The 105085-nt window shown below is 41.5% G+C and overlaps 6 protein-coding genes and 1 long non-coding RNA gene across 8 annotated transcripts; 3 read left to right on the top strand and 4 right to left on the bottom strand.

Annotated features, from left to right (window-relative positions):
• The first annotated feature begins 889 nt into the window (after positions 1-889).
• LOC149904952 (uncharacterized) lies at positions 890-2189 on the top strand. Its single transcript, XM_090107409.1, has one exon. The coding sequence runs from the start codon at positions 893-895 to the stop codon at positions 2171-2173; it is 1281 nt and encodes a 426-aa protein (XP_089963535.1). The 5' UTR covers positions 890-892; the 3' UTR covers positions 2174-2189.
• A 6327-nt stretch (positions 2190-8516) lies between these two features.
• On the top strand, positions 8517-9832 carry LOC149904951 (uncharacterized). Its single transcript, XM_090107270.1, has one exon. The coding sequence runs from the start codon at positions 8534-8536 to the stop codon at positions 9830-9832; it is 1299 nt and encodes a 432-aa protein (XP_089963396.1). The 5' UTR covers positions 8517-8533.
• A 23603-nt stretch (positions 9833-33435) lies between these two features.
• Positions 33436-63660, bottom strand: LOC149904950 (glycogen debranching enzyme). The gene is made up of 19 exons (XM_090107610.1): positions 63368-63660; positions 58175-58281; positions 55982-56076; positions 55706-55895; positions 55426-55627; positions 55002-55142; positions 47112-47437; positions 46379-46502; positions 43815-43954; positions 42257-42399; positions 41932-42064; positions 41743-41863; positions 41386-41518; positions 40001-40266; positions 39034-39252; positions 38825-38961; positions 34810-35854; positions 34600-34731; positions 33436-34425 (listed from the first exon to the last, which is right to left on the bottom strand). Exons 1-19 carry the CDS (start codon positions 63377-63379, stop codon positions 33436-33438), a joined length of 4656 nt encoding a protein of 1551 aa, XP_089963736.1. The 5' UTR covers positions 63380-63660.
• Positions 63661-65519: 1859 nt separating this feature from the next.
• LOC149904949 (uncharacterized) lies at positions 65520-66588 on the bottom strand. Its single transcript, XR_016457272.1, has 3 exons — positions 66571-66588; positions 65825-66013; positions 65520-65728 (listed from the first exon to the last, which is right to left on the bottom strand). It is a non-coding gene; the product is annotated as an uncharacterized LOC149904949 (long non-coding RNA).
• An 8900-nt stretch (positions 66589-75488) lies between these two features.
• On the bottom strand, positions 75489-78584 carry LOC149904948 (uncharacterized). The gene is made up of 2 exons (XM_090107301.1): positions 78282-78584; positions 75489-77098 (listed from the first exon to the last, which is right to left on the bottom strand). The coding sequence occupies exons 1-2, from the start codon at positions 78356-78358 to the stop codon at positions 75526-75528; spliced, it is 1650 nt and encodes a 549-aa protein (XP_089963427.1). The 5' UTR covers positions 78359-78584; the 3' UTR covers positions 75489-75525.
• Positions 78585-82238: 3654 nt separating this feature from the next.
• RpS4 (ribosomal protein S4) lies at positions 82239-86429 on the top strand. 2 transcript variants are annotated; one of them, XM_090107111.1, is made up of 6 exons: positions 82239-82383; positions 82721-82979; positions 83290-83387; positions 84292-84463; positions 85554-85683; positions 86270-86429. In XM_090107111.1, exons 1-6 carry the CDS (start codon positions 82381-82383, stop codon positions 86397-86399), a joined length of 792 nt encoding a protein of 263 aa, XP_089963237.1. In that variant the 5' UTR covers positions 82239-82380; the 3' UTR covers positions 86400-86429. The 2 variants fall into 2 exon arrangements, with proteins under 2 accessions (XP_089963237.1, XP_089963238.1); XM_090107112.1 differs by having other exon boundaries at positions 82339-82472.
• Positions 86430-97158: 10729 nt separating this feature from the next.
• LOC149904946 (uncharacterized) lies at positions 97159-100719 on the bottom strand. Its single transcript, XM_090107133.1, has 3 exons — positions 100606-100719; positions 100215-100467; positions 97159-97691 (listed from the first exon to the last, which is right to left on the bottom strand). The coding sequence occupies exons 1-3, from the start codon at positions 100717-100719 to the stop codon at positions 97159-97161; spliced, it is 900 nt and encodes a 299-aa protein (XP_089963259.1).
• Positions 100720-105085: the final 4366 nt, after the last annotated feature.

Genomic DNA, 105085 nt, shown 5'->3' with positions numbered 1-105085 from the left:
ACATCATTTTTGGTGTAGCTGTTAGACTAAGGTATTATATACTGAGTGCTTAGGGACCATAATTATATCACACAACACAATAATATTATAATATTATTATCTTTTATTCATATGTATTATTTGTCCATATATGTATTCATTTTGATCTTATCTATATATTAATTCTATCTTAAATCATAAACAGGCGACTCCCCTATTGGGAGACCTGATAGTCTTAAGTAATAATAATAATTATTAATTATTGACTTGAGTGGTTAGTACTGACTAGCTAGCTTTAGTAAGCTAGTGCTAGCTTAGTAGGTCGAACCGTACGATAATATTATCGTATAACTTATAGATTGACTTTTAAACTGAACTATAGACTATAATACTTATGAGGTATTACTAATATCATATTATTAGTATTTGCTGCTCATTTCCATTTTTATTTTTTTTTTTATTGTAATCACTGACAGGTGCCTCCCCTATTGGGAGACTGACTAAGTATAAGTATTGACTTTTTTATTGACTTGAATTAATATTTTATTATCAGTGACCTATTAATATTTTATATTTTTATTTTATATTATATTTTTATATTATTATTTTATATCTTATATTTATATCTGTGATATTTATTTTAATTGTAATTTTGGACAGGTATCTCCCCTATTGGGAGACCTAATAGTGTTAAGTTGACCATTTTTAACTATCAGTGACCTATTAATACTTTATATTTTTATATTAATATTTTATATCTTATATTAATTATATCTGTGATATTAATTTTTAATTGTAATTATTGACAGGTATCTCCCCTATTGGGAGACCTAATAGTGTTAAGAATAATTATTATTGACAGGGGTTTTTTTTTTTTTTTTTTTTTTTTTTTTTTTTTTTCCCCTAAGTCATCATGATCCACACTCCCCAGAGGCGTGCCAGTGACACGTTCACTATCTCCGAACCAGTGAAGAAGCCTGCAACACCTAAAAGTCGGACTGCAGAAGGGAAAGCCCTTCTGCTGAAAGGGAAAGCCCACCTGCGGGAGTCCCGAAATCTAAAGACTGATATAAAAGACGGGGTAATTACGGCGCTAGAAAGGATGTATGAAATAATAAAAGAGATTGAATTTGAACTCACCAATGCCAGGGCTGGTAGTGGAGGGCGTAGTGGGGACCCTATACATCCCCCCCCGCCATCCGATGCTGGCCCCAGCGTAGTTGACGACGCATTGGTGAGAAATCTGGACCTAAGTGAAGGAATGAAAGAAAGTATGAAAGAGATGATGACAAGAATGGAAGATATGAGAGTAAGCATGCGGGAGAATGAAAATAAAATGGACAAATTGAGCTCGCTTTTGGAGGGCAACATGACTGTCGCCAAAACGGCGAGTTATGCGGGCGTTGTCTCGAGGGGAGTCATAGAGAAACTCCCCGAAGCAAGAGCCCTGCATTCGGTCATGGTGTCATCCAAAGACGAACAAGAGACGGGTGATGAGGTGTTAGAAATGATCAGAAAGACTGTGGATGCAAAGGACGGATGGGTGAAAGTAGAGAGGGTAAGAAAGGTGAAGAACAGGAAGGTGGTCGTCGGCTGTGCGAATGAGGAAGAAAGAATCAAGGTGAAGGAAAGGCTGAGAAAGAATGAGGGATTAGTAGTGGAAGATGTAAAAAATAAGAGCCCTCTACTAGTCTTCAGGGATGTAATGAAATGCGAAGTTGACGATTTCGTCACAGCATTCAGTAATCAAAATGCAAGCATCCTTGAGGGCCTGAAGGGGGAAGAGAGAAAGGTAGAAGTAGCGTACGTGATGAAAGCAAGGAACCACCTCCAGAACCACGTAGTGGCCAGGGTGAGTCCACAGGTATGGAAGAGATGCACGAGTGAAGGATACGCCCATATAGGGCTAAGTAGAGTGAAAGTGATGGATCAAAGTCCGTTAGTGCAGTGCTCGCGCTGTCTTGGGTACGGGCATACGAGACGAATGTGTAGGGAGGAGAAGGAACGATGCAGCCACTGCGCTGGTCCTCACATGAAGACCGAGTGCGACAAGTGGCTGCGGGGAGAAGTGCCTCAATGCATCAACTGCATAAAGGCTAAGAAAGGCAGCGCAGAGCACAGCGCCTTTGACAGAGAGTGTACGGAAAGAAAGAGGTGGGATGCTCTGGCCAGATCGGCGGTAGCGTATTGCTAAGGTTGCCCAAGGTGAGTCCTTCCGGTACCGAATGCTGCAGGCCAATCTCCAGCGGAGCCAAATCGCCACACGGGAGCTACTGCTCGAAGCCACCAAGCGTAAGGCATGCGTAGCATTGCTGCAAGAGCCCTACGTTGGTGGGGCGAAAAGTATGAGGACATACAATGGAGTGAGGATCTTCCAGAGCGAAGGGGAAGGGGGTGGAGCAGTAAAGGCGTGTATTGTAGTACTCGACGACACACTGGATGTCGAACTACATACACGCCTTAGCAGTAACAACATCGTTGTGGCCACTCTCAGAACCAAAGCCTGGGAGATGATTGTAGTGTCCTTCTACTTCGAGCCCGATAAACCAGTGGGGCTCTACCTGGACCATCTTAGGCGGATAGGGAGAGAGCTGGGTATCCATAGGATGGTCCTGGGAGGCGATGCGAACGCAAAAAGCCCGTGGTGGGGTGGCGAAGTGGAAGACTCGCGAGGAAGAGATGTGTCTGCTGTACTGGAAGAAATGGGAATGCACATACTCAACACCGGGGACATCCCTACGTTCGATACCATCAGAGGTGGGAAAAGGTACTCTAGCTACGTGGATGTGACAGCGTGCTCCGACGATCTGCTGAACCGAGTGGACAACTGGAGGGTTGAGGAGAGTCTCACGAGCTCGGACCACAACGGCATATCCTTCGGCATCAGACAACATAAATCCACAGGCACGAACATAATACGAACTACACGCATATTTAACACACACAAGGCAAACTGGACTCAGTTTCATGAGAAACTGACCCGGCTGATGTCGGACAGACAATTAACTATACAAGACATAGACACAATACACAGCACACAACAAATAGATGACGCAATAGACAGATACACTGAAGCAATCACACAGACATGCAGAGACACAATGCCGACCAAAAAACACACACAGAAATTCACCTTGTCGTGGTGGAATGATGAGCTCGCGCAGATGAAGAAGCAGGTGGCCACGAGGAGACGCAGGATCCGAAACGCAGCACCTGATCGCAGAGACCGCGTGGTTGGATTGTACCTGGAAGAAAGAGAGATGTATGAAAAGGCAGTGAAAGAAGCGCAAGAGAAGAGTTGGAAGGAGTTTTGCCGGAAACAGGATAGGGAGGGGGTCTGGGAGGGCATCTACAGGGTGCTTAATAGAGCCACAGGGAGAGAGGAGGATCTGCCCCTTTCGAGGGGCGGTGAGACCCTCGATGCCCGAAGCTCGGCAGAACTGTTGGCGGAGACCTTCTACCCCGAGGACCAGGAAAGTGGTGAAAGTGAGGGACATCGTCGGGTGCGCAGGTGTGCGGAGTCCTTGGACACCGAACCACCGGCGGGCCCGGATGACCCTCCTTTCATCATGGAGGAGTTGAAGAGAGCCGTAAGGTCCTTCAACCCCAAGAAGGCCCCCGGGGCGGATGGCCTCACGGCCGACATCTGTCAGCACGCTGTGGATTGTAACCCGGGATGGTTCCTTGCCTTGCTCAACAGATGCCTCTCTGCCGCCTACTTCCCCGCACAGTGGAAGTGGGCGACCGTGGTTATACTGCGAAAGCCGGGCAAGGAATCATATCGGGTACCGAAAGCCTATCGACCGATCGGCCTCTTACCTGTTCTCGGCAAAATCTTCGAAAAGATGCTGGTCGGCCGACTCAGGTTCTACCTGTTGCCCAAAATAAGCCCCCACCAGTATGGCTTTATGCCACAGAGGAGCACCGAGGACGCCCTCTGTAGACTGGTGAACCACATCAGAAATATGAGGGAGGAGAAGAAGATTTCTGTTGTGGTATCGCTGGACATAGAGGGAGCCTTCGACAGCGCCTGGTGGCCAGCCATAAAGGTGCGGTTGGCTGAAGTTGGGTGCCCGGGGAACGTGAGGCGGGTGATCAGCAGCTACCTGAGTGAAAGGGGAGTGAAAGTTAGATATGCGGGCGTGGAAGTGAGTAGGGGGACCAGCAAGGGGTGCGTGCAGGGATCCATAGGTGGACCAATCCTGTGGAACCTCTTGCTGGACCCTCTGCTATGGATGCTAGAGGAGATGAAAGTATTCTGTCAGGCGTTCGCCGACGACATTGTGTTGGTCTTTGAGGGTGACACGGCCCTCGAAATTGAAATGAAAGCGAACCGTGTCCTAAATGTAATAAATGAATGGGGAAAGGAAAACAAGCTAAAATTTGCACCTAATAAAACTTGTGCTCTCCTTTCAACGAGGAGGTTAAAATTTGACGTGCCACGGCTCGCTATGGGGAATGTGGAAATTAAATACTTTTCTCAAATAAAGATATTAGGCCTAACGATTGACAGCGGCCTCACTTTCAACGCCCACGTCGGGACGGTATGCCAAAAGGCAATCGCCCGATATAAACTCTTGGCTAGGGCAGCCAGAGTTGGTTGGGGACTTAGCCCAGATATTATTAGGACTATTTATGTAGCTGTTATCGAACCGACTATTATGTATGCATCGGCAGCGTGGGCACCCACCGTGGAAAAGATGGGGGTCCAAAAAAGGCTGAACACCGTACAACGGGGCTTCGCCCAAAAGATCTGCCGAGCATATCGGACCGTCTCCCTGAACTCAGCTATGCTGTTGGCTGGGATACTCCCCCTTGACCTCAGAATTCTCGAAGTCTCGAGACTATATGGGATCAAGAAGGGGGTGTCGCACCCAGCGTTGGGAGACAGGGAGGTGGAAAGAATGGCTCCAGCGATTGAGGACCCACATCCGGCAGAGCAGGAAGGGCTGGGGTTCGGGCTGGTGGACGAGGACTCGTATTCCGACGTGGCTAATAGCCACGTACATAGGATCTACACGGACGGCAGCAAGATTGAGGGTCGAGTCGGAGCCGCCCTTTCCGTATGGGAGGGGGAGGCCGAGACGAAGGCCGTCAAGCTTGCTTTGCCGCCGTATTGCACCGTCTACCAGGCCGAACTCCTAGCGCTCCAAAGAGCAGTAATTAGAGCCTGCAAGAGTGGAGTGTCGAAGGTCGGCATCTTCAGCGACTCCAGATCGGCCCTCCAGGCAGTCACACTCGGTTCCCCCCACCCCCTTGCTGTGCAAACAAGGGCGGCCCTCCGAAAAGCTGCTTCGCAGAGGCGGGAGGTCGCTCTGTTTTGGATCAAGGCGCACGCAGGGCTAAGGGGGAACGAAAGAGTGGACCAGTTAGCCAAGGAGGCCGCTCTGGGGTCGAAGAAGAAACCCGACTACGATCTGTGTCCTGTTTCATTCGTCAAGCGTATCCTGAGACGGGATACGATCGGGGAATGGGACAGGAGATACGATGTGGGGGAGACGGCTGGAGGCACGAAGCTCTTTTTCCCAAGCGCTGCTGCTGCATACAAAATAGTACGGAAAATAGACATCACACACCACACCACACAAGCACTGACTGGACACGGTGGATTCGCCTTCTACTTGAACAGATTCAAGCTGAAGGAGAATCCATCGTGCCTGTGTCAGCCCGGAGTCGACGAGACGGTTTCTCACCTGTTGCTCGAGTGTCCGATTTTTGCAAGAGATAGATATGTTATTGAGCAAAAATTGGGCATCGCGATGACGGGTGAGAATCTGCCCGCGGCCCTGGGGGATGAGACGAGAACTGAATTCTTGGAGTATTGTAAATACATTGTTGGGGTGGTTAACAAACGAAACTGTGATAAGCTGTGATGTTAGGGTTAAGTTTTATTGTTGTGCCGTACTGTTTCAATTGTATTTTATTGTAATGTCTTAATTAATGTAAGTTTTAAATGTACTTTTAATTGTATTAATTTATTTTATTTTATTTTTTATTATTCTTATTGCAATGTTTTTAATTAATGTAAGTTTTTAAATGTAATATTATTTTAATTTTAGAATTTTATTATTAATTTGGAAATGTTATTGTAAATTGTTAAATTGTATTTTTATTTTAAATTGCATTCATTTAGGCCTAATGTATTAATAAATAATAGTGTGGTAATTAATTGATTAAAAGCAAAACAAACATCTCTGGACAATATTCCAGAGGAAAGCACACAACACCCTGTGATGGCGGGTGCTTTTTAAAAAAAAAAAAAAAAAAAAAAAAAAAAAACCTAACCTAACCTAACCTAACCTAACCTAACCTAACCTAACCTAACCTAACCTAACCTAACCTAACCTAACCTAACCTAACCTAACCTAACCTAACCTAACCTAACCTAACCTAACCTAACCTAACCTAACCTAACCTAACCTAACCTAACCTAACCTAACCTAACCTAACCTAACCTAACCTAACCTAACCTAACCTAACCTAACCTAACCTAACCTAACCTAACCTAACCTAACCTAACCTAACCTAACCTAACCTAACCTAACCTAACCTAACCTAACCTAACCTAACCTAACCTAACCTAACCTAACCTAACCTAACCTAACCTAACCTAACCTAACCTAACCTAACCTAACCTAACCTAACCTAACCTAACCTAACCTAACCTAACCTAACCTAACCTAACCTAACCTAACCTAACTTAACCTAACCTAACCTAACCTAACCTAACCTAACCTAACCTAACCTAACCTAACCTAACCTAACCTAACCTAACCTAACCTAACCAGTCATCTGCCCGAACGCGGTCCGTTGACAGCTAAATCGCATCGCTCCTGAGTTTATTTTTTACAAAAGTGGTATTTTTTCATCTTACACACTAGTGTTGTATACCAGTGGATGCGCGCTTTGACAACAGATACGGACGCGAAAACGGTTTTAAAATCGAGTGAACCTGTGAAAAGTTATTACGAAAAGAAATTTTTACTAAATTAACAAAAGTACGGCGTCGCTGGGAAGTCCCGATTTATATCGGGGACTTCGCGAACCGGAACTGTAGTGTTGTGGGTATTAGTGAAACGAGTGCCTGTGAAAATTTTGGGATTTTTTGGACCCATACATAAGGTAAAACAAACAATTTTCGGTAAGCCGGGCGGTGGCAATCCTCCCTAACTCAGTGCATGGTGAAACGATACAAGTGCAAATAGACGCGTCTTATCAAAATAAAGGTTGTGGTTTTTGTCCCGGGGAAATCGGTTGAAAATTGGCGAAGATAGACACCAAACAGTGTTTTAACCTAAAAGTAGAAACTTTCTTCCGCCAAAACTATACTTTTCTCCTTTCCCCCCACCGTGTTTCCTACTTAAATTAGTGTGTTGATATTCTATACATCTTCCCGCACAAAGATAATAAATTATCTTAACTTCTCATAACGTATTTCGGGAGAAATATCTAAGTAGGTCACGGGTGCAATCAACAAAACAGTAAACACGTGGTGGCGAATTAATGTTTTCTTTTTAACCTAATTTATATTTTGTATTTGTATATTAGTATTTTGTAAAAATAGACCAGCTACATCATTTTTGGTGTAGCTGTTAGACTAAGGCATTATATACTGAGTGCTTAGGGACCATATTATATCACACAACACAATAATATTATAATATTATTATCTTTTATTCATATGTATTATTTGTCCATATATGTATTCATTTTGATCTTATCTATATATTAATTCTATCTTAAATCATAAACAGGCGACTCCCCTATTGGGAGACCTGATAGTCTTAAGTAATAATAATAATTATTAATTATTGACTTGAGTGGTTAGTACTGACTAGCTAGCTTTAGTAAGCTAGTGCTAGCTTAGTAGGTCGAACCGTACGATAATATTATCGTATAACTTATAGATTGACTTTTAAACTGAACTATAGACTATATACTAATATCATATTATTAGTATTTGCTGCTCATTTCCATTTTTATTTTATTTTATTGTAATCACTGACAGGTGCCTCCCCTATTGGGAGACTGATTAAGTAGGTATAAGTATTGACTTTTTTTTTTTTTTAATTGTTGACCAATTGTAATTATTACGGACGTATTAATATTAATATTTTATTAATATTTTAAATAGTGCTAAGTTGACAATTTTTAACTATCAGTGACCTATTAATATTTTATATTTTTATTTTATATTATATTTTTATATTATTATTTTATATCTTATATTTATATCTGTGATATTTATTTTAATTGTAATTATTGACAGGTATCTCCCCTATTGGGAGACCTAATAGTGTTAAGTTGACCATTTTTAACTATCAGTGACCTATTAATACTTTTTTATATTATATTTTTATATTAATATTTTATACCTTATATTTATATCTGTGATATTAATTTTTAATTGTAATTATTGACAGGTATCTCCCCTATTGGGAGACCTAATAGTGTTAAGAATAATTATTATTGACAGGGGTTTTTTTTTTTTTTTTTTTTTTTTTTTTTTTTTTTTTTTTTTTTTTTTTTTTTTTTTTTTCTCCCCTAAGTCATCATGATCCACACTCCCCAGAGGCGTGCCAGTGACACGTTCACTATCTCCGAACCAGTGAAGAAGCCTGCAAGCACAGCAGCGCCTAAGGGTATGAGCAGTAGGACTGCAGAAGGGCGAGCCTGTCTGCAAAAAGGTAAAGGCCATCTGCGGGAATCTCGTAACTTAAAGACCGAGATAAAAGATGGGGTAATTACGGCGCTAGAAAGGATGTATGAAATCATAAAAGAGATGGAGTTGGAACTCACCAATGCCAGGGCTGGTAGCGGAGGGCGTAGTGGGGACCCTATACATCCCCCCCCGCCATCTGATGCTGGTCCCAGCGTAGTTGACGACGCATTGGTGAGAAATCTGGACCTAAGTGAAGGAATGAAAGAAAGTATGAAAGAGATGATGACAAGAATGGAAGATATGAGAGTAAGCATGCGGGAGAATGAAAATAAAATGGACAAATTGAGCTCGCTTTTGGAGGGCAACATGACTGTCGCCAAAACGGCGAGTTATGCGGGCGTTGTCTCGAGGGGAGTCATAGAGAAACTCCCCGAAGCAAGAGCCCTGCATTCGGTCATGGTGTCATCCAAAGACGAACAAGAGACGGGTGATGAGGTGTTAGAAATGATCAGAAAGACTGTGGATGCAAAGGACGGATGGGTGAAAGTAGAGAGGGTAAGAAAGGTGAAGAACAGGAAGGTGGTCGTCGGCTGTGCGAATGAGGAAGAAAGAATCAAGGTGAAGGAAAGGCTGAGAAAGAATGAGGGATTAGTAGTGGAAGATGTAAAAAATAAGAGCCCTCTACTAGTCTTCAGGGATGTAATGAAATGCGAAGTTGACGATTTCGTCACAGCATTCAGTAATCAAAATGCAAGCATCCTTGAGGGCCTGAAGGGGGAAGAGAGAAAGGTAGAAGTAGCGTACGTGATGAAAGCAAGGAACCACCTCCAGAACCACGTAGTGGCCAGGGTGAGTCCACAGGTATGGAAGAGATGCACGAGTGAAGGATACGCCCATATAGGGCTAAGTAGAGTGAAAGTGATGGATCAAAGTCCGTTAGTGCAGTGCTCGCGCTGTCTTGGGTACGGGCATACGAGACGAATGTGTAGGGAGGAGAAGGAACGATGCAGCCACTGCGCCGGTCCTCACATGAAGACCGAGTGCGACAAGTGGCTGCGGGGAGAAGTGCCTCAATGCATCAACTGCATAAAGGCTAAGAAAGGCAGCGCAGAGCACAGCGCCTTTGACAGAGAGTGTACGGAAAGAAAGAGGTGGGATGCTCTGGCCAGATCGGCGGTAGCGTATTGCTAAGGTTGCCCAAGGTGAGTCCTTCCAGTACCGAATGCTGCAGGCAAATCTCCAGCGGAGCCAAATCGCCACACGGGAGCTACTGCTCGAAGCCACCAAGCGTAAGGCATGCGTAGCATTGCTGCAAGAGCCCTACGTTGGTGGGGCGAAAAGTATGAGGACATACAATGGAGTGAGGATCTTCCAGAGCGAAGGGGAAGGGGGTGGAGCAGTAAAGGCGTGTATTGTAGTACTCGACGACACACTGGATGTCGAACTACATACACGCCTTAGCAGTAACAACATCGTTGTGGCCACTCTCAGAACCAAAGCCTGGGAGATGATTGTAGTGTCCTTCTACTTCGAGCCCGATAAACCAGTGGGGCTCTACCTGGACCATCTTAGGCGGATAGGGAGAGAGCTGGGTATCCATAGGATGGTCCTGGGAGGTGATGCGAACGCAAAAAGCCCGTGGTGGGGTGGCGAAGTGGAAGACTCGCGAGGAAGAGATGTGTCTGCTGTACTGGAAGAAATGGGAATGCACATACTCAACACCGGGGACATCCCTACGTTCGATACCATCAGAGGTGGGAAAAGGTACTCTAGCTACGTGGATGTGACAGCGTGCTCCGACGATCTGCTGAACCGAGTGGACAACTGGAGGGTTGAGGAGAGTCTCACGAGCTCGGACCACAACGGCATATCCTTCGGCATCAGACAACATAAATCCACAGGCACGAACATAATACGAACTACACGCATATTTAACACACACAAGGCAAACTGGACTCAGTTTCATGAGAAAATGACCCAGCTGATGTCGGACAGACAATTAACTACACAAGACATAGACACAATACACAGCACACAACAAATAGATGACGCAATAGACAGATACACTGAAGCTATCACACAGACATGCAGAGACACAATGCCGACCAAAAAACACACACAGAAATTCACCCTGTCGTGGTGGAATGATGAGCTCGCGCAGATGAAGAAGCAGGTGGCCACGAGGAGACGCAGGATCCGAAACGCAGCACCTGATCGCAGAGACCGCGTGGTTGGATTGTACCTGGAAGAAAGAGAGATGTATGAAAAGGCAGTGAAAGAAGCGCAAGAGAAGAGTTGGAAGGAGTTTTGCCGGAAACAGGATAGGGAGGGGGTCTGGGAGGGCATCTACAGGGTGCTTAATAGAGCCACAGGGAGAGAGGAGGATCTGCCCCTTTCGAGGGGCGGTGAGACCCTCGATGCCCGGAGCTCGGCAGAACTGTTGGCGGAGACCTTCTACCCCGAGGACCAGGAAAGTGGTGAAAGTGAGGGACATCGTCGGGTGCGCAGGTGTGCGGAGTCCTTGGACACCGAACCACCGGCGGGCCCGGATGACCCTCCTTTCATCATGGAGGAGTTGAAGAGAGCCGTAAGGTCCTTCAACCCCAAGAAGGCCCCCGGGGCGGATGGCCTCACGGCCGACATCTGTCAGCACGCTGTGGATTGTAACCCGGGATGGTTCCTTGCCTTGCTCAACAGATGCCTCTCTGCCGCCTACTTCCCCGCACAGTGGAAGTGGGCGACCGTGGTTATACTGCGAAAGCCGGGCAGGGAATCATATCGGGTACCGAAAGCCTATCGACCGATCGGCCTCTTACCTGTTCTCGGCAAAATCTTCGAAAAGATGCTGGTCGGCCGACTCAGGTTTTACCTGTTGCCCAAAATAAGCCCCCACCAGTATGGCTTTATGCCACAGAGGAGCACCGAGGACGCCCTCTATAGACTAGTGAACCACATCAGAAATATGAGGGAGGAGAAGAAGATTTCTGTTGTGGTATCGCTGGACATAGAGGGAGCCTTCGACAGCGCCTGGTGGCCAGCCATAAAGGTGCGGCTGGCTGAAGTTGGGTGCCCGGGGAACGTGAGGCGGGTGATCAGCAGCTACCTGAGTGAAAGGGGGGTGAAAGTTAGATATGCGGGCGTGGAAGTAAGTAGGGGGACCAGCAAGGGGTGCGTGCAGGGATCCATAGGTGGACCAATCCTGTGGAACCTCTTGCTGGACCCTCTGCTATGGATGTTAGAGGAGATGGGAGTATTCTGTCAAGCGTTCGCCGACGACATTGTGTTGGTCTTTGAGGGTGATACGGCCCTTGAAATAGAAGGAAAAGCGAACCGTGTCCTAAACGTAATACACGAATGGGGTAAAGATAACAAATTAAATTTTGCACCACACAAAACTTGTGCCCTCCTTTCGACGAGGAGGTTAAAATATGACGTGCCACGGCTCGCTATGGGGAGTGTGGAAATTAAATATTTTTCACATATTAAAATACTGGGCCTTACAATTGACAGCGGCCTCACTTTCAACGCCCACGTCGGGACGGTATGCCAAAAGGCAATCGCCCGATATAAACTCTTGGCTAGGGCAGCCAGAGTTGGTTGGGGACTTAGCCCAGATATTATTAGGACTATTTATGTAGCTGTTATCGAACCGACTATTATGTATGCATCGGCAGCGTGGGCACCCACCGTGGAAAAGATGGGGGTCCAAAAAAGGCTGAACACCGTACAACGGGGCTTCGCCCAAAAGATCTGCCGAGCATATCGGACCGTCTCCCTGAACTCAGCTATGCTGTTGGCTGGGATACTCCCCCTTGATCTCAGAATACTCGAAGTCTCGAGATTATATGGGATCAAGAAGGGGGTGTCGCACCCAGCGTTGGGAGACAGGGAGGTGGAAAGAATGGCTCCGGCGATTGAGGACCCACATCCGGCAGAGCAGGAAGGGCTGGGGTTCGGGCTGGTGGACGAGGACTCGTATTCCGACGTGGCTAATAGCCACGTACATAGGATCTACACGGACGGCAGCAAGATTGAGGGTCGAGTCGGAGCCGCCCTTTCCGTATGGGAGGGGGAGGCCGAGACGAAGGCCGTCAAGCTTGCTTTGCCGCCGTATTGCACCGTCTACCAGGCCGAACTCCTAGCGCTCCAAAGAGCAGTAATTAGAGCCTGCAAGAGTGGAGTGTCGAAGGTCGGCATCTTCAGCGACTCCAGATCGGCCCTCCAGGCAGTCACACTCGGTTCCCCCCACCCCCTTGCTGTGCAAACAAGGGCGGCCCTCCGAAAAGCTGCTTCGCAGAGGCGGGAGGTCGCTCTGTTTTGGATCAAGGCGCACGCAGGGCTAAGGGGGAACGAAAGAGTGGACCAGTTAGCCAAGGAGGCCGCTCTGGGGTCGAAGAAGAAACCCGACTACGATCTGTGTCCTGTTTCATTCGTCAAGCGTATCCTGAGACAGGATACGATCGGGGAATGGGACAGGAGATATGATGTGGGGGAGACGGCTGGAGGCACGAAGCTCTTTTTCCCAAGCGCTGCTGCTGCATACAAAATAGTACGGAAAATAGACATCACACACCACACCACACAAGCACTGACTGGACACGGTGGATTCGCCTTCTACTTGAACAGATTCAAGCTGAAGGAGAATCCATCGTGCCTGTGTCAGCCCGGAGTCGACGAGACGGTTTCTCACCTGTTGCTCGAGTGTCCGATTTTTGCAAGAGATAGATATGTTATTGAGCAAAAATTGGGCATCGCGATGACGGGTGAGAATCTGCCCGCGGCCCTGGGGGATGATACGAGATCTGAATTCCTGGAATATTGTAAATACATTGTTGGGGTGGTAAACAAAAGAAACTGTGATAAGCTGTGATGTTAGGGTTAAGTTTTATTGTTGTGCCGTGTTAATTTGTATATTTACTTGTATTGGTTTTATTTTTATTGTATTGTTTGAATTGTTAATTTTAAAGTGACTTTTAATTATTGTATTTTATTATTATTTTGAAAATTTTTTTTGTATATTGTAAATTCGTATTTTAAAATTTAATTGTATTTTAATATTATGTGCCCATATTGTAAATAAAGAAAATTGTGTTTATTATTGATTAAAGAAAATAAATGTCTCTAGACTATACTCTAGAGAAAAAGCAGACAACACCCTGCGATGGCGGGTGCTTTTAAAAAAAAAAAAAAAAAAAAAAAAAAAAAAAACCTAACCTAACCTAACCTAACCTAACCTAACCTAACCTAACCTAACCTAACCTAACCCAACCTAACCCAGTAATCACCTAGACTTTACACGATCAACATTGGCTCTGCGAATAAAAATTATTAAAAAATAGTAATTTTAGAGCCACGCGCGTAAAAGTGAGTTATCGCGTTCATAACATAACCATCAACAATATCCAGTGTTTGTAGTGTCTGGAGCGGACGGGATTCATCCCAGGGAAGGAGAATACTTCGGAAGGCTATTACATCCACAGCTTGCGTCGCACCAAAAAGGTTTTTATATCAACACGTAGGCCTAATTGTGACCAATTTATCGACACCACTATCTTGGCGATCGGGTACACGGTTGGGAAGTTATTACGATCCAAACTTCGCACGTGTAACCCTTTTTTCGACTTAGTAACGTCGTACTTACATATTGCGTCAAGCGGAAGGCAGGTGACCTCAATACGGTCACGACATCACAACAAAACAAGCTAACGTTATTTGGCTTAGCGACGCAAAACGCAAACTATAATTGAAGACCCCGAAGCCGCCCGCGGTATTTATTATTTATTTAATATCACCAGTCTGCAGTCCAGCGCTGACACTCCACCACCGGAAGCCGAGAAACCTACTACCCGTGTTAGGCTTGTTCAAACCGGGAGTCCATACCCTTTCACCTCGTGAAATTCCCCCCCCTCCGGAAAACACAAACCTCACCCCCCCTCAACCTAAACTCCTAAGCTGTTGGAGCAACACCCTCGTGTAAGGGCTCATTCAACTCGCCTTCTCAAGAGCAATCTTTTGGCTCCAACAGTTAAACCCCCCCCTCGAGAAAACACACACCCCACCCCCCCTCACCCTAAACTCCTAAGCTTTTGGAGCAACACCCCCGTGTTAGGGCTCATTGAACTCGCCTTCTCAAGAGCAATCTTTTGGCCCCTACAGTTAAACTCCCCCCCCTCGAGAAAACACACACCCCACCCCCCCTCACTCTAAACTCCTAAGCTTTTGGACAAACACCCCCGTGTAAGGGCTCGTTCAACTCGCCTTCTTAAGACCTGTCCTTTGGCCCCAACAGTTACCCCCCCCCCCCCTCGAGAAAAAAATACCCCTCCCCCCCTCACCCCAATCTCCTAAGCTGTTGGACTAAGAACAACCACGTGGTTCCAACAGCTCAATATCCCCTCCCCTTGGAAAGTTTACCTCACCCCCCCTCACACTATCTTGTAAACCTCTGGGCCGATACCCTTCGTGTTTGGGCTTATTTTACTCAACACGAGGAGAGGAAGAACTTAGCCCCAACGGTTTTTCACTTAGCAACCACATCTTCAGCGACACTCACCACCACCTAGGAGAGAAATCTCCGGCGCGTATCTGGGTGTACTCGTCACCATCAGCCACCGGCGCACAACACCAGCGTCCCCGTCATCTACATTATAATTAATTAATTTAAGTTAAGTTACCTTTTAAGTTAATATAATTTTAAGTTAACTCTAAGCAATCTTTAAACTTATTTTTATATATTTAAACAAAAACAAAAATGTCAAGCAAAAGCGAACCCGCTAAAACTTCCCGCAACCAAGCCGCGGAGGCGTCTATCAGGTCAACGCGCACTTTGCGCGAAAAGACAATGGTGAGAGCAGCCACGGCTCTGCCATCAACATCTAAAACAACAGCTCCTAAGCCCCTACCACCTTTACCGGAACCGGAATCGTTGCCACAGTCATCCGCATTACAGATGGATGACCTCAAAACGCCAGATTCACTGGCTGCAGGTGGCGACACCCAAGATGAGATGGAGACCTCGTCGGTGGGATCCGAGACATCCATCGGGAGGCGAGTGAGTCTCCTCTACACGTCTCCCAAAAGGGGCACAGGAGTGGAAATGGACGTGGCAACAAAGGTTGCAAATGACATGCTTCTCAGAGGCAAAGAATCTCTAGAGACGGCCGGAAATATGAAGAGGGAAAACAAGACCGTAGCCCTCAACAGCTTGCAGGGACTGTACGAAACTGTCTTGTCTCTGGCGGACGCTCGAGACATAAATTCAATCTCGAAAAAGAACGCTCGCGCCACGCACAAGAGCTGGTGCGAGTGGAGAGGGCCCACTCTGCAGAATTGAAGCAAATCAAGGAGGCCCTCCTCTCGGAAGTGAGTCTCGCCAGAGCAGGCATTACGGAAACCCTCAAAGAGACGCAAGCTGTACGCAGCTGGCTAGGGTACGAGACCGTGGAACCCTTCAGCCAGCTGAAGGAGCTTCACCGGGAGACTGGCAACCTCGTTGCCGAAATCAAAACAAAACTCTCTGCCAAGGAGCTCGGCAGCGAATCCAGGGACGATAAATTAAGCTCCCTGGAAAAAAAGGTCCAAAGCCTTAACAATGGCATTGGACACTTATCAAACCAGCTGGCCGAGCTCACAAAATTACTGACATCCTCAGGCGGAGAGGGGTCTACCCGAGAAGCTCCTATCCAAGAAACATTGTGCCTATCTCAAATAATAAACAATCTTGACGCAATCTCCCTAAAAATAGACAACCTCCCTCAACCACCCCCTCCACTCCCCCCTACACCACTGCCGACAGAACAGCTATCTGATGACCTGAAGCGTGTCTTTCACCGCCTTGACCAAATGTGCACAGAAATACGCGAGCTGCGCGAAACGACCAGTGCACAACCCCCACCCTCACAAACAGCTCACAACCTGGGCACGGAGCTGGCAATGGCGGAAGTAAAGAAGACTTTGGCTTCCATACAAAAGGGAGTCACGGGTCTTAATACGGCTGACAGACCAATAAAAGGGCCAATCACCTACGCCCAGGCAGTGGCAAAAACACCGCCACCACGACTCCCTAACCATACCCTCATTATCTCCTCGACGGACCCCAAACACACTGGGGAACAGGTTATCGAGAGAGTTAGGGGGGCCCTCGATCTTACCAAAACGGGGGCCAAAGTGAAAAAAGTTAGGAAAGCCAAAAATCAGAAGGTCGTTCTGAGCTGTCCAAGCTCAGACGACCTAAATCTGATCAAAAACCAGGTCAACAGTAGCAAGGGGTTATCGGCACAGGAGCCGAAACCAATAAATCCCCTTGTCTGCATCAGAGGGGTACTGTCCTGTCACAAGGACGAGGAAATAATTGAACTTTTAAAAACTCAAAACAAACACCTGATGAGTGAACTGGACCAGAAAAATTCAATATTAAAGGTGCGGTATAGGAAGCGCGCGAGAAACCCGCACGAGTGCCACCCTGTCTTGGAGGTCTCTCCAGAATGTTGGAAGGCATTCTGCAAGGCAGAAAAAGTTTACGTGGGCCTAAAAAGATGCCCCATAGAGGACCAATCCCCCTTGGTGCAGTGCTCCAAATGCCTGGGATACGGGCACACTCGAGCGCTGTGCAAGGCACAGGAGCAATCATGCTCGTACTGTGCCAAAACCCACAAGGAGAGGGAGTGTCCTCTTAAGGCGCAAGGAAACACTCCCACGTGCGTCAACTGCCAAAAGGCCAAAAGAGACGGCTCTGACCTGGAACACACTGCATTCAGCAGTGAGTGTCAGGAAAGACAAAAGTGGGACAACATAGCGAGGTCTCGAGTCTCCTACTGCTAAGGTCACCCTTACTACACCCGGGCAACCAGAATCCCCATCCACAAGTATGCGCAAAAGGGAACTTAAGTTCATACAAGCAAACCTACAGCGCTCAAAACTAGCGACAGTCGAACTGCTCCAGGCTGCCCAAAAGGAAAACATTTCGATAGCACTGGTCCAGGAGCCATACGTAGGCAGGACCGGTGTTGTGAAACAATGCAGTGGCACTCAAGTCATCCAGTGCACCATGGGCCGCCAAAAACCAGTGAAGGCTGCGGTAATTGTTCTGGGAACAGAGCTAGAGGTCATACACGATCCTCAGCTGGTGACCGAGAATGTGGCCGCGGTCCTCATCAAAGCAGGGCGACTGAAGCTAGGAATAATTTCCATCTACCTGGAAGGGGATCAGGACATCAACCCATACATATCACGCATCAAACTAGTCTGCGATAAATTACCAACAGAAAATCTGGTGGTTGCGGGCGACATCAACGCCTGGAGCCACTGGTGGGGCAGCAACTCCGAGGACCACCGTGGTAAAGATTTCAACAATTTCCTAAGCGAGATGAACCTCCAAATTCTTAACACAGGAGCTACGCCAACCTTTGAGACCTACAGGGGCGACAGGCTGTACACAAGTATAGTAGATGTAACTGTGTGCAGCCTGTCACTCCTCGGGAAGATCTCTGGCTGGCAAGTCCGCAGAGGTTTAACAACATCCGATCACAACGCTATAACTTTCGGTATGCGTCTTGAGACAGCCCTGGAAAGCATCAGACCTGTCACCACGCGCATATACAACACAAGGAAAGCGAAGTGGACGGACTTCAACGGTTCTTTCCGGTCAGGACTCTCTGAAAAAGATATCACATCCACCCGAATAGGGAATATTTCAAACCCGGAAGAACTGGAGGAATCTCTCGCAATTTATGTTGAAATCATCCATAAAGCGTGTGAAACGGCAATCCCAAAAGTTGGTATAAACAAGGGAGAGCCTAAGCCACCCTGGTGGTCCCCCTCTCTAGAAGATCTGAAAAGAGAGGTACTCCGCAAAAAACGGAGAATTAAAAATGCAGCTGCCAGTCGCAGGCTGTTTGTTATAAACGAATACACTCACGCTAAGGAAGAATACAAAACCAAGGCAGCTGAGGCAGCAACCCAAAGCTGGAAAGAATTTTGTGAGACACAAGACCGTGAGAGTATGTGGGACGGAATCTACAGAGTCATAAGGAAAACGGCCAGAAAACAAGAAGACCTGCTGTTAAGGGACTCCGCCGGCTTAACGCTTTCCCCGGAGCAATCGGCGGAACTCCTGGCCCAGACTTTTTACCCTCGTGACACTGTAGATACCGAAACGGAACATCAGACCCTGGTGAGAAACCTGTCTGAAAACAGGAAATCCACGGACATCGAAGACCTATCCGCCGATGATCCCCCATTTACGGCCGCGGAACTGGAAACAGTCCTAAACAGGCTTAATCCAAAGAAGGCTCCCGGCCCTGACGGGCTCACGGCAGATATATGCACAGCTGCAATTCGCTGTGACAGAGAGGTGTTCCTGGCGCTGGCCAACAAATGTCTGGCGCTAGAGCACTTCCCGAAGCAGTGGAAGGTAGCGCACGTGTGCATCATCCGTAAACCAGGGAAAGATGATTACACCCACCCAAAATCCTACAGGCCAATTGGTCTCTTATCGGTCCTAGGCAAAATAGTTGAAAAACTCACAGTCACCAGACTGCAATGGCTCTTCCTCCCTACCCTAAACAACAAGCAATACGGTTTCACTCCTCAGCGTAGCACAGAAGACGCCCTCTATGACCTTCTACAGCATATCAACACACAGGTAAGTTACAAGAAAATTGTGCTTATGGTGTCGTTGGACATAGAGGGGGCTTTTGACAACGCGTGGTGGCCTGCCCTAAAGAAACAACTTATTAACAAGAGGTGCCCAAAAAACCTTTACGGCCTTATAACATCCTACCTGTGTGACAGGACAGTCAGAGTCAATTACGCAAGAGCAGTATTCGAAAGGGGCACCAACAAAGGGTGCATCCAGGGCTCCATAGGAGGGCCTACCTTCTGGAACCTAATTCTAGATACGCTCCTCCAAAAACTTAATAGCCTAGGCGTCTACTGCCAAGCATTTGCAGATGACGTAGTCCTTATATTCTCAGCCCCGACAGTTGAAAAAATTCAAAGCACAGCCAACACCACCTTAGAGGCTGTGCAAACATGGGGAAAACAAAACAAGTTGAACTTTGCCGCACACAAGACCAATGCGATGATAATAACTCGTAAACTAAAATTCGACCTCCCCATAATAAACATGTCAGGGATCCAGCTAAAACTCGTAAAAGAAATAAAGCTGCTGGGTCTTATCATCGACTGCAAACTCACCTTTAACTCACACGTGGCGGCCACTTGTAGAAAGGCAGCCGACATATATAAACAGCTAGCGTGTGCAGCAAAGGTGAGTTGGGGTCTAAACAAAGAGATAATAAGGACCATATATGTGTCGGTGATAGAGCCAATCGTGCTATACGCGGCAAGCGCGTGGTATCCTGCAGCGGAAAAACTATCAATCAGAGACCAACTGTCCTCGCTGCAGAGAGGCTTTGCAATAAAGATTTGCAAAGCCTATCGCACGGTGTCTCTAACATCGGCGCTCATACTTTCCGGGTTGCTGCCACTCGACCTCAGGGTCCAGGAAGCGGCAGCCTTCTTCAAAATCAAAAAAGGCTACTCGGAGGAGCATATCCCGCCAGGAAGAGAGGTGGAGCAAAAAGTGGGATATCTCCACAACCCACATCCCTCAACTCTGATAATAACAGAGTTCGAGCGTCTTGAAAATCTGGATCCCAATACTTTGGAGACCTATCATGTAGTCGGTCCCCAAATCTTCACCGACGGCAGCAAAATAGAGGGGAAGGTAGGTGCTGCCCTAACATGGTGGGACAAAGGTAAAGAGACCAGGTACTCCACCTTCCGACTAGAGTCACACAACACTGTCTTCCAATCGGAGATGTACGCGCTCTACAGAGCGGTCAAGATGGCAAGGAGCTCAAAAGCCAAAACTGTGAATATCATGAGCGACTCAAGATCTTCGCTTGAGCTTTTAAAAAACCCATGTGTTACACACCAACTAGCTCTGGAGATTAAAAAACTCATCGCGGAAACCCGAGCAGAAGACAGAGAGGTGAGACTCTTCTGGCTAAGGGCTCACGTGGGAACACCCGGGAATGAGAGAGCAGACCAACTAGCAAAAAAGGCTGCTCTCACCAAAAAGACTGCACCTGATTACAGCAAAGTGCCCCTTTCATACATTAAGCGGAAAATCAGGGAGGCAACAATTCAAAAATGGCAACAGCGCTACGAATCCTCCACTACAGGGTCGGTCACCAAGGCATTTCTGCCGACCGTCTCTTCTGCGAGACGAGTACTTAAGGACACCACATTGACACCAACTTTAGTCCAAGTCTTAACCGGCCATGGAGGATTCGCGGCCTATTTACACAGATTTAACATAATAGACAGCCCATCCTGCGTCTGCGACTCGTCGTGCCACGAGACCATCTGGCACATTTTATTCGAGTGCCCAAGATTTGGTGCAGACAGACTCTCACTCGAAATTCAAACTCAGACCCAACTGAGCCAAGAGTCTCTACCCACCATCATGGAGACTGAGAGTCTGAGGAAGCCATTCTTGGCCTTTGCCGCTAAAATCGCACGAGTCGCAGCAATAAACAACGGCTCAACAATCGCATCCAAGGATTTGCCCCATCAACCACAAGTCCCCACCCCTACAACGCCTGCAACCAGTAGGCCACTCATCACAACCACAGCAGGTGTAAATAACGTTATTACCCCAGCGCCGACAAACTCCAGTGAACAACTACTGGAGTGCGCCAAAGTAGGGGTACCAAAGCTGAGAGTTCGTAGCGTCGCACTCTTCATGGACAACGACAATGAGTCATTTGGAATCTCCTTCTGCCGGGAAATTACAAACAATCAGCTGGCCATCTCACCCGGCCTCGCAGCTCTGCGGTTTGGAAGTACCAACAAAGCCGTGATGAAGCGTAGTAGCTACATAGCTCTTCCTCAGGCAACATTCATGGGCCACTCGACCTGCCGGGTGGTACGATTGCAAAACAAGGCGGTCGTACTCCTCGAATGGAAAGTCGAGTCCCCATTCGCCCAGGCATGTTTGATACTTACCAGTCTTGCGCAGAGTTGCCAATCAGCGGGTGCACACCTACCCCGCATTATTAGCGTCGACGCTATGGCCATCGGGTATCAGAAAGGTGAAGTTGTGGACCGTTGCGGATGCGTCACTGCCTCAAAACATTATGAGGTTATAGTTTATGAAGACCGAGGGGAAAACTTAGACTACCTCAAACCCCACGCACGCGCCGCATCGACTGCACCATATCACCTACCCACCGGCGTCAACCATCCACCAACAATTAGTGGCTCAGAGCGGCTGCAACAAAAAATTGCAGCCGAAAGGCTCTCAGCATTAGAGAGTAGTCGAAGTCCAAAAGAGTGCCCTGAGACCCGGAGCCGAATGAAGGCCCTCTCTGACTTCTTTAAAGTAGTCATGGGTCGGCCAACTGAAGGCAACCCGAGTGGAAGGCAAACCTCAGCGATGGAGAGATTTCTTACGCTAAACAAGGCCACAGAACGGCCAACGGAGAGAGCTAAGAGAACCCGGGCTGATTTCGGGCAAATCAATCCACCAAATTACAGAACCGTCGCAAAACCCCTCGACCACATCATCAACGCCTTTCTGGAATTCCGTGCTGTCATCGAGGCAACCAGAGAGGTCAGTCTGACAACATGCAGAAACATTATGCATGCCTATCAGCTTAAAAACCTTGCGCTGCTAAGGGTCAGACTCGAGGAGGCGGACGCAGCCATCTATAACAACACAACGTCTAAGGTCATACATGGACAAATGTCCGGTCCTTACATGGCTGCGTTCAGCGCTAGCGTCGGTTTTGTTCCTATAGACGAGGATGCACTCAAAATCAAGGGAACCACCACTTTTAAAACCCCCGAGGGAGATCCCATTGTCGTGACCGCCCGTTGCACCAAGATTATGCTGGATGACAGGATCCTGGACATGGCGAAAACCATTGCCCCGGAGCCTGACATCTCGGCGTACGGGAGTGACTGGGTGGTACCTGACATCAAGTGGATCAACGGAGTGCCGGGCTGCGGCAAAACAACATATTTGGTAAAACACTTCGACGAGGCCAATGACGTAATTGCGACAACCACAGTAGAGGCGGCAAAAGATCTGAGAGAGAAGCTAGCGCACCGTATAAAAGGAGAGGAAAAAATACGAGTGCGCACAATAGCTTCAATCCTAACAAATGGATTCAGGGGGTCCTTCAGTTGTAAACGGTTAACCGTGGACGAAGCCCTCATGAACCATTTTGGCTCTATAATTATGGCCGCCAAGCTGTCTGGCGCAGTGGAAGTGGTCTTAGTCGGAGATGTAAACCAACTGCCGTTTATCGACAGAGATAATCTCTTTCATATGAGATACTGTCGGCCCGACTCTATCACAACCATTCACCAAAATTTACTCTGCACACACCGCAATCCGATGGATGTTGCCTTCGCCCTCAGTGAAGTGTACTCTGGCATATACTCATCTCAGCCCAGAGTGCACTCATTAATCCAAAAGGGATATAGAGATGCGGTTATCCCAAGCTCCTTGGAAAATACCCTCTACCTCGTACACACACAGGAGGAAAAGAGCACCCTTTCCAACCAGGGCTATGGAGCGGGGTCGGGTTCCCGCATCTTAACCATCCACGAGGCACAAGGCCTAACGTACGAAACCGTCTTCATCCTGAAGTCAAACGCCAAAAAACTCAGCCTGCACGACAGTGTACCTCACGCGGTTGTCGCAATATCCAGACACACGAAGACCTGTGTCTACTTCGCTGACGACTGTGGCGACGCGATCGGCAGGTTGATAGGGAGGGCACAGAGGGCCAGTACCAAGAACATCATGGAGTACTGTTTAAAAATGGCCCTCAAGGATAGAAACGGCAGAGTCGTGGAGGCCCTCACAAAATCAATAAAATAAAACCAACACCTCCAAAAGCTTGGATTGCGGCAACAATAACCAATACTTCATACTCCTTACCTATCCACTCAATAATATGTATTGTGTTTTTGGCTGTAATAGATTAAAGTACTTAATTTGTATTAGAATTCATTCATTAATTGATAAAATTAACAAATATCACTATCTGTATTAGATTAAGTTTGAAACTGTTATAAATTAATTGTATAAATCGTATCACCTATAATAATATTATGTAAAATAGCATGCACAAAAAAAATAAAAATAAAAATAAATAAAAATAACACATAAAAAAAAAAAAAAAAAATTATTTATTAATTATATTATAATAAAAAATATATATATAATATTAAAAAGAAAAAAAAAAAAAAAAAAAAAATACTGCATGTTATATTATAAAAAAAAAAAAAAAAAAAATACTGCATGTTATATTATAAAAAAAAAAAAAAAAAAAAAAAAAATTTGCATGTTATATTATAAAAATTATGCATGTTATAAAACTAGTTAAGAGACTAAAAATAATATGTAATTGTATTATGGTAGTTGACGGGACTACCTCATTAATTGTGACGAGTAAACCATCCTTATGAAAAACAAAAAATTATATTATCTAAAAAAAAAAAAAGGCACGGACCTTGAGTCTGTGGAGTTTGTTTTATTTTAAAAAAAAAAAAAAAAAAAAAAAAAAAAACCCAACCTAACCCAACCTAACCCAACCTAACCCAACCTAACCTAACCTAACCTAACCCAACCTAACCCAACCTAACCCAGTTAGCCAAGGAGGCCGCTCTGGGGTCGAAGAAGAAACCCGACTACGATCTGTGTCCTGTTTCATTCGTCAAGCGTATCCTGAGACAGGATACGATCGGGGAATGGGACAGGAGATATGATGTGGGGGAGACGGCTGGAGGCACGAAGCTCTTTTTCCCAAGCGCTGCTGCTGCATACAAAATAGTTCGGAAAATAGACATCACACACCACACCACACAAGTACTGACTGGACACGGTGGATTCGCCTTCTACTTGAACAGATTCAAGCTGAAGGAGAATCCATCGTGCCTGTGTCAGCCCGGAGTCGACGAGACGGTTTCTCACCTGTTGCTCGAGTGTCCGATTTTTGCAAGAGATAGATATGTTATTGAGCAAAAATTGGGCATCGCGATGACGGGTGAGAATCTGCCCGCGGCCCTGGGGGACAAAATGAGGAATGAATTTCTGGAATATTGTAAGTACATTGTTGGGGTGGTAAACAAAAGAAACTGTGATAAGCTGTGATGTTAGGGTTAAGTCTAGGATAGTTGTGCCGTGATAATTTGTATATTTATTTGTATTGGTTTTATTTTTATTGTAATCTTTGAATTGTAAATTTTAATGTGATCTTTAATTATTGTATTTTATTATTATTTGAAAATTCTATTGTATATTGTAAATTCGTATTTTAAAATTTGATTGTATTTTAATATTATGTGCCCATATTGTAAATAAAGAAAATTGTGTTTATTATTTGATTAAAGAAAAGAAATGTCTCTAGACTATACTCTAGAGAAAAAGCAGACAACACCCTGCGATGGCGGGTGCTTAAAAAAAAAAAAAAAAAAAAAAAAAAAAAAACCCAACCTAACCCAACCTAACCCAACCTAACCCAACCTAACCCAACCTAACCCAACCTAACCCAACCTAACCCAACCTAACCCAACCTAACCTAACCTAACCTAACCTAACCTAACCTAACCTAACCTAACCTAACCTAACCTAACCTAACCTAACCTAACCTAACCTAACCTAACCTAACCTAACCTAACCTAACCTAACCTAACCTAACCTAACCTAACCTAACCTAACCTAACCTAACCTAACCTAACCCAACCTAACCTAACCTAACCTAACCTAACCTAACCTAACCTAACCTAACCTAACCTAACCTAACCTAACCTAACCTAACCTAACCTAACCGACTGCAGAAGGGAAAGCCCTTCTGCTGAAAGGGAAAGCCCACCTGCGGGAGTCCCGAAATTTAAAGACTGATATAAAAGACGGGGTAATTACGGCGCTAGAAAGGATGTATGAAATAATAAAAGAGATTGAGTTTGAACTCACCAATGCCAGGGCTGGTAGTGGAGGGCGTAGTGGGGACCCTATACATCCCCCCCCGCCATCCGATGCTGGCCCCAGCGTAGTTGACGACGCATTGGTGAGAAATCTGGACCTAAGTGAAGGAATGAAAGAAAGTATGAAAGAGATGATGACAAGAATGGAAGATATGAGAGTAAGCATGCGGGAGAATGAAAATAAAATGGACAAATTGAGCTCGCTTTTGGAGGGCAACATGACTGTCGCCAAAACGGCGAGTTATGCGGGCGTTGTCTCGAAGGGAGTCATAGAGAAACTCCCCGAAGCAAGAGCCCTGCATTCGGTCATGGTGTCATCCAAAGACGAACAAGAGACGGGTGATGAGGTGTTAGAAATGATCAGAAAGACTGTGGATGCAAAGGACGGATGGGTGAAAGTAGAGAGGGTAAGAAAGGTGAAGAACAGGAAGGTGGTCGTCGGCTGTGCGAATGAGGAAGAAAGAATCAAGGTGAAGGAAAGGCTGAGAAAGAATGAGGGATTAGTAGTGGAAGATGTAAAAAATAAGAGCCCTCTACTAGTCTTCAGGGATGTAATGAAATGCGAAGTTGACGATTTCGTCACAGCATTCAGTAATCAAAATGCAAGCATCCTTGAGGGCCTGAAGGGGGAAGAGAGAAAGGTAGAAGTAGCGTACGTGATGAAAGCAAGGAACCACCTCCAGAACCACGTAGTGGCCAGGGTGAGTCCACAGGTATGGAAGAGATGCACGAGTGAAGGATACGCCCATATAGGGCTAAGTAGAGTGAAAGTGATGGATCAAAGTCCGTTAGTGCAGTGCTCGCGCTGTCTTGGGTACGGGCATACGAGACGAATGTGTAGGGAGGAGAAGGAACGATGCAGCCACTGCGCCGGTCCTCACATGAAGACCGAGTGCGACAAGTGGCTGCGGGGAGAAGTGCCTCAATGCATCAACTGCATAAAGGCTAAGAAAGGCAGCGCAGAGCACAGCGCCTTTGACAGAGAGTGTACGGAAAGAAAGAGGTGGGATGCTCTGGCCAGATCGGCGGTAGCGTATTGCTAAGGTTGCCCAAGGTGAGTCCTTCCAGTACCGAATGCTGCAGGCCAATCTCCAGCGGAGCCAAATCGCCACACGGGAGCTACTGCTCGAAGCCACCAAGCGTAAGGCATGCGTAGCATTGCTGCAAGAGCCCTACGTTGGTGGGGCGAAAAGTATGAGGACATACAATGGAGTGAGGATCTTCCAGAGTGAAGGGGAAGGGGGTGGAGCAGTAAAGGCGTGTATTGTAGTACTCGACGACACACTGGATGTCGAACTACATACACGCCTTAGCAGTAACAACATCGTTGTGGCCACTCTCAGAACCAAAGCCTGGGAGATGATTGTAGTGTCCTTCTACTTCGAGCCCGATAAACCAGTGGGGCTCTACCTGGACCATCTTAGGCGGATAGGGAGAGAGCTGGGTATCCATAGGATGGTCCTGGGAGGCGATGCGAACGCAAAAAGCCCGTGGTGGGGTGGCGAAGTGGAAGACTCGCGAGGAAGAGATGTGTCTGCTGTACTGGAAGAAATGGGAATGCACATACTCAACACCGGGGACATCCCTACGTTCGATACCATCAGAGGTGGGAAAAGGTACTCTAGCTACGTGGATGTGACAGCGTGCTCCGACGATCTGCTGAACCGAGTGGACAACTGGAGGGTTGAGGAGAGTCTCACGAGCTCGGACCACAACGGCATATCCTTCGGCATCAGACAACATAAATCCACAGGCACGAACATAATACGAACTACACGCATATTTAACACACACAAGGCAAACTGGACTCAGTTTCATGAGAAACTGACCCAGCTGATGTCGGACAGACAATTAACTATACAAGACATAGACACAATACACAGCACACAACAAATAGATGACGCAATAGACAGATACACTGAAGCAATCACACAGACATGCAGAGACACAATGCCGACCAAAAAACACACACAGAAATTCACCTTGTCGTGGTGGAATGATGAGCTCGCGCAGATGAAGAAGCAGGTGGCCACGAGGAGACGCAGGATCCGAAACGCAGCACCTGATCGCAGAGACCGCGTGGTTGGATTGTACCTGGAAGAAAGAGAGATGTATGAAAAGGCAGTGAAAGAAGCGCAAGAGAAGAGTTGGAAGGAGTTTTGCCGGAAACAGGATAGGGAGGGGGTCTGGGAGGGCATCTACAGGGTGCTTAATAGAGCCACAGGGAGAGAGGAGGATCTGCCCCTTTCGAGGGGCGGTGAGACCCTCGATGCCCGGAGCTCGGCAGAACTGTTGGCGGAGACCTTCTACCCCGAGGACCAGGAAAGTGGTGAAAGTGAGGGACATCGTCGGGTGCGCGGGTGTGCGGAGTCCTTGGACACCGAACCACCGGCGGGCCCGGATGACCCTCCTTTCATCATGGAGGAGTTGAAGAGAGCCGTAAGGTCCTTCAACCCCAAGAAGGCCCCCGGGGCGGATGGCCTCACGGCCGACATCTGTCAGCACGCTGTGGATTGTAACCCGGGATGGTTCCTTGCCTTGCTCAACAGATGCCTCTCTGCCGCCTACTTCCCCGCACAGTGGAAGTGGGCGACCGTGGTTATACTGCGAAAGCCGGGCAGGGAATCATATCGGGTACCGAAAGCCTATCGACCGATCGGCCTCTTACCTGTTCTCGGCAAAATCTTCGAAAAGATGCTGGTCGGCCGACTCAGGTTTTACCTGTTGCCCAAAATAAGCCCCCACCAGTATGGCTTTATGCCACAGAGGAGCACCGAGGACGCCCTCTATAGACTAGTGAACCACATCAGAAATATGAGGGAGGAGAAGAAGATTTCTGTTGTGGTATCGCTGGACATAGAGGGAGCCTTCGACAGCGCCTGGTGGCCAGCCATAAAGGTGCGGTTGGCTGAAGTTGGGTGCCCGGGGAACGTGAGGCGGGTGATCAGCAGCTACCTGAGTGAAAGGGGAGTGAAAGTTAGATATGCGGGCGTGGAAGTGAGTAGGGGGACCAGCAAGGGGTGCGTGCAGGGATCCATAGGTGGACCAATCCTGTGGAACCTCTTGCTGGACCCTCTGCTATGGATGCTAGAGGAGATGAAAGTATTCTGTCAGGCGTTCGCCGACGACATTGTGTTGGTCTTTGAGGGTGACACGGCCCTTGAAATTGAAATGAAAGCGAACCGTGTCCTAAATGTAATAAATGAATGGGGAAAGGAAAACAAGCTAAAATTTGCACCTAATAAAACGTGTGCTCTCCTTTCAACGAGGAGGTTAAAATTTGACGTGCCACGGCTCGCTATGGGGAATGTGGAAATTAAATACTTTTCTCAAATAAAGATATTAGGCCTAACGATTGACAGCGGCCTCACTTTCAACGCCCACGTCGGGACGGTATGCCAAAAGGCAATCGCCCGATATAAACTCTTGGCTAGGGCAGCCAGAGTTGGTTGGGGACTTAGCCCAGATATTATTAGGACCATTTATGTAGCTGTTATCGAACCGACTATTATGTATGCATCGGCAGCGTGGGCACCCACCGTGGAAAAGATGGGGGTCCAAAAAAGGCTGAACACCGTACAACGGGGCTTCGCCCAAAAGATCTGCCGAGCATATCGGACCGTCTCCCTGAACTCAGCTATGCTGTTGGCTGGGATACTCCCCCTTGATCTCAGAATTCTCGAAGTCTCGAGATTATATGGGATCAAGAAGGGGGTGTCGCACCCAGCGTTGGGAGACAGGGAGGTGGAAAGAATGGCTCCGGCGATTGAGGACCCACATCCGGCAGAGCAGGAAGGGCTGGGGTTCGGGCTGGTGGACGAGGACTCGTATTCCGACGTGGCTAATAGCCACGTACATAGGATCTACACGGACGGCAGCAAGATTGAGGGTCGAGTCGGAGCCGCCCTTTCCGTATGGGAGGGGGAGGCCGAGACGAAGGCCGTCAAGCTTGCTTTGCCGCCGTATTGCACCGTCTACCAGGCCGAACTCCTAGCGCTCCAAAGAGCAGTAATTAGAGCCTGCAAGAGTGGAGTGTCGAAGGTCGGCATCTTCAGCGACTCCAGATCGGCCCTCCAGGCAGTCACACTCGGTTCCCCCCACCCCCTTGCTGTGCAAACAAGGGCGGCCCTCCGAAAAGCTGCTTCGCAGAGGCGGGAGGTCGCTCTGTTTTGGATCAAGGCGCACGCAGGGCTAAGAGGGAACGAAAGAGTGGACCAGTTAGCCAAGGAGGCCGCTCTGGGGTCGAAGAAGAAACCCGACTACGATCTGTGTCCTGTTTCATTCGTCAAGCGTATCCTGAGACGGGATACGATCGGGGAATGGGACAGGAGATATGATGTGGGGGAGACGGCTGGAGGCACGAAGCTCTTTTTCCCAAGCGCTGCTGCTGCATACAAAATAGTACGGAAAATAGACATCACACACCACACCACACAAGCACTGACTGGACACGGTGGATTCGCCTTCTACTTGAACAGATTCAAGCTGAAGGAGAATCCATCGTGCCTATGTCAGCCCGGAGTCGACGAGACGGTTTCTCACCTGTTGCTCGAGTGTCCGATTTTTGCAAGAGATAGATATGTTATTGAGCAAAAATTGGGCATCGCGATGACGGGTGAGAATCTGCCCGCGGCCCTGGGGGATGAGACGAGAACCGAATTCTTGGAGTATTGTAAATACATTGTTGGGGTGGTTAACAAACGAAACTGTGATAAGCTGTGATGTTAGGGTTAAGTTTTATTGTTGTGCCGTACTGTTTCAATTGTATTTTATTGTAATGTCTTAATTAATGTAAGTTTTAAATGTACTTTTAATTGTATTAATTTATTTTATTTTATTTTTTATTATTCTCATTGCAATGTTTTTAATTAATGTAAGTTTTTAAATGTAATATTTAATTTTAGAATTTTATTATTAATTTGGAAATGTTATTGTAAATTGTTAAATTGTATTTTTATTTTAAATTGCATTCATTTAGGCCTAATGTATTAATAAATAATAGTGTGGTAATTAATTGATTAAAAGCAAAACAAACATCTCTGGACAATATTCCAGAGGAAAGCACACAACACCCTGTGATGGCGGGTGCTTTTACAAAAAAAAAAAAAAAAAAAAAAAAAAAACCTAACCTAACCTAACCTAACCTAACCTAACCTAACCTAACCTAACCTAACCTAACCTAACCTAACCTAACCTAACCTAACCTAACCTTCTACTTGAACAGATTCTAGCTGAAGGAGAATCCATCGTGCCTGTGTCAGCCCGGAGTCGACGAGACGGTTTCTCACCTGTTGCTCGAGTGTCCGATTTTCGCAAGAGATAGATATGTTATTGAGCAAAAATTGGGCATCGCGATGACGGGTGAGAATCTGCCTGCGGCCCTGGGGGATGAGATGAGAACTGAATTCTTGGAGAATACTCCAAGAATTCAGTTCTCACACACCACCCTCACAATTCGTTCGCAATAGCGAACGAATTGTGAGGGTGGTTAATAAAAGACACTGTTATAAGTTGTGACTTTAGGGTTAAGTTTTATAAGTGTTGTGCCGTATTGTTTTATTGTTTTCATTGTAATGTTTTTAATTTATGTAAGTTTTAAATGCAATATTTAATTTTATTTTATTATTATCTTGGAATTTCATTGTAAATTGTTAATTTGTATTTTTTACTTTTAATTGTATTAATTTATTTTATTTCTTTTTATTATTTTCATTGCAATGTTTTTAATAATGTAAGTTTTAAATGTAATATTTAATTTTAGTATTTTATTATTATCTTGTAAATTTTATTGTAAATTGTTAACTTGTATTTTTTACTTTGAATTGTATTAACTTAGGCCTAAATGTGAATAAAGAATTTTTGGTACTTATTTATCTGATTAAAAGAAAATAAACACCTCTGGACAATATTCCAGAGAAAAGCACACAACACCCTGAGATGGCGGGTGCTTTTAAAAAAAAAAAAAAACCTAACCTTGGGGTATTTCAATTGTATTTTAATTTAGGCCTTAATCTTATATATAAAAATGAATCGCAAAATGTGTTGGTAAGCGCATAACTCGAGAACGGCTGAATCGATTTCGATAATTCTTTTTTTATTATATTCCTTGAAGTACGAGGATGGTTCTTATGTATTAGAGAAAACGTAAACATGTACCACGGGCGAAGCCGGGGCGGACCGCTAGTTATGAATAAAGAAAATGGTAGTTCTTTATTGAATCAAAATAAAGGTCTCTGGACAATTTATACTCCAGACGAAAGAATTACACAACACCCTGTGATGGCGGGTGCTTGGGCGTATGCCAATTAGTTAATCAGTCAATTTGGACATAATGGGATCAATCGTGCGCAAGCTTTTTGTTAATATCGCATTTTTCGTGTCGACTGACGACTTGCAAGTATCGAGTGTGAATTTTCTTACGGATATTAAGTTTAGTAGTTATTAGTACTTAATGGCTTGTGTAAGGTTTTAGGAGAAATAAATAATAAAATCATTTGAAATTATAAAGAAAATTTATTGATACAAGCAATATTTATTGCACAAAAATATACTCATATAAACTTAATACAATTATAAAAAAAAAAATACATACATATTACATTGCATTTATGTTTACAAAAATATTTGATACAATATGAACCGTATTAATACTTAAACTATGTAAAATATAAATAACATTAGACGTTTTTAATAATAAATCTCGAGCATTTATATCCCTACAATAATAATTAATAATATAGACAAAAATATATTATTAAATTTAACGTAATTCTTTAACACTATGGCACATACAGGAACAAACGTTACAACAGCGAATCGGCGGCCGCTACATTTCGAATATCGCGTAACTCAAACAGGAGAGAGCTGCGTCAAGCGAGACTCAGGAAATAGAAAGCAAGCAGCGCCGCCGCGTAGAAGGCGCCGTTGAGCGCCAGCAGCGCCCGCACCGTACCGCGCTGCAGCCGCCGCGCGCCCACGCGCCCCACGCCCTCGCGCCCTGAGACCTCGCGCCCTGCGCCCCCGCGCCCCGCGCCGCGCCGCATCGCGCCCTCGCTGGGCGCCGCCTGCAGCGTGGCGCGCTCGCTGTCCAGCGCCGCGTCGTACGCGCCGTACACACCGTACGTTTCGTACGTCACGCTAGCGTCCTCCGGGGCGGCCCCCTCGCGGCCCTCGTCCGCATCTCCACCCGACCCGGCGCTCGGCGGGCGCGAGGCGGCCGGCTCGTCGTCCGGCAGCGCGAACTGCGGGCGCGGCGCCGTCGGCTCCGGCGGCCGGCGCGGGGACGGGGAGCGGCGCCGCGCCCGCCGGCCCGGCTCCGCGGGCGGCGCCCGGGGCGGCGCGCGGCCGCGCGGCTGGCGGTAGTCGAGGGCGAGCGAGCGGCTCCGGTACGTCCCCGGGAGCTCCCGGTCGCGCGATCCTATCACGCGGGGTAAATCGCGGCGCCGACGTCGTAGAGAGACGAGTCGCCGGCGCCTCGCGGGCGGCTCGTAGGCAGCCACGTCGAGCAACACCGCCGCGGGTGGAGGCGGCCGCGGCTCGAAGAGCGGCATGCGGTGCGGCGACGCGCCGGCGCCGCAGCGCAACGGCAGGCCGTAACGGAAGTAGCGGTCGCTGTACACGACGGTGGCGAGCGCGGCGGGGTCGGGGCGCGCGGGCGGGCGGCGCGGGCGGGCCGGCGCGCGGCGGGCCGGCAGGCGGCGCAGGCCGGGCCGCTCGTACGGCTCGGCGTACAGGCGGCGCGGGGACGGCGCGCGCGGCGCGTGGCGCAGGCGCCGCACGCGGGCGCGTCAGTCGGCGGGCAGCGGGCGCGCGCGCCGCGCCTGCTCGGCGTCGTGCAGCGCCTCCAGCACGCAGGCCGAGCTCCAGGCCTGCGTGCGGCACGAGTCGCGGCAGAAGGCGCCGCCCGCGTTCGTCAGCTCGGGCAGGCCGCGCCACGGGCTCGCGCGCAGCTCGGCCACGTGCGGCGCGAGGGCCGCGTACGTGGCGGCGACGGTGCGCGCGTGGCAGCCGTTCGCCTGCGCGAAGATCAGCCGCGCGCGCAAGTAGAAACCGACGGGCCACAGCCACTCGGGCCCCTGGTGGTAGTTGAAGCCGTGCGCGACGCTCGGGTCGGTGCCGTCGTTCGAGTTGTCGTAGTCGCCGCGGTAGGCCCAGTCGGCCGGGTCGAGCGTCTTGACGCCGAGCGGGCCGAGCAGCAGCCGCTCGACGCTGTCGAGCGCGAGCCACGCGTGCTTCGGGTCGAACAGGTCGGGCGCGACGCACATCGCGACGGGGAAGTTGCAGCGCAGCTGGTAGTCGGCCCACGGCTGCGAGGCGCCGTGCGAGTCCTTGTAGATGGCGCGGCGGTGCACGAGGTCGGGGCGCGCGTCGGCGGCGCCGGGCGCGGGCGGCACCCAGAAGTGGCGCTCGAAGGCGCGGCGCAGGCGCTCGGCCCACTGCGCCCAGGTCCAGGCGGAGAGCGCGCCGTCCCGGTGGCGCCGCGCCACGCCCGGGTACGGGTAGCGCGCCGCGCGATGCTCGCGCGCCAGCCAGGCGGCCGCGCTGTAGGCCAGCCCCACCAGCTCCACGGCGCTGCCGTCGCGCGGCGTGGCGGGCCGGCCGCGCGTGCCGGCCGCGTCCGACGAGCCCATCTTGTCCATCCACGTGCCGCAGTTGGCCTCGTTGCCGCCGAACGGGAACCCGGTCTCGGGGTCGACGCCGATCTGCACGTTGAAGCCCTTGTCGGTCATGTGCGCGTCGATCTGCCGCCCGGCGTTACGCTCGCGGAACACTAGCCCCTGTGGCGAGAGAGTCACGGTGAAACTTCTTTAGGCGCGTTGAGAGTAAAATTTCAAGGTCGCGTCGTGGAAATACGTCATGGAGTATGGAGACACATGTTTAGTGCATTCGCTGCATTTATATACACCCACACTAACAAAATGATACCGTTCGAATGTTCCACACTCACTCACCTGGAAGTGCGTGTCGAGCGCCTCCTGCATGACGTCGTGCAGCGGCTGGTCGCGCGGCGCGCCCGGGGCCGGCCACAGCCGCGCCACCGCCTCGCCCAGCAGCGACCCGCCGCCCGGCACGTGCGACACGTACTGCGACACACGGTATGAAGCGAGTTGTTAATATATAGTTGTTAATATATCATATATCATTAACGAAACGTCGATCACCTGTTGGATGCTCTGCAGCCACCACCAGACGGCGTCCCGGCAGTTGTACCTCGCGTTGAGGCCGCCGTCCAGCAGGTTGGGGATGAGCCCGTGGCGCAGGCACGCCGCGAAGCCGAGGATGTGCGCGCGGGCGTCCTCGTAGCGCCCCGTCAGCAGGAACAGCCCGCGCAGGGAGATGAACGTGTCGCGGCCCCAGCAGCGCATGTAGCCCGTGGCGAAGTGCGGCAGGCCCGCCGACAGCGAGCAGCGCGCCTCGGGGCCCGCCGCCGGCAGGCGCGCCGACGGCACCGCGCCCGCCAGCTGCACGCTGGTGAGCGCCAGCTCCTGCGCGAAGCGGGAGCCGCGCGCGGCGCCGCCCAGCCGCGCCAGCGCCGCGCCGCGCACGGCCGCGAGCAGCGCGCGCACCACCGCGATGAAGTAGGCCGGCACGAGGAAGCGCGGCAGCTCGGCCACGGGCCGCAGCGCCTCGCGGTAGCGCGCCGCCACGCCGGCCAGGCGCGGGTCGCCCTCGAGCCGCCGCCACTGGTACTCGAGCAGCCAGTCGCCGGCGCGCAGGTTGGCGCACAGCGGGTGGCCGAGGTCGTCGTCGCGCGCGATGGGCTCGAGCGCGGACGCCACGCCCTGCAGGCCCGCGTACACGAGCGGGCCGTGGCCGGGCACGTCGTACACGCCGCCGGCGCGCTCGCGCTCCTCGGCGTCGCAGCAGTAGAGCAGCACGTGGAAGTCGGGCAGGTCGAGGTCGGCCAGCAGCGGCGCCAGCTGCAGCGGGTCGGCGGGCGGCGCGGGGCGCAGCAGCGGCGCCAGCGCGGTGAGCGCGGCGGCGTGCGGGCCCAGCGGCGCCACGCGCAGCACGGCCACGGCGCCGGGCGCCAGCGGCCGGAACGCCAGCTCGGTGACGTCGCCGTCGAGCCGCGAGCCCGCGAACACGCCGGACTCGGCGAGCGGCACGTCCGTGCGCAGCTCCAGCTCGTAGTCGGCGAGCCCGTTGATGTACTTAGGGTGGCGCACGTGTTCCCCGGGAGGCTCATACGGCCGCCCGGTGCTCCTTTTCAATCATTTTCGATCGTATATTATTAGTAACTGCCCAAGTATTGTGAAAGCGAAAATGTAATGACTTTATCTATTAGGAAAATTGGTATCTAGGTAATCTATAATTATCAAATACAACACAAAATCAGCAGTGGTCACTATTTCCGTTATTTTTTGCAATTATAGATTTTACAATAGACTAACAATCACATTTTCCAACTTTATCAGAAAAACTCTTGTTTTTTTAAATTTCTATACCGCAGGAAAATTTCCATAAGAAAGGAAAATTTCAGACAGGAAAATTTCTATACGTCAGGAAAAATTCTTTAAGTCAGGAAAAATTGCCATAAGTCGGAAAAATTTCTATAAGCTGCAAAATTTCCATAAGGAAAATTTATATACGTGAAGAAAATTTCTCTTTGCCGCAAAATGATAAAGAAGGAAAATTTCTATAAGTCAGGAAAATGTTTATAAGCCAGGAAAATTTCTATACGTCAGGAAAAATCCATAAGTCCGGAAAATTTCTATACGTCAGGAAAAATCCATAAGTCAGGAAAATTTCCATAAGAAAGGAAAATTTCTATACGCCAGGAAAATTTCTATACGCCAGGAAAATTTCTATAAACAAGGAAAATTTCTATACGTCAGGAAAATTTCTATGTCAGGAAAATTTATATAGATAAGGAAAATTTCTCTTTGCCGCAAAATTATATAGATAAGGAAAATTTGTATAAGTCAGGAAAATGATTATAAGCCAGGAAAATTTCTATACGTCAGGAAAATTTCTATAAGCCAGCGAAATTTCTATAAGCCAGGAAAATGTCTATTCGTCGGGAAAATTTGTATAAGTCAGGAAAATGTTTATAAGCTAGGAAAATTTCTACACGTCAGGAAAATTTCTATAAACAAGGAAAATTTCTATACGTCGGGAAAATTTCTATAAGTCAGGAAAATTTCCATAAGTCGGGAAAATTTCTTTAAGCTGGATAATTTCCATAAGAAAGTAAAATTTCTCTTTGCCGCCTAATTATATAGATAAGGAAAATTTGTATAAGTCAGGAAAATTTCGATACGTCAATAAAAAATAATACTATAGATAAATTATGATAAAATACGTATTAGGCGATAGAAACGATTCGAATATAAATTTATATTTAAACATGGTATGCATCATAAATAACCTTATATTTCGTGTTTCTCAGAAATAATACAACGGTTCGGTGAGATGGGAGAGGATACGGAAGATTGCTCTAAACCGTTGTTAGGCGATTGTGAAGGTAATATTATTATTTATTTAATTAAGTATTTAATTTGATAGATAAATTAAAAAATTTAATCAGTAAGATAATGTAAAAAGCAGTTTTAATCAATAATTAATAATATTATACAGGGTGAAAGGTAAGACGTTTGACGAATTTAGACAGGAGCTTCTACTCATAAAACTGAACAACTTTTGTTCTACAACTTTCCTGAATTAGAAAAAAATTTGGACTTTGTATGGAAATCGGTCAGCTGTTCCTTTTCAAGTTTCCTTACAAAGTCCAATTTTTTTTTACGAATTCAGCAAAGTTGTACAACAAAAGTTGTTCAGTTTCATGAGTAGAAGCTCCTGTCTAAATTCGTCAAACGTCTTACCTTTCACCTTGTAAATGCGAAAGTTTGTGAGGATGTGTGTGTGTGTGTGTGTTTGTTACTCTTTCACGCAAATACTACTGAACCGATTACAATAAAATTTAGCACACATATAGAAGGTAACTTGAATTAACACATAGGGTAGGTTTTATCCCGGAAATCCCACGGGAACGGGAACTATGCGGGTTTTCCTTTGAAAACGCGGGCGCAGCCGCGGGCGGAAATCTAGTTTTTTATATAAGTTTTAAATTTAGAACTACTAAACTCTTTAATATTATGAGGAATTCTGTTGTAAAAGCGTATACCTTGACCCATAAATGAATTTTTAACTTTAGCTAGCCGGAAAAATGGCATTTCATAATGCTATGAAAGTAGCTAAAGTAAACCAATCTAGCCGTCTCTTCATCGGTGAGATGCCTTATTCTTCTAACTGCATATGCAGCTGAACTAAGCTTAGCAGCGGTGGTGGCAACATGGGCCCCCCATTGTAGCTTCTCATTTAATGTCAAACCAAGAAAAACAGTAGAATCCACAGGGTATAATACCTCCCCGTTTAAAATAATATTCCTTTTCACCTTTTTTACATTTGAGAGGATAAATTCTACACAATTTGTTTTTTTTTTTTTCATTTAATAGTAAATTATTAGCATTAAACCAATTAAATATGCGTAAAAGAGCAGAGTTTACTTCGTCAACATTTGTGTAATGTACATCCACATTAAATATTAATGAGGTGTCATCTGCAAACAGTACTATTTCACACATATCCTGCAAATAATAAGGTAGGTCATTAATATACACTAAGAACAAAAACGGTCCTAAGATAGATCCCTGCGGAACACCTTTGTTAATCGGCGCACCGCGAGATTTCTCTCCATTAACTACAATGGTTTGTACCCTGTTCTGAAGATATGAAGCTATGAGATTCTGAGCTAAACCTTTGATACCATAAAAATTTAGTTTCCGTAATAGTGGAATGTTCTACACAGTCGAAAGCCTTAGAAAGCTCGCAGAATATCCCCAAAGCATTCTTTGAATTTTCCCATGCTTTGTATATATGTGACAAAAGAGCTTTAACTTAATGATATATTATATTCTAGCCTGCGCTTTTAAATAAAGACCCGCATAGTTCCCGTGAACCCCCCCCCCCCCCCCAAATCGTAATCGATAGAAAAATGGTCTAGTGCACAAAATAACAATAAAATGCTTTTTTTTTCTGTTATCCCCTGATTTTTTACAAATGACAAACTGTGACTGACCTAACAACTTTATCCAGCGGGCGACGTTTTTTTAAGTTTATATCGTAAACACTCGGATGCGTATATGAAACGGAAGCGGTGGGGGCGGTACTCACAGGTGCAGGCGGTGCCGCAGACGCGCCTCCAGCGCCACGGCGGCCACGTGGCCCTGCACGCGCAGCGGCCGCAGCTCGCGCCCGCCGCACGCCGGCTCGGGCGCCGCGAACGCGGTGCGCGCCACCACGATCACCGACTGCAACACACCGCGCGTCACGCACCGCACCACGACACACCCCCCACTCCCCCCACCCCCCACCCCACCCACCTTGCGCGTGACGGGGTGGTGGCGCGTGACGGCCAGCACGTCGGGGTCCATCTGGTCGACGAACAGCTCGCAGTAGCCGTCGGCGGCGAGCTGGCGGTGCAGGCGGTTGAGCTCGCGGCGCGCGGCCACCAGCCCGCTGGCCGCGCCCACGGCCGGCTCGTCGCCGTCGCCCGGCTCGGCCCAGCCCGGGTACAGCCGCTGCTCCTCCACCACGTGGATCTGTCCGATGAGGCGATACGAACGATCTATACTCGTTTTTGCTCATATTTTTATTCATTTTATAGCGTTTTCGACGATCATTCCCGGACGATCGAGGTCCCTTTGTGTAATTTTTGAACTGAACTGAACGACATTATTATTACACTTATTAAATAATAAAAGACCCGTTTTGACAGCTCACGCTCATGAAGTTTTTTACCGATCGAAATGTTCTTAATGATAATTCCATTTTTTATCGGATATGTTGTGTTGTGCAATGTGCATAATTATTTTTCCATACTGTCTTCAAATTCAAACTTTTCATAATCGATTAGGGAAAAATCAATCGAGAAAAAAAATTAACTAAAAATATATTTTTTAAAACTGTCTCACAATAATTTTGGCTCATCATCTTAAGAAAATAATCGAATAAAGATGTTATTTTAACAAAAATATTAAGTTAAAAAAAATTGATATTTCGCAACATCGTATCACTTCAAAATACCTACAATGTCAAAGTTTAATTCGCTAATGCACTCTACAATACACATTCAACTCGATCTTACACTCACGTAAATTCGAATCGATTCATCGCGAGTATCGAGCGCCGAATCGGACGGTCACGTCGAGAAGACAAACGTCAAAACGGGACTTTTACGATAAGTGTAGGGATAATCACTTCGGCATCGGGCCGAAGAGCATCGAAAGCGGGAGGAGCGAGGAGCGGGAGGAGCGGGGAGCGGGAGGAGCGGGAGGAGCGGGTACGCACGTGGTGCGGCACGAGGTCGTCCAGGCCGCGCGTGGAGCCGGTGCCGCAGGCGGCCGCCGCCACCAGCGCGGCCGTGGGCAGCACGTCGAACAGCGAGCGGCGCGCCAGCGGGCTGGGGTTGTCGTGCGTGAGGTCCAGCAGCAGCGCGTGCGCCACGCGGGGGCGCGCGGGGCGGCGCGCGGGGCGGGGGGCGGCGCCGGCCGCGCGCGCGCCGAACCGGTGCAGCTGCCGGCCCTGCTCGTGCGCGTCCCACGCGCTCTGCGCCTCTGCACAGTGCACACCCCGACCGTTACGCGCCGCGTCATTCCGTGTCATCGCATTATACTACTAATTAGTAGTTACAACTTACAAGTACAGTAGTTACGAAACAGACCCGGTCTAAAAGAGTTCACAATGATCCCGTTCATTATAATCGGCCCGGCGAACCTTGATTCCTATGGCAGTTCGGTGATGGCTCGTATGATGGGTCGGGTCGATACGTTACTATTTTATAGGCGAAGGCGTGGCTCGCATTCGTCGGTAAACATGTTATTACAAATATTATAAACTACATTTTTAAACGTCTATTGTGTTGTTGTTATATTAATTTCAGTTTTTTAGCATAGATTAAGTAGGTAAGTAAAACGAAAATTTTCCAAAACATATCTCGTAAGTTTATAATTCCAACGGAAATTGAAATGGCATAAACCGAATTTGTAATGGCATAAAGCTACGTAAAAATTAATAAATGCGATTTTCAGACGCCTCCAATACGTTTCTAATTTAATGGTGACGCCATTACAAGGTTATGTTTTGAAAATAACTGTCAGTGTCATAGGAATCATATTTCGCCGAGCCGATTATAATGAGCCGGATCATTGTGAACTCTTTTAAACTGGGTCTATTTTGTTATTTTATAATATATTAGCGGTCCGCCCCGGCTTCGCCCGTGGTACATGTTTACGTTTTCTCTACATAAGAACCATCCTCGTACTTCAAGGAATATAATAAAAAAAGAATTATCGAAATCGGTTCAGCCGTTCTTGAGTTATGCGCTTACCAACACATTTTGCGATTCATTTTTATATATAAGATAAGTACATAGAATGTACATTTTTGCCTTTTCAGGGAGACTTGTACCTTCTCAACGATGAATAAAATTTTTTATAAATAAAATCTTTACAAAAACAAACTTTACAAAAATATGTACGCTGACTCTTGAACTAGGATAACTCTATGTCTCAATAATGTATGTATTATTTATATTATATGTATTTATATTTATATGTATTATTTTTATATTATTTCAAATTATTATTTTATTTTATTTTTTTACTATTCTAAAAAACTAAATAATCTATTGCTCTATATTTAAACTGTTAAAATATAAGGAGCGAGAGGGGTACCTCGGATGAGCGAGGTGATGCCGAGGCGGTTGACGAAGATGTTGTCGACGTGGTCGGAGTTGGTGAACAGCTCGGCCACCACGTACAGGTCGGGCCGCACGGCGCGCGCGCAGTCCAGCAGGTACTCCGCCACCTGCCACTCGCACGACACGTGACAGATCGAAACAACTTCATAAACGCAGTGTTACAGTATTCATTAAAACGTGACGTCAGTTTAAACTATAATCGTCGACGACTTTAAATTTTTCGGTTTCAACAATCATAACCTTAACCTTAATATAAACAGTAACTTCAAAATCATATAAAAAAAAAGAAGGGCAGTATTCATCCATTTAAATAACTATGGCGCGGACTCACGTGCAGCGGCGTGGAGTGGCAGTTGTCGAGGCGCAGGCCGTGGAACAGCGCCGCGCTGCGCTCCACGTAGCGCCGCATGTGCGCCCACAGGAACGCGCTGTCCTCGGGCCGCGCGCCGTACCTGCGGCGTGCACGGGGTCAGTGGGGCTGTGGGGGGTTGTGTTGTGCGGGGCGCGGGCGGACACCCACCTCAGCTTGACGCTGTCGCCCCAGGCGATGAGCTCGCGGCGCAGGTACACGCGGCCGTCGTGCTCGCGCGCCGCGAAGTCCTGCAGCGGGTCGGCGCCCATCACCCAGCCGTTGTGCGCCATCACGTAGCGCCCTGCCGACGCGCGACACCGATACGAATATTATTACGAATCGACTAGGAATAATGTAGATAAAAATAAATGTTTTATTATTAAAATAGATTTTTATTTAATTTTTTTAATAATACCACCGGGCCGCCATGGATAAGAGCAAAATTGTCTATCGACAGCGGAGGGCGGGCGAGGACCCCACAGAGCGCACGTACCGTCGTCCCCGTAGATGGCGGCCTCCAGCTCGGCGAGCGGCGCGGCGGGGTCGGCGCGCGGCGCGGTGAAGTAGCGCGGGGCCAGCGGGTGCGCCGCGCTCAGCTCGCGCGTGCGCGGCCCGTCGCTCTGCAGCCGCTCGTACCTGCCCCGTGCCACACGCACACACACGCAAGTATAAAACATAGACGATAAGAAAATCGCTTAAGTACGAGTCGAACCCGCGACATATTGAGAAACATATTGAGTCACAGTTTATAAGAAGAATGCGTTTGCGGTCGTCGGGAAAGCGAGAAGGTGACAAATAAGACGGTAGTGGGTCTGTTACCTGATGCCGGCGACGACGTTGTCGAGCGCGTGGAGCAGCGCGTCGCGCAGCTCGCCGGCCGCGAGCGCGTTGAGCCGCTGCAGCTCGGCGCGCAGCCGCGCCGCGCCGCGCGCCACGCGCTGCTCCGCGTCCGCCTCGCGCTCCGCCCTGTTACCTGATGCCGGCGACGACGTTGTCGAGCGCGTGGAGCAGCGCGTCGCGCAGCTCGCCGGCCGCGAGCGCGTTGAGCCGCTGCAGCTCGGCGCGCAGCCGCGCCGCGCCGCGCGCCACGCGCTGCTCCGCGTCCGCCTCGCGCTCCGCCCTGTTACCTGATGCCGGCGACGACGTTGTCGAGCGCGTGGAGCAGCGCGTCGCGCAGCTCGCCGGCCGCGAGCGCGTTGAGCCGCTGCAGCTCGGCGCGCAGCCGCGCCGCGCCGCGCGCCACGCGCTGCTCCGCGTCCGCCTCGCGCTCCGCCCTGTTACCTGATGCCGGCGACGACGTTGTCGAGCGCGTGGAGCAGCGCGTCGCGCAGCTCGCCGGCCGCGAGCGCGTTGAGCCGCTGCAGCTCGGCGCGCAGCCGCGCCGCGCCGCGCGCCACGCGCTGCTCCGCGTCCGCCTCGCGCTCCGCCCTGTTACCTGATGCCGGCGACGACGTTGTCGAGCGCGTGGAGCAGCGCGTCGCGCAGCTCGCCGGCCGCGAGCGCGTTGAGCCGCTGCAGCTCGGCGCGCAGCCGCGCCGCGCCGCGCGCCACGCGCTGCTCCGCGTCCGCCTCGCGCTCCGCCCTGTTACCTGATGCCGGCGACGACGTTGTCGAGCGCGTGGAGCAGCGCGTCGCGCAGCTCGCCGGCCGCGAGCGCGTTGAGCCGCTGCAGCTCGGCGCGCAGCCGCGCCGCGCCGCGCGCCACGCGCTGCTCCGCGTCCGCCTCGCGCTCCGCCCTGTTACCTGATGCCGGCGACGACGTTGTCGAGCGCGTGGAGCAGCGCGTCGCGCAGCTCGCCGGCCGCGAGCGCGTTGAGCCGCTGCAGCTCGGCGCGCAGCCGCGCCGCGCCGCGCGCCACGCGCTGCTCCGCGTCCGCCTCGCGCTCCGCCCTGTTACCTGATGCCGGCGACGACGTTGTCGAGCGCGTGGAGCAGCGCGTCGCGCAGCTCGCCGGCCGCGAGCGCGTTGAGCCGCTGCAGCTCGGCGCGCAGCCGCGCCGCGCCGCGCGCCACGCGCTGCTCCGCGTCCGCCTCGCGCTCCGCCCTGTTACCTGATGCCGGCGACGACGTTGTCGAGCGCGTGGAGCAGCGCGTCGCGCAGCTCGCCGGCCGCGAGCGCGTTGAGCCGCTGCAGCTCGGCGCGCAGCCGCGCCGCGCCGCGCGCCACGCGCTGCTCCGCGTCCGCCTCGCGCTCCGCCCTGCACGCGCACCCCCCAGTGTGCATATCCAGTGTTTCATTCGTTTGCATTTTAAACCAGTTGATTGGGTTTTTGAAACAAAATATTGATTTTTTTATGTATTTTAAAACTTTATCATTAATAATATTGATACAAAAAACTTCAAATAAATTGTTTTTCAATTAATTATAATAGTCCGGGATACATCGCCCATTTTTGCAAGTGATTACTGATTACTATCAAGCTAATTTTTCGTGAGTAGCTTTATTTTGATGAGATGCCCAATAATTTCATGTACGAAACTCTCGATTGTGGTAGCTACCAGAGGAAACAAGGATAAAATATTTTGATTTGATGGTTCTCAAATATTAATTACTAACTGAATGTTTTTTTTTGTTCAATCTCAAGATAATTATCTAAATTATTCGAAAAAATATTTGTCCTACAAAATCTATGGTTTGATCAAAGAGTCCCCCTTTCCAATGTGTATTGATAACGAAGTCATCATAAATGATTACTAACCAGCTGATTTTTTTATTTTCACTTATTTAATACTTATATAATCCAACAGACATATTGTCCTACAAATTGCGTAATAAATATTTGAGAACCGTCAAATCAAAAATTTTTATCCTTGTTACCTCTGTAAGCTACCACAATCGAGAGTTTTGTACATGAAATTATTGGGCATCTCATCAAAATAAAGCTACTCACGAAAAATTAGCTTGATAGTAATCACTTGCAAAAATGGGCGATGTATCCCGGACTATGAAAATTTATTGCTAAAATACGAGTTGTTAGTTGGTTCCTAGCTATGTATGATAAAGGATTTATTTAGGCAAAGTCTGATAATATTCCTGATGTTTATATATTTATGATCAAAGATTTTTATCAGAAGTTGCCTTTGTATCTAGTATTTATTTATTTTATTTAAATTCTTTATTTGACACACACAAAAAAAAAGAATATACACAAAAATAAAAGAACAAAAAAAGAAAATCATATTAACATGTTAAATAGGCGGCCTTATCGCTATAAGCGATCTCTTCCAGGCAACCTTTGGATAGGATTTGTCATACGAATTAGAATTAGATGGGTGGTGTTTGATTTAAAAGAGAAAAAAAAATCATGATAATAATAATAAAAAATATGTACATACATATAATAAACGATTTTTATTTTTTTATTTTTTATATACATATATATATATATTAAAATAGATACCAATACTATAAATACATATGCTATAAATACACATACATACATATATACTTACATACATACATACATGATACATAATACATAACTATGTATAAATAAAAATATTGCAGCTCGTTGAAGAAATGGTTAAAAATTAGTTTTTTAAATATGTGCAGAGATTTAGCGCGACGTATGGTTATCGGAAGTGCATTCCACAGGAGTATGGCTTGAACATGGAACGAATTATGATAAAATTTGGTCTTGTGAGGTGGAATTTTTAAAAGTACATTTTCAGAGCATCGAAGGTTGAAATCCGTACTCTCACGAAATTGGAATTTTTCCTTAAGGTAACTGGGAGTATTAGGATGGAACAGGACACGGTATAGGAGTTGGAGAAGGTGGGAGTTCCGACGCTGACGTATTGGTAACCACTTGAGCTTTTTCCTGTATTGAGAGACGTGGTCATACTTGCGCAAGCCAAATATGAAGCGTATGCAAACATTTTGGAGTCGCTCAAGTTTGTCCAACTGGATTTCGGTCAGGTCGGGATAACAGGCATCGGCATAATCCAGGATGGGAAGGAGAAGGGACTGTGCAAGAGAAGTTCCGGTGGAAATGGGCAAGAAGTTACGAATTCTCATGAGTGAATGAGATGAGGCAAAGATTTTTTTATTTAACTCATTGATTTGTGGTTGCCAAGATAACGTCCGATCAATGGTGACGCCTAAGCTTTTGATGCTATCACTGAATGGTATGATGTTACCGTCTAGTGTATAGTATTCGTACATAATGGTACAAAACAAGAATGATAACTTTTGATGTTCGACATTTTTAATATAAATTTAAATATTTAATAATGACAACAAAATTAATAAGATCAAAACATTGTATTTATTATTTTTCTATCAACTGCAATGAGATTATGACGTCATACGCGCTCGGTTGTCGCTTCGGGAATTCTCGGCGTGTCTTCTGTACTGGATTCAAAAATTAATTTTTATTTTGAAATAACTTTTGAATTATTGCAAAAAAATAGTTTTGTTATGAAACTAATAATCTTTTCATTTATCACAAAAAATAATCAAATACCCAATTATCGACCGACACGGATTCATAACGATTTTCGCTAAATGCAAAAATAAGCGAGTCCGCGGCCGCCCCGAAATCGATGATATTCGAAACGGCCGTGACAAAAAACGGTGTCAAAATGTGTAGTATATTTTAGAAACGGCAGATACCGACCCGTGCGTGTTGTAGAGCGCGAGCGCGAGGTCCATGTCCACGGTGGCGGCGCGGCGCCGGCGCTGCGGGTCGGCCGCCAGCCGCAGCGCGCCGGCCGGCGGGCCAGCTTCACTTGGCACCCTGGGAGAACAGAATATATAGTATATATATATATGTGTGTGTAAATAAAAAATCGATTTTATATGCCCGATATTTAAAAGGATTAAGGGGAGGCTCCCTTAATTTTATGTGAATCTGCATTAATATTCTGAAACAGTCACACATACGATCGAAATGGAACTTTAGTATAATTATTATGATTTATTGGGTCTTTTTCTTTCCATTTACAAGACGGTTAAGTAATTGTTACATTTTCGCTCGATTCATTTTTTATTCAAAAAGTATTGCCTTTTGTAAGGATTATTACATTTTTTTAAAGATTTACTTGGACTTTATGTCTGAAATAATTGTTAACATTGAGAACATATAATTTACTATCCAATCCCAAGATATTTTTTCTCTAGATCAATTATTACTTTAGTTATAAACGAAATAAGAATTAACACTTACGAGATTTAGTTTCGAGCTCGAACGCGATCAAAGAGCGCACGCGATATTCAACTTTATTACGGCTGCGTTAGCGTCTAGCACCGTGGCGGTCTAACCGGTCTCTCAGTGCCAGAAATTATGTTAAGGAGCCTCCTCTTAATCCTTTCGAGGTAGGGAACCCAAAAGGGAAAGGGAACTCGCCTGTTGCGCGCGAGCTCCTCGTAGCGCTGCACGAGGCGGTCGACGTCGCACGTGACCATGTCCTCCAGCCGCAGCTCGGGCAGCACGTCGTCCCGCAGCGCCTGCCGCAGCGCGTCCACGTCCTGCGGCCCGCCGACGGCGCGCGGCAGGCCGGGCAGCAGGCCCGCCGCCAACCGCGCGGAGAAGCGCGCCAGCGCCGCGTCCAGCAGCGCGGCGGGCCGCAGGTGCGGGCAGTCGCGCACGTTGTAGGCCGCCTCGGGGTGCTCCGCCAGCCACGCCGTCTCGTTGGCCGTGTGGTTCAGCACCACGTCGCCGATCGACAGCATCTGCGACGCCGACCCACCGCGATGCGAATTACTGCTTCGTATCGATTTGCGACTCGATTTGAGAGTCGGATGTCTTTAACCGATCGAGCTAAAGTTTTGTATACGCGTACGGTTCGGATGACGCTTTATGATTATGCACTCCTATAATATGGATATTTAATAAATGGCGTCGCTAAGAATAACTCCAAAAATTATGTGACGTCGTTCTTTACCAATATATTGGCGTCGTTCTTAATCAATTTAATATGATATGTAGGGGGGAAGGCTGCAGACTTTTCCTCTCATGGCAACCATTTTGCAGATTCACGCTTTATCCCCTAGCATTGTAATAATGACAAACACACTACAACTTTGTTTCTATAACTTTTTAGCGTACAGTTAAAAATAAACATGTAAAATGTATATTATATATTCGAGATATACAGGGTGTTCCAAAAAGTAGTGATGAACGGAAGCTGGGAGGTAGAGGACCTAGAGGGCTATCCAAATCACCCCCATGTTACATGTTATGCGATTTTTCGTATTTTCGGAGTTATGACGTATTTTTCAATTTTTCACCTATCGCCGAGTACGATGATATTTTCACTCATGGTGACGTCAATTGTTGCGCTAGATGCTTGATTTTTTTTGTTTGCTAAGCTGAAAGATAGGCCAATTCAGTATGGTAACATTTACTATCGTTAGATCTTCAAATGGAATAAAAAAAAGAATTAAATGCCAAGAAAGATAAAATTACCCAGTATGTTCACCACTTCAAGGGCCCGTAAAAAAATAAAATCACAAAAAAAAACGTTCAAACGTTGCAAACGTTCCTACAGCTACATGATATTTCATAGCGTTACATCTGTGCTTATGGCCTTTCACGATACTTCTGAATGAATTCATATACCTACTTGAGTTTGGACATTATAAATAAGCATATACATTATACAGTACTCCATAATAGACTGGGGTAGAAGCCTTTGAAAATAATGAAAAGATAAAAAAAATCGCAGTCGGATGAAACCCATTAGAAAAGGAGGGGAATGTGATAAAAATGTAAGGAAAAATAAATTACGGTCAATCCGAGTTTGGGAAGCGGGAGGGGGGAGCTTTAAAGAGAAAAAAATGGTTTCTCTCGATTTCCGACAAAACTACAAGTCCTATAGAAAAAAGTTCAATGGCAAAGTTGTAGGTAATTAAAAGTTCTACAACTTTTGTATTCACAATTGTTTCACATAACCTAAAAAAATAGGTGAAAAATTCAAAAAACCAAGTTTTTGGTCTTTTATTTCTATCTACTTCAAAATTTATTTATTTTCTACGAAATTTGGTGGAAACTTACTTTATTATGTCCCAAATACACTGTAATTTATTTGAATGAAAATATTTATTTTTTCGCCTTATTTTGAATTAATACCAAAAAAACAACCTAATTTTCAATCGAAAAGTCACCCGTCAAAATATCAGCTTTTTTCAAAAACTTGGGGTGCCTTTTATTTATTGAAATCTCTACTTTCATATGGTGTAAAAAAAAATAAACACCACCATAGTAAATGTTCTCAGGAAATGCATACAAACAGTCTGAAAATTAGCTTTTACTAAATCAGGCACACTTCTTGAACTCTATATCTTCTCTTGTATCGGCTTTTCGGTAATATTTCAAAAGAAAAATAATTATCTGTTCTAAGTTTAATATTTTACAGCATATTCAAAAGCAAAATGATGTCGATAAAAACATTTCAGGTAGTTCGAGAAGTGTGCCTGATTTAGTAAAAGCTAATTTTCAGACTGTTTGTATGCATTTCCTGAGAACATTTACTATGGTGGTGTTTATTTTTTTTACACCATATGAAAGTAGAGATTTTAATGAATAAAAGGCACCCCAAGTTATTGAAAAAAGCTGATATTTTGACGGGTGACTTTTCGATTGAAAATTAGGTTGTATTTTTGGTATTAATTCAAAATAAGGCGAAAAAATAAATATTTTCAATCAAATAAATTACAGTGTATTTGGGACATAATAAAGTAAGTTTCCACCAAATTTCGTAGAAAAAAAACAAATTTTGAAGTAGATAGAAATAAAAGACCAAAAACTTGGTTTTTTTAATTTTTCACCTAAATTTTTAGGTTATGTGAAAAAATTGTGAATACAAAAGTTGTAGAACTTTTAAGTACCTACAACTTTGCCATTGAACTTTTTTCTATAGGACTTGTAGTTTTGTCGGAAATCGAGAGAAACCATTTTTTTCTCTTTAAAGCCTCCCGCTTCCCGAACTCGGATTGACCGTAATTTATTTTTCCTTACATTTTTATCATATTCCCCTCCTTTTCTAATGGGTTTCATCCGACTGCGATTTTTTTTTGTTTCAAAAATTATCTACTCTAGTCTATAAGTAATAATGCGCATAGAAATCTTCGCTAATTGTCGTATTTCCGAAAACACTCGAATCATTAATCGTAAGAGCCCTAAAAAATGCACTTGCATTTTACACCTTGTTCAAAAGAAATAGAAGTCAATTCACGGTCATACACAATCAAAAACAAATCAGGCGGTAGGTGACGGTAACCTGTCAGTCAAAAAACTGAAAAATCCGTCAGTCGTCTTTAAATATTGGTGGTGACTGCACGTGTTCTCGCTGTGTGGAATTATATAGAGCTGCTATTACATACCCTTCTTGGTTTTGTTTTTAAAGGTGAATTGAATTAATCGATGAAAATATGATTTACACAGGTGATGGCAGTAGGGAAAGTGAAAATGAAGAAGAGCATAATGAAAGATACATCGGAAGATGTATCTAAAATGTCAGAAATAAAGATAATCTCTGATTTTAATTGCTTTTATTTTTATTTTTTGTAAATGTCATAATATTGAAGAATGAACACCACTTTAAAAACTTTTGAGCTGAGATTTTAATGATTAGATTTATATGGTTTAAATGTAAAACTGTGTTTGAAAACAATATTTTATACAGTATAAATGTTGTGTTATTTTAACCTTCTTTTCTTCCATCATTACACCAGCTTCAGTAAGACACTTTGACACTAAAAATACTATAAAAAAATGTTGTGTGGTTTTATGAAACCACGGTAAAAGTGAAACTGTTCGAACGGTCCGAACACTGCTTTTTTTTCACACAGAGATTTTCACACAGAGATTTTCACACCGAGAATTAAACACAGATTTTCACACAGAGATTTTCACACAGAGATTTAAAATAAAAAAAAAAAAAAAAAAAACATTTATTTGTTTCATAACACAGTGTAGTACAATAAGTTTGAATACAGTAAAAATTGCATATTAAAATAACGGGCACGTAATAGAGATACACTAGTCCCCACACTAGGATCCCCTGTGTTGTGGGAAACTAGTCTCTTCCGTTGTTACAGAAATATATTTTGATTTTTTTAAAAATTTAAGACTATTAATTATTATACATTGCAGTGTAAGAAGTACTTATAAAGAAACAAAAATAAAATACTTAACAAACTCCAGTGTATGAGTGAGTGAGTGTACGTGTGTGTGTGTGTGTGTGTGTGTGTGCGTGTGTGTGTGTGTGTGTTTTATTTTTCACTGACAAGCAAAGCTTCAGTTTCACTATAACTTAAGTTAAGTAAAAATTGTTCTAATTTCTTTTTAAAAATATATATTGATGCATTTACTATATTTACATTTAATCTTTTAATAAACTTATTGTAGAGGAAAGGGCCCCTATAACTATAAAAACGTTTTACAAAATAGGTATTACATTTCGGAAGCGTGAAATTGACTCGTCTAGGGGCTCTTGATATTGGTGCAAAGGTTTGCTTTGACATTTTGTGAAACTTTTGTGCGGTAGCCAGAATGTAAAGTTGACGGACTGACAGAACTTTTGCGTATAGTGCAGAAGTAGCGTACCGAAAAGGTTTCTTGTAAGCAACTTTGAGTATTGCCCGTTGAGCGCGCTCAATTTTAAGCATCAGGGTGAGACCACCGCCTCCCCAGACTGAAATGCAATAAGAAATAATGGATTCGCAGAGTGCTTTGTAAACTAGTTTTATTGTATGGGCATCGGCAACATAACGTAATTTTTTAAATATGTGTATAAGCTTTCTAATCCTGGAGGACAGTGTATTTATCTGAGGTTCCCAGGAAAGTTTGGAATCAATAATGACTCCTAAATATTTGATTTCGTTAACTTCTACAATTGATGGACATGCACAAGAAGAAGAGTTTGTGCACGAATGGATTCGAAGATCTAGCGTCGTAGGTGGGGCAGAGCAACTCGTTATACTGAAACTAATGAATTTAGTTTTGTCAATATTCAAGGTTAAAAGGTTGTCCTGTAACCAAGAAGCGTCAGTAAGAAGACCATTTTGAGCTACAGCTTTTACTTCATTCCAAGAGTCAGAATAAAATACGAGAGCTGTGTCATCCGCAAAAGAGAACAAATTGGTATATAGAAGGGAAAGGGAGCAGAGATCGTTCATGTACATTAAAAATAATGTAGGAGCGAGCACGCTGCCTTGAGGTAAGCCATATGGGATGTTCATTAGAGTGCTATGTTGATTATTTATGCATACTCTTTGACGACGGTCAGTAAGGTAAGAAGTGAACCATTGCAGAGCGATGCCTCGAACTCCGTACAATTCCGTCTTACGTAGAAGAATGGGCCGCGAGACAGTATCGAAAGCTTTCGCCAGATCCAGGAATACCGCGATGCACTTCTGTCCTGAGTCTAATTTGTTGCTAATGCAATCAACAAGGGAGGAAACAGCACCGTCAGTAGACCTGTTCCGGCGAAAGCCAAATTGGTTGCAAGCAAGTAGCGATTCTTTTTCCAGATAGGAAAGAAGCCTTTTATTGACGACTTTTTCCAAAATTTTGGATAGCGTCGGCAGAAGAGATATAGGTCGATAATTAGAGAACATTAATTTGCAACCAGATTTATAAATTGGGATGACATTTGCAATTTTCCAGTCATCTGGGAATGTACCCGAAGTAATACTGAGATTACATAAGTAAGTAATCGGGGCAGCAAGGGAGGTTTTTGACATTATAATCATTTTACTTGGAATGTTATCCCAACCACAGCTGGCAGAGGGTTTGAGGCTACTAATTAAATTGGCAATTTCGAGTTCGTCGGTCGGTGTTATGAAAAAAGATTTTGTAAAATTTGGTATAGATAACTTATCGGCAAGAAGATTCTCAGAGGTATTGAGTTTTTGTAGTGTTTTATTTGCAAGATTTTTACCTATGCTAGTAAAGTACTCATTAGTGTTATATAGTGACTCGTCGATAGAGTTAGAACATCTTAATAAATCATCAGAATTAGAGTTGGGCGAGTTTAAGCTACAGATATTTTTAACAGTCGACCATAAGCGCTTTGAATTGCCTTTATTTTATTTATTTATTTATTTCATTAAGGATCACCAACATGACATACACTGATACATAGATAAAAGCATTAAAGTAATAACAATTTTCATACAGAGATTTTCACACCGAGATTTAAACACAGATTTTCACACAGAGATTTTCCCACAGAGATTTTCACACAGAGATCTTCACACCGAGATTTAAACACAGAGATTTTCACACAGAGATTTTCGCAGGGAGATTTTCACACAGATATTTTCACACAGAGATTTTCACATAGATATTTTCACACCGAGATTTAAACACAGATTTTCACACAGAGATTTTCACAGATTTTCACACAGATATTTTCACACGGAGATTTTGAGATTTACACACAGATTTTCACACAGAGATTTTCACAATGAGATTTTCACAGAGATTTTCACAGAGATTTTCATACAGGGATTTGCATACAGATTTTCACACAGAGATTTTCACACGGAGATTTTCACACAGAGATTTGCACACAGAGATTTTCACACGGAGATTTTCACACAGATTTTTACACGGAGATTTTCACACAGAGATTGTCACAAGGAGATTTTCACACAGATATTTTCACACAGAGATTTTTACACAGAGATTTTCACACAGAGATTTTCACACAGAGATTTTCACACAGAGATTTTCACACACAGAGATTTTCACACAGAGATTTTCACACACAGAGATTTTCACACAGAGATTTTCAGTAGTGATGCAACGAATACGAATACGAATATTCGTATTCGCCGAATAGTAGACATTTACCGAATATTCGTATTCGGCGAATATACGAATATTTAAAAACGAATATTTTTGTACGAACGAAACGAAAAAAAAAGCGCCTAAAACCAGAAAATCTACGAATTTTATGTTTTTTAAATAAAAATTTGCCTATTGTACATTTTAATAATTAGAAGAGTAAACATTCATTAAATAAATAAGTCTTTTATACGAGATATTCGTATTCGTATTCGTATTCGCCGAATAGTAGGTTTGATATTCGTATTCGTATTCGTATTCGTTAAAGTGGTATTCGTTGCATCACTAATTTTCAGAGATTTTCACACAGAGATTTTCACACAGAGATTTTCACACAGATTTTCACACAGATTTTTACACGGAGATTTTCACACAGAGATTTCCACACGGAGATTTTCACACGGAGATTTTCACACAGAGATTTTCACACAGAGATTTTCACACCGAGATTTAAACAGAGATTTTCACACAGAGATTTAAACAGAGATTTTCACCTAGAGATTGTCACACAGATTTTCACACGGAGATTTTCACACGGAGGTTGTCACACGGAGATTTTCACACGGAGATTTTCACAAAGGGATTTTCACACAGAGATTTTCACACAGAGATTTTCACACAGAGATTTTCACACAGAGATTTTCACACGGAGATTTTCACAGATTTTCACACAGAGATTTTCACACAGAGATATACACACAGATTTTCACACAGAGATTTTCACACAGAGATTTTCACAAAGAGATTTTCACACAGAGATTTCCACACAGAGATTTTCACACGGAGATTTTCACACGGAGATTTTCACACAGAGATTTTCACACAGAGATTTAAACAGAGAATTTCACACAGAGATTTTCACACAGATTTTCACACGGAGATTTTCACACAGAGGTTGTCACACGGAGATTTTCACACGGAGATTTTCACAAAGAGATTTTCACACAGAGATTTTCACACAGAGATTTTCACACAGAGATTTTCACAAAGAGATTTTCACACAGAGATTTTCACACAGAGATTTTCACACAGAGATTTTCACAGAGATTTTCAAACAGAGATTTTCACATGGAGATTTTCACACGGAGATTTTCACACAGAGATTTTCACACGGAGATTTTCACACAGAGATTTAAACAGAGATTTTCACACAGAGATTGTCACACAGATTTTCACACGGAGGTTGTCACACGGAGATTTTCACACAGAGATTTGCATACAGATTTTCACACAGAGATTTTCACAGAGATTTTCACACAGAGATTTTCACACAGAGATTTTCACACAGAGATTTTCACACGGAGATTTTCACACAGATTTTCAGGGTAGCTACCTGATAGATAGAGCAAGTTTTTAAAAGCCAAACGGGAAACGGGCCCTTGAAGTTGTGAACATAAATCAGTCTACTTATTATATTATTTGAGCGGTCAGCGGTCATACCTTCCAATCGTTTTCCATTTTGGAGATTAATTTTTCAACATCTTCATACGTAGCTTCACGTCCCGTTTCGGGGTCGTTAAATCGCGGATTCAGTTTCAACTGATCCATGATGCTGTAGCTCGAATCCGACGCTCCCAGTTCCTGCAAGAATAGCAACCGAGGCGTCGAAAACATTGTCTTGCAACGGGAGAATTTTCTAATTACATATTCAAATATCGTAAAGCCGAATGGAGGTCACTAGCTGACCCCGCAATCTCCTATCGGGGTAACCAGGAATTTATAAACTTTCTGTATGGATAAAATGCACAGTGGGGAATTATTTGTAGTGAAATCCTCTATTGTGCATCTGAATGAATTAATATTACATTATTTTAAAAATATTTTTTAAAGAGGATCGAACGGGCCGGGTATATGGCGGGCTCACCTGCACGGGCGTGAAGTGCAGCATGTTGTAGCCGGCCTCGTGCGCCACGCGCAGCACGCGCTCCCAGCGCGGCAGCGGGCCCAGGCACTTGGCCAGCACGGTCTGGCACGCCACGCCGTCCAGCGGCAGCGCGGCGCCGCCCGCGCGCAGCGACGGGCTCACGGCGAACCAGCCCGAGCCCTGCGGCCCCACGCGCGACTCCCTTGGAACAGAGCGAACGTTACGCATCGCACCCGTGGAACATATTACGTACATGCGGACGGCACGACGCGATACGCACGGGTTGTCGTACACGAAGTAGTAGTGGAAGGGGCCGGCGCGCGCCACGCGCAGCTCGCAGTACACGTCGGTGTCGGTGAGCAGCGCGCCGGCGCCGAGCGGCTCGCCCGCGCCGAGCTGGCCGTCGCGGCGCCACTCCAGCGGGTAGTACTGGTTGCGGACGAACTCCGCCCGCTCGCCCGCCTCCTCGGCTGCCGAACGTCAAATTTTGGTAATCGAGAATTCCCAACTCTTTCGTTACGAAACCTAATATAAAAAAATCATCTATTGGACTTACGATTTTCGGTCACCACGTAGTTTGTGTAGACGTATACTTTTCGGCCCACGAGGCTCGGCCCCGGCACGAAATGTACGTAATAACCTTTTTCGAATCTGAAATCGACGATGAAAATATTAATAAATAATTTGGAAAATCCAAAAGTGCACGCCTCATAATTTTTTTTTAATAAATATTTATTAATTATTATTTTTGTTTATTTAATAACAATTAAACCACATCGAATCAGACCCTGAAAAATGAAAGGGTTCTATTCCTGAGCATACTCAAGCGTAAGAGAAAAAAAAAGACTCGATTAGTAAAGTATTTCGGTCGCTATCGTGTTAACAAGAAAAAGGATCCGCACATACAGACACACGGACGTCCAAGACAGAACTTTTTTAAACTGTTTTTTAACTAGTTTAAATAACAAAAATGACATCAAAAATATCATGAACGTTAAAAATAGTGTTTTTTCTTAATATGTGTGTGTATGTATTATCTTACAAGTGCAATGTATGATACATAAAGACATTTTAAGTTTGAAAAATCAGATGTTTTGCGCGAAGTGACAGTAGTACTCACCTCAACGCTTCGCTTATGAGGCGTGCAAAACAGAGTCAGACTCGCGACGCTAATGGTTTCTTATAAACGAGCTAAAGAGCGATCGCTCTCGATAACAAATATTATGAACCTAAATAGTAGCAGAAAAATAATCCTGAATGAAGCCCAATATTGTTAATTTTGAATGAAGAGGTTATGGAAGGAAAGTTTTCTCACTGTTTTACAGGAATTATGAGATAAAGACGTAAGTAAGTACACAGGTAAGTCGGTACTTAATATATTTTTTGGTAATAGTTTTTTTTTTTTTTTATATATTAGTTTCATTTCATCACAATCAGTGCTCAGTAGATCGAGACAGTACTTCAAGCCGGCCCACCGACTTCAGCTGTACAAGGCTCAGGTGCGACCGCATATGGAGTACTTTTCTCATCTCTGGGCCGGAGCCCCACAGTATCAACTCCTTCCTCTTGACCGCATCCAACGTCGAGCAGCTCGAATTGTCGATGACCGTAGGCTTTCCGATAGGCTCGATCCTCTGTCAGTGCGAAGAGACGTTGCGTCTCTCTGTATACTGTACAGAATCTACTATGGGGAGTGCTCTGAGGAATTGTTCCACCTTTTACCAGCCGCACAGTTCCACCACCGGACCACACGCCGTAAAAACCAGTTCCATCCGCACCATCTGGATGGTTGGCGCTCCACCACTGTCCGCTTCACCCGCAACTTCCTTCCGCGTACGGTGAAACTGTGGAACGATTTGCCACCTGCGGTGTTCCCGAACAACTACGACATTGGGGCCTTCAAGAAAAGAGCTTATTTGTCCATAAAAGGCCGGCAAAGCACCTGTAACACTAGAAGTGTTACAAGTGTTTATGGGCAGTGGTGACCACTTAACATCAGGTGGCCCATCTGCTCCTTTGCTTGCTCTGACATAAAAAAAAATAAAAAAACAATCTACCGAAAGGCATCTTATTTTGCTGGTAAACCTTCAAATGAAAAAAAAATGTACGTATGTCTTCACACTCAACTCCGTTGGATAAGTTTGAAAGAAAGAAAATCATTTTTATTAGGTACACCACATAGAACATAAATATAACAAAATTAAAAAAAATAACACGTAAAAAAATAAAGACTAATGAACAAAAATAATTAAACTAAAACACGATAAGAAATTTGTGTGGCGACCTAAATGGTGAGGCCCTCAGCATATGTCATGTCGACATGGTCGGCATAACGCTGGTTTTCAGTGCCCCCCACAAGACAAACAGGGCAGAAGCCCAAAGTGTCCCCTAACCGTGACTGTTGCTAAAAATATACAGAAAAAATAATAACTTGTATTAAATAGAAACAAAATCCTCTACAGAATATTCATATTATATACTATAACTAATGGAACATATAAAAATAAAAACATTATAATAATAATAAATAAAAGTAAAGAGATATAATATATATACTTGAAAATATACTTATAAAATAACATAAAATAAATAAATGTATATTAGCCCGATATACAACGCAACTAGGCTTGTTTGACGAATTCGTTTATCAAGTGTGCTTTATATTTATATTTGAAAGAATTTTTTATATAATCTTTCTCTGTGAATAAATATATAATCTTACGAGTTACGCATAGAACATCATTACTACCGATAGAGGGTAGCATCCTTGTGCTCGCCGTGTTCCAGCGTCAGCTCTCGAATCTGCCTCACCTCCTCTTCCTTCTCTGGCCGAATCTCCATCCCTTGCTTTTGCTTCTGTAACATACATTCAACACTGTTTTTATCACTTCTAATACCACAATTATTTCACATCATAACTTTAAATGTATCACCAAAAGACGATGATTGTCCTCTGCTGTTACTAAAACATTACGTAACGAATCGGAGTATGATGGCAGTGTACGCGCGTAGTTTCTGGAGAGTGAGCCTCGTGATTCCCTTGGACGCAGGGTGGCTGTGAGGCGCGGCGCGTGTGTGGCTGCGCTATATAACCGCGGCGTGACCGCGCCCGTGCCCCGTATCCTGATCCGATCCAGTTACACTGCCTTTGTCTACCAGCTTTCGCTGTTACAATGGAGTAGCTCGAGCGTGATACTTTTGTGCCTGGCTGTCGCCTTCACAAAAATAGGAAACTTGGCGCCGCAGAAATGGACCTGGGCGGTATAACAAAGCAGAGGAAAGAATAAATAAAACCGCAATTCTATCTAGGGGATATTATAAGCTTTATAATACATTATATTTCAGTGGCATTCCTCTATTCTGTCTATTATAAAGTTAAATAAAGTGTATATATCCACATTTCATACAAGTAATGTTTTTATTACGTTCCTAGCTAACATAAGTTATGCTGTCGGAGAATTTAAATAACTCTCCATAATTAATTAGAATTAAGTAGATATGTGAAATTATATTAAATAATGACTCAGTGCGCACACCTTGCGCGGTCGATGGTAGTACCGTGACTATAATATCATCGAGAACAACGACTCAAGGAATATAAACCATAGCATGGCCCGTAACCCCGTGCATTTCATATCAATTCAATATCGACATTATGTTGTACACCATAGAGTATATTGTAATATGAAGGTATAGCCACATAACAACTACTCTGTTACAATTCTCTCACATGTATGTAAGTACTAAATAAAAACCAAATCAAGAGCAATTACTAACAACTCTAATGTAGGATGAACAAATTAAAAAGGCTCAATGATTAAAGTTTAATTGGAAAGTGAAAAATTATTTCATTAATTTAGTAATTAGAGTCCTACATTACATCTTCTTCTTCTTCTTCTTCTCTTCTTAACTAGCTCTGCGACCCAAACAGAGTCTTGGCTTCCGACACGAGTTCACGCCACTTTCCTCGATCGCGCGCAGTTTCTTGCCAATTGACGGCCCCCAGATTGCGTAGATCGGCTTCTGTTGCGTCGCTCCATCGATATCTGGGACGGCCCACGGGGCGTCGGCCAGTTGGAATGCCCAGATATGCCTTTTTCACGGCCCGATCATCCCCCATTCTTAAAACGTGACCGAGCCATCGGAGGCGTTGCGCCTTTGTCTGGCCAATGATGTTGGGCTCGGCCACAAGGTGTTGAATTTCCGCGTTTTTACGGATCCTGAAGCTACCATCTGGCTCTTTAACGGGACCCAGGATTTTGCGCAGAATCTTTAGTCCTACATTACAGTTTTTAGTAATCACTCTTGATTTGGTTTTTATTTAGTACTTACATATTTACTTATGTTAGCTTAGTACTTACATATTCACTTATGTTAGTTTATCATAATTATTTCAGAACACAGCTTCTTCACAGCCAAGTTTCTAGTGTCTCTGTACTTGTGAAGTATGGGGAAAATGTATAATCATGTCACAAGGTTCTATGCACATGCACCCCTCGACCATGAAGAACTTCAGACCATATCTTGGCTGTGGTAGAAGTCATCATAATGGAGTGGTGGCCATTTTTGGTAAAAAATAGTGTTTACAGAATATATATTCTGCTTTTCTCTTTACACAGAAATTGTGAAATTTCTAAAATTTATACAAATACAATGTCATATGGCATATGGACTAAATTTGACTTCATATCAAAAATCTTCAGTAAAAATAAAAAAATAAAATAGTAAAAATCTATTCAAAATGCAAATGTAAAATGAATGATATATTTTTGGATGTAATAGATTGTATTAGATAGAATTGAATTGATTCAATTTAAGGGAATTTGAAGTGTAATAAAGAAATTTTTTAGTCTGACTGTGCAACTATGTATCCCTAACTTGCTCCCAAAGAACAAGGTATAATGCGTAAACACTTTTTAAACTAAAGAAAAAATATGAGTTCAAATATTGCCACATGATGATTTTGTCTTTCATTTCTTCCATTGACAACAGCAACAATAACAAAAATATGTACTTTATTGTGCACCAAAATAAAACATGTGGCACACGGTTTTAAACGGTGGTTTGAAACAGGAACAGCACGAGTTGCGCTTTGTCGGCTACACGGTTTCAAACCGTCAGTGTCGGTTTGAAACCATCAGTGTGTAAAAGATCGTCGTGCGACAGCTATCACGTCTCTACGCACACAACGACGTCATGGCGCCACCTATCTAAACAAGAAAGAGTTGGAGTGTGTCTTGCTCTTTTGTGTGCAATTGAAGAAAAAAAAAAGAAACAATAAAAAGAATATGGATGAAGCGATGGTTAAAGGAGAGATTAACCCTTAGTCATATGAACTTTATTATAACATATTATTTATTTTAATATCTGTGGAAGCTTATCATTGGCCTACAAGTGTTATCTATGTTCTCATATTGTATATATGCCAGTAATATAAATAGCTGATAACTTCCCAAATAAAATAAAATAAAATATTTTTATTTCACTCTATTAAGTGCATCATGCAGGCAATGCACCAGTTACTAAAGAAAACGCCCAAATGACAAATCCCTATAGGTGTGCCTATAATATTTGAAGAGTTCCCTCGACGTCTCCAGGACCCCATCATCAGATCCTGGCCTGGTGACAATGGAACCAACTAAGAAGTACACAATAATTTTTGAAGTTGGTCAATTAGTCGTCTTCGAGTAATCGAGTAACATACTTGCGATGCGTGCGTCCGCGCTCGCCGCTGCAGCGTGACTGTCGTTCGCGTGGTTTTAAACAAACGGCTAAGTACACGGTTTCAAACAAGTTTCAAACCAACGCTTCTGCCAGTGGTTTGCAACGCAAGCCTCGCTACGAAGGGCGTTTGAAGGACAAACTAAATTTGGTAAAAAACTACTATAGCTACACTGTTTCAAACCAACGTTTAAAACCGTGTGGCACATGCTTAATACTAACAAAAGTAAATATAAAAAAGACACGGTACACAACAGGCAGTCTTATCAAATACATAAATTAATATATGTATATTATATAGTTTAAAATACATTATGTATGAATAAAATAGATATAGGTTGACTTTCCCATCGGGAAATATAAATTGGTAAATCTTACACAGAAACTGGCGTGACGTCAAAATAGCTACAGAGGCAGGATTGGCGGCGACATCTAGATGGCTTGAGGACAACCTTCTATCGCTCAACATAAGAAAATCAAATCTTATCTGTTTCGCAAAAACAAAACCTGGATTGCCTACTAGTGATTTTAATATTAAATTACATACCTATCCGTGTAACAGACATCATCACTATACCAGTAGTTGTGCTTGTATAAACTTAACGCGTGTAGAGCACTGTAAATATCTAGGCATTCAAATAGACCATAACCTAAGATGGATACCGCAAGCGAATTACCTAGCGACTAAAATGCGGCGCCTGGTGTATATTTTTAAGTCACTTAATGCTGTTGCCAACAAGAACATCTTGATTCTGGCCTACAAAGCGTTGTGCGAAAGTTTGCTTCGCTACTGCATATGCACTTGGGGCGGTATGGCAAAAACGCATTTAATACAAGTGGAACGAGCACAACGTTGCCTTATTAAAGTTGCCTTGAAACTTCCATTTAGATGTCCTACCACTGCAGTTCTCAAAGAAGCACAGGTGCTTAGTGTCCGCAAATTATATTTCTTAAATATTCTCCAGAGATACCATATTAATACTGTACCTACGCTTCAAGTAGCGAATAAACGGATAGATCGATGCCCTGTACCTGCTATTAAAAGTAAATTTGCTAACAAATCATACAGAGTACTAGCTCCTCGTATATACAACAAATTGAACAATAAAATTAATGTAAAAAAGCTAAATAGGAACACCTTTAAGAAAACAGTTTTATCATGGCTAGACGAATATGATTACGATGGCTTAGAAAATCTCCTTATCTCACAAGTTAAATAAATTATTCTTAATGTAACTCACCGCAATTATACCTACTACACAACACGTTCACTCGTTACTCAAATAAATAAAACACACACACACATTCACACACATCCACCCACACTCACACACATACATACACATACACACACGCAAACACACACACAAACACACACAGCACACATTCACAGAGTTGGCTATTCTCCCTTTTATTTTTATTTTTATTTTAAATTTTGCCATTGTATAAATTTTCATTTTTACCTTTAACAAGACCAAGATGTATCAAGGGAAGGGACTGGCTCTCTTAACACAGGCTATGCCTAGCAAGAGAACCAGAGCCTCATATTCAATTTTGTATAATCTAAAGGTGAAATAAAGATTTATTTTATTATTTATTTATTATTATTACACACAAAGTAATGTATTTTTTCTAATCCCAATCCAAGAATCATTCATTCTGTATTGGAAATAAAATATAGTGTATATTATGTTTAGCGCACATTTAAGATTTGCATAGATTACCTTAAAATTGTTTATTTTTCTTGCTAAACAACATATAATCATGTTTGATTCTATTAATATGACTAGTTGCTTTACACCAGAGTGGTATAATACTCCGGGTACTTTATACTTATGCTAGAGCTAACCTCTAAACAAACATTAATGAAGTTATTTACTTTCAGAATTAATGTTTCCTTTATCGAAACAATGGAAAAGCAATTGTAATTTTGATGTGAAATGATATAAAAGATTTAATTAAATCTGCTACACTACAATAACTGTAACAAGATAAATAGGAAAAAAGAAAACTGCGAAAGTATTACCTATGTACATACAATTTTTTTTAGTTATTATTATTTATTAATATTCATGTATATATATATTAAATAAATATTAGAGTACCAATTTATTTCATGCCACCTATAATGTTATCGATGACACGATACCTAGGTACTTTATAATATAATTAATGTAAACTTACGAGAATGATAATAATAACTAAGTATTTTTAAACTTACATCAATCGTCATAATTTTTGATGTTCATTGATAACTTGATATGAAGTTGATTGATTGTACGATTCAATAAGTATTAATTTACACGAATAAAATGAATGTCCTAAATTTTATTGGATTGTACGATTGGTAAGAAACTTGTAAACACTAAAGACTGAATAAATTGTAATTCCCTCCTCTCAACTATTCCAAATTATTGACAGCAACTGTCTCCTTCAAATGACCTTAAAACATTTGACATTCAAAAAAATTTATTTCGTTCGTTCTAAAATACACGGAGCAAAAATTTATATTAATCCAACTTCGATCCAAATGAATCATTCCGTCATAGCAACAAGTTCTTGTCACGGTAGGAAACCAATGTAGACCTAAGCAGTGCCGGATTAGCCACGTAGCAAGAGTAGCAAATGCTACGGGCCCCGCGACTCGGGGGGCCCCGCGGTCTAATACCTGTCTGACCGTAAAAAATCTCAATTTATAATACACGTACCGTAAAAAAAATACACGTACCTACCACGAGAAACGTTGCAAAATCTACAACAATAATTTAAAATTTTACCACGTTTCTACAATTATTGAGCACTGACTACACCAAAAGTTGTGTTGTACTGCTTGCACTGCGCTACACGCAAGTTGGTAGCACGGCAAAACTAACAGGGGAATCCCCTGATATTGTCATCGAACGATAGTCGTAACAACCCGATCAAATAAAATAGGATTCTATCGACTATCAAACCTTAGATTACAAAATAAAAGGCAGATGGAGCATGACAATCATCCATCGCCCTTGTCAAAGAAAATACGAAATCAAAAACGAATACGAACCTCCGCCAGTGCTATAGCGATTATAGTGTCATGCAATACGTCAAAAGGGGTTTGCTATTTTAGTAAAAAAATGCTGTCTTGTGATATTTAAACGCTGTAAAATTTGTTCCCGAAAACAAACAAAAAGATCGTTTACAGGTTCTCTGTAGATTATTTGGCTTATTTAATTTTGTATACAAATAATAATTTTACATAGACGAAGGAATACAAAACTTCAACGTATGACGTATGCTGCCAGTATTTTGAAAATGAATTTGCCATTTTTATGGGTAAAACGGTAAAATGGTTAAAAGATCTTCAAGGTAGTGCTGTTGGATTTATATAGGTAATCATTGTAATTTTGAAACATTTTTTTTATGTAATTTATTTAATTAAAAATTTATCGTTTATGTAACAAAAGAATTTTTACAATATTATAAAAAATTATCATATACAAATATTTATATTAAAATTAAACCCTGACAGCTAATTTATGTAGAATGTCACTAAAAAAATTTGGGAAAATTTTCAATATCTGGTAACATAACACCCACACAGAAGCACCGTGTACGTACAGTGCAGCGGCGAAATGACAGCACATATAGCTTTGTGTTTATGGAAATGACAACACAGAACGGACACTCTCCGCCTCCCGCCAAAATTAAACTTACCTCACCCCGCGCGATCGTGATTAAAATGGGCCATATTTTTCTGCAAGGACGATACGCAACGAAGATTGACAACATTAATCAAATTGACTTAAAGTAATTTTATTATTTTGGATTTGTGATTATCGTTTTTCGTAGAAAATGGTTAGATATTGTGCTGTTTACGGATGTATTTCATCAGAAAAACGCGAATTTTTTTTTTACGCTAGTCACAATTAATGTGCGAACCCTAAAGCGTTAACACACACATTTGCACTCTCTACAGTGTGACTGTCAAAACGATAATTTTATATGGAGTGTCCGGGGTGTGATGACAATAAATTATTCAGTTTAGTTCGGCAACGCTCCATCTGCCTTTTATTTTGTAATCTAAGTATCAAACAATAAGAAAATACTGTACATTTATGTTTGGCACAACCATTGAGATAATATTAATATGGAGCAGACACCACGAACAAAATCTGTGCGCCAAGCGCGGCGGCGCGGGGCGCGCGAATGACGGCTAGACAGTCATAGATTATGCGATGTCACTGACTCACCGCTGTAGAGGCGACACTTTGTTTCATTCTGTCTATTTTATTGGGTGCCACTCCTTACATGCACGTTGACTTGAAATTTTCTTTGTACTTACTTAATATTTATTTTAGATATAAACTGACTTAATATATAACTGACTACGCGGGGCTAACAATATCTGGCATATAATATAGGATGAGGAGGTTCAGTCAGGGCTATGGGAAGTTTCATTCCTTACAAATTGAGCCTTTTTTAGAAAAAAAATAAAAGCCGTGTAAAAATTGTGTTTATTTATATTTAGTTCATCATCCTCAGAACATGTTCCCGGCTCAGAAATTGCTTGTATTGTTCCAGTACTATTGTAGCACACCTTCGGCTAAAATAAAATATATAATAATAATAATGTTAGTGATGGCTAAAATAATATTTTATTTGTTATACAAATCCGTAAAATTTTATTATTATTACTAACATCAATACAAGGAACAGCAGACTTCTTTAGAAAACGCCTTCCCGCTTTTGTGGTATATTATTATCCTCATCGCGAAAATGCAATGAATAGACGCAAGTTCTATCGGATGGTAACCAGGTTTCTTCACTGCGGTTGTTTTGGACAAATTTTACCCATTTTTCCCTTTCTTCACGGCCCAGACATGGAAACCTTGAATAGAAAAAATATTAATCTCTGAACTAGTGGTCCGCCCCGGCTTCGCCCGTGGTACATATTTCGCAATAAAAAGTAGCCTATGTTTTTTCTCAGGGTCTAAAGATTGTCTGTGCCAAATTTCATCAAAATCGGTCCAATAGTTTATGAGCCTATTCATTACAATCAAACAAACAAACAAAGTTTTCCTCTTTATAATATTAGTGCAGATAAATAAATAATATTTCAATTATACGTTCAAGTCAGTAGCTTATACAATATCAATTAAAATTGATTAAAATCAATTAACAAAAAAAAAATTGGTGATTAAGTAATTGATTTTCATATTTCATGATTTCACCTTTTTTCAATTAACAACCAGTCTATGCTTTTCTAAATATGTAAAATTATTATTTTATACTATAAAAATATACGCCAGCAAATATTACTAACAACACTTATTTCATGCCCAATGTCATATCTTAAATTTTTAATCTATGACAAATGACGCAAAATGTCGCCCGCCAAAAATTTTGTTCTAACTAAGTTTTAAAAATTATTATCTAGTTACTTACTGATTGAAAAGTTATTCCATTGCACTTTTCCGTATTATTTGTATTATTTGTGCAATATCGTAACACAGACGTAGGCATATTTGATGCGTTTCACTTTAAAACAAATAAAAAATGCGCGTGACGTTCGCGCCAATGAGCGAGCAAGCGACTGAGTGCAGTTACGCCAGATGACGTATGTTGAGCGGAACATAAGTGGTGTAGGCGGTATCGTCTCCATATTAATATTATCTCAATGGGCACAACATAAAAAAACTTTTAAAAGGACTTTAGATGTGAGCCATCGGATGGGCCAAGAACGTCTTAATCACCTTACTTTGATGAGTATAGAGTATAATTTGCTTAAAGAAGTCGATAGTGAAAGTGTTATCTCTAAATTTGCCCATATTAAATGCAGAAAAGTTTATTTGTAATAGTTTTGTTTTATTTAATACCCTTTAACTTGAGAAACTATAGCAAACGAAGGGCCTCTTGACAGAATTTGCTACAGGCCCCGCGCTGGCTTAATCCGGCACTGGACCTAAGTGTAGACCGATATTTTCCTAGAATAATATTCATTATAGGATACAATCTTTTATAAATTTTTATGAGCACAAATACCTAAATGAATTAGCTGTGCAATCACAGAAAAAAGTGAAGAGTAAAATAAATAAAGAATAATCAAAAATATTTTTGAGCAAAAGTATAATAATAATATATATTTTGCCTTTTAAGAGCTGCCAAGTGACCTCTATTACTTGCTCTGCTCTGTGACCTCTGCAGAAGTTGCCTCATCTATATTATGTCGTGGTCATATCGTAGATTTGCTCATTTCATGAAATGATTGATCATTTCGTGAAATGGTCGCATTTCATGAAATGGTTGAATGTCTATAATTGGCCACATCATGATGTGTTTGCGAGTTTGTGGTTTGAGCAGATCAATGATAAGAAATCGTTTCTCGATATAGCCAACTAAACGCGCGGTTTTTTTTCATGAAATGATCAAAATTATTTGATCATTTCATGAAAAATAGTTGTAAAATAGTTACATTAATTATTGGTAGAGGCGCTGCAAGCGCTGTATTTATGTGATAAGATGGCGGCCGCTGGCGAAAATTTAATTATTCGCAGTTTAAAAACTTCATAATTCGTTTAATTACAATATGAAGGAAGTCATAGCAAAGAATTTACGATGAAGGGTTTCGAGTACTATGGAAAATGCGGATATCTTAGATTAAAGAAAAAATGCGTCTAAAATCCTATACATAACTATATTTATATATCCTTATTAACTAAAACTGTTTCTTTTTTAAAAAGCGATTCGCTTCTGGCAGTCGCCGGCCGCTGCCGCGGCACGCTTGCTTTGCTCGCTCGGCTCGTGCGTTGTTTATTGAAGTCTAACCTAACCTATTGGCTATTACCTAACTGTTTTCTATTGCAAAAACCATTCGCTTCTGGCATTCGCCGGCCGCTGCCGCGGCACTAACTTAAATGACAATAAACAAGTTCTTAAAATATTCTGAATTTTTTAATATTTTATGGACTCTCTATATTTTATACGATCTGGCCAAATGTGGATGACCAAATCGTGAAACATTGACGATTTAACGATCTGATTAAACTATGTTGGCCATTTCATGAAATGCGATCATTTCGTGAAATGATCAATCATTTCATGAAATGAGCAAATCTACGATATGGCCACGACATATATTATAATATATAAAGCTACACTACCACTGACTCACTGACTGACTGACATCGGTTTTCTCGGAAACTAAGTGGAAAGTGGGGGGGATTTTGACGTGATCGTGTAGAGGTGTGCTGAGAGACCAGAGGAAAAATATAGCGATCTTGATCATCTTCGAATACCGAGTGGACCCCTGGAGGTGCGCAAAAACGGTGCCACCTGGGGGGGGGTGTCTGAACAAAAAATGCTCAGAACTGGTGGCGATTACCAGGGGAGGTGGAAAAATGTGGATTTTCGCGAAAACAAGATGGCCGCCGTACTTTGCCAAAATCGCCGTTTATGAATCCTTACGTCTCAAATTTGGCACACGTGCTCTGTTCGAGCCGGCAAATCGATCGGTGCCCCGTTCGAGTGGCTCCGGGCCCCAGTTTCCGACTTTCATACATTGGAAAATCCAACGGCCCGCGGAAACGGTGCGAGTTGGGTGGGGGGTGTCGGAACTAAAAATGATCACCTCCCTGGGACGCTACCAGGGAGCCGTAGTGGGACGCTCGATTTTGGAATTTTTCCATTTTTGGCGCAAACATAAAAACGTAAATTTAGACGAGGTGGCGCAACGGAGAAATACACGAATGATGCATTCGCACTCGCCCAGCTCCCAGGATATCCAGAAAAATACGAAATCTTAAACTTTCCCTCATCTCGCGAAGACGGTCAACGGCCCGCGCAAACGGTAGCAGCTACATCTGGGGTGCTAGAACTAAACTTGGAGTAGACCTCGAGCAATTACCACAGATAGTGAAAAAAATTCAAAATGGCGGAAAAAATGGCCGCCGCCATACAATTTCTAAAACGGCCATTGCTGGGCCGATCGCTCTGAAACTTGGCACAGGGGCTTAAATCGAGCCGCACATTAAGATGGCATACTCATAATCAAGTTTCCACTGCTGGTTTCCGAGTTTCATACAACGTGAAATTCGATGGCTCTCCGAAACGGCGCCAGATAGGTGGGGGGTGTAGAACTAAAAAATGATCAGGAAGATGGGGTGCTACGAGGGCAATCGAGAAATTTCAAATTGGACGCAATTTTTTTTTCAAAAATGGCCAATTTTTCAAAGCAAGATGGTGGCGCCGGTTACTTTACGATCGGTCTGAAAATTGACTTCTGTGCTTTAATCGGCCATATTTACAAAACTGCATACTCAGAATTTCTTTCCGACCCCCGGTTTCCATTTTCCATACATCACGAAATTCAACGGCTCTCTGAACCGGTGGCAGGTAGGTCGGGGTCACCGAAGTAAAAAATGCTTCAAAACCTGGTCCGCTTCCAGGCATATAAAATTTTTTGGTAAAAAGCGAAATTTTTTTTTTCGAAAATTTTGTATGGAAATTTCCATAGTAGGAAGGGTAATTGAATAGCAACGGCAAAAGACGGCGCCGCGGGCTGCTTGCTGCCCGCGCACCGCGCAACCTTGAAGGTCGACAGCCTCCCGGAGTAGAAAATATTTATTAACTTTTGAACTACCGCACGAACCAAGCGAGCGAAGCGAGCGAATCACGGCAGCGGCTGGCGTAAATATTCAAATAGGTAGCGAGGAGCGAAGCGACGAGCGAGTTAGGTTAACATTTGAACTACCGCTCTAGCCAAGCGAGCGAAGCGAGCAAGTCACGTCAGCGGCCGGCGTAAATATTCAAAGAAGTAGCGAGGAGCGAAGCGACGAGCGAGTTAGGTTAACTTTTGAACTACCGCACTAGCCAAGCGAGCGAAGCGAGCAAGTCACGTCAGCGGCCTGCGTAAATATTCAAAGAAGTAGCGAGGAGCGAAGCGACGAGCGAGTTAGGTTACTTTTGAACTACCGCACTAGCCAAGCGAGCGAAGCGAGCAAGTTACGTCAGCGGCCGGCGTAAATATTCAAAGAAGTAGCGAGGAGCGAAGCGACGAGCCAGTTAGGTTAACTTTTGAACTACCGCACTAGCCAAGCGAGCGAAGCGAGCAAGTCACGTCAGCGGCCGGCGTAAATACTCAAAGTAGCGAGGAGCGAAGCGACGAGCGAGTTAGGTTACTTTTGAACTACTGCACTAGCCAAGCGAGCGAAGCGAGCAAGTCACGTCAGCGGCCGGCGTAAATATTCAAATAGGTAGCGAGGAGCGAAGCGACGAGCGTGTTAAGTAAACTCTTTAACAGTTTATTATGAAAAGTCACTGCCCACTATCGATTAGACACCTCAAAATGATGAAATTCGGGGATCACGTTTCAAGAATTTAACCAATATTTGAATAAGTTTATAAACAGTTTCGACTGACTGTAGAATCGCTGTTAGCAGATGTAACAAATGGACAGGAAATTCAAATGCATTTTCAAATGACTGAAGATTTCTGCCCTGGGATGAGCCGCGAGCTGCTTGCAGCTCGCGCACCACGCACCCTCGAAGGTAGACAGCCCCCCGGAATAGAAAATATTTGAATGGGAAATTTATAAGCACTTCCGATTGACTGTGGAATCGCTGTTAGCAGATATTAACAAATTGACGGGGAATTTTTATGCATTTTCAACTGACTGAAGATTTCTGCCCTGGGATGCTTCGCGGGCTGCTTGCAGCCCGCGCACCACGCACCCTCGAAGGTGGGCAGCCTCTCGAAGTGGAAAATACTTGAATGGAGAATTTATAAGCATTACCGACTGATTGTAGAATCGCTGTTAGCAGATATTGTAACAAATGGACAGGAAATTCGAATGCATTTTCAAATGACTGCCCTATTGCTTCAACCCAGGGGCAAAAGGGGCTCGCGGGCTGCTTGCAGCCCGCGCACAACGCACCAGCTAGTATGTATTATATAATACTAGCGACCCGCCCCGGCTTCGCACGGGTGCAATGCTGATACTAAATACACTACAGAAAAACTGTGAACGTTGTATATAAAAAAACATAGCGGCCCGGCCGGCCGGTACCGCCGCAAACGCTACGTCCCGCAATTTTTAAATCTGTAATATCTTCGAAAATATTCACTTAAATCATACGGTGTAAAGTGCCATATAGATCTATATTAAATGAACAATGTATTCAAGGTATTTAATTGGTTAAGGATTAATGCTGTATTGGTGAAAATCGCTTCGAAAATTAGCTTTTATTTGTCGTAAAAAGTAAATGACAAAAAAAAATTATTGTGGGTTATCCATAAGAGATAGACATATACCATCGCGGACTTTTCTGTAGACCTTTTCAATATGTATAATACTTAGTACATTATTTTGATAAAACTCGTAGGGTTCAGCCTGCGTTTGCAATATAAGCGGAAACAATGTAATTTTTTACGACATCACATTAGAAACCTCAAAAATAACAGTACTTCTCCACTATTTAATGGATGTTATTATACATATAAACCTTCCTCTTGAATCACTCTATCTATTAAAAAAAACCGCATCAAAATCCGTTGCGTAGTTTCAAAGATTTAAGCGTACAAAGGGACATAGGGACATAGGGACATAGGGACAGGGAAAGCGACTTTGTTTTATACTATGTAGTGATAATAGTTTCGCGCTGTCACGGCATCACGTGTGAACGGCTGAACCGATTTCGATAATTCTTTTTTTTATTATATTCCTTGAAGTACGAGGATGGTTCTTATGTAGAGAAAACGTAAATATGTACCATGGGCGAAGCCGGGGCGGACCGCTAGTTATTCATAGAAAAACTGGCAAGTCAAAACATTCAATAAATGCCGTTAGTTCCGTATTGGTCCATCATTTTGATTGTTCAATTCTTGTTCAATTAATGATTTTATTCACAATGATAAAACCTTGTTATAACAATTAAAGCCTGCGCATGCGCATGTTATGCATGAACAGCGCCAAGTTTAAATTGCCAACGCTATCTGAGTAGGAACCTTATCATTGTATTGGGCGGCCGCGGGCCGCGGCGCTACAAATTACAATACGTCCTATTCCTTTTATATAAATTATTTACTATAGTCCATTGAATAAAAAGTTCTAGAGTGCGTGAGTTAGTAACGTAAGATGTTTTTTCGGAAACATGTCAAGAGTCCCTAGGTAATAAACATACTAAAACCCCGGGACACTAGGAGGAGCCCCGGAGTGGCGGGAGGGGGGAAATGGGTCCATTTTTTCATTTTTCGCTTAAATCTCAAAAACGATACATGTTAGAGAAAAACTTTCAAGGAAAAGTTGAAAGGCCATAAAATTATCTACAAGTTGTACCTAAATCATTTTTTCCTATATCCTACCGTTTCTGAGTTATACGCAGTAAAAAATGATTTTGGCTCAAACAATTTCCCCATACTACACATCAATCGATCAAAAAATATTTATTTCTTCCAAAAAACTCAAATGTGCAACTTGTGACCGGTACTGATAGATTGCTCTTAATTAGGTCTATCATTGATAAAAATACCAGATTCCACCATGGAGGCCTTTAGGAGGTATTGAATTTTAATAGGGTAGTTACGATACTTGAACTTTTTAACTAACTGTCCTAATAAAATTCAATTCCCCGTAAACGCCTCCATGGTGGAATCTGGTATTTTTATCAATGATAGACCTAATTATGAGCAATCTATTGGTACCGGTCACAAGTTGCACTTTTGAGTTTTTTTGAAGAAAAAAAATAAAAAGTTCAAGTATCATAACTACCCTAATAAAATTCAATTCCCCGTAAACGCCTCCGTGGTGGAATCTAGTATTTTTATCAATGATAGACCTAATTATGAGCAATCTATCTGTACCGGTCACAAGTTGCACTTTTGAGTTTTTTGAAAGAAAAAAAATAAAAAATTCAAGTTCAGTAACTCAAACTACCCTAATATAACATTTTGACAATCGATTCCTCCTAAAGGCTTCCATGGAGGAATGTGTTTATTTTACCAATTATAGACCTAATTAAGAGCAATCTATCAGTACCGGTCACAAGTTGCACATTTGAGTTTTTTGGAAGAAAAAAATAAAAAGATCAAGTTCAGAAACTCAAACTACCCTAATATAATATTTTGACAATCGATTCCTCCTAAAGGCTTCCATAGAGGAATGTGTTTATTTTACCAATTATAGACCTAATTAAGAGCAATCTAATAGTACCGGTCACAAGTTGCACTTTTGAGTTTTTTGGAAGAAAAAAAATAAAAAGTTCAAGTACCGTAACTACCCTAATAAAATTCAATTACCCGTAAACGCCTCCGCGGTGGAATCTGGTATTTTTATCAATGATAGACCTAATTATGAGCAATCTATCTGTACCAGTCACAAGTTGCATTTTTGAGTTTTTTTGGAAGAAAAAAATAAAAAGTTCAAGTTCAGTAACTCAAACTGCCCTAATATAACATTTTTACAATCGATTCCTCCTAAAGGCTTCCATGGAGGAATGTGTTTATTTTACCAATTATAGACCTAATTAAGAGCAATCTATCAGTACCGGTCACAAGTTGCACATTTGAGTTTTTTGGAAGAAATAAATATTTTTTGATCGATTGATGTGTAGTATGGGGAAATTGTTTGAGCCAAAATCATTTTTTACTGCGTATAACTCAGAAACGGTAGGATATAGGAAAAAATGATTTAGGTACAACTTGTAGATAATTTTATGGCCTTTCAACTTTTCCTTGAAAGTTTTTCTCTAACATGTACCGTTTTTGAGATTTAAGCGAAAAATGAAAAAATGGACTCATTTCCCCCCTCCCCCCACTCCGGGGCTCCTCCTAGAGTCCCGGGGTTTTAATATGTTTATTACCTAGGGACTCTTGACATGTTTCCGAAGAAACATCTTACGTTACTAACTCACGCACTCTAGACCCCCCTCGGAGGGACTCATTCAATGGACTAATACCTACGTAAATAAATATTTCGTTTTGCCTTAAAAAATACTAGGCTTACCGCTTCTAAAATGTATTAATACTTTATAACTACCTAATGTATAATATCTAAGTCTAGATACGTAGGTACCCATACCTACATACTTATTAGATTTTTCATTAAACTTACTACATATAATATAATATTTCTTATAGCGTTAATGCTCTAAGATTTATTTAATTTGATAGTTTGTACGTATCCCCCCTTAAGGACGCTGTCACATATCTGCGTTACTCAAATTTAGGTATTTAACTTATCTTAAAATCTGTGCTTAAAATGTACCAAATTATCGACGGTAAAATAGGGGATTTGTTAATAGCTGTCTCAAAAACCTTGAAAATGACACCCATGCCAAAAAGATATCAAATTTTCGTCGGCACCATCTTGGATTTTAGTTTTGACCTCATATTGGTTAATAGCTACACCAAAAACCATGAAAATGACACCCGTGACATACTATTAAGTGCTATGGGGATAGTGCCTGTATAATATGTATTTGATGAGTACCTACACTAAAAACGGAATAAATAAAACATTCATGAGAACCAAATTCGAAACGAATAATTTTTACTTTTTAAAGATACATAATTAAGAATTAAGCAAAAATAGTTTACAGCATTCCTTAAAATAAAAAATGTGTGCGTGTACTAGTGTAGGTACACACGTAAGAAGTGAAACTTCTTTATGACCTTATTTTTCAAAAAATAATTTACTATATGCAACTTTACAGAAATACGTCGAATCACGCGTGGTAGAGATAAGAAAAAGATGGCGCGTAACGGAAAAATGTCACGCTTAACGAAAAAATGTTACACTCAATTTTTTTCCAACCCCGATAAAGAAGTTTCACTTCAACAATAAAAAAATATTCGGATTTGAAAACCCCATCATGAGAGTAGTAAAAAAGCATTTTTTTTACTTATGCAAAATTGAAAAAAATAATAAAGATTACTAATGAAAACAAAACAACAGGTAGGTATGTTAGATATAAGTACATATATGAAGGAAAAAACATAGATATATATCTGCATCATCATAATATTTAAAATAACATCTTTTTATTTTTAGTCTTATACAGGGTGTAATCGTTAAGTGTGCACAAGCGATTATTCCGTAACTATTGCAGATATCAAAAAACTTCTGTTATCGAAAGTACATAAAGTACTTAAAATCGCTCACGAGCGATAAAGCCGCTCTTTGTACATATATATATTTTAAGTTTGTTTATATATAATAAGCTAATTTAGTCATAAGTTATCTCAACCATGTAACAAACTGTATTTCTGTGTATGTACAATAAAGAGTATTCATTCATTCATTCATTCATTCATACTTAACCTAATGAGTAAAATGACCATAATAAATTTTAAAAAATAAAACGAACAAATGAATCTTAACCACAAGGTTTATTAATTTTATAACTATTAAAAATTAAACAGAGTCTCCTCTATAGCTTGTTCAGACTCCCAAGTCTCTGCAGAGGCTTCAGGGTTGTGTTTAAGCCGTTTCTTCTTAGGAGGTGGACTTTCATCCACTTCACTATGTTTACGCTTGCTTGCCTTTTTCTTTTTACGTATAGCTACAGCTTCAACCGTTTCAACTTCTGGAGGCTCCATATCCACCTCCAGTCTTTTCTCTTTCTTATGTTTTTTCTTCTTCTTTCTCACTTCATCAACATCATCATGGGTTTCTGGGTTCTCCTTGAGACGTTCCGCAGTTTTAGCAGGTATTTTAATAGATTTTTTATAATGAACACCAAAAAATGGATGGCGACATTTCGTTTCTGGTAAAGGAATAAAACTCATCTGATCATTCTCCATAATTTCATTTTCTAGTGGGTGTGTTTTGGGTAACCTTTTCTTTAAATTTATACAACCATTTAATTGAACATTTCTTATTATCGCTCTATGCTCAGCTGTATAAGATAATATAGGTAACCTACAAATATTATCATCTACAGTTGTATCATAATTTTTCCCATTAATTTTAACTTTGCTTTTACTGCTGACATCTAGTTTTATCCCAGACAAATGTGCTAATTCTACGTCGCGCGGACACTTAAAAAGCCAAACTTCATCCATTTCTGTTACAAAAAATTTCTTATTACCAATCTTAATATTAAGCTTTTGCAAATTGGGATTTTCTATGATGTAACGCTTCATTTGTTTGCTGGGAGCAGCCATGTTTTCTTCAATGATTGTACTATCATTATGATTATTAAATTCAATTTCAGTGGTATCATCTTCAAATTTTATTCTATCAGATATTTTAGGATTTTCCTTTGACTTTCCAAAATCGTGTGAGTTTTGAATGGATTCATCAGCACTTCCAATCTCGACAATACTATGATCAGGTTGTACACCGTTATACTCCACCTCCTCATTAAGATTCGTGCCATTGTTTAAACTTGTTTGTATTTCAGATATGTCATTATCATCACATATTTGCTTACGTTTCTTCTTTTTCTTCTTTGGTTTAATATAACTTTCGTCATCAACACTATGATAATTTTCTGGTTTTGTTACAACTGTTTCTTCTACTGTTATTTTGTCTTCTAATATAAGACTCTGCCTAGAATCTTCTTCAAATTCATGTTCTTTATCAACTTTAACTTTACTCTCATCTGTATCACTATTAACTGATGATTTCTTTTTCTTATTTTTCTTTGCTTTTTTTTGCTTAATATGATCAGAGGCATGTTCTTCCTTTACACGCAAATTTAAATAAGTGTCATTGAAACTAGTATCTGAATCACCAGCTCTCCCTAAATCCAACTCTTGTTTTATTTTTGTTTCACTGCTTTTTGCATCAACATCACTCACTGGCTCGGTTTTAATGCGTTTTTTCTTTGGAGATTCAGCATTGTTTTCAATGGAGTTTTTTCTTTTCTTTGCTTTTTTACTATGCTTTTGTTCTACATGCTTTTCCTCATTTGAATAACTTGAATTAAACTCCTCCTCAGATTTGTTATGCTTCATCTTGTCAATCCCTTTCAATCTGCAAACAAAATAATGATGTAGGACTTATATGCTTTAATTGGTGAAATTACCTAGTTTCTAGTAGCAAACAAGTACAAGAAACAAGACCAACATGTGAACTCATTTACATAAAACTGTTTAATATCAAATTACAGTGTAAACTCTATATAACAACTCTGAAGGGACTGTGCATTTTATGGTTTTATAGAGAGTTGATAACTACAGTTCAAAATTTCTTTGTTTATTTGAATTAAAAAATATATTTTTAAGCAATAATTTGCTTTATCAATGACTCTTAGAATACACTTAAAATGTATAGGTAATTAGTTTTATATTTGAGATAAATTAATGTAAAAGAAAATGAATTATTTAGTACTCATAACTGCACTATGGTTAATGGCTATTTTTTCTGAATTAAGGGTGCACTCACACACATCAGTCACCGTCACGGCACGTCACCGGACAGGATTAAAAAAAAATATGTATCAATAGTTCTAGTATGACTCTGTTCCCACACGACAGTCGCCGGCACGAAATCTATCAGTGACGTCACCGGTCAGGCACGTCAAATAATCTTTCCATACATGTATCATACTTTTATCCCCACTCACCCGGTGCCGTCACGTCTCAGTTCAGTCAGCGTCGTGCTACCGTCAATAATTGCTACATGTTCTCTAGCGTGACACACGTCTAATCACTGACTAACCTGATGTATGTGTTCAATGATTCAGTCAAACCGGCGACGTGACTGACGGACAACATGACGGTGACTGGTGTTTGTGGATACGTACACAAACCGTCACCGATCAGTCATCGGTGACTTGACGGTGACTGATGTGTGTGAGTGCACCCTAAGAGGTAACAAGCAGTTTCGCTTCTTTTGCATGGTACAAGGTGCTGAACGAAATGTTTTGGCAAACTTTAATTTTACAAATTTTCAGCTATCCAGCCTCTTGGTTTGGCGATATTAGGCCAAACTGCTATCCATTTCATCTCTAATATATTACATGATAAATAAAGATAACAAAGTATATGTTCGAAGTTTTATGAAAAAGCTAATGCCTAGCTAGCCTAGTGATGTAAGTATCTAATCTTGATTCTTGATCCATCCACATAGAGCTGAGGTTTCACAGAGGTTATGTGGTACCACTTAAAATAACATATGTCTAATTAATATTTGAGGATTAATGATTGTAGCTTACATGTCATTATTGTCACTGCTATCGTTATTATGATTTGATGCATCTGTCCAAGCAAAACTTTCATCAGATGACTCCATAAAAGTACAACAGTATGTACTACTTCCAACAAAACACTAGATTTTGACAACTTCGACTTTTTAATTTTGTTTTTGATTGTATGCTATAGATTTGAAATAGCTTTCTCTTATATTAAAAATAATAATATCTATCGTAAATTATTATTAATAAAAATTCAAAACATGTTCTCCAACTTTTATAACCTCTCAAAAGTCACATCCCGATAGTCACATCCGTGCATTTCATTATTTGACTGTCAATTAATGTCAATCTGTCAAAATCTCAGGTCAAAATATCTCGGAGCAATTAACAAGCCTGGAGAAGTAACAATTAATTGAACGTTTCTTATATAGTGTCTCTCTTCTATTCAATACCCTAATTAGAACGATAGAAAGAGACAACACCCTGTTATCGGCTTGGCATTCAAATCCAAATGTAGCCACTTTTTGTTCTAAAAAGGTAGTGCTTGCCACTTCGATATGCGATGATCACCAGACTGGTGATCAAAACAAATTAAAATGGGCCATGTCATTTCAAACTGTCGAACTGACATATATCTGTTCTCTTTTTTCGCATGACATTTTGCCATAAGCCAAAAAGGCCAAACTAGTGCTATAGGGAGTATTCAGAGAGAAAGCTTGAAACTTATAAGCGCTTATCGGCGCTTGTCATGTTCATATATTTTCCTGCGCGGGTTGACAGCACTGACAGGAAAATATATGAACATGACAAGCGCCGATAAGCGCTTATAAGTTTCAAGCTTTCTTTCTGAATACGCCCATAGGGAGTATTCAGAGAGAAAGCTTGAAACTTATAAGCGCTTATCGGCGCTTGTCATGTTCATATATTTTCCTGCGCGGGTTGACAGCACTGACAGGAAAATATATGAACATGACAAGCGCCGATAAGCGCTTATAAGTTTCAAGCTTTCTTTCTGAATACGCCCTTATTGTTCAATTAATTGTTACTTCTCCAGGCTTGTTAATTGCTCCGAGTCAAAATATAGTCAAACCACAGAGTCAAACTAAATTGTAGTCTCTACTCTCTATGCTTTTATATAGATAATGTTAAGCGCCTTATTCACGGTCCATTTGGCTGTACGTCCCGCTAAGGTCATACACGATGCACGACGCAAAACGACAGTGAATAGTATTGACGTACGTCAATAATCATTATTATTATGTTGCTGGATGTGCACGACCAATTTTTCGTCCAGCGAGCACCCCCACCACCGCGAACATAGTGCAGATGGACAGTGAATAGCGCGGACGTACGTCAGATCGGTCCTGCATCGTGCGTGCTCGATCGTGAATAGGCTTGCTGTACAGCAGAAAAAAAGGTTTTGATAATGCAGGTGACATTTTCACACACGTCCTCTCATAAACTTCGTTCGATTTAAGGGTCACACTATACGAGCGATTTTCCCGCCGCGGGAATCCGCTTCTGAACCGCACTAGTCACAATTTAATATGAAAGTTGTATGCTGCATACTACACTGCGCGGTTTCCCGTCGCGGTTCACAGGCAGGACAAATACGACCGCCGCATGCAGCGTCAAACCACCGCTGATAAACGGCGCTTTAAACTACACGGGCGGCTTCCCGCTACGTTACGTCATTCGGCGCGGGACCTTGGCGCTCGCTCGTGATGTTTAAATGAACAGAAGACAGCGATAAACCACGTCCCGTGTAGTTTGATGGTCTGCGGCAGCTATGGCGAGCGGATTCCCGCGGCGGGAAAACCGCTCGTATAGTATGACCCTAAATGCCATGCACGATAGCGCATCAAGCGCGCACGATAGTGAGTATGATACATCCAGCACCGCAGCCTTGAGCTGACGTACAGCGGGGATGGACCGTGAATAAGGCGCTTTAATTTAGGCCACAGCACAGTTTAATGCACATTGCAAAGTTGCAAGCACATTGTATACATTGTCTGTCTTCTCTGCAGTCTGCACTTTCTCAGTTCCCTTACTATAAAAAAACTCTACGATTTAGGTGGTATCCAGAAAATTATAATACTTACAGTGAATCATACAATAAATATTTTGATGCTGATGAAACTAATTAATTTGAGTAGGTAATATTTATTTCGTTATCTTGCTAACTTGAGTATAGTAAAAGTTGATAATAAACTCAAACCAGTAATTAACAACCACCTATACCGGGTGTAATCGTTAAGTGTGCACAGGCGATTATTCCGGAACTATAACAGTTGACAAAAAACTTTAAACCGATATTGAAAGTACTATAACTAATGAGTAAAATGACAATAATAACTTTTTAAAAATAAAACGAGTAATATCCAAAAATCTTACATGAAACGCTCCCATACATTTAGTATGAAATATGACTATTCAAAAAATTTAATATGAAAGGTTTTGATTTTTAAGCTATTGCATAGCTTCTATCGCGGGCCTTAAGCGCGGGGACCGAATCCAGAAATTTAGTAACGAAAAACCTCACCAACCTCACGTGTGCTTCCGCCATAAACAAGGCTAGACATTTAAAATGAGGGCGTGTGTGTCAGAAGTGAAACTTCTTTGACAGGAATCAAATATATCAAAATCCTGTCTTTAATCCATGACGTGACGTGGTTTTCAATATCTATAAACAGATACACAGACGGTGGACATCGAATTTGTTTTTAGGGTTCCATAGTCCAACAAGGAACCCTTATAACTTCATGAGATCCTATCTTGAGATGAATACCTTTGAAATTGTAAATAGAATAGAAACATACACTTTTTGTTTGTCTCCAGGCCGTATCTCATAGACCGTGATAGCTAGAAAGCTGAAATTTTCACAAAATATTATGATGTATTTCCGTTTTCGCCATAACAACAATAATAATTAATACCAAAAATAAAAAAAAACATACATATTAAGGGGTCCCTATAGTACGGAACCCTTCGTGCGTCTAGCTCAGTCTACTCCAGTAAGTATACATTATATTACTCTATGGTCTACTCAGTGTCCCCTTAAGAGAGTTTCAACTTTACTCTATGAATAATTAATAATTAATTGTACAAAATATATAATATTATGTTTTGTGAGTGAGAACAAATTTAAACTTTTTCTAAGAACTTATTTCGTAACAGTAATCAAGTGGAAATACCTGTGGGAAATACGATTGGAAAAAATTTCTAAAATCAGGTTTTAATCATGGACGTATAAAAAAAGACGGACGGAGTATCGCCTAAACATTGAGTGAAGCCTAGTAATGGCGGCGACACATCCATGTGTGTGTGCCATGTTGCCATGGCAACACTATGGCAACAGCTGTCCTGATGACAATGGCGGCTGTATTTTTTTCTATAAATTTTGCCGTGATAATTTTGTCATTAAAACATAAAAGAAATAACTTGCTTCCCTGTGGAATGTAATCCCTTGTGTTTTGTTATTTAAAATTGTACTGTTGCGACACCATTTAACCACGCAAGACGGCATTTTAAATATTTTTTGTGAAACAGTGACGCAGTTAATCAGTCGGTAGTTCACGACGTAATGGCGGCCGACTAGCTTACTATGGTGAGTGTGTGCGTGTTCATTGTCTTTACACGATCGCTAGCTTACTACGGTGGCTTCACGTTGTTTGTTCGTAATACGGCGTCCGTCTTTTTTTATACGTCCATGGTTTTAATAATATATTATTAAAACTTGTTTTTTAAATTTCTTAATATAAGATAAATATAATTTAACTAGCGGTCCGCCCCGGCTTCGCCCGTGGTACCTACATGTTTAAACTATCCATTCTCTCAAGTTGAATCGAACTGCACATGGTGTGCGAATTTTATTATAATCGGTTAAGTTGTTTAGGAGTCCATTGAGGACAAACATTGTGACACGAGATTTATATATATTAAGATTCACAACCTCCGTGATAGTAAGGTGATAATAATTATTTGCAAGAAGATTATTTGGCTTTATTCTGTTCTGCTCTGTGTCTGTATAAGCTTTTTGACAAATATTTGTCAACTGTCAAATGGATTTGACGTATCAAGTTGACGTTTTCATTCTTTCTTGTTGAAATTTGTGTCCAACATGGTGAGTTAGATTCAAAACTTACGAATTTAATCCATTTAAATCAAGAATTTGACTATAAATTTGGTTTTTAAAATAAAACCCACATCATGGTGTGTTGACTATTGTTTATGTGAATATATTATTTTCAGAATTGTTTCAATATTTTTCATTTTTAGATCATGTAAATTTGTGTTTTGAAAGTGTCAAGTAAACTCTGTACATCAATAATGCTCTGATCTTTTGTTACAATATCTAAATGTGCATTCGTCGCATTGTTTTAAACAAATTTATAGGGTCGGATCGTGAAGTAAATGCATTTTCGGTTGATCTTGGAGGTTAATGTTTATGTTATGTTTAGGCACGCGGACCGAAGAAACACTTGAAGCGTTTAAATGCGCCTAAAGCATGGATGTTGGACAAACTGGGGGGTGTGTACGCACCTCGGCCCTCCACCGGTCCGCACAAACTGCGTGAATGTTTACCGCTAGTGATCTTTCTGCGGAACCGGCTAAAATACGCGCTCACCGGAAATGAAGTGCTCAAAATCGTGAAGCAACGTCTCATCAAAGTTGATGGAAAAGTTCGCACAGATCCCACATATCCAGCTGGTTTTATGGGTAAGTTTATGTCTACCTTATGAGGAATCTGATATGAACCGAGTAACTGAGAGCACTAAGGAGAATTTTGCTTTTCTAACGTGGCATTCATTATGACTATTATATTATAGCAACAAACATTATATTATAGCAAATTCTGGAATTTTTCTAAAAAGGAAAGATTTGATGAACTTGTTATTTATAAATATGTACATTTTTTCTATGTGTAACCCATACAAAAGATAAACACCCTACTAACAAAGTCACAGTCTATTCCAACCATCATTAAGAATCAAGATTATACACAAGCTAAAATGATTCCATGTTTCAGATGTTGTATCTATTGAGAAGACAAACGAGTTATTCCGTCTCATCTATGATGTTAAGGGTCGTTTCACGATTCACAGGATTACCCCAGAAGAAGCCAAGGTATGGTTTTCTTATTATCTATACATCTATACAAATATTATAAAGAGGAAAGGTTTGATTTTTTGTTTGTTTGTTTGTTTGTATGAATTGAATAGCCTCCGAAACTACTTGGCAGATTTGAAAAATTCTTTCACTGTTGGAAAGCTACATCATTTCTGAGTGACATAGGCTAGGTTTTATCCCGGAAATCCCACGGGAACGGGAACTATGCGGGTTTTTTTTTGAAAACGCGGGCGAAGCCGCAGGCGGAAAGCTAGTTTAAATATAAAAATATGCTCAAGTAGGAAAAGGTTGCTCTAAAGTACATTACCAATATTTGATAGCTATGCACTTTTTTCTTGATACAATTGACTGGAAACATAAATTATGTTGATAGTTTGCAATAGTCAACAAGATATTCTTAGTATTATAATGTCCATTAGTATGTCTGTCCATGGTTTAGGTAAAACAAACCAATGGTACATGACATTCGAACCTGTAGTGGGATTTAATGGTTACACAAATTCAGTTCAATACCTATGGATCATTTCCCTACCATCAACCCACCTGGGTGCATAGGCAGAAAGTGCCCTGCAATTCACAACCATGTAATGCTATTTTGATGAATAGTTTAACCTTATAATATGATAATTTTGATGAGCATTGCAAATGAACTTCCAAGCATTTGTTATAGGGGTAAAATGACTAAACGTCGCTGTGATGGGCCCTCTTCACAACGGGTAAAGTTAGGCGAGTAAAGGGAATCACAGTTTAGTATGGGGCCTAAATATTTGATCGGCCGTCATTGTAGATTCACAATCGCCGTAATGGCGGCCAACATGGACAATCATTTATTGGGCTAATGCTGGCCAGTGTGTGGAGGTCCCATGGCACGTGTAGTGTACAATAGAGTTGTGTGTTGCAGTACAAGCTGTGCAAGGTGCGGCAGGTGGGCACGGGCCCCAAGGGCGTGCCGTTCCTGGTGACGCACGACGGGCGCACCATCCGCTACCCCGACCCACTCATCAAGGTCAACGACTCCATCCAACTCGACATCGCCACCACCAAGATCATGGACTACATCAAGTTTGAGTCCGGTACAACATCTTTTGTGTTTATCCTCCAAATTGATACTTTTTTATTTGTACACAATATTATAATTTACATAATTATTTTATATTAGTACATATTAGATTGATTACCACATATTTTATAAGTATCCATAATTATACTCAATTCATTTCTATAAGATAATAAGAATTTGGTATTGAGTTTATAATTCCGAAATAAAAAAATTGTTTTGTTTGTACTGTTACGAGTAAATGTGATTGATAAATTATGGATCTAACACATTTAATATTAATATAAAGAATTCATTTCCTTTAAACTCGATTTTGATTTTAAATTTAAAAAGAATAGAAAAAATTCAATCACGAGGCGGGACACGAACCCGCATGCTTTCGCGCCAAACCGGGGCGGATGCCTGACCAACTCTGCCACTCGTGACTCGTTGAATCGCGAATTTTTTCTATTCTTTATAAATTTATATTTATAAAGCATTTGAATGCCATAAAACCAAAAATATCAAATTAGATTTTGATTATATGTAATACTAGTAAATCAGTGACAATACAATAATTTCATGATTAGGCGTGTTTTTAGTTTCGTAAACTGTATCAATTATTAAAAGATTTATTTTCTAAAATAGAATAGATAAAAAGAGATCTGCAACTATTTATAATAAAATTAATAATAAAAAAAAAATTTTTTCCTTAATAATATAATATTAATTTTATAATAGAAAATAATATTAATTTTATAATAGAAAATAATATTAATTTTATAATAGTATAAACTGTGGCAAAAGTGCTTAGTATTAGTGTTGGTGGTAAAAGTGAAAAGATATCGATCCTATTTACTAAGCGACAAGTGATACCTGACAGCGTAGTTGTGGCTTGCTGACCTTGTAAATAGTTTGAAGTTAGTGACAAGCTACACCAACAACTAATCACTTAGTTACTACGCTCGTGTAAATTGGGCAAAGTAAGTGATTAGTTGCAATTGCTCAGCAATGAACATTTTCATATAAAATCAATTTTAAAGATTAAAATAATAGGTATTTGTTTTTTAAAATGTGAAGGAAAGAAGTTTGGCGTTCACAAAGTAATAGTAATGGTATGGCATCAGGTAACCTGTGCATGATCACGGGAGGCCGCAACTTGGGGCGCGTGGGCACCATCGTGTCCCGCGAGCGGCACCCCGGCTCCTTCGACATCGTGCACATCAAGGACTCCACCGGACACACCTTCGCCACAAGGTGAGCACTGACCATGCCTTGCATCTCACTTTATACTCGCTATATTATTATATTTATTGCAAATATTGTCCATTATTTGTCAGTCACAACATTATTATTTGAAAGTCAATAGTTTGAACTCGTCCAATCGTTAGCTCCAAACGATTGATACATAAAGCGACATTGGTTGTCTGGATTGATACTTATATTCAATAGATGTTAAAAATACAAACATTTCATATAAGCTACAATTTAATAATCAGAAAACTTAATAAATAGAGAACCCCTTTACGCGTTTAACCGTTCATATTCACAACTAATAAAGGACCTGTCTTTACTATTTAAAACAACAGCGTACATTATGCGCGCATGGCCGAATGCATGTTACCCATTTGTACTCCTTATAGCAATCTTACCGAGTCGAATCATCAGCAGTAAGCGTTCTTACAGATGAACGGCAAGTTGTGAACGGCAGAGGCTACTTCAGCCGTCGCCACATGTCGACGGCAGGCAAAAACGGATGCCGTCAAACGACATATTGTGGCGACGGCTGAAGTAGCCTCTGCCGTTCGTGTGTAAGAACTGTAGTGAACGCGTCGCGTTGCAGGCTGAACAACGTGTTCATCATCGGCAAGGGCACGAAGGCGTACATCTCGCTGCCGCGCGGGAAGGGCATCCGCCTCACCATCGCGGAGGAGCGCGACAAGCGCATCGCCGCCAAGGTCGCCGCGCACTAGCCCTAGCCCTAACAATAAACGTTAACCACACGCCCGCCTTTCATTGATACACCCCCTCAGCCGCCTTTATACCGCACATTGCTGAATAGTTCCTACGTAGTACGTAGTCTATACTATCAAAATGTATTTTAGAGAAAATGTTCCGAAGATACAGGACCGATTTTTATTGTTTTCTGTTATAAAAAAAAATCTAAATATTTATTCTACAAAGCTTTCAAGAAGCTTTTTTTTTCTATCTTTCACAAAGAAAATTTGTTATGCATAAAATTATTTACGTATTAGTACTTTTTTTTTTAAGTGTGGAAATCTTGTATAGACAAAGCAAGCTTGCAAAGTATTATAATACAAGATGACAACATCCTACTGGTCGATTCAACGGCCTGTAGGTGTTTTTATGATGAAATTAATTTCAAAATGCCAGGAAAAGCCAGCCAGCCACCAATTTCTAGAGCAAATAAAATAAATATTTGTCCCGGTACGTAGTACAAATGAGTCCGGGCGCCCGCCGAACAGTAATTAACTTCAAATGTAAGAGGTTTTTGTGAAACCAACATAAAAGCAGCGTTAGCTACTATTATGTAAGTATTCTGTGATAAAAGTTAAAATACCTATTTACACGTATGACGAAGTTCCGTACCTAATTGTAACCTTACCTAACCTACAATAATATGATCTACTATCGCCCGGTTAAACTAATTTTTAAAAATTGTCTGCCTGTAACAACTAGGATATTTTGACATTTTTATACACAGAAGATTCTCTTTACTTGTACATTCGTATAGATTAATATGCCATGCTTCACGCATAAATTACATACTCCGCAATATTTTTTTTATTTTTATCTTTAACGTAGGTATTGGTTCTTAAAATATTTTTGTCGAATCCGTACAAATTTACTATACAAAATCAAATGACCAAATTTACCCCGGCAATTGTCGGAAAATAAAAATAAATTCCGACTTTGTGACCACCATTTTTGTACGGTGTCATACTGTTTCAATACTGCTTTAATCATTATTCCGCAACGCCGTACAAAAATCATGGAGACAAGGGGAAAAAATCTCTACCTGTACTTTCGAATTCTCATCTGCACTCAGGTGGACAGCTTACAAGTGACAGCATAGTGCTGTATCTTATTATTTTATGCTCTTATATCGTTCTAGATAGGTCATCTGGTGGTTGTCACCAAATGACCCATAAATTTTTCAACATGGGCCTGCCGCCTGTAGTCTATAGTCTCTCCCGACTGATTTTCTTTACTACAGAACTTATCAAATCACTTAAAGTTATCTAGTGATTTAAATCTATACTTAATCCATATTATAAAGCTGAAAAGTTTGTTCGTTTGTTTGCTAATCTCGGGAACTACTGGTCCGGTTTGAAAAATTCTTTCGATGTTAGATAGCCCATTCATTGAGGGAGGAAGGCTATATACGTAATATTATCTCGCTAAGACCAAAAGGAGCGGACAGGCGCGGTCCCAGTCTGAAATTTTGGGGGGGGTCACAAGGCTGGAAAGGTATCCATGGATTCATAATTCGCAAGGGATACCCCTCAGCAGCTGTCGCGGCGCGCCGCGTCAAAAGTTGCTGTCTGTCGGAGAAATTCGAGCGGTCGGCGCTGATTTGCCGATTTTTTTCGATATTAAAATTTGTGATATAAACTTTAACCTGTGACACTTGTAAATTTTGATGCTAACTAGATAACCAAACTTTATATTAGTTACCTTACTTACTCCCTGGCGTGTTTATTTTACTTATTAGAAGCATTTTTTCCCACACATTTTGAAAAAATATGACATTGTAAAGAAAAATACTCATAAAAAAATAATATCAAGGTATTTTAGATTTTTATTTTTGTATTTTCACACTAGAATAGACAATCTTTTGAGTGAATATAACAAAAACATAGGTTTATTTTATAAAAATTCGAGAAAGTTGAGTATGAATATCATCGTTTACGCATGAAAATAAGTGGACGCGATCTCCACATATGTTCATACAAATACAGACTTTACAGTCTGCTCCAAAATTAGAACATTTCAAAAATTTTTGCTACTTTTTTTTATTTTTATTTTAATCAAAACTAGATAAAATCTAACAGTAATTTTTACTTTTTTTAAATATTTAGGTTTTTATTAATGTTTAAAAATCGTCTTATTCCTAAATGACTTCATTCTTATGGTGGACTTTGTTCTAACGTCTGTATGTATAACGTCTCCACATCAATTTTAATTTTAATTTATTTTTTCTTAAAATTAGCGATTAAGAAAATATTTTTTGTGGTAACAATAGCATTATGAAGAAATGCTTTTTTTTCTTTCATGCTCTTAATTATTATAATACTAGCGACCCGCCCCGGCTTCGCACGGGTGCAATGCTGATACTAAATACACTACAGAAAAATTGTGAACGTTGTATAGGTATAAAAATATAGCGGCCCGCTCCGGCCTCCGGCATCGCACGGGTATAAAATACATAGCCGGGCGGCCGCAAACGCTACGTCCTGCAATTTTTAAATCTGTAATATCTTCGAAAATATTCACTTAAATCATACGGTGTAAAGGGCCATATAGATCTATATTAAATGAACAATGTATCCATGGTATTTAATTGGTTAAGGATTAATGCTGTATTGGTTAAAATCGCTTCGAAAATTAGCCATTATTTGTCGTAAAAAGTAAATGACAAAAAAAAGTTATTGTGGGTTATCCATAAGAGATAGACATATACCATCGCGGACTTTTCTGTAGACCTTTTCAATGTGTATAATACTTAGTACATTATTTTGATAAAACTCGTAGGGTTCAACCTGCGTTTGCAATGTAAGCGGAATAAATGTAATTTTTTACGACATCACATTAGAAACCTCAAAAATAACAGTACTTCTCCACTACTTAATGGATCTTATTATGCATATAAACCTTCCTCTTGAATCACTCTATCTATTAAAAAAAACCGCATCAAAATCCGTTGCGTAGTTTCAAAGATTTAAGCGTACAAAGGGACATAGGGACATAGGGACAGGGAAAGCGACTTTGTTTTATACTATGTAGTGATAGTACCTATAAAATGAAATGTTGTCCAACTACAAATCGAAAGGCACTGTATCCATACAGAAAAATGTCTAAGCTGTACAAAAGTGAAATCTACATTTAACCATAACTTAATTATAAACCGTTACATTTAACTTATAGGTCAAAAATTTCGGAAATTCGAGTTTTAAATATTTTTTATAAAATACAGCTTATGTTAAGGATAAAAATCAATAAACTTAAAGATTCAAAATAAATAAACAATTATACTTCTACATGTTTTATTTACTTAAATAAATTTTACTTAACTGACAGAAAAAAAAATTCTTATGAAGCTTTTTGTGTCTGTACTATTTATATACTCGTGTGGTTGTAATGTGTGGTGTTGACGCCAACATTGGCCAATAAATAGGAATATTTGCAACTTAGTATAAATAACGTTAACTTCTGTTCATTTTTTCTTATAATACATCGGACACAACGACCGGACCGCCTCGAGACGACGATTTATTACCACGAGGTTCCACTTGAATGTGATCAGGAAAGTGATGAACGCTCTCCAATCTAGTTGAAATGAAATGAAATGAAATAAATTTATTTGTCCATTATATGATTTACAATTAATGTAAGACAGTGGGTCCCAAACTAAGTGAAATACTTGTGTCTTGGGACCCTGAGTTGCGCTTCTTGGTTATATACATATGTTATGGACAGTAGGAAGTTAACAAGTAGGTAAATAATCTAATGTAATGGAAGTTAATACAATTAATAAAAAAAAATAAAAACAAAGTACATTATTTTGCGGTTTACAGCACGCGTGTTCGTGATAGTGTGTGTGTGTTTACGTGTGTGTGTGTGTGTGTTTACGTGTGAGTGTGTGTTCTCGTGTGTGTGTGTGAGTGAGTGTGTGTGGTTGGGTGTGTGGGTCATTGTTTGTGAGTGAAGGCATATTGTTATAGTGTGTGTCAGCTCAGTGGTCCTTTAAGTAATTGTTCGGTTTCTTCAAAAGACAGCGTATGTAACCATTTCTTTATGACCTTCTTGCATGTGTAGTTCGATAGTAGTGTTATTTGTTGACATTATTGTATATCCGAGGAAACAAAAATTTTGGACATCGTTTAGCTAAAAGGGTTGTACTTCAATACATGCAGTATTTCCAAGCATATTGTAATTAAGATATAAACTAATCGGTAAAATTGTATTAAAATCGGTTCAGTAGTTTAGGGAGTCCATAGTACACAAACAGCATGAAACTTAAAAATATTTTGATTGGAATAAAGTAAGACGTGTTATGTGTAGAATTTCATGAAGAATCCTGGTATCAGGAATTAAAAGCTGTAAATTCCCAAACACTAATCGTGTTAGTATTATTATCTGTTCATTTGACAAAATATACAGAGTTATATTTCTTGATTTCAAATACTGTTACGTCCTATTGTTAAAGTAAGCCTTGGAGTGTCTTGTCTTCCATTGCCATAAGAATCGTTGTTTGGATCCATTTGAATTCTCTTTTATTGATACTCAAATGCTTACGAATCAGAAAAGGTTATTCTATCAAATACAAATTTTTATTTTCGAAAGAAAATTAAAATATCAAGACGGAAGTTTATTTTAGGGTTACCTAACAAATAAGTTATTATTGATTGTGTAGTTTAAACAGCAATGTGATATCTTCAAATAGAAAAATTGCATTCTTCTTCTGGGTAATAGAAGCAGTTTTGACACCAAAAGGCAAAAATACAATAATTGTTATCGCTAGTCATTTACAAAATGAGAGGGTAGATTTATATTTGCAGGCGTACTGCAAATGATGCATTTAATTCGTTTTATTAAATAAATAATGTTCCAAGGCTATTTAAAGTCATGAATGCAAATAAAAATAATCTTCAGACAGCGATCTACATCTTTAACATTCTGCCTACGAATGTACTACATATAGTACATAAGAATAAAAAACCGGCCAAGTGAGAGTCGGACTCGCACACCGTGGGCTCCGAACAAACCAATTTTTAAAGTGAAACTTTTATTACATCGTCTCAAACTTTTTGTCTGTGTAGTGTGTCACACAACATTTTTATTATGTTGTAACTCTGAAATTTTATGTTTTTCGAAATTATTCTTCAATCTGCGCTATAAGACCTTATTTTACCCCAATTTCAAAACTCTACGTACACGGAAAGTACCCTGTAGGTGTCGATTCCCTTGCGAATGTCGAAATTTGCAGCATAACCCATTGAGCCCCGAACGGCCCGATCGGTCCACGATACAATAGATTTTCTATTGTGTCTGTGATTCCGATTCCGATGATCCTGTTATAAGTTTGATTTTTTCACAGCTTCAATCGACTCAAGTAATCAATATAAATTTCAGTTTTATGTCACATCACGCGTTCCTGTGAAAATGGGTCTTGACAGACAGATGGGCAGATGGGATGGACAGACGTGATCCTATTAGGGTTCTGGACCCTTAAAAACCAAACCCTTTGGGATGCAGCCATTAATGCTGCAATTTTTAGCAAATTTTGACTTTTGCAATGGAATCAAAACCGACAGGGTACTTCCCAAGTACATAAAATCTTTAAATTTGGTAAAAAGCAATGTTTTATAAAACAGATATAAGAATAATCGCAAATAACATGATTTTTTTAATTACACTTTATATAAAAAAAAATAATAATTTCAACTTACAACTAATGAACGGCTACATGTATTAACTTGATATTCACATTAAAAACTCAGATTTATAATACACTAGCGGTCCGCCCCGGCTTCGCCCGTGGTACATGTTTACGTTTTCTCTACATAAGAACCATCCTCGTACTCCAAGGAATATAATAAAAAAAGAATTATCGAAATCGGTTCAGCCGTTCTCGAGTTATGCGCTTACCAACACATTTTGCGATTCATTTTTATATATAAGACTAGAGGTCCGCCCCGGCTTCGCCCGTGGTACATATTTCGCAACAAAAGGTAGCCTATGTCCTTTCTCGGGTATCAAAATATCTCCATACCAAATTTCATGCAAATTGGTATGGAGATATAAGATTTAAGACGCAATCAGAAGAAATAATATTCATATGCGGCATATTCTGAAAACCGCAACTACTAGCAAGGGAATCAAAACCTACGGGTCAAAAGTTAAGTGGACTTGGTTAAAAGCAAGGTTTTACAGCACAGATAAAGAAAAATTTACTAAAAACACTAGAAGTTAAAACATAATAAAAAGTAGGTTTGTTCGGAGTCCTTGAAGCGCGAATCGTATTGAGGTTCAAAACTCTAAAAAAACATTCTTCCAGTTTTAAAGAAATAACCCCAAAATATGTGTAAAAACATCTTTGGACTATCTGGGTTTCAAAAATGACAACTCCCGTGTTGTCGTTCATTTTGAAATTGTGAGACGACAGAAAAACAAAATAAAAACAGAATCAAACATAATATATGCCAACGCAATCAAAAGATACAACCGTTTATGCTGCAAATTTTCGTAATTTTCGACATTTGCAAGGTTATAAAAACTTACAATAGCAACGTCTTATAGCACAGATAAAGAATTCTAAAATATGAATTAAAAGATACCTACAGCATAATAAAAAAAATAAGTTTGTACGAAGCCCTCGGTGCGCGAGTCAGACTCGCACTTGGCCGGTTTTTTATTTGTTCAGAAACATATGGTTCCCCAATAAAAAATAATATGTTGCATTTGTATTAAGGTAAGAATATGTTGTACAATAAATGTGTTAAATTTCTTTTCCAGTTTGTCCTACACAAATTACATAGTAACATAGTCACTTTGTCCTATATATAGGTCATAGTGAAAACCATTGTTCCCGATGTAGGTTTTTTTTACTATTTTTCCAGCATATAATATACACTTTTAACCATAATATACTAAAATTAAAGGAATTCCATAGAGGTTACGGACTATAATTTGTATAGTTAATTATATCGTATTAAACCTGAGGACAATAAATACCACAAAAACGATACCCATCAATATAAACAAAACATATGTACATTTTATATTGTATGAAATTGAAAAATTTAATTGAAGACGAACAATTAAATTTTTCAATTTCATACAATATGCGAACATCCTGTACGCGGATTTTACGGGGAAATTATTGTCGGTTCTGATTTGAAAACGAAATATCTCTAAAATGGAACACAGTATCAAATTTTGAATTATACAGGGTGTACCAAAAAGTAGTGATGAACGGAAGCTGAGAGGTAGAGGACCTAGAGGGCTATCCGAATCACCCCCATGTATGTTATGCGATTTTTCGTATTTTCGGAGTTATGACGTTTTTTTCAATTTTTCACCTATAATATAAGAGCCCACGACGGCCAGACTTTCCTTTCTTTCGGAAAGTTGAAAGTTTCTCTGTATATGTCTCCTATACAGATAAGAACGACCAGCGACTATCAAGTTTGGGTTGTGGTTACTTTGGCAGGAAACAGGTAGTGAAGGTGTATAAAATTGTACCTAACTTTCATTATAGTTTAAAAGCTAAATTTTATATATGTTACTTGGGGACCTATAAAAAGTCATTACCTTAAGAGCCAGACAGTTTTCATGGTTCTTACATCTAGCCAGACACATTTAAAAAATAACTAACATATCATCAAATTCACCTTACTACCTAAAAGCGTAACAAATATGAAATAACCCACTAAAACATTAGTTAACTATAATTATTAAAAAAATAAAAGTATAATATATAAGTAATAAAGTTATTACTTATCTTTTACGGGGGTTTATGTTGATGAAATTTCACGTATCTCGATGACACAATAAAAAAGTCATCGGGATACGTGAAATTCCATCAACATAAGTCTAAGTAAAAGATAAGTAATAACTTTATTACTTATATATTATACTTTTATTTTTTTAATAATTATAGTTAACTAATGTTTTTAGTGGGTTATTTCATATTTGTTACGCTTTTAGGTAGTTTGTGAATTTGATGATATGTTAGTTATTTTTTAAATGTGTCTGGCTAGATGTAAGAACCATGAAAACTGTCTGGCTCTTAAGGTAATGTCTTTTTATAGGTCCCCAAGTAACATATATAAAATTTAGCTTTTAAACTATAATGAAAGTTAGGTACTATTTTATACACCTTCACTACCTGTTTCCTGCCAAAGTAACCACAACCCAAACTTGATAGTCGCTGGTCGTTCTTATCTGTATAGGAGACATATACAGAGAAACTTTCAACTTTCCGAAAGAAAGGAAAGTCTGGCCGTCGTGGGCTCTTGATCTACTATCGTCGAGTACGATGATATTTTCACTCATGCTGACGTCAATGATTGCGGAAGATGCTTGATTTTTTTTTGTGTGCTAAGCTGAAAGATAGGCCAATTCAGTATGGTAACATTTACTATCGTTAGATCTTTGAATGGAATAAAAAAAAGAATTAAATGGCAAGAAAGATAAAATTATCCAGTATGTTCACCACTTCAAGGGCCCGTAAAAAAATAAAATCACATAAAAAAAGTTTTCCGTTTGACTTTTAAAAACTTGCTCTATCTATCAGATAGCTACCCTGAAAATTTCATTTTATTATTCAGAAGGCTTCAATCGAAAAATTTAAATCTAAATGTGGTAAGTGCAAAAATTGAATTAACATGATGATCATTAAAACCAATAAATAGGTGTTTAATTACCAGAAATTTTTAAAATAACCCCGCTGTTGCTCAATGCAAGTGCGACATCACCGTAAAAAGTTGTCTTTTAAATGTCTGAATGCCCTTTTATCATTTTTAATGGTTTCTTCTGCTACTATGAATTTCCGGGTTATTTCGTCCAAATTGTGGCAGTCTCTCGTCTTTGTAGTATCCCCACGGAAAAAAATGAATAGGGTTTATGTCCGGGGACCGTGCAGGCCAGGCTAAAGGGCAAAGATACCCTGAAAGATGGATTGGTCGTTGCAGCCTGCGCATGCGCCGGTGAAGCCTGCCTTAAAGCCTGGCCTCCACGGTCCCTCGACCTAAATCCCATTGATTTGTTTCAATGGGAATATTAAAAAGACCTCGGCTACTTGAGAGAATGCCACAATTTGGACGAAATAACCCGGAAATTCATAGTAGGTAGTAGAAGAAACCATTAAAATGATAAAAGGGCATTCAGACATTTAAAAGACAACTTTTTACGGTGATGTCGCACTTGCATTGAGCAACAGCGGGGTTATTTTAAAAATTTCTGGTAATTAAACACCTATTTATTGGTTTTAATGATCATCATGTTAATTCAATTTTTGCACTTACCACATTTAGATTTAAATTTTTCGATTGAAGCCTTCTGAATAATAAAATGAAATTTTCAGGGTAGCTATCTGATAGATAGAGCAAGTTTTTAAAAGTCAAACGGAAAACTTTTTTGATGTGATTTTATTTTTTTACGGGCCCTTGAAGTGGTGAACATACTGGGTAATTTTATCTTTCTTGCCATTTAATTCTTTTTTTTTATTCCATTCAAAGATCTAACGATAGTAAATGTTACCATACTGAATTGGCCTATCTTTCAGCTTAGCACACAAAAAAAATCAAGCATCTTCCGCAATCATTGACGTCAGCATGAGTGAAAATATCATCGTACTCGGCGATAGGTGAAAAATTGAAAAAATCGTCATAACTCCGAAAATACGAAAAATCGCATAACATACATGGGGGTGATTCGGATAGCCCTCTAGGTCCTCTACCTCTCAGCTTCCGTTCATCACTACTTTTTGGTACACCCTGTATAATAAAAATCTTTATAAAACTTCTTGTAAAATGATGTAAAAAATAAATACAATATTTAAAAAAAAATACGATTAACCAGGGGTCAAAAACTAAGCAACGTACAGTTAAATGGTAGATACATATTTGGAGCCATTATTTGTGGTATAATTGTTGGTAATTTTCATTATTTCGGCACATAAACATTAGGATATATAGTGAATAATAATAAAAAGAACAATAAATACTTACCGTTTATCAACTTTCCGCAAAATTTTACATTTTTTAAAACTTTAAAATTTAAAAGTTACTCGACTAAAGTATGACATAATTACTGTTATATTTCGAATATTTATCGGTCAAATTATTAATTGATGGACTTTAAATATTCAGTAATTCATAAGCTATCAACTAAATAGTCGTTTATGCAGATTTGAACTATATTTGCGTTACAATGAGCTAATTTCCAACCGGCGATGATTTGGCACAGATCTGTGCCACGACAGACAACGGGTACAAAATTTTTGGCTCAGATCTGTGTTCCGACAGACGAGGGTTTAATAACAGTTTTAAACGGAACTTTAGGTGTGCAAGTGACTCCGATACGCATTTGGCCAGTTTTTTTTTAAATATTTTGTACAGTATAAGATTTTTTTCTAATTTATCGAGTACGATTTTGGTGGGGGTCATGTCCCCCGTGACCACCCCCCTGGGACCGCGCCTGGGAGCGGAGCGCTGCGGGTAAAACCGCGGAGCACAGCTATATTTAAACATAAAAAAGACGGAGACGAGAAAATAGTTACGAAGTAGGTAAGCACGTATATAAACTACATTTTTGGGTTCAGGAAACCTTAGTTTTCGTCTATTTATTCAAAATAAAACAACACAATTACTTATTAAGTATTTACTTTTACGCAACAAAAATATAACATTCAAATATCATATACATCACAATTTTTATCTAAATTGTCATCTAAAGTATTTTGCACGGGGTCACAGCGCGGGGCTATGTGCGTGAGGAGGGCGAGGGGGGGTCGGGGAGCGCGTGGTGCGCGCGCAGGTGGCGCTGCAGGTCGCGGCGGCGCGCGAGCGCCTTGCCGCACAGCGCGCAGGCGTGCGGCGCGCGGGCCGGCGCGGCGGCGTGCAGGCGCACGTGCTTGTTGAGGTTGCTGGGGTCGCCGAACGCGCGCAGGCAGTGCCGGCAGCGCAGCGGCTTGTAGCCCGTGTGCGTGCGGATGTGGATCTTGAGCCCGTACTTGCGCGAGTACAGCTTGCCGCAGTACAGGCACACGTGGCCGTCGCGCGAGCGGCCCCACGCCGCCGCCAGCGCCTCCAGCTCGGCGGGTGACGTCACCGGCGCGGCCGACACGCGCGCCCAGCCCAGCGCCGCCCGCGCTTCGTGTGCTTGCAGAATTCCGATACACTTCGACCAAAACGTCCTCTGGTCGAATTGCTGACATTTGAGGAATAAATGCACTTTCAGCGGGTTGGGCTGTTCAAATTCTGCTCCACATTCGTGACAAACGTAATTTTTCTTATCTGAAATGTTCGGTCCATATTAATAAAACATTCTAAAATTTGAATGAACAATAATAATCTACTAACGATTTCTGGGCGATGATACACAAAAAAACAGCGTCTACTTTGGATAGAGTGCGGGGCAGTCGCAACAGTCTCATGAATCATGATGGTAATTTCGGAGAGATAAATGTCATCCTTCATGGGACACTGTGCGTAAACTGGTCCATTCAAAGCGACAGGTTTACGCATAAGGACAACTGATAATAATTAGTATTTTTAATATTTACTAGCATTAGAGCCATTTTAATAGGCAACATTTGACAGTTCAACAAAATTCAACAACATAACCTAGTAACGACGACATATAGAATAACATGATATTTCGTCAATTACGATTACATATTTATAATAATAATGACCGATACAAGTAATTTTAAGATTTGATTTTATCTACTTACTGATAAACCATTCTAAACTTATTAAACAATTTCTGATTTAAAGAACTGACGTCGCTACAATTTTGTGTCAATAAACCTTTTTTCTTTTTAAATACCAAAGACGTTACTCTAAAAATTGAAATCTGACATCTAGAATCGAATGCATTGATTACTTGTGAATAAAAAATCATCATAAATTAATAAATGCGTTGTGTTTTTTAATTATGTATTATACTTGTCTTATTTTGCTCCTTAAATTTACAAAAGAAAGTATATTACTGGGAATGCGAATCCCTGGATTCGTCTGATGAATTTTAAAATTGACATGTGTTTCGATTTCGATTGACAAATGTTTCAAGTCCGTACTCCGTATCGATTATACCCGGCGCGGCCTAAGATGATCCCTATGACAGTTCGTCTTAGTGATTGCTCGTATGATGGATCGTGTCGATACTTTACTATTTTATAGGCAAAGGCGTGGTTTGCATTCAGCCACGTCGGTAAACATGTTTTTACAAATATTATAAAATGAATTTTTAACGTCTATTATGTAAACGAAACGGTAAGTTAAACGAAAGTTTTCCAAAACATAAAACCTGCACCTTATCATTTTCTCGTAATTTTTAACCCGTTTAACAGTGTATATTATTTTATCATGAAAATGGAATCCCCCATTTAATTTTTCTAAAAAACTTATATTAACATAGGTTAGTAAATTAACGCGAACGGTAATTAATTAATTAATTATGCTGCGATCTTCTGTTCCATTCAATAGTGAATGAACTATAGCTTAAGCATGGAAAAAATGTGAACTCGTTCCATTATCGAAATTTGTTTATCGATACTTTCCGCACTAGTCGATAAATGCCAACGATGTAAGTTTTGAAGGACGTAAACGTAAAGTCTGATTGATATAATTTCTCGTAAATGTTAAGAATTGTTATAATTCCAACGGAATATCATTGTAATGGCATAAAGCTACGTAAAAATTAATAAATGCCATTTTTAGACGCCTCCAATACGTTTCTAATTTAATGGTGACGCCATTACAAGTTTGTCTCTTGAGAATAACTGTCAGTGTCATAGGGATCATCTTAGGCCGCGCCGGGTATAATTCACTTTAATCGATGTTTTTAAGCAGGTTACCTCTCTTTGAGGATAAAATTGATAGACGTCAATTAATGTTGCCTATTAAATTGGCTCTGTCATCTAATTGTTTAAAACAAATAAATAATATAGGTACCTACCTAAAATAATAAGGATTAGTTTGTCGACGGATTATCAATCTAAAATTTTATTTTATTTTTTATTTTATTTGTATAAGAACATAACAGTCATACTTACATGCTTTCATATAAATAAGTTCTAAAATTCATAAAGACCACACAACATGTTCTATTATTAAGAAAAAAAAGAAAAACCACATATTATAAAAAAAAACAAGCCTCACGCAAATGAACAGCTACCTAATCTATCTACCTATATAATAACAAAAATAATAAATAAAGCCCACATTTCATTACAAACTTAGAAAACTAAATACATAATGTTAATTACTCATAGGTTACACATTAGTTACATAAAATGATCCTGGGGATGCTGCTGCTGTTTAATTAAAACTAAGCTGCTAAGATAATATGATTTATTGCTATGCTGTAATGAGAGTTACACACGTACGCGGCTCGCGATGTTTTAATGTGAACTAATGCTACATAGGTATAACTATATATATGAAAATGCTGTGATATACAAAAAATGATGATGCGCTTTGTACGGTACAATTTCTATAATTATTTCAAGAACATTGAAAAATATCGATGTTTAATAATTTATGATTATAAAATTTAGCTGCTCTTTTTAAAAAAAAATTCTTGGCGTAATTTGTATTAGGTACAGGGAGTGACTTCAAACGTGTATCTGCAACGTGAGGAAATTCTGGGAACTCTTAATTTTATTTTTTCCAATAACAAGCCTGAATCAGTTATATGCAATGTATGATCTAATAAAGATGCTAGAACATATTATTTGATATTAGATATAGGTTTTTTTTCGTTACAACAAGCAAACTTTATAATAAATATTGTAGGTAAGAGGTGTCACTCACCAGTAATGTTCCGCAGCGTGAGGAAGGGCATGTCGAGCAGCGCTAGCGTGGTCTCGTGGAACCAAAGCGTGAGGTCGGCGTGCGGCGGCGCGTCTGCCAGCAGGCGCAGGCGCAGGCGCGCGGGCGCGGCGGGCGCGGGCTCCAGCAGCAGGCCCGCCGCCGGGCCCGCCGCCGCCAGCGCCGCGCCGCGCGCCGCCCGCGCTGCGCCGCCGCGGCACGTCAGCTGCCCCACGGCGTCCAGCTCCACGTACACCTGCGCGACGTAGTAACTCTATACACACACTGTCTAACGAGATAATTATCTGCTGCGAAATGTACGTGTCTCCATAAAATTTGCACTAAACTACTATAATATCGGGTGAAACAAATAGCTACAAGAGTTGCTACTTACGTTATCGTGAGTGGAGTCAAGGACGGCTTCCGCGAGGTCTTCGAGAGAGAAGGTGTCGGAGACGCAGCCGCGCCTCAGACCGCGCCGCGTGAGCACCCGTGAGCGCCGATCCATCGCGCGAGGTGGCCGGGCCGGCGCAGGCGCGGGGACAGTGCGCCGGCCGGGACGAGACACGTGTTATATAACTGAGAGGGCGGAGGGTGCGAGGGCTGTCGCCAAATTCGGCGGAACACCCTCCGCAAATCCGTCCGCTATTAAACAATTGTTATTGAATACCGTCCGACCTCACCCTGCACCGGCGCCCCTCCCACATTTTGCCACTTGTCTGCTGAACCGCTAATGCCGCAATTTTTCACGCCTTAGCGAAGGCAGAAACCCAGAAATAAATCTTTGCATCTATTATATCTTCTAGATTCCTTACAGGTTAAAAATTGGTTGTCTGTAAAGTCAGTTTACTGACGATAGTTGAACGTGACAACGTCCGATTGTGCTTCTTTGCCGCTCGTTCCGCGCTCTCGCTTGCACTTCAAGCCTTACATAGAACGCCTCAGAGCGAGGTAACGCCGCATGAGTCATGTTTTTTCGTGCGTGCAACCGGCTCTATCGAATTATAAGACGTTGTCACGTCAAAAAATATCACTACTGGGGTACTAAAATATCGCAGTGGATTAATTCTAGGTAATTAGGTATTTTAGGGTGCTTTTCCACAAATAATGTGCGAGGATATAGAATCGCTTCAAACGCTAAACGCTTCATACCTACTTCAAACTAAATGATGCGATATGAGTGGTTCTTTGCAAACACATTCGCTACACATCCTCGCACATTATTGGTGGAAAAGTTCACTTCAGCAACATTTTTTAGCTTTGTAAAACACAGAAAAAAGAGCTTACTGCTTAATGAGAACATCTTCCAAAAAAAAAAACCGTTCAAACTTAACTCAATATCTCTCTATAAACTCTTATAGAGAGAGTCTTGTAGCTATAGATATATAATATTTTTATAATGAATTAGTTAGTTATGATTATTTTTAAAGTTATTATATTATATTATTTACCTGTGTAACAAAGGTGTAACATGAACCAATCACCGAAGTCAACGAAACATAAAAAGGGAAGATCAATTAAAACACCAAACGATAAACTTCTTAAAATGTATTTGTAGAAAAACAACATAAAAATCTAAATATTCTACATATCTAAACTCAGAGCGTGATATATTCCAAGGTCGTATATAAGCTCATTTTATATAATTAAATAACAACTGAAAGTGGCAACACTAACAGATAATATTTTAAGGTGACGTCCATAATTCATACATAGATTATATATAAACATTGGAATAAATCACACACACCTGAACTATTTGTATTTATAAAAAAAACTTATCTTTAATTTGATTTAAGGATTCAAAATCAAATTAATGTATGATATGTAAACAGCTGTAGACAGGAATATTATTTACTCTATCACGTTATAGTAATAGCGATGATTTTGACACTAACCTGAGCAGTAAGTATTAGGACCTAGTTAAAAATTAAATACAATCGATATCAGCACCTAAAACAATAATATTACAACAAAATAATAATTAAACAAAATTTTGTCGTATAAAATTACCAGTTACCTGTTACAGTACCTAGTTATATATACGTAATATTGTAATATAGGTATATTAAGAAGAGCTGGAACGTCAACACATTTACACATTGCACATTGTTAGGCCGGGAGATACTGACACAAAATTTCGGGTCATTTGTAACAGGATGGCGGTCTAGAGGGGTCTTAGTACGCAATGACAAAAAGAAAAATGATGGTCAGAACGCTGGTACCGGCGGACTAGTCGCGTGGGCGTTAGTCACGCTCGTCGGATAAATAGCGAAAGTCCAACGATTTGTAACACAAATAAACGCACACAGATACACGATAGCCCTTAAAAAAGATGTAGGCGGTAGTGTCATGCCATACTTTTACGATGTGACTTACAGTCCGCTATACCGACGTGAATGCGTCGATTAAAAAAAAACAATTCAACCATTTGTACCGGGCTTACTTTTGCACAGGTAACCATCGCCGTGCAGCCATTTACTAAAATCGCCATGCCATACTTTTCGGACGATTCCAAATGGTCGCCATACCGCGGAAAATCTGCAAATTTTTGAATTTTTTTTTCTCGCCAAACGATTTGTACCACCCCACATTTTTTTTTCAACAACTCCTGAATGATTATAAATAGAAGTGTGATAATGCCATACCTGTGGGAGGTGGCGAATGTGTATAAGATTTTTTTCTTATTGTAAGATTTTATTCGTAGTTTGAACGATTTGTAGCAGTATGGCACTAATTTTTCCCTTTATTAAAAGTATGGCAAATATAATAATGGTCACGTTGCATCATATACTTTCCAAAAATGCCGTACTGGTACAAATCGCCAATTCTTTTCATTTTTTTTTACGTCTTGGCTTAAGTCTTACAATCATCCGCCCCATGTTTGCAATCTGCGATATTTTTTTCTAGGTAGAATTGTATACAAACAAACAGAATATAATGATCCCATACTGTAAAAAATTATTTTACGTATTGTACAGTCGTATTTTTGAAACGTGACGAATAAATTAATTTTTCAAGTATGGCAGCACTTTTTCCCCCTAAGTACTAGAAGTATGATAAATATAATAATGGTCACATTTTATCAAATTACTCTCCAAAAATCCAAATGCAATACTGGTACAAATTGTTTGGCGAAAAAAAATTTTTTTTTGCAGATTTTCGGCGGTATTGGCCATTTGGAATCGTCCGAAAAGTATGGCATGGCGATTTTCGTAAATGCCTGCACGATGATGATTACCTGTGCAAAAGTTAGCCTGGTACAAATGGTTGAATTGTTTTTTTTTTAAATCAACGCATCGCGTCGGTATGGGGGGGCTGTAAGTTACACCGGAAAAGTATGGCATGACACTACCGCCTACATCTTTTTTATGGGCTATCGGTAAATTCTAAAATTTTTGTGTTACAAATCGTTTGACTTTCGCTATTTATCCGACGAGTTCGACTAACGCCCACGCGACTAGTCCGCCGGTACCAGCGTTCTGACCATCATTTTTATTTTAGTCATTGCGTAATAAGACCTCTGTAGAACCGCCATTCTGTTACAAATGACCCGAAATTTTGTGTCAGTATCTCCCGGCCTATGTATGTGTCATATTTTGCAATTGTTTATAAATACAGGGTGATGTAATTGGTGTAGTACGAATATCTAAAAATCTATGAAGAATTTTTTGATACAGTAAATGGAAGAATTATAGACTATTTTACAGTACATATTTAATAAAATCATTTAATTTTTTGTTCATTTTCATTAGAAATGTCAATTTTTCTCACCAAGGTGGAAATTTGGATGATAAGGATCTTGTTAGAAAAATATAAATTTTGACTAAAATCGGCATTTTTTTTTTCAAAAATCAAATTACTAATTAATAATCAGAGTTATCACATTATTAAAAAAAATAAGCCAAACTATACACAATTTTTACCTACTTGATGCAATCCTCAAAGATCATGGACATAGTGTATTACGCCTTCCACCATACCATCCAGAACTCAACCCAATAGAGTTACTATGGGGCATAATTAAAGGGAAAGTAGCATCACAAAATGAATGAAAAATATATTCAATTAGAACCAAAAGTAGATAATTACACTGACTCATTTATAATAACATTAAGAAATTCCGACGGTGAGTTCTTCGAGCGATGAAAGTTTCAGTGAAGTAGAAGATTACGATTATGATTAAATAGATTCTTGTTCTTCTCTATAGATACTGCTTTCTGAATTGGTGGTAAATGTTAAAACTGTTAAACTGTTATGACGATTCAAAAGTGCTTCTAGAAGAAGTCTAATTGTATAAATGTTTGAGTTTGAGTTTAAAACCAATAGTGTGAACATTATACAATAAATATGTAACACATATTTGTTAGCGCGTATTGGTAGGTATTACGTACTTACTACAAATATAATATTTCTTAGATATCTTTACTCGACCAAAGTCAGGACAAGACTGCTCCGCAACTGCAGAAGACGTCCGTTATTTAAATAATTATCAAAACAACCATCCGTGTGTTGGGAGTGAGCGCACGTGTTATTTGTATTGTTTTTATGACCTGAAATTTAATTCTTATTTGATAATTGAATAATTATTAATACTTTTATCCAATTGATTATTATTAGAATAAATAATTAACTTCATCAATTGATTTACTTTTAAATTATAATTTTACAGGTAAATTATGAGAGCTTTCATAATTATATTTGCATATATTTATCTACAACGCACCCATTTTACAATTCAAGTCTAAAATGAAACTAAAGTCGCATTTATTTTTGAACATACTGTAAGTGAAATTGCATAAGTGTGAGTACTGTGAACATGCCAGCTTTCCTTAATTGACCGATACTGTGGTTAGATCCTAAAATAAAGAAAT

This window comes from Colias eurytheme, chromosome 11 (genome assembly GCF_061535395.1).
Source record: "Colias eurytheme isolate Ceu_HAF_F1 chromosome 11, ilColEury1 Martin Lab GWU primary, whole genome shotgun sequence".
NCBI classification, from domain to species: domain Eukaryota; kingdom Metazoa; phylum Arthropoda; class Insecta; order Lepidoptera; family Pieridae; genus Colias; species Colias eurytheme.
Note: the sequence above shows the minus strand (reverse complement) of the source record. Positions and strands in the feature narration are given on the sequence as shown.

Coding starts and splice junctions, on each gene's coding strand:
- LOC149904950 (XM_090107610.1), bottom strand. Junction 42,400..43,814: donor AACGTCGTCGCCGGCATCAG/GTAACAGGGCGG, acceptor GGCACGGGGCAG/GTACGAGCGGCTGCAGAGCG. Junction 42,065..42,256: donor CGCCATCTACGGGGACGACG/GTACGTGCGCTC, acceptor GCGCGTCGGCAG/GGCGCTACGTGATGGCGCAC.
- LOC149904951 (XM_090107270.1), top strand. CDS start 8,534: ATGATCCACACTCCCCAGAGGCGTGCCAGTGACACGTTCACTATCTCC.
- LOC149904952 (XM_090107409.1), top strand. CDS start 893: ATGATCCACACTCCCCAGAGGCGTGCCAGTGACACGTTCACTATCTCC.
- LOC149904946 (XM_090107133.1), bottom strand. CDS start 100,719: ATGGATCGGCGCTCACGGGTGCTCACGCGGCGCGGTCTGAGGCGCGGC. Junction 100,468..100,605: donor TTGACTCCACTCACGATAAC/GTAAGTAGCAAC, acceptor TACGTCGCGCAG/GTGTACGTGGAGCTGGACGC. Junction 97,692..100,214: donor CACGCTGCGGAACATTACTG/GTGAGTGACACC, acceptor CGAACATTTCAG/ATAAGAAAAATTACGTTTGT.
- LOC149904948 (XM_090107301.1), bottom strand. CDS start 78,358: ATGGAGTCATCTGATGAAAGTTTTGCTTGGACAGATGCATCAAATCAT. Junction 77,099..78,281: donor AGCAGTGACAATAATGACAT/GTAAGCTACAAT, acceptor TTTTGTTTGCAG/ATTGAAAGGGATTGACAAGA.
- RpS4 (XM_090107111.1), top strand. Junction 82,980..83,289: donor ATATCCAGCTGGTTTTATGG/GTAAGTTTATGT, acceptor TCCATGTTTCAG/ATGTTGTATCTATTGAGAAG. Junction 84,464..85,553: donor CTACATCAAGTTTGAGTCCG/GTACAACATCTT, acceptor GTATGGCATCAG/GTAACCTGTGCATGATCACG.